Source organism: Corvus moneduloides, chromosome 21 (genome assembly GCF_009650955.1).
Source record: "Corvus moneduloides isolate bCorMon1 chromosome 21, bCorMon1.pri, whole genome shotgun sequence".
NCBI classification, from domain to species: domain Eukaryota; kingdom Metazoa; phylum Chordata; class Aves; order Passeriformes; family Corvidae; genus Corvus; species Corvus moneduloides.
Window position 1 is genome coordinate 3313738 of NC_045496.1, and position 141264 is coordinate 3455001.

General features: G+C 55.0%; 1 protein-coding gene and 1 long non-coding RNA gene across 3 annotated transcripts; both read right to left on the reverse strand.

The window, feature by feature from the left end:
• Window positions 1-5876: 5876 nt before the first annotated feature.
• On the reverse strand, window positions 5877-106543 carry RXRA (retinoid X receptor alpha). 2 transcript variants are annotated; one of them, XM_032130481.1, is made up of 10 exons: window positions 42987-43008; window positions 39405-39670; window positions 34566-34716; window positions 33616-33795; window positions 24265-24434; window positions 19263-19392; window positions 15911-16043; window positions 14783-14874; window positions 13111-13216; window positions 5877-9818 (listed from the first exon to the last, which is right to left on the reverse strand). In XM_032130481.1, exons 1-10 carry the CDS (start codon window positions 42997-42999, stop codon window positions 9671-9673), a joined length of 1389 nt encoding a protein of 462 aa, XP_031986372.1. In that variant the 5' UTR covers window positions 43000-43008; the 3' UTR covers window positions 5877-9670. The 2 variants fall into 2 exon arrangements, with proteins under 2 accessions (XP_031986372.1, XP_031986373.1); XM_032130482.1 differs by lacking the exon at window positions 42987-43008 and adding an exon at window positions 106397-106543 and having other exon boundaries at window positions 9671-9818.
• A 17522-nt stretch (window positions 106544-124065) lies between these two features.
• On the reverse strand, window positions 124066-132225 carry LOC116454478. The gene is made up of 2 exons (XR_004244115.1): window positions 131907-132225; window positions 124066-126399 (listed from the first exon to the last, which is right to left on the reverse strand). It is a non-coding gene; the product is annotated as an uncharacterized LOC116454478 (long non-coding RNA).
• Between the last annotated feature and the right edge of the window lie 9039 nt (window positions 132226-141264).

The window sequence follows — 141264 nt, forward strand, 5'->3', positions numbered from 1 at the left end:
GGGAAACAATCCCGGAGCAGGAACAGACAGGCCGGAGCAAGCTTTTCTCATCCGACCGGAGCCCGACGGGAGGATCCGGTTTCAGGATTAGGAAACGTGCCGGGAGCGCCCAGGAGCCCACGGGCCGAGGTGGCTGCTCGGGCAGGAGCTGGGAGGGGTCACGGAGGGTGATGGACACACGGGAGCAGCCCTGGCACCGTGGCCCTGTCACCTCCCTCTCACCTGGAGAGCGTGGGACGGGGATGGGACAGGGATGGGGCAGGGATGGAGCAGAGTCGGGACAAGGACAAAGCAGGGTTGGGACAGGGCTGGGGCAGGAATGGGGCAGGGTTGGGACAGGGATGGGACAGGGATGGGGCAACGTTGGGGCAAGGATCGCGCAGGGGTGTGACAAGGATGGGACAGGGATGGAGCAGGGATCAGGCAGTGCTGGAGCAGGACTGGGACACGGATGAAGCAGGGCTGGGGCAGGGATGGAACGAGGACGAGACAGGGCTGGAATAGGGATGATGGACTCTGGCTTGTGGCTGCACCTGGGGCAGCAGGACAGTGCCGTTCTCCTCCTCTCATCCTGTGGGGTTTCGGGATCAGAATTCATTTCCCTGGCAGCCCGGGGCTGAGGAAAGGCTTTTCCCTCGCTCTGGGCTGGTGGTGCATTGCAGGGACAAGGTTTCCTCAGTGTGCACTGTGGTGTCACCCCTTCACAGGCTCTCCCAGGACACTGGAACCTCTTCCGTGCTACAGAGATGAAGCTGCAGCTCCTGCAGCCCCTCCTGGTGACACAGAGTCCTGAGGGCCATGCCACTGTCCAGGGATGTGCTCTATCCCTTCCCCTCTCCCTGGCAAGCAGGAAAATGTTTTGGATAGCCGAGAAGGACATTTCACAGAGGTGGAAATCCCGTTTTTAATAAAGAAATTATGGCCCAATATATTAGGAAGGAGAGCCCTGGGCCTGCCCAGTGCTGACTCCCCTCTCATCCCAGCAACCCTCATCCTCTTCCACCTCAGGAAACCTCTGGCTGTCAGAACATGCCCTGATAGAGGAATAAGGATGGGGAAAGTGGGTTGGAATGGGGCAGGAATGCCAATCACTCTCCGTCCACAACCAGGACGAGTGGGAAGCAGCCCCCTGAGTGGGCAGGAAGGAGCTGGGAGCCCCAGGAAGAGACTCCAGCCTGCAAAGTTCACCCAGGAGCACTCTCAGAGAGTCACAGAAGAACCCTCCAGGCTGGGGAAGAACTTTGAGATCCAACCAGGAAAGGTCCAACCTTTCCTTGCTCCAATCCTGACTTGCTGGCCAGCCTTGAGCCAGAAAATTCCCCGTCCATCCTTCGGCTCTCTCCAGCTCTCCAGTGAACTCCCACAAAAACAGGGCTGCTCTTCTTACAAGGCAGGAGGCTTTTATGTTATAAATTAAAAGGCCCAGACAAAATGAACCCTGAGAGCTGAGTCCTCAGGAACCACAATGACTCAAACTCCAGCTTTTCACAAGGAAACAAATCCAATGCCCTGGCTGCTTTAATCATCAGGCTCTCCTACCTTTACCATCACCCCAGCAAACACTTGTGTCTTCATTCAGTGCTCTCCAGCCTGATAACCCCCACAAAAGAAACCCAGCAGAAAGCCTGGCTGACAGCTCCAGCGAATTTCCATCTGACCCTCCCCTTGGGTTTTGGGGTGAGTGTTGAGTGAATGAGCTTTAAAAGCATCTTTTCATTTCGCAGAGACTCGCCGAGCCAAGAATCATACCTCACTCTGTCGGAGGAAAAACAAGATGTGGGCTTAGAGCAGTTGGGCTGCGCTGGAGCCCGGTGTGGAAAATCTTCCCTCCAAAGCCAAACAAGGTTTCACTGCCAGTGTTGTAAGGCAGAGAGATGCAAAATTTTTGTGGCCGATATTTCTCACCCGCACCTTGGGATCTGGGGCTCTTTGGAAATGAAAAACCCTCTGCTGAGGCGATGCTTTAAATGAGGATTTGTTAACCCTTGGTCAGGCTGCGAGGGAAGAGCAGGCACGGGTATCCAGTGAGGGGGAAATGAGTGAGTTAAAATGAGTTAAAATGAGTTAAAATGAGTTAAAATGAGTTAAAATTAGTAAGGTACAAGGTTTGGGCTGTTGGTCTGCACAACTCACCTCAGCAGGAAATTTCTGAGTCAGGACAGGAATTTTAGGGTCAGGACAGAAATTCCAGAGCCGAGGCAAGGAGGAAGGAAGGAGATGGAAGCGATTGAGAGCAAAGCATCTTTCAGGGCCAGAAAACCGCTCAGATTTTGGGCACTGTGGAGTGAGAGAGGCAGAGCTTCGCTTCCTCGTCTTCTCAGCCTTGCAGGGTGAAGGCAAAAGAGAATAAACAAAAAACAAAACCCCTCAAAAATCAAAAACAAACCCAATTTTTTTTCTACAGATTTTTTTCATTCCAACCCCTGTTCTGGACAGGGGAACGGAACCTGGGTAGAGGGAGAAGGAATTGGGCAGGGGAGTGGGCATCCCGGGAAGGGGGCGGGAATCCCAGGAAGGGGAGGGGGATCCCGGGAAAAGGAGTGGGATCCCGGGAAGGGGACGGGAATCCCAGGAAGGGGAGGGGGATCCCGGGAAAAGGAGTGGGATCCCGGGCCGGGGAGCGGGATGCGGGGCCGGGGAAGGGCATCCCGGGCCGGGGAAGGGCGTCCCGGGCCGGGGAAGGGCATCCCGGGCCGGGGAAGGGCATCCCGGGCCGGGGAAGGGCATCCCGGGCAGGGCTCGCTGCGGTCGGGAGATGGCAGCAGCACTTTGCTCTTCGCTCGGACGGGCCAGGCCGGCCCCCGGGGGCTCCCGAGGCGCTGCCCCCAGTCCCGGTGGGATCAGCCCCGCTCCGGGAGCCCTGGAGCTGCTCGGCCGCGCTCACCCACGCTGGCTTCCAGAACAAGAACCGCCCAGCACTTCCCAGCCTAAAATCCCACCTGGAAACGCCTGGAGCGCAATTCCCACCCCGCCCTGGGGAGCTGGGGATGGAGGGGGAAGCGCTGGGGCATGGGAGAGGATCAGCTGAACTCCCAAATTTTATTTGGAACAGAGTCTGAACCTGAAATCCAGGTCCTCTGAGCTCTCCCGGTGCTCCCGTCCGCTCCCATTTCCACCCACACAGGGCGAGCCCGGGACGTGCCTGGGGCTGGGTGTCTCTCGGGCTCGGTGGTGCCGTGGGGACATCCATGGAAACGTCACTCGGAAAATGCTGCAGGAGGCCAAGGTGCCCTCCGTGGCCCCGGGGCTGGGGGAGGCGGCCCCGAGGGGGCACGGCGGGACCCTGAGCCCGGCCCCGGGGCCAGCTGGGGTGAAAAGGCTGCTTGAGAGAGGTCAGGAGGAGAAAACCGACCTGCTTTTCTTTGGCAATTATGAAGTGACAAATTACCAGCGAAAGAGCTCATCTGTCTGTATTTGTTTGGAGAGTCCCCTGCTCGCCGCGGACCTGAGGCACGGAGAGGGCCGGGATCACAGCCCTTCTCTTAAGGATTTCCAAACACTCTGCTGACACCCCACTCCATCTCTGTCAGCGCCGGGAATGCTCAGGAATTAAGCGGTGCCCTTCCAAAAGCAAACCCTGCACCCCCAACTCAGCATCTCCTACTCTCCATCCCCTCCAGCGGCCGGAGCCCCAGGAATGGCGTTTTGCAGGGGAAGCTGGAGTCCCCCTCCTGATCCCACGTCTCCAAGAGCTCAGGATTTAAGGAATCGTGGTGTTCCTGATAAAAGCAGAGAGCCCCGGAGCCCTTTGTGTGCCGAAGTCTCCACGCTGCTCCCAGGGCAAGGGTGAATCCCGCGCACGCCCAGCCCGGAGACACAACAAAAGCCCGGAGCCATGGCATGGGTGAGAGGTTTAATTGCATTACAATCATCGGCTGGTATCAAGGAATCAGGAGGAGAGTCAAAACAGGCACTTTGATCCCTGCAGAAGCTGGAAAAACAGCAACGGCTTGGCCAAGGTGCAAAATTCCTCCTCCTCCCTCGCCGGCAGCAGAGGAGGGAGAGCAGAGCCCTTCCCCAGGTTTGGGGGTCTGGGGGTGCCCCCCAAGTAGAAAACACAGCAGGAACCAAACACAAGATTAAAAAAACCCACCAAAAATCAGCGGCCAGCCCGGCTTTGTTTTCCTTTCTGTTATTGGCATCGGTAAAAATAGAAGCAAACCCGATTTTCAAAGCGAAATGCGGTTTTGCAGCCAGCGGGCAGCAGTGACCCGGGCAGCCCACGGAGCATCCCGGCGCTGCCCCACAGCTCCCAGCCCGCTCCGCCCGGGAGAAGGGGGACAAAAACGCTCGGGAAGGAGGTAAATATTTACTCTGCAAACACCAAGTGCCGCCTGGAGGTTAACGAGACACACAAGCGCCCTGCGCAGCTGGAGATGGGAGCGTGGCGGGGCCGGTGCTCCCGGCTCCCTGCGGGCTCCCGAAGTGGGGCAGGAAGTGGGAATGGGCAGATTTGGGAAGCAGCAGGTAGATAACCCCTTCCCCTGCCCTCCACAAGCCTCCTGCCGGCACTTCCCGAATGAAAAGAAGATTTCATTTTTCCCAAATGAGCAAACCTGGAAGCGCGCACGGATCGGCGCTACCCGAATGGAGCCTCTGATCTTCCATCTCCACCCGCCCGGCCCCGCAGCCGCCGGGGGAGGATTTATCCCGGCTGTAAACCCAGCAGCGAGTTCAGTCTCGTTTGTACCTGGCACCAAACCCAGGTTAAGCGCAGGCCAGAGCTAAAGGCTCCCGTTCTCCCACCCCTGCTCCCAGCGCCGCTCCTGCTCCAGGAGGGCTTGGGGCTGGAAAACATCGCCCTCATCCCAAGCTGGGATGGCTGCCCAGCCCCCCAAACCCCTCTGTCCCCCCAAAACTGAGCCCCCACGCTGCCCTGGTACGGGGAGAGTCCCCACCCGCAGCCCGGTGCCACCCAGGCAGGGACAGGCGGGCACTGGAGTGGCATCGCTGGGCATCCCTGCGCCACAGCGGGACCTTGTCTGCTGCAAGGGGGACCCCAGCAGGTGCGAAGGGATCGGGAAATCTCTCATGGAAAGCACCTGAGGAAAAGAGGGAAAGTTTTGGGGAGAGTTGGGGTTCGCCCGCTGCTCCTTCCTCCCAGCCAGGCTGGATTTCCTTGGATTTGCAGTGCCCTGGAACGGGGACCCTGATGGGGACAGCCCCCCAGTGAATAACTCAAGACACACCAATAAGAACAAACGAGGACTTGGACTGGGTTATATTTTAAAATGCTCATATATTTTCTTTTTTTTTTTTTATCCTTTTTTTCTTTTTCTCTTTTTTTTTTATTCTCATTTTTTTACCACAATTCTAATACAATTGTTCTCAAAATACTGGCGTTTCCAGCAGCAGTTCTTTCTTTTTTTTTTTTTCTTTTCTTTTTTTTTTTTTTTAACCTTTTTTGTTGTTTTCGAAGTGAATAATAATATACGGTAGTGATTTCACAGTAAAACAGACCTGCGGGAACGCCAGAGATACGTGACAAAAGACACCCCCAGACCAGCCCTCCCCCTCCCTCCCCCTCCCCCTCCCATCCCCAAAAAAGATTTTGGAAGTGGGGGGAAAGAAAAAAAAATAAAAAGTTCATTCAAAAAAATTATTTCAAAAGAGATTTCATATAAAGCCTTTAAAACATGGTCAGAAGTTTCTCCCTCTTCTCCAGATCCCTGTGGCTGAACACTTACAGAGAGAAAGAGAGAAAAAATAGAGAGAGTTTATAACAATCTCTGTAGAAGCAACAAAACAATCCAGGAAAGAAAATATCCAAGGATACGGTAAGGGATAAAATTACATTTGTACAAAAATAGATTTTAACTTTATTGATGCTTTAGATATTTTTTTCCTTATCTTTTCTCTTTTTTTTTTTTTTTTTGTCATTCTAAATGTTAACGTCCTTTTTTTTTTTTTTTTTTTTTTAATCTGTGTATCCCATAGCCAAGGCATCCATCACTAAGTATTGGGAATTGCTAAAGCTATTCTTTACTCCAAACCGCCTGCTTCAAAGAAAAAAAACAAAACAAAACAAGAAAACAAACAAACAAAAAAGAAGAAAAACCAAACAAAAGAGAAGAAAAACAAAACAAAAAGGCATCTTAAAATAGATGCAGTTCCTTTGTCTCGAGGAATAAAAATCCAGATTTGGCATCTGCCAATTTGGAAAGGGATTCGGATACAATGGAAGTAAAACAAGGGAAAAATAAACCAAAACAAAAAACGAGGGGGAAAAAAAAAAAACCAACCAAAACCAACCAAACCAACCAGGAAAAAGAATTGACTTAAACCACAAAAAGCCAGGAAAAGTCTGTAATTGCTACAGTTCTCTATGTGTATAGGTGAGTGGGTATTATACAGTGTAGATATCTACAGTACATACATGGATACACACACTCATCGGCACTGATGGGGCAGCACCAGCTCCTGAGCCACGCTCCAGCCTTTTTTTTTTTTGGGATCAGGAGCCCAAGCCTGGTTTTTTTGGGATCAGCCCCAGCCCAGGGCTCTCCCCGCTGCAGTGGAGGGGTCAGCAAGGCCAGTGGTCAGCGTTTCCCACATCCACCCGCCCCTAATGCCGCTCCTGGTCAGCATTCCAGCGCCAAGTGAAGCTTGGCATTCCCACGGAAGGGTTTGGGATGTGCTGGATTGGCTCAGGGTGGGATGGAACACGCACAGGCAGCAAGGGACGCCGCGGCGGCTGAAAAGCTGATGTTTGTGCTATCTTTAGAAAATTAAAGATTGTCCCACCAACAAAAAGGAATTCAAATAATAATTACAAACAGATCACCCCGAATCAAAGCAGATTTTTGCAGGAGTACTGGGAGCTGGTTCAATCCAAGTCCAAGCTCCCTAGGGAATAATGTGCCTTCTGTTTTCCTTCAGCTACGGCTCACCTCTCCACACTCAGCGTTATCATGATGAGAACAACGACGACAAAAGAAGCCCAAAGTGAAAAGAATAAAATAAAGACTCAAACTCATGCAAAGCTCGTTGCTTTAAGGCTGCTCTGGCGGAGGTTCCCGGCGCACAAAAGCTTCTCCTTCCCAAGGGAAGGGTTGGGGTGAGGATGGAGGGGCTGAGCCGGGCTTTGGGGCTCAGGGAATCCCGACTCCCTTTCACCAGCTGCAAACTGAAATCCCAGGGCAAGGCGCAGCCTTTCCCAAAATCCCCTCCACCACGGGCATGGATTGGGGCTGTGCTGCTCCAGCAGGGAAACTGAGGCATGGGGATGCACGTCCTGATTGGGAGCTTGGGGCCTGTGGAGCCTCTCCCTTGGTGTTGTAAGGTCAAACGCTAACGGGGATGGGATGGGATGAAATTGGACAGGATGGAATGAAATGGGATGGGATGGGGACAGATGGGAAGAAATGGGATGGAACGTGACAGGATGAGATGGGATGGGATGGGATCTCCCACTGTGCCACCTTCCAGCCACAGCACCCAAGAGCCCTTCCTGAGCCATCCACCAGGGACAAAGTTGTCACCCACCAGCGACCAGCAGGTTGATCCCAGGGCAATATCCACCTACTTTCCCGAAGTTTTCCCTCTCTGGCAAGCAAATGCCAGGCTCCTTTCTGCTGGGAGAGCCGGGCTGGGGGCCGGGGGCTGCCTGGGGGCTGGGTGGGCTCGGGGCTCTGGGAACTGACACCTCCCCTGGGGCTGCGCCAGCCTCCCGCTGGCAGGGAACAGCCTGCTCGTGTTTCCTGGCACCCCTGCCAGATCTCATTCCTCCTGCCTCGTTTTCTTGGCAAATTCTTGCAGGGTGAAGCTGTTTAATAATATTTTCAGCGGCTTGCAGGCTGCTGGGGAAACAGAGCCAAGGCGCTGTGCCCGCCTCTGCCGATGCGCCACGTCGGGCCAGCCCCAGGGGAAGGTATCCCCTGAAATCCTGAGGGATTCTTAATTTTGGAGCTGCAGGGGATGGAGCTGGGCACTCCAGCTGCCAGCTGGGATTGACACCAGGCAGGTGGCAACGGTGTCCCCTCCAGAACAGGGGTGTGAAGGAGGTGGTGGGCGCTGCTCCATCCCTCTCCAGGAACAAAGGAGGAGTTTTCAATCAGTTGCAAAAAATGGGGAGCAAGAAGAGGATCCTGGGAGGATCTCAACCTTTGCTCTTTAAAGCACGGGATGCGGAAGCGGTGGGGAAGCCCTCAGCCACAGGCACCTTATTCTGGGCTCCCAGCACGGTGTATTTAGGACCATCCGTCCTGCCAAGGGGGGAAAACCCTCCCCAGCATCCCTCTCCACTCCCTCTGCTCTGTTCTTCCTCCAACTCGTGTTTTTGGCGGGGCACTGGAGACACCTGATGAGGGTCAAACAGGGAGGGGAAGGGGAATCGCTCCCTGGCTGGCCTCTGGCCACACGCTCCCTGGGGAATCCCATCCCATCCCATCCCATCCCATCCCATCCCATCCCACCCCACAGGGTGTGGACACATTCCTGGGACCCTAATCCCCAAAAACCTGCCCAGCTCCCCGCTGTCACACCGAGACTCAAGGAAAGGGTTGTGCAACAGCCAAGGTGCTTTTGGTGCTCCCAGGATCCCGGGCAGGACAGGGATGGTGCTGCCACATCCCCCACCCAGCTGGGCCCTCCCAGGCCTGCATCCAGGGGAGGGGGAGCCCTGTTCTTGCTTCACCACTAATTAACAGCTGCAATTAACCAGCCTGGCTGAGCACTCCCACTAATTGTTGCCTTGCAGTGTTGTGCAGGGCTGAAACAACAGGAGCGGCCTTGTGGGTGAGCCGAAACCCCGGAGTGGGGTCATGCTGGGATACACTGGGATATACTGGGGCAGTGCTGGGATATACTGGGATGCTGTGCTGAGAGCAGGGGTCCCAGCAAGCCCCCAGGAGCTGGGCAAGGGCAATGGGGAGTCCCTGGCAGCCTTAAAGCAAGCGCTGCAGCTGGCTCATGTCCACACGGGCACCTCTGGGGTGGGCAGCCATGCCCGGCCGCCCTCTGGGATGGCCACAAGGGCATTTCCTGTGCCACGGCCAGCGCGTTGTTCGGGGGGGATTCAGCTCAATCCCAAATCCTCAGCTCTGAAGGGGAAGGAGAAGGCTCTGTGCAGCCACGGGTGACTCACTCACGGGGCACGGCCAGGCCGCCTCTCCCTCCGCAGAGTAACTACCGACACTACTAAGAATAGTTAGAAACCAAAAATAGAATTTTTTTCTTTTTTTTTTTTTCTTTTTTTTGGTTTTTTTTTTTTTTTTTTTCTTCTTCTTCTCTTTTTCAAAAACTCCATCCTCTGAAAATAGCCCAGCTGCAATCCGAGTCCAACCACTCCCCTCGGCTCGGCCAAACCCCACTGCCCCGAGGGCCGGCACCGTCCTTATCCCCAGGGAAGCAGCGGGGACGGAGGGGGTGACGCCGTGGCTCATCCCAAACCTCATGGCACGGCGGGGGCAGGGGTTGGCAAAGCTCTCTCCGCTCCCACTTCTCTACAAGTAGCACAGGGAACCAGCGAGCAGGTCTGGAGATGCAGCAGTGACAGCGAACGGACAGGGGGTCAGGCGACGAGGAGGCCAGGACGGCGGGGTGTCCCCCGGATCAGACGGTGCCTCCGGCGCTGGGGGCAGCAGGGAGGGACGGGCTGGGGCGGAGGAAAGCGGAGGAAGGGCCCCGAGGGAGCCCGGCCGGGCGAGGGACTGACCCAGCAGAGTTCTCTCTAAGTCATTTGGTGCGGCGCTTCCAGCATTTCCATCAAGAAGGTGTCGATGGGCGTGTCGCCTATTAGCTTGAAGAAGAAGAGGTGCTCCAGGCATTTCAGGCCGATGGACCGCAGGGCTGGGAGGCGGAGCAGGAGCTTGGCAAACCTGGGGGATAAGAGAGGCGACAAGGTCAGACAGCCCCGGCTGCAGCCCTGCCTCTGTCCCCAGGGCTGGGGAGGGGTGGGAGGCAGACACAGCCTCTGCTACCAGCGAACCGTGGGGCTGCAGCCGCAGCTGTGCAGGGAAATCATTGATGATGGCCCAGCAAGAACGAGCTGGGAACTGAGCTGCAAGAGTGAAACGAGAAACGAAAGGTCAGTCCCGGACTGGGGGACACCCTGAGATGCTGGAGGGGTCCCCACGCTGCAGCCATCGAGAGGAGGCACCACGGGATCAGCCTTGGCACTGGCAGTGCTGCAAGCAGCTCCAGCAGCTCAAGTTTTGGTCAGGGAAAAGAGCAAACAGCCGGGAAGGGGCTGGAAGAGATGCTCAGTGGGGCGAGCTGGCACTTGGCTGGGCAATGCCCCTTTCCTGCAGGCTCTGTGCACCTCCTGAGCAGCTCCAGCAGCCCTCACTTGGGGTTCTGACCATCACCAGCTGAGCCCTGGGGCTGCTGGCGAGGCAGGAACCCGGCTGCCAGCCAGGGGTGAAGCCGAGGACTGTGACACAAGAGTTGGAAGGAGCACTGCAAACCACCTCGGACAGCGGGTGCTCCCTTTCCCCGGGCCCAGGGCCCTGAGGAGGGCAAACAAAACCCTTTCTCCACACCCTGCCCTGCCTGGAGTAGATGGTTTCAGGTCCTACAGGCAGGAGGACAGGCAGGAGGGCTGGGGAGAGCTGGCAGCTCTGCAGGAGCCAGCCAGGATGGAGACAAGCCATCCACAGCTGGGTGTTGGGCTCCGAGGCTGGCAAGAGGCTGTGGAGCCAGGAGAAAGCCACCAGCTCCTGCAAGGCTGCTTTGGAGCACCCCAGGTGCCAGTGGATGTCACCTCCTTGTGTGAGTGCTGCCAGCACAGGGAAAGAGCCCTGTAACAGCCACAGCAGGGTTATTTGCTTTTCCTGCTGCAAAATCAGGGCTTGAACATCATGAAAAGGGCCAGGCAGAAGGGGACCCTGCAGAAAACACACACACAGGCAGGCACAAGCACACAGATACTCTCTACATGCACACACAATTCTCTCTCCCGATTTTTTTTTTAATTTTTTTTTTTTTTTTTCTGCTGAGCTGGCGAGAACGGCGGGAGCAGAGCCAGGAAAAACAAATCAGTCCTACCATCCCATTCAGGAAGTTTCACTTTAAACCGAACCAGATGATGGCTCCAGCCCTTGGATATGTTTAACTGTGAGATAACCAGCCTGGAGCACGCTGTGCCAGGGCTGGGAGGGGGGGGAAAAGAGCCCTGATCCCTGATTCCCTGTGGCTGCTGGGTGTCACGTAGGCACCCAGCCCTCCCTGCGGAGCAGCAGGGGCTGCACGGGGGGAGCAGGGCTGGGTTTTTCCTGGGAATGCCTCTCGGTGTGGAGAAATTCCCTTTTGGTGTTTGCAGGGTGCTCCCAAGCTCCTGCTGGATGGGGACTCGGAGGAAGCCCCGCACCCAAGGGCACCTGAAAAGGTGGGAATTCCAGAAATCCCACAGCATGGAGCAGGAAAAGGCACCAGGCTCCAGCAGGGCTTTGCTCAACCACAGGGAGAACTTGTTTGCAGCCCCAGCTGGTGATCACATCGTGCCACGAGGCCAGGGGGATGCAGAGAGTTTGGGAGAAGTTCGGGGAGCTCTTGTGCAACTCCCAGCCCACGAGTTCACCCTCCCGAGCTACCTGGGGTGGTGCCACCACTGCCCTGCACCACTGAGGGACGGAGGGAGGGCAGCAGGGCCCAGCCACGGCTCTCAGGACATCCCTGAGATGTCACCGAGTCACTCAGGTCACCAGGGATGGGTGTGAGCATCACACAAGAAGGTCCCCAGCCCACAGTCACTCAAAACCAGTGGGAGATTAAACTCCAGAGCCCCTGGCAGAGCTTTTGGACCTAAAACACTCCCTCAAACACCGCTGAGCACTGAGGCAGAGCCCTGGGGAACTGGTGTGGACTGGTGGCTCAGACTGTGCTCAGGCATGGTGGTTTGGAGGGGGCTTGGGGCATGAAGAGAGGGAGGGACTGTCCCTGTGCCACCTCTTGCCCACTCCCAGTGTGTGCCAGGGCTGCAGATCCTGCACAATGTGCTCATCCCACCAAGGGAATAACCCAGGAGAGCTGCTGGTCACGATTCCCAAGGCAGCTCTCCTTGTGCCAGGAACAGCTCTGCTGCAACACCACGGCAGCCCAAATCCAGGCTCTGGCTCTGGATTTGCTCCAGAAATGCAATTTCTTCAAGCTTTCAGGAAGAGGAGGCAGCTTGAGAGCTGGCCTGGGGTGCACACAGACCCCCTGGGAGAGGAGAGGTGACAGGCCTGCTCCTTGCCCCGTGCTCATCCCTCAATTCCCCTGCTCCCCACAAACCAAGCACACCCCACGGCACCTCCACCCTCGCTCTCCCTGCCTCAAGCCAACCGGGAACATCCCGGGAACCCCTTAACAACACATCCTTCTTCATCTGCCAGCACTCTGGGACCCGAAGCGGGGGAAAAAACAAATCCAGCTTCACTTCTGAGGGCACGCTCTGCGCTCACTGCTGTGAAAGCATCCTTGTCATTTACCATCCGCACACACGAGGCTGGGAACGCAGGTGAGATGCAAATCCCAGTTGCCTGGGCTGTTTTTGCCCAACATTCATGCACCAGTAGCAGCTTCCAGTGCTTTGCCTGGTTTCTCAAGAAGCTGTCAGGAACTGAAGTGGCAGTTGCCAGCTCCAGGCTGTAACTGGGGAAATGCGCCCACTCAGCTCCGCAGCAGTCCAGGAACGCATTCCTAATTCCCCCTCCCATTCCCAGCTGGATTGGGGGAGGCAGGGAGGGGAGAAAAAGAGTATCAATTGAGGCTTTCACTTCCCAGCAGTGATGCTCCTCTGCCACCGAAAATTAACTCCATGTGAGTCCTGTTTTTGCTGCGGTTTCGCTCGCCGCGGTTTCCAAAAGGGAAATGATACCCCCTTCCCACATGGGCTCATCCCACTGCTGGGGCTGTGGGAGCTGGGCCTCCTCAGGTCTGCCCACCTGGCTGCATTTACTGGCAAGGGAATATCGAGCTCTGTGTGCTGCACAGGGGGGTGTTTTTAGGGATGCTCACAGCTGAGGTGGGTGGAAACGAGGGGTTTATCTGCAGGGAATGTCTGTGGGGACGGAGAGCCCAGAACAGAGGGACCCAAGGACACCCTGGGAGCTGCAGCACCCATTGCAGGGGGCTTGCAGGGGGCTTGCAGGGGGTGAGGGTACAGGAGGAGGGGCACAGGGAGCTCACCTGCCGGGCTGGTCGGGGTATTTGTGTTTGCAGTAAGCCTCTAGGGACGCGTACACCTTCTCCCGCAGCGCCTCCACCTCCGCCGGGTTCGAGAGGCCCTTCGAGTCTGAAAGGTCACACAAAAGCCATCAGCCAAACACCTCCAGGCTTTCCAGGCTGGCCAGAACCCCTCTGTGTGCTCCCTGCATCCCTCCCAGCCCCACCAAAGTGGGGATGCAGGCTCTGAGCTCTGGGGATTTGGGGAGCACTCAAAGGTTTGCCCTGTGACTACAGATTTTTCCCCACCTCACAGCCCAACCCCAAATGTTTTGGCTCATTCCAGTGGTGCCAGACCCTCATTTAAAGGGTTTAATTCCTCCTCCAGCCCTGGGCTTGTGGGATTTCTCCCTCCAGCACTGTGGTGGGGCTGAGTGAGAAGCCCCTGCTCTGGCACAGCCCCCGGGACACAGCGAGGATCTGTTTTTAGTAGGGTGAAAGGGACAGTGCAGAAATCGATATCCCCAAGCACATGTGCCATGGGAACCTCTCCAGATTCCCCTTCTTTGACCATATACGGCTAATCCCAAATTACAGACAATAAATTACTGCTGATTACAAGGAGGGGGGGACTAAAAAAGAAGAAAAACAAACCCAAGAAAATGTAATAAACCCTGCTGGAACAGCCTGGCCTGGCTTTGGTGGGAAAACCCAGGGAAGGAGCTGTGCTTGGGCACAAACAGTGCTCTCTGAGGGCAGGGAGGGAAGGGGTTGGTGGTGGATGTGGAGGTTTGTTCTTGGCTGCCATCTGGTTTTGCTCTGGGCTGATCCACTTTAAAATAGAGATCCCCTCCAGAGAGCTGTGCAGGTATGAGCAGGCTGCCTCCTGCTGCACAGGGATTTGCTCCCTGGAATGCTGGAGAAAAGCCCTGGCACTGACCCTTCTTCTTCCCTCGAGCAGCTGGGGCCGAGGGGGAAAAGGGAGCAGCGTGAAGCCTCCCGGAGTCTGTGAAACCACAGTCAAAACCTGAAGTTTTTGTGTATTTTATGAGCACATTTCATGTCTTTCAGCCTCTCCAGGTCTGCAAAGGGCTATTCCAGAAATGCAGGTAATAAAAGCCCTCGGATGATGAGGTTGGGAAGCAGAGACAATCATATCCATGCTCTGGTGCTGCTCTAATCTGTATTTTTCTCTTTAAAAAAGATCTAGATTCCATTTCGTTCCAATTCAGGGACAACTCCCTCAAGCACCAGAACTTTCTCTCTTCACAGTCACTCTGAAAGGGGGAGAGCTGACAGGACAAGGGGGAATGGCTGTAAACTGAAAGAGCAGAGCGCAGGGTTAGATGGAATTTTGGGAAGAAATTCTTCCCTGTGAGGGTAGGGAGGTCCTGCACAGGTTGCCCAGAGAAGCTGTGGATGCCTGGCAGTGTCCAAGGCCAGGCTGGATGGGGCTTGGAGCAACCTGGGATAGGGGAAGGTGTCCCTGCCCATGGCAGGAGGTTTGGAACAAGATGAACTTTAAGATCCTTTCCAAACCAAACCATCTTCCACCCCTGACTCTCTTCTTTCCTGCCCTGCCCTCGGCATTTGGGTGCCCTCTGCTACTTCCAGTGGGGCTCTTTAGGGAAGAAAAGGAGCCCAAAGGACAGAACAGCAGCCAAGAGGGGCCAGGAGGGCAGAGCCAGGCACGTACCGGGGTTGAAGAGGACAATGGCTCGCAGGCAGCCCAGCTCTGTCTTGTCCATCAGCATGTCCCTCATTTTGGACACCAGTTCTGTCAGTACTCTGCAAAAGGACACAGAAAGCACAGAGTCAGCACGAAAAAAAACCCCAGGAATGAAAAGCCCCAGGTGTCAGAGCTGGAGTGAAAAGCTCCAGTCACGTTTAACGAAGTCGGGGATGGCGCTGGCTTGTACCAGCTGAGGATGTGGCCTCATTTTCCTCCTCCATCGAAAATAGCTCATTAGGAACATCAATAGTTCCTGTGAGATACAACAGGGACCATAAAAACCGCCTCCATCCATTCACTGAGAGGCTCTGGCATCTGAGAAAGCTGCCTAAAAATAAAAAATAACAATAAAAACCCACCCCAACAGGTATCTAAAAGTAATTTCCTCCGCCGGTAATTTTTATTGCTCCCTTTGCTCTTACTGCAGGTGTCGGTCTTGAAATATTTTCCACTGATTGCCCAGTTTTTCATGTTAGATCCTGCAGCAAAGTCATGATCTTGCACTTATGACCTCACAGGAACAAATGATGTCACCCAGGTCCGAAGAACAATTTCCTCACAGAGCAGAGCAGCAAAGGTGATTTGGTTTCGACTCAAGATGAGTCTCGGGGAGAGAAATCAGCATTTCAGCAGCGTCTGGAGTCACGCTGTGGGTCAAACACCCGGCAAGCCTGGCTTTAAAACACTTTCCCAAAGCCTGAGATTAAAGAGCCCCCGGGACACGCCTGTGGAACCCGCTGAGTACTGCTGGGGCCTTTCCATTGTGCAAATAAAATCGCGTCTTGGTCCAATTAAAGATGAAAAGGAGCGAAGGAGTGGCCTCCTCGTAACATTAGAAGGCATCTGGACCCCATGAAAGGGGCTTTGATTTGCACCGGGCAGCCTCCTCCCCGTTTGGGGCTGTTGGGTTTTGCAGGTTTGAGAGGAGGGATTTGACGCTGTGTTTTCAGGGACATCACGGGGTGGGACACCCTCATCCCGGGCTCCTCCAGCAGGAATGGAGGCAGCTTGAGGTGCAGACAGGGATGGGGATGTCCAGGCAAGGCGGTTTAGGATGCAATCCCATCCCTCCATCCCTCCAGCCCAGCCCACCTGTCGAAGATGGCCCCGACGCCGGCGCTGTGGGCGCTGTTCCGGTGCACGTGCAGCCCCGTGGCCAGGAGGATCCCGTCCTTCACGGCTATGGAGCGGTGGGAGAAGGAGGCAATAAGGAGCTCGTTCCAGCCTGGGGAGGAGAAAACAACCGAGGCTGCAGGTTAGAGCCATGGGATCCTCAGGAAGTTTGGGAATCGGCGACGTCACCGGAGGAGGAATCCGCCTCTGCTGAGGGAACGTGGCTGGATACGGGGAAGGAGGGGGAGCCAGCTTTTCCTTGGCTGTCAGGGAAGGGAAAAACCATCTAGAACCCGATGCACTAAAAATAAAGCTAATAAGGGGAGCAGTTTCCTCTGTAAACCGCGCAGACACCGAGCAAACAGCTCTGCCTGAACACCCCGGGGGTGTGGAGCCCCGAGCTCCCCTCTGCCCTCAGCCGCTGCCTCCCAGCACTTCCAGCCCTATCAGCACGGGCTATCAGTTCACCAGGCCCCTCCTCAGGCCACGGAAGTTCCTTCACCATCCCTGAGCCCTGTGAAAGGGCCCGTGGAATCTCTTTGTGGGCTTTGTGGGTTTGTTGCTTCTGCCATGAAAATACTGGGAGAGGTTGGGTCTGCTCTCTGCACAGTCCCACGTCCGTGACTGCTTCCACAGCTGCTTGGAAAACAGATTTTAGTCTTGTTAGCTGGACTGCTTTGGGATGTAGGAGGGACATCCTCTGAGCCCAGACCTACAGGGAAGGGAAGGGAGAGGCGACCTCCACGTCCTCCAGCTCCCCTTCCCAATCCAGCACCTTTTCAATTCCTAAATCCATCAAGGATTCCTGAAACAAAGCCCCAACGAGAGGAAACGCTGCCAAGTTTGAAGGGTGGAAATTCGGGTCACTTTCAACCAGGAGCAGCATCTTCAGTCAGATAAGAAGGGTCTTCTGCAACACCCCTGTCCTGAACATGTTCTGGAGTTCTGCTCCAGAAACCTCAGGATATTTGGCTTTGGGGGGTTTTTCCCAGGCTGGAAAAGCAACACAACAATATCCTTCACCTCTCCTGCCACAGGAACACGTCTTGTCCCGCTGCCTGCAACAAACACAAGGCCCATGTGTGCTGTATTTACCTCCCGCTGCAGCCGTGGGCTGTGCCATTAGAAATGTTGACAAGGAATAAAGTTCACTCTTTCCTAAGTGGCCACAGGATGTTTCCACCCCAGCCACGGGAACATTTCTTTGGCTATTTACTGGGTGAGGCCTGGCACTTTCACAGGGATTGCAACACCATGAAACCCAAGGAGGATGGAGAAGAAGACGTGGGACTGCAGCAGGAGCCTGCAGAAACCCTGCTCCCAGCAGGAAGAGGAATTCCCAGAGCCAGATCCATGGGAAGCTGTCACACATAGCAGCTCCACCAACAGAAGCCCAAGCTGGCTCTCAACACCCACTCCAAGCTGGGCTTATTCCAGCGAAGGAGCGCTGGATCCATCAGCATCCTTCACCTGGATTATTCCCATGCAGAGCTGGGATGCTTCAGCTGAAATGGGGAAGATTTTCCTACCTTGGCTTTCACCAGAACATCCCCAAAGAGCCTCCAAGACAGAGGCAAGCAGGGAAAATTCAGTATAACCACAGGCAGCAAATGGGAATTAAGAGACCAAACAAGCCTGTCCCAAGAGTTCGGCATTTCAGCCCAAGCTCTGGGGTGGCAGAGCAGAATTCTGTGACTCCTGTGACTCCTTTCTCACCACACAGGGTGGCTCTGGCTCCTCTGGGATAGGGAAGGCACTCTGGCAGCACAGTGGCCCTTGTGTCAATCCACCTCCCTGCCAACTTTCCCCAGCAGCCCTACAAAAGCAGCTGCAGGGATGTAACGCTCAGCATCCTCTGCCAAGCTGAGAAAACACCAGGTTATTCCTGTCTCAGCTTGGAAACAAGAAAACCCGTGGAAAACAGGCTTAAAAAGTCAGGTTTCCTTCCCTTCCAAACAGCTCAGAGAGGGAATATTTTTAAATGATTCAGGATTTGAGGAAAGCTGCGGCCAGCCCAGCCAGCACTGCTCCTCCAGAGCTGTGTGCTCCACTTGTTTTGCCTCCCAGGATGCCCGACTGAGGCTCTTAGCTGGATTTTAGTACTTCAATATTTCATGGGCAGCTGCTCTCAGCAGGCCACTCAATAATACATAGAGCCACTGGTTAGAGGACTTGGGGAAGGTTATCTGAGGCTCTGGCAGAGATGCTTGGAGCAGGGAGCTCCAGGGAGCTGCTCCAGGTGGCTCAGCAGTCTCAGGGTTGGAGCCACTGCGAAATTTGGGGTCTGCAGCCCCTCTCCTGCTGTCCATGGAGTGAGTCACAAGCAGGGAACACAGGTCAGGAAATCTCCAGGTCCAGTTTTAATCAGCTGCCTGCTAAATAGAGAGAGGAAAACCTGGAACTGCCGTGGTGGGTTTGGGTTCCACTTCCCGAAAGGAAAAGGCTTTGTCTGAATCCAGCTCTTTGCAGGAAGCCCTCAAAGATCCCCACAGAGAGGCTTCCCCTGCTCATCCACTCTCACAAGAGGCTCTAGAAATCCTCTTCAAATCCACACTTTGCATGCTCCAAAGGGCCCAGAGCCAGCTCTGGCAAAATCCACAGAAAAGGCAGAGGAGCCTCTTCACCAAAGCGCTGCAGGAAGGGCGCAGGACCTGGACAAAAGCGAATTTTGGGGAAACAAAAGGAACTTTACCAAGCACTTCAAAGTGCCTGGCTTACAAAGAGCTTCATGCCTCAAACACATCCTCCCCGAGCTCTGCTCTGATTTCTTGCCCTCCACGATCTTTGTACAGCAGCAGGAGCTTGAATTCACTCAACAGGGGAAGACCCTTCCTGTAGCCAAGGGCTTTCACCTCCCAAACCCTGCTCCTGCAGCCCCCCTGTGGCACAAGGAAATTTAAAATAAGCCCTGAGAGTTCTATTTTCATCTTGGTGGGTGGGAGAAGAAGTGAGATGTGTTTTTCTCCCCTTTCTGCTTTCAATTATGATCAAACATTTCAGTCTGATGAAATTTCACAGGGGCCTGAGCCCACTTGGTCTTTCACACCTCAGTTTGGGAGGAAGGCAGAGTTTAATTCCTTGGGTTTAAGTCACCCAGCACCCATCTCTGAGTTCCTCATGGATCAGAAATGAAGCCGGGCCATTTTTCAGCTGATTTGCCACATTCTGGATCCCATTCAGCAACACATCCCATGGGGCTTTTAAAATCCTATTTAAAAACGGAATGATCAGAGTCTGCTACTCAGAATCAAACATTTTCAAGCTGCCAGGACCTAAATCTGAGGGTACAACCCATCCCAGGGACTTGCAGATGGGGACAGATGCCACTCACCTGCTCTGAGCAAGATGACCTGGTCATCCAGGGGCAGCTCGGAGAAGTGGGGGATCCTCTTGGCCCACTCCACCAGGGTGAAGAGCTGTTTGTCTGCTGCCTGGCAGATGTTCGTCACCGGGTCATTGGGCTGCCAAAAAAAAGATGGAAAAGCTTGGAAAAGGCAAAGCAAGGGAAAGAGAGGCTGGAGGAGCAGCCTGCCTGCCACCCCCGAGGTGGATGTTACCAGTCACAGGCAGAGGAAGTGATTTGGCTGCTCCACCACGAGGGTTGTAATAGTTTTTAGCAAGCCCCAAAATGGGAACTGGGAGTTCTGAGACTCCAAATCCATCACCCTGACTGATGAATCCAAGCAGCTCCGGCCCGGGGAAGGGCAGACTCCAGCATCTCCCAGCTCGATAAACCAGCACCAGAGGGGGCATTACAGGGGAAAAAAAAAAAAAGAGAAAACCCCTTTCCTTTGAAATATTATCCAGTAACAAAAACCATCTGCTCTCAAGGAGGACAGTCAGCCTAAACACACCAAATCCCTGTTTAAAGGACCTGCTCACAGCTCAAGTGGATTTGTGATTAGGAACTGGAAGAGCCAGTCTAAGCCTGGTCCAAGTGTGTTTGTAGGGTTTACCTCCCTGGACAGGGATGTAGGGGTGCTTCCCATCTCCTGCTGTAATCCCTGCTGATATCCAGCAGCTTGGATTGTACAATCAGCTTCTTTCCATGTCCTTAAAAGAGCAGTTTCCAAACTGGAGCAGGAGTGTTTACTTCACCCCTGGCTGGCAGGAGGAAGGGGGTTGAATTCAGAGGAAGAGCAGACACAAATGTCAGTGTAACCTGTGGCAAAGCCCCCTCCCAGGCTGGGCACACCAGGACCACGCTGCCAAGTCACCCTCGTGCCCCTCAGAGCTGTGCCCCACACCCCTGCCCAGTCCCCTGGCAGCAAACCCAAGGCTCTGTGCCTCAGTGGCCAACATCTCCCATTCTCCAGGCTTAAAATAACCGGGATTTGGCAAGCTCAGGGCACCTGCCTCAGAAGTATTTCCACCTGTTGCGTGCAGAGATGGATGGGCATGGGCTGGCACCAGGCACCGCCACAGGGATGTGCCCCCCTTGCCCAGCCCCTCTCCAGCAGCTCCCCCAGGGGTGCAAGGGCAGGGCAGTCTCACTCCCAGGGAGCTGGGGCTCTTCCCTGAGGAAGGAGATGTGAGCAGGGACTGGGCTTTTCTCCTGGGAGAAGAAGAACAGATGGGATTTCCCCCGGACAACGAGAAAGCCCCAAACCGTGTGTGAGGAGGAGCTTTGCAGGGTTCAGCGTTTCACTGGAAGCACAGGGAACGCTGGCACTCAGAGGCAGGAAGGGGGAGAAGGGACACCAGAGGCCCTGAACATCCCCATCCTCGAGTTATCCCAGTCTGCTCGGCCAGGTGGAGAATCCTGCCATCCCGGCGAGGTGGGATAGGGATGGAGCCCTCCAGGCCCCACCACGACTTATGGGAGACTCCCTGCTCCAGCAGAACCCAACCCTTGCAGCAACAAGAGCCTGCAGAGCCCCAAAAAAGGCATAATTTAGGTAAATTAGATGTTTTTGGCAAAGCTTTCATCAGGGCTGGCTCCTGGGAAGGTTGTCAGCACGTGCTGGGCTCCAGGCGCCCCAGCCCTGGCTGTCCCTCCGTGGGCAGCACAAGCTGTACCCAACCTCTGGTGCTCCAAAGCCTCAGTGAGGGGCCCAGCAGAAGCTAATCCTTGCAGCAACAAGAGCCTGCAGAGCCTCACAAAAGGCATAATTTAGGTAAATTAGATGTTTTTGGCAATGCTTTCCTCAGGGCTGGCTCCTGGGAAGGTTGTCAGCACGTGCTGGGCTCCAGGTGCCCCAGCCCTGGCTGTCCCTGCGTGGGCAGCACAAGCTGTACCCAACCTCTGGTGCTCCAAAGCCTCAGCTTCAGTTCCACCTCAGATGGCAATTCCTGGAACCACCACGGCTCTTCCTGGCAGAACTTGATCACCAGAGCGTGAGAAGCAGCTGGAAGTGTCCAGAGGGCCCTGCCTGGCTGCGGGAGGGGGGTGGCAGGGCTGGAAACCCTCCCTGTGCAAGGAAAGCAAATCCCCTCCTGCAGTAAATAGCAAGGGCACGGTGCTGGGGTGTGACAGAGCCAAAGGGCACCCGATCCCCCTGGAAAAGGGGAGCTTGAAAGTATCTTTCAGAAAATGGTGACTTGAAACCAGACGTTCAAAGGCCAATTAAGAGCTACTGGGGAGGACAGCTCTCAGTTACAGGCGCTGCCTTTCAGGGGCCAGGGGCCCATCCCAGGTGGTGCTTACAGGGCAGGAGCCCGAATTCCCAAGGTATGGGGCAGAGGCAAAGCCACTCCACTGCCCAGGGACAGGGACATGGCACAAGGTGACAGCCACAGACACGAGAGAGTGGAGTGACAGGACAAGGGGGAATGGATTTGAGCTAAAAGACAGTGGGGTTAGATCAGGTACTAGGGAGAAATTTTTCCTGTGAGGGTGGGGAGGCCCTGGCACAGGGTGCCCAGAGAAGCTGTGGCTGCTCCCGGATCCCTGGAAGTGTCCAAGGCCAGGTTGGATGGGGCTTGGAGCAACCTGGGACAGTGGAAAGTGCCCATGGAAGAGAGTTGGAATTCAATAATCTTTGGAGATCCCTTCCAAGCCAAACCATTCTGTGAGTCTCTGAATGTATGACTCTATTTCTCCACCCAGGCTGGGCCTGGAATGCCACCCCTTGGATCTTCTGAGCAACCTGGGCTAGTGGAAGGTGCCCCTGCCTGTGGAAGTAGATGGTTTTAAGGTCCCTCCCAACCCAACCCATTCTATGTGGGAGACAAGGGTGTTTATTCCTGAATCACCCTGCCACCTCCACCCCAGCCTGCCAAGGCCAGCTGGAAATGTCCCTGCAGGTCACCAGCAGTGCTCAGTGCAGCTGGACTGAGGTGCAGAGGCACAAATCAAAGCACACAGCACACGAGGCCAACAGCAAACAGCTCCTGTTATCCCTCCGTGTTTATCAGGGCCTCAATTTGCTGTCTTTCCATCACCTGGGCTCTGAGGGAGGGCTGGGAGGGTCGCAGCTCCTCCATCTCCCCTCTCCTCATCCGGTGGCCTCGTCACTGGGAGCTGCTGATCTCATCCATCTGCTAAACCTGCTACAAATGTCACCTCATTGTCGGCAGAAACCGCTTGACAATAACAGGGCATTCCAACAAGCCTCCTGCTTCTATTTAGATGCAACACACATCCTTGTTCACAGTAATGCGTGTTGAATTATGCAGGAACCGGCTTTCAATTTGCTACAAGAGGCTGAGGAGACACGGTGCCAGACGAAGCCATTTATTTCAGCTCGCTCTCTGGGGTTTGTTTTCAAGTCAGCACAACGCTGGCTCCAGCTCCCCTGAAGGATTTTTAATCCTGAGAGCAGGCAGAGCCTCTCTGAGCCCCTCACTAACTCCTCCAGAAAAGCCCTTTCCAGCCTCACGGTGATGGGATCCTCCTCTCAAATGCAGGTGAGCATCTGTACCTGTTTCTGTACCTGATTCTGGAGAGTTTCACTGAGGGATTGGCTCTGCCCATACCAGGAAGCCTTGAATGTCCCAGACCAACCTAAGGAATCCTAGGAAAAGCTGGTAAAGGCCAAAAAGAGCATCCGAAACCACCACTTAGACTCGTCCTGACCCCCAGATCGCTCACAGAACTTTGTTGGAAGTGACCCTAAAGATGATCTATTTCCAACCCCCTGACATGGGAAGGCACTTCTGACTCAAACCCTCCAAGGCTCATATAAAGAGAGAGATAAAGCATTGTTGTAACAGGAAATAAATACTGCAGAGCCCTCTCACTTGCTCGGAGCAGCTGCATTTCATCAGCTCAGCCTCATAGCTGCCCAGCAGGAATTGCACAGGGATATTTCAGTGGATGAGCCTGCTCTCCTGGCGCAGCCAGCCCAAACCTGGCAGAGCTCAACCTCAGTGCCCCTCAAAGGACTGTGTGGCCACCAGGAGATGCTCCCCACTCCAGCCTCAGCTGCTGTTTTTCTGAGGAATTCCTCTATTCCCACTGATTTCACGGGAAAAGGGGCTATTGAGGAGTGGGGACTGCACCCTAAATACTGCCTGAACTGCACCCTAAATACTGCCTAGGCTGCAGAGGGCCTGTCCTAGAAATGGAATTGCAGAGGATGGTTTGGCTGTCACATTAACTGCTTTGCAGGGAGATTCCTCCCTGTTGGTAAGGGAATCTCACAGCGAAGGGCCTGAAACACTTTCCCTCACTCTCCATAGAATCCCAGACTGGTTTGGGTTGGAAGGGACCTCAAGACCACCTCAGTCCAACGCCCTGCCACGGGCAGGGACACCTTCCACCAGCCCAGGTTGCTCCAAGCCTCGTCCCATTTCCCTGTCATGCCTCTCTTGTGCACACACCATCCTGGCACAGCCCAGATGCTCCAAGCAGGCCCAGTTGTAACACAAGTTTCTAAGTGGGAAAAGAACTTGAAAGCCAACTTCTTGGCAAATTTCTCCAGGTCTTCTCAGAGGCAAGCAGCTGCATAATTCTCCATCTGAGAAGTCACACCCTCACTGCACAGCTCTTATCCCTCTGCACTTCAGCCACACAGGTCTGTCTACTGCCTCAGCTGGACTCCGAGCTCTTAAGAGCATGGAGTGTCTTCCTTCCCTTCAGCACCCAGGGCTGTTAATTACAATAAAATCTTCTCTGTGAGCCCTTTTCATTATTCCTTACAGCATCCCCTCCTTCCCTGTGGCTGTGGGACAGAAGACACCAAGCGCTGGTGGGCTGCTGGCTCTGCTTTCCTGGTGCTGAGCTGACACACGGAGCCAACAGCAGAGCCAGGAATTGCATTTCTGAGCTGGTTTTAATCACACAGAACAACCCCTCTCTGCCCCAGCTGTCCTCATGGTCACTCCTGATGTCCCACAGCCACCCCTTCTGTCCCAAACGCAGGGCTGGGGATGGGACAGAGCTGCCTCACCGAGCTGGGTGTCAGGCCCATGTTTGCCTCGATGTACGTCTCTGTCTTTGGCTCCACAGCGAGTTCAGCTTCCAGGATCTTTTCCACAGGCATGTCCTCATTGGCGCTGCTTGTGGACTCCACCTCGTTCTCGTTGCGGTCCTTCCCCCGCTGCCTCTCCTCCTGCACGGCTGCGAGTGACACAGAAGGGACAGTGTCAGTGTCAGTGCCACCCCCAGGCTCCACAGGTGGCCACAAAACCCCAAGGCATCCTGCAGGATCAGCCTGCTCCGGTGTCTGCTGTGGTCAGACTGGGATATCCCAGGGAATGGGAGGTCTGGGGAAGGCACCGAGCAGCCCCAGCCTGGGAGATGGGCTCTGTGTGTGCTCCCTCAGGAGCAGGGAGAGGGATGATCCTGCCTGGACAGGGCCTCTGCTGGGAAAGGCCCTTCTCTGCAGAGGCACAGATCCTGGAAACAAAAAGGTTACAGACAAATGATGAAAGCAAGCAACACTTTGGGTCACTGCGGGCGAGGGAAAGCGATAGGTGAAGTGAAAGAATCAGGGAATCGCAAAGAAAGAGAAACAGCTCAGTTTAAAGCAGAAATCCAGAGTTCAGCCACCTTTGAGGCTGGCAGGGCTGAATTTCCCTGGAGGCCATGTCGTGCCCCTCTCCAGCTCCCTGGCCCAGCTCCCGTGGGACAGCAGCTCCACGCAAACCTCCATCCTGCCTCGGGCTCGGGGCAAGCCCCAAACAGACAGGAGAGACCTGTCCCAAATCCTGTGGGGTGGGGATGATCTCGCCAGCAGCCTGTCACATGCTGCTGAGTTATGTCTGAGCAGCTCAGAGATGAAAAACACTTATTAGATGCTAATAACATTACTATTATTATTACTATTATTATTATTATTATTATTAACCTCCCTTGGAAACCTGCACACGCTTTTCCTACACCTGGAAAGCAGCTTTGTGCAGCTGCAGTAGGAACTCTCTCCATCACCTTGTCACAGACCCTAAATCCCACACTTTTCTGCACACCACTGTTTCCCCACAGCACATTTTAGCCCACTCTGCTCGAGAACAGCCCCAAGCATCTCTGGCCATGAGAGACAACGCTCTGAACTCACCCAGCTCTTTGCTGAGGACTGAATGAGGCACTCCAGTACTGTAAAAACCCTGCTACTTATTGCCAATTACCCCAGCACTCCCTCCCTGCTGCACTTGAAGCTGGTTATGGGATGTTCAGGCAGAGCAGCAGGGGCACAGGTTTGGGAGCTGCCTGTGGCTTTTCAGACCATCAGTGGGACCAGCTCTATGCCAAGTGCAAAACCAAACCCTACAATATGAAACTCCAGGTAAACTCAGATTTGTGTCGTGGCTTTTGTCCATCTGGTGCGGATTCTTCCTCTTTTTCAAGCCATCATAAAAACCCCTGCTTTAATTTCACCCCCTAACCCCACTGCTGCTTTTCCAATCATCAGAAAAGGAGAAGTTTTTGCAATGCCAACCCTTCTTCAGCAGCACAGATGCACCAGGATTCCTCTGGGCACACTAGGAGAGATGAAACACCTACTAAATAACACGAAAGCCTGAGAGAAAGGCAAACCCCCAACAAATAGGATCTTATAAAAAGACTTAAATGCCAAGGTGCTGATGCAGAGCTGCAGCAGCTCTCGAGGATGAAGGCGCAAAGTTGGGATCACTGGGGTCACTCCACCAGGGTGTCAGCCCCAAAAACACATCCCCATGCTGGACACTGGGATTCGTGGAAAAGCACTGCAGAGGTCTGGGCAGGCAGGGGCTACTTAAAGCCTTCAATCTGCACATCTCAACCTCATCAGTGCCACACTCCTGGCCTGAAGAATCCGACACACTCCAGGGGTTGTAGGAGAGAGGATCCTACAGGGCACCTCGACAGCCCCTGCCTGTGATCAGGCTGAACTCAGCTGACACAAACCATACAAAAAGAGACAGCTGGGCAGAGATTACACACGTAAGGAGTCATTTCTATTGATCCGAGCTCGGAGCTGCAGCACCAGAAAATCGGTGCTGCAGCTCCCTGCAGAGCTGGTCAGGGGACAGCTGACTCATCCCAGCTCAGCCCCACGCACGCCTGGCCCTCGCCCCGGCCCAGCTGCTGCCGGCAGCAGTGACACCCCGGGCAGAGCAGATGGCACAGTCCCACCCAGCAGCCAAAGATAAACCAGCCCTCTCTGGGGAGTGTTATCTGCTCTGCTACATCCGTGCTCCCAAGCCCAGGCAGCCTCCTCCAATGGCAGGACAAGCATGGAATCCCTTTGCCATCACCCCCATCCATCCATCCCTCCATCCATCCCTCCATCCATCCCTCCATCCCATTCCCTGCAGGAAAGCAGTTTCCCAGTGCTGAGCTGGAGACCCCATTTTCCTCCCTTCCCTCTGGGATGATGCCTCATGCACAGGTCTTCCCCAAGGAGTGCACCTGCAGGAGCAGGTGAAGCTCAGCTGCTCCTTGCTCTCTCCATACCACCAGGAGTTTGTCAACACAACCCATCCCTCCCTTGGGATGATGCAGGACACCTGCCCAGCCCTGGTGCATGGATGCAGCTTTTGGGGATGCCTGCCAGGCTGTTGACTCAGTTGCTGATCCTATTTTCTCTCCCTCCAGGCAGCTCCAGGAATGAGGTGGGAACAGCTTCACTCCTCATGTGCGCAACAGAACTGCTCCCGCAGCAGCTCTGGGCCTGGCCTGGGGCACACAAGAAATCCCCTCCCAAAATCATCTCGCTGTCACCTCCTTCTTCCAGGTGTGGCACTCCCTAAGCCCCTCTTCAGGATCCAGAGGCTGAGTTCCAACCTTGTCTCTCCACTTTCCTAATTCCAGGTTCACCCTGAGAGCCCCAGGGCTGGAGAGCCCCACACGTTGTCCTGAAAGCTGCGGGGATTTGCAGCCAGCACTCCAGACTCATGGATCCTGTGGGCTCCAAGATTTGGACTTCCCTGCAGGTGCTGCCATCCTGGCTTCAGAAGCTCAGCAGAGCTGAGAGGACATCCAAGGAGCAGCCGAAAGTGTCTCAGAGCTGTGACCCACAGACACACGTTTTTAGGAGAGTCCTCCATGTCCCCAATCTCCACAGGCACAAGCCCAGTGGAAAATGTCTGGATTTCCTGCCACCAGCACAACCTTGGAGCTGCTGAGGACTGGCCAAGCTGCTGCTCCTTCTTAGCAGAGATGCTGAGGGACACACCACCATCCCAGGAAAAGAATGGGAACTGTGTTCCTTGAGATGTAGGAAAAAACAGCACGTGGGATAGAGGGAAGGAAAGAAGGACAAGTGGGTTTTTACCCATGAAATCTGGCCAAGTCTCCAGCAGTGAGCAGACCCCTCACCACACAGACCCAGGACCTCACCTCTGGAGTCCACTCCCCACTCCCACTGGGGATTAGTCAAATAAACCGTGGTGGAGATGACAAAAATACATTTTTCAAGTGGATCTGGTCCGGGAACTGGGTTTCCTTTACGGGTTTGGTTTTTATTTATGTTTTTAAGAAGAGGAACACAAAGGTGGCAGCTGCACAGCAGCTCGTCTGGTGACACCAAAATGGGAATAACCTTGTCCTTCTCAGCTTCCCAGTGACACCAGTATTTCTGGTCCTGAGGGTGGCACAGCTTTTGATCAACCACGTGGGTCCATCCACCTCAAACGCAGCAGCTGAGCCAGGAATTCAGCTTGCTGCATCCCAGAAAAGCCTCTCCTGCCAGGCAGAGCACTCCCAAGCCGTGGCCACCCCGTGTTTCCAGAGCTGAGCTTCCCAGCCCTCTCCTCCGTGCTGACAGCTGTGCCAATGCTTTTATTTTTCATCAAGGAGCCTTGGATGGCTGAGAGCTCTTCTAGGCTGATTTTTCTAAACATAAGGGAAGCATTTGAACCTTGCAGTCCACTTGAGGAGAAAAAAAGATGCAGTCAGGGAGCTTGGAGAGGCAGCCCCACCTCCTCCAGCTATGTCTGAGCCGAGCCAAGGACAGAAGCCTGTGTTTTCCATGGCACCTGATGAAGAGCCTCTCCTGTTATTCTGCCTGATTTGGTCTGTGCTTGCCTCAGGCCAGTTGCTGTCATGTTTCATCTTGAGCTTCTCCAGCCCATCTGCACTTCCCCAGGCCATGGTACAGCAAGACATGGAGCCCCATGTGTCCAAACCACTCCTTGGTGACCTCTCACATCTTTAAAATCCAAAACGTCTCATCCTGTGGGCTGCAGATGAGCCTCAGCTACCCAAGTCCGAGGGCTGATGAGCCAAAATGCCGGATCCGTCCTCTGCAGGTGTCCATGTCACACTGGACACCTTGGCTGTGCTCGTGGGGCAGCATCTGATGGCTAAAAAAGCAGCTTTGAGTCCATTGCAAAGTGCCACCCAAGCCAGTTCAGGTGCCCAAACCAACCCCTGTGGGAGGCCACGCTCATGGGCACTGCACTTCTGTGCCAAAGGAATGCCAGGGAAGGGAGGGAGAGGCCCAAAGGAAAAGATTTTCCACAGGGAAATGGTGCTTCTGAGAGGGCAGGAGCAGCACAGGTTTGTTTATTCGCTGGGAGAGACCTGGAGGCTCCAGGAGCTCCAGTGACACTCACCTGGTGTCAATACAGAGCTTTTTGGGATGAAAATCCATCCCTCCAGGAGCAACAGGGTGGGATTGTGACTTTTCACGGGGAAAGGATAATTCACTGCCCCCAAAAATGGGGTTTTCTCAGAGGGACAGACCACGTGCCCTGCAAGCACAGGGGGAAGGCACCAAGAGAGCCCCAAACCCGCTCAGTTTTGGTTTTCCCCCAACCTGCAGGTGGGTGGCTCGTTATTTATGAGGTGGGGGTTATTGGGGATTTCCGTTTCTCTCACGCTGGAATTTACTGGGCTCTGCTGCCTTTCATGAAGCCAAGTCTTTGCTGTGTATCACCAGCATCTTGAAGCGTTTATGCCCCAGGTACCTGTTTATATCCAAAATGCCAAGACAGCTGAGGAAATGAATTCAGACAGTGTTTCTTCTGCTTTGCTTTCGTGTGTCACCTTTTTATTTCCTCTTTCAGAGGTGCAGCTTTCTGCTACTGTAAACAACCTCAAAAGCTGTGACACATGAAATAAATGGTGGGGTGTTATTTTTTTTTTCCTCCAACATTTTCAACCGAACGCCGTAATTTGTTTAAGGAATGCAAAATACCACCGTGGTAATTAAAAAGTGTAACTTCAGAGTGTTAAAAAGTGGATTGAAACCTTGGAACAGCTCCAGAAAACAACAGCAAAAAACCCCTGGCTCACTTCACTCTCTGGACACTGAAGTATAAGCAAACAGCAGCTAAAGGAGAGAAAACCAGAAGCCAAACCTATTTTCTCAACCTAAGAGCATCCTTAAAAACAAAAAAAAAACCCCAAACCCAGCATCATTTAACCAGCTGGTTTAAAGAGCAGCACTTTAAAAGGATATAAGAAACAAGCTCATTAAGCTGGGAGACATTTTCCATTCCAAAATCACTCCTAAAAATAACTGTGCTCTTGACCTCTGCCCCTTCACTAGGCTGTAGCCACTTGCCTGCTTTCACATTCACTTGGACGCTGGGTTGGAAACCTGAATTCCTGCTCTTTCTCCCCAAACTCCTCATGCTCCTGAGGGATGGTGTGGGAGCAGGGATGGCTCCAGCTCCAGGGGCATGCACAGCCATGGCAGGGGATCAGGCACAAGTCACTCCATGTGGGAATCTTCAGTCCCTCTGGACTAAGTGATGGAGCAGCTCCCCGGAGCAGCTCCCTGGAGACATCGGAAGGTCTCTGGGCTGTGCAGATGCTGCAAGTCCAACCCTTCCTAGGTTAAACCCCTCAGCTCGGCAAGTGAGAAGGGGAAAACCAACCCACAAATACGGGAGGAGGAAGAATTAACTCAGGCTGTGAAGTTTAACGAAGTTCTGAAATCAGAGACCAGGCATGCAGCTGGACAGATGTCCTGGATGCTCCGAGCAGGGCTCTGGATCTCGGCACAGCAGCTGCAGCCACGCCGTACCTGCACCTGGATTTAGGAACGACTTTGGGATCAGCTCCGCAGCCTGAGCTGCAGGTGCTGCAGGAGAGCAGCTCTCTGCTCTCCAGATGGGCTCTGAGATGCACCAACACCCATCTCACGCAGCTGGCACCAAACCCCAGCCTGCAGCCCGAAACGTGAAGCGCTGCTCCCAACCTGGGCAGCCCAGCAGGTCCTGCGGAGCCAGCCTGGCTCTCCCCAGGAGCCCCTCACATCCGGGGGAAGGCTCCAGGAGCTGGTTCCCAACGGCTGCTCCCTGTGAGGCGGCCAAGGGAGCATGAGAAAGGGCTTCTCGCTGGTATTTCCTGCTCCCTGTGCGATCCCGAGGCGCTGCCAGCACTGCCGGAGCCGGCACCTCGTCACACGGGACAGCCGGCGCTGCACCGCGCCCCCGCCCGCCCTGTCACCTCTGCTGTCACCCCTCTGGCACACAAGAGCCCCCCATCCCAAGTCCCCTGGTGTTTACTCCCACCTCTTCACAAGACCTCTGCCTCCCTCGAGGCAGTTTCCACTTTTTCCCTTCCAAACACGAGGCTGCTGATGCACAGACACCTCAGACCCTAACGAGGAACAGACCGAGCAGGGAGAGCTCAGCTCCTGCACGCAAAGAGCCACCCCCACAACAATAACCCTTGCATTAGTCAAGATCCCTGATGGTAATCTTAATTTTGTTGACTCTCCGGTATTTAGTGGGAGACAGAGTACAAAAAACCAAAGCCTTACACAGCTGGCAGAAATTCACAGGGGGAAAAACATTCCCAGTTGCTTGTTTATTATCCCAGAGAGCGTGAGGCTCATTCACCGTGAACATCGGCATCTCTCGGACGTGTTTTTAACGAGAACAGCCAGAAGAGATGCACACAGCAGGAGGAACCCTCTGCTCCTGCAGGCTTCCCTCACTTTAAGCCAAGGTTTGTGGCCCTGAAGGATCCCTGGCCCCCAGCAGGGCCAGCCTGGGTACGCTGCTGCTTCTGCCCTGGCTGGGCACAAGGTCCATCCCTCCGGGTCTGCTCTTGGCATCTCCATCTCCACCTGGAGACCCCTCAGCTGTCAGGATCAAACCCTTCCAGACCTCCATCAGCTGCCCTGCTGATTTTCCTTCTCTAATCCAACTTCTCAGCTAAGTAAGAACCCCCTCCCTCTTACCCTCTGGCCCAGGTCTTTGGATACGATGGTGGCTCTCACTCCTCCTCCTCCCAGCAGCACCCCCCACCCCAGCCCTGCCTCTCACCACAGCTCCAGTGCTCACTTTAGAGCTTTTTGCTGTACTTCCACCACATCCCAGTACCTCTGGGCTACAGGAGAGATGCTTCCCAGCAGGAATCTGTTGTGCCTTCACGCAGCTATAAATTAGGTCTCCAGAGCAAGATGTTTTTTAGGGAAATGAGGCTCATTACCCTGGCTCTGTTACTTAAAAGATACAAGAGTTTATGCTAGAGGATAAAAAGGCAGCTAGGTTGTGAGTATTTAGGCAAAAGGAATTAGCAATGCAGGATTTAGCCCAAAACTCTTCCCCAAAATAGAGGTGGGAGCAGGAGTGGTGTAAGGACAATTCCTGGCAGCAGCAGCAGTCAGCTGGGACGGGTGCAGCAGGAAGAGACCTTTTTTTCTGACAAATCAGGTGGATATCCCACGTGAAACTCCAGAGCTGCTCAAAACCAGAGCTCGGCAAGATCCAACTTCTGACTTTCAGCTTTAGGACAACTGAGACATTTCTGTGAGACCCTGCATTTTTAGATTTATAACGAGAGACAGGGGAGTTATTCCAGCTTTCTGTGCATGGGGATTAGGCCCAAATCATCTCATGATGAGTGTCAAATCACCAGTTCCTGCCCTTCCCCAGCACTGCCCTCACCAGATCCATCAGCACTGCCTGAGCGCACTCCTGAAGTTACCAAGATCCCATCTGTCACACTTTTAAATAATTGTCTGATCATTATGAATTCATTTGCTATTCATTGTGATAATGTTAATCAAGACGAATTAATAGAGTCCTCACACTGTACGTGCTCCCTGGGGACTTCCACCACCATTTAGAAATTAATTAATGGACCTGTAATTTTTAGCGGCGCTGCCCATGCAATCACCACTAATGGCAGGCACGGAGCAGGTACCTGCTCACAGGGTGGCAGGGCAGAGTTCCAGCATTCCTGCTGCTCCTCCCAGCCCTACACACCTTGTTCTGGGGGGCTGAAAGGTAAAGGGGGCTCCAGCTGCGTGGGGAAGGCTCTGGAGGCAGTGCTAGGGGAAGGGGATGCTCTGTACTTCTCCTGCTGGACACATAGGAGAGTTCTTGGCTTCTTTTTAGTCACCCATGGCTCAAGTTTTGGCTCAGATTTTCCTCATCCCGCTGCACATCGCCCATGGGATCCAGTATTCCCCACTGCTCTGCATCCAAGGCAACGCCAGCGCCCACTCCTGCACTGCCCTGAATGCCTCAATCTCTCCAATTAACGCTACAGCTCTGCTGGGGCAGGAAGATTTGTTTTGAGCACCGAAGGGTTAAGCTCAGCAGGGCTAAGGAGGTCCCCTGGGTGCCCTGGCAGTCTCCCCACACCTCCAGCACAGACAGCTGTGACACTTGGTGACTTTGGTCCTCGGGTAACCCCCTAAACCGAGCGTGGCAGCGTTTGCCCAACACTCAGAGCAGCTCCAGCGCTGCCCCGTTTAATCAACGCTCCAGACAGGGCTGAGTGCTCTTCAAAGGGTCCCAGGCTGGAGCTGCGGGCCAGGGCCAGAGCTGGGGTGGCTTTATCAGCCTGTCAGGGAGGCAAGTGTGGCTCTGAAGATGTAAGGGGAGAAAGCAGCACGGAGCCGGGGTCACTCTCACGTCATGTCTGCTAAAAGCCTGCTCTGCCGGCAGATCAGAGCAGACGCAGTCAGCGTTTAGAAAGATCATTTAAAAGAGGCACAGCCGGGGAAGTTTAGATCCTAAATTTAAATTCCACTAAGGGAAGAGCTATCTTAAGAGCCTGAATTTCTTTCTTCTTCCCAACGAGAAAAAAAATGCAGGATTGGATGAGGTGCTGAAGCCGTGGCACAGGATGCCCAGAGAAGCTGTGGCTACCTCATCCCTGGAAGTGTCCAAGGCCAGGTTGGAGTGGAAAGTGTCCCTACCCACGGCCCATCCATCACTTGAGCACTGCTCTGGGACTCAGCGCTGCTCCAGAGCCCACGAGAGGCTCTGGCTGTGGCGCAGAAGCAAAATACAAACGAGATTTTTGTCACCGCCATGCAGACACCGCCTCTGGTGCCCACCACGCTTCCTCCTAGGGAAGAAAAGACCCCTGCAGCACCCATGGGTGCTCTGGCCAGGCTGGGCCTTACCTTCTCTCTTCATGCCCATGGCCAGACACTTCTGGTAGCGGCAGTACTGGCAGCGGTTGCGCTGGCGCTTGTCGATCAGGCAGTCCTTGTTGTCCCGGCACGTGTAGGTCAGGTCCTTCCGCACCGTGCGCTTGAAGAAGCCTTTGCAGCCCTCGCAGCTGTAAACCCCGTAATGTTTACCTGGGGGGGGGATAAAACTCGGGTTTAAAGCTGGCCCCAGCTCCCCTCTCTGCCACCAGCTCTCCCAGGGCCTCTCCCATCTGTGTTTGAGGGGAGCAGAGGTTTCCTGAGCTGGAGCTCCATAGAATCAGGATGCCCTCCGTGGGCCATATCCTGCCTTACATCCAGGGAAAGGCCATTTCTTGGTCATACAGCAGGGCTGGGTTAGTGCAGCAGTGGAACAGGGTGACCCCCTGTACCCCTCTGAGCTCTCTGAACCCCCCACACCAGACACACGACCCCAGCCTGCTCTGTACCCTGTTCCCACCCTCCATTTCCAGCCTGGAGCACAGAAGGAGTCCCGAAGGACTCACAAACCAGGCAACCAGTGCTCTGCTGGAGCAGGAAGCTTTTAGAAAAGCAGGAGAATAAAAGGAATTAGCACATCTTTATCTCCCAGGAGTGAAGACACTCCGTGTCAGGAGCATCTTTTTATGTGGTGCTGTGTGACAGCACCAGTGTGCATCAAAGGATGGGGAGAGGGAGGACACCCCCGATGCCTTGTTCGCCAGTAGGGTCAGGATGCAACCCCACTGCTGAACAGGGACCTGGCGTCTCCTGGCTCAGCCAGACCAGGACTCCATCCCCTGCCACATCCCGTCCCAAAGGAGAGCTCCCACCAGCACTCCCCGTGCTGCCAGGAGCAGGGAGCCAATGCCAACCCTCTGCCAGGGCACCCACACCCCGAGCCCGCTGCCCTGAGCCCCTCCTGGGGCGGGTGCCAGCCTCACCTGAAGATCTGTCCCCACAGATGGCACATATGTGCTTGGTGAAGGAGGCCATCGTTCCTGAGGGGTGTGCTGGCACTTTGAGGACTCCATTGAGCCCCAGGGGTGGCTTAATGTCTTCTGTGCTGGTGACGGAGTTCATGGGCGAGTTGAGCTGTGGAGGCACAAGCACAGGGCTCAGCTGGGACCAGTGACATGGGGACACGGGGGACAAGCTCCCAGTGGGGACCAGCAACTGCTCCAAACACCCACCACAAAGCTGAACCAAGAGGATTTGAGCACAAGGAGCACAAGCACTCATCTGCCCTGGCACAGGAGCCGGGGTGGCTCTGAGCTGGCAGCAGGGTGACAGAAGGACGTGGCCGGTCCCCCAAGCACCACCAGCAGCCACGCAGGGCTGACCCTGCCCATCCAAGGAGGATGTTTTTCCATGATTTAAGTGGAAGGCAAGTTGCCCCAGCACAGCCCCCACAGCCAGGGATCAGCAGCCACCCCAGCTCCACCCTACCACAGGACACAGGGACAAAGATCTGCAGTGGTGGCTCGTGGGAGAGCTGCTGGCTGGGAGCGAGCCCCTGCATGGATGATGAAGGCCAGGACACTCTTGTTTAGCTCTGCAATTCACAGAGATCCTTTTAGTATTATCTGTCCAAAGGAAAGCTCCATGGCAAATAAACAGATTCCAGATGCAGCAGGGCCTGGCTTTCCGGAGCTGGTGTGGGTGGGACACGTCTCTGCCACTTCCAAATGCCTCTCCTTCCTTCCCTTGGCCCCCAACAAGCAGAGGATTGGGTGGAAGCTGGTGCTGGCACCGTGGCACTGGTGTGGAGTGAAGCATTCCTGGGCTGAAGCCTCCACTGGGCTGTTACACCCTTGTGTGCAAGGAGAAACTGAGGCCCAGAGCTGTAGGATCTGGGGACAAGCTCACCCCATCCAGGAGGGTCTGGGGGACCTGGATTTGGTCAGCTCTGGATGCAGAGCCAGCTGGGATCACTGTGGGTGTCCCCAAGGGAATCAGCCTGCCAGGGACTGTCACAGAGCCACCATCCCTGTCAACCTCCAAAGCCAGGCTGGACACACAGGACTGTGCCTCAGTTTGTTGCCTTCCTCTGCCCTAACAGAGATCCTCAGCGATTGCACTTGCCACAGATTAACCCAGGGAAGTCCCAGGGCTTGTGATCTGTCAATTAGAGCAGCGCAGCCGCTCCTCTGGCTTTCAAGTCCCCAGGCTGGTGGGGAATATTTGGCAGGCAGATGACTGACAGCCCCACAACAGAGCTGGATAAACCCACCCTGGAGAAAAGGGATGGATCTGCCTCCCTCTGCTGCCCTGACTGTGCCAGCTGATGAATCAAAGGCAGCTGGCACCTGGTGATGCACTCCTGGCTTTAGCTGCTGTTGGATAGAGCAGAGGAGGGGGGTACGAGCAGGTGCCCAAGCAGGAGCATCTCTTTTTGAGTCCCACATGGTCTCTGCGAGCAGGGGCTGCCAGTCAGGGTGACCTGCCCCAGGAATTCCTCCCCGCGCACTTTCTGGGAAGCAGAGCCAGTTCCAGGTGCAGCTGGTGGCGACAGCTCATGTCACACTGCATCCCTGGCTGTGGGACTGAGGCCAGAGGCCACGGCTGCCTGATGAAGATAAAGCCTTTCACCATCACTTCCCCCAGCCCCAGCGGCCCACAGAGCCCACCCTGAGAGCATCAGGGGGATGACAGGCAGAGCAAGACCCACCCAGGAGGGTGGGGGTCCCGCCAACCTCCGCAGCCCAGAGCATCAGCTGCTCAGAGCTGGGTCAGCCCAGGCTGGGAAGGGGAAAGTCTTCGGTTCCTCTCCCAGCGCCGGCCCCAAACCTCAGCACAGGCACCCCGGGGTTCCCACACAGCCCTGGCGCCTGCCCCAGCCCTTCTCCTCCGGGAGCACGTGCAGGGAGGGGACAGAGGAGGGGACAGCAGCCCCTGGCCGTGACACAGCACTTCTGCTGTGGGACAGCACGGCTCCAGCTCAGCAGTGAGCCCAGGCACGGGGCGGGGAACCAGGGCTCTGCTCCCCCAGTGACGCCGGCACCTCTCGGCTCCTTCCCTTCCCTCTCCAGCTCATCGCACCCCGGACCAAATCCTGGCCCTTCTGGCAAGCAGAACTTTATTCCTCCTCCTCCCACCCCAAAAAACATCCCAGCCCTTCCCCAGTCCCCCAGGCGCCCTTACAAAGAGCACTGTGCCAAGGCAGGCGGCGGCTCTGCAAAAGCCTAATCCCACGTCTGATCTCTCCCCACTCGCCCCCAGGAGCCCCGAGCTGCTGCCAGCGATGCCTGGGGCTCCACACAGCCCTGCAAACTGCATGGAAAGTCCTTCCCTCGCAGCTCTCGCTGAAAATCCTGCACTTTTTTTCCTCTTTTCCCATCATTTTTAGGTAAGAGGGTTTAAGTAATCTGTTAAATCCCGGGGCTGCTGGGTGTAGCCCCCCCAGGCTGGCTGGGACCCTGCTCACCACTGCCTCGCCCCCCTCATCCCTGGGGCAGCCCAGCACCAGCATCCCCTTCCCATGGATGCTGGGATGCCATGGCAGGATCCCTGCCACATTCCCTGATTTTGGAGCTGTGTTTGCAAACCACACAAGATCCTGGGAAGCTCCCAGAGCTGCAGGGAGAGCGCTGGGAGCACCTCTAGCATCCTCCAGGACTATCACTGAGGGCTGCTGGGGTCCTCCCCTCTGCAGAACCACACAGGGTAGGGCGAGCCCCCCGTTTTTTGGGATCCTGGCAGCTCCTTCCCCCCCTGGCGGAGGGGACCCACCCTGGGGACCTCGCACACCGCGTGCTCTTCTGCTCTGCTGCCTCTCCGGAGGCGACGAAGCGTGGCCTGATGGCAAGTGGCATCTGCCATCTGATGCAAACCACCTTCCATCAGTGCCATCCCTGCCCGGCGACGGGGGCCACACGCCTCATTACCCCGGCGCTCTGCCAGCCGGGGCAGGGGGGCTGTGCTCCCCACCAAGCATTGGCCTTGCTGCGCCCCTCCTCCTCCTCCTCATCCTCATCGTCCTCCTCGTCCTCCCCCCACACTCTGCTGGCCCAGGTAGGCGCCTCTGCCCGCTGCAGGGACGGGGACAGGGACCTAATGTGGCCAGACAGGGAACAGATGGCAGGAGCCATTAGGCTGAAGCCCTCCCAAGTGTCGCCTTGAGGAAAACCACTTAGGACAAGTCCCTGAACAAAGGACGGGCACTCTGAAGGCGGAAGCCACCAGGATGGAGCCATTGAGGGCTGGAACCACCAGGATGGAGCCACCAGGATGGAGCCACCAGGATGGAGCCACCAGGGATGGAGCCACCAGGGATGGAGCCACTGAGGGCTGGAACCACCAGGATGGAGCCACCAGGGATGGGGCCACCAGGATGGAGCCACCAGGGATGGAGCCACCGAGGGCAGGAGCCACCAGGGCTGAAGCCAGCTCGCTCCCACCACCATGCCACCACACTCTCACTTCCCCTTCTGCCCTGGAGCTCTGCCTCGTTTCGGTTCCCCCGCTGGCCACTCCCGAACTGCACCTTACAATCGCCCTTTCCCCGCCACCTCCCTGGCTTGTGGCTCCCCTCAAGGTTGCCTCATATCCCCCTTCCCACTCCTTCCCCACCATTTTGGCGCCGGGGCTGCTAATTTTGCTCCGGCTGCCCGTTCCCAGGCGCGGTTTCAGTTCCTCTTCCCTTGGCCCTGGGAGGGGAGGGGACGTGTCCCCCCCGCTGGTGTCCCGCAGCGGGGAGCGGGGTGTGCAGGTCCCTGCACATCTGAGGGGCTCACAGGTTGAATCCTGCACGGGATTCAAGCTCATCCAAAGGCAAATCTTCTTCCTCTCTGCCCAGCACAGGGATGCTGGATCCTGGGGGTCCCCAGGGCTGGCAGTCAGCACAGCCCCATGTAGTAAAAGGACCTGTTATCTCTGGGAATAAATCAGGCCAATATTTAAAAATAAAGGTGCTGGCAGGTGCTTGACTCCCAGAGAGGGCCTGGAATAAATAAACCCACAGCGAGTGGCAGGTGGTGGCCAATTCCTTAATCTGCCCTTTTACTAAACATATCCCGTGCGAGGAGCCAGCAACAGGTGGCAGGGGCTGGCCAGAACTCCGATCTGGCTATTTTTAAAAAGAGCTTATCTCGCCCTGCTTGGAGGGGTTTTTACATAATCTTCAGCCACTGAAGGCCAGGCCTTGCCCTGTGAGGAGAAAGGGGCAGCGGGCAGAGGACCCCTGGGGTTGTACGAGTGACGGGACAAGGGGAAAGGGCCTCGAGTTGAGACTGGCTGTTAGGGGTAATTTCTTCATGGAAAGGGTTGTCAGGCTTTGGAACAGGCTTCAGGGAGGTGGTGGAATCACCACTGGAAGTGTCAAAGGTGTGTGGATGTGGCACTTGGGGACATGGGTTTGTGGCGGGCTTGGACGATCCTAGAGGGCTTTTCCAACCAGAACAACTCCATGATCCTATGGGGACCACGTGCTGGCCCTGCAGGGGCTGTGCTGCTTCCCAGGAAGGAGCAGAATCCCAGACAGTCCTAGGGTGGCTCTGGCTCCTGCCACAGCTACAGTAGCCCCCAGGTGACCCCGAGATGGTCACTACTCCTCTTCCACCCCATCCTGGGGACAACAGGCAATGGATGGCCACGTTCCAGCTGCGCTGGTCCCTCCTAGCCCATCCTTCAGCCCCCAAAGGAGCAGGATGCCTCCAGCTTCGTTTCCCCCTCGAGTTCCTGCTTTGTGCCTCCCCTTGGCGCTTGTCTGGATGAGGAACCCCCCGAGGTGGCTCCTCCCTGCCCAAACAGGCAGCAGTGAGCCCTCACTGCCGTGCCCTTACCTGCGGGCTGCTGGTGCCGAATCCCAGGCTGGGCGTGGAGGGGACGGACATCGAGTGCGGGCCCATGGGGGAGCTGATGACGGAGAAAGGGGGGCCCATGCCATTGATGGGCGAGCTCAGGGTGCTGATGGGCGAGTGCAGCTGGCCCGGCGAGCCCAGCGAGGAGCCGATGCCCGGCCCGATGGACGGGTGCAGGGAGGGGGTGGCCATGGGCCCCCGGCTCGTGGGGGAGTTCAGGGATGTGGAATTCACTTGGTTGGAGAAATCTGGAAGAGAAGGAGGAGAGGAACGGCATTGAGTCACCCACGTGGGACAGAGCCCTGAGCTGCAGCCCCCCTGCTACTCCCCCAAAATTCCCAGTGCAGCTCCATCTTTCCAAACCACCTTCTCCTGGAGTATCCAGGCAGGCATTAAGACACATGCTGAGAGCATTTCCACCTCGTTAAGAGCATTTCCACCTCAAGCCAGGCATCAGTGCCCTCCTCCACCACCTCCCTGACACAGCTCTAAGCTCTGCCAGGGGCTCAGCGTGGCTGCTCCAGCTGATTCCCTCCATGCCACAGGATAATTTGGATTTATCACCAGGCCAGGCCGTGCGTGGGGAACAAAGAGCAGCACCCACAGGCTGTGGAGGTGGCTCAGTCTGTGCATCACACACTTGGCGGGGGTACGTGTCCCTCCAAAGGGAATGGAGGTTCAGAGGTTGGATTTGAGGATTTTGGAGGTCTTTTCCAACCTGAATGACTCCGTGATTCTGGAACACTCTGCTCTAGAGCAGGAGCAGCTCTGCAGGCAGCAGGACAGGCTGTGTGTGCCTGTCCCGGGGGAGCAGAGGAGGGGGGTGGGAAGGGGGGCTTATAAATAGCCTCCGATTCTCCCAAGAGGAGACGTGGAGCCACTCCTGGCACATTTCCTCCTCATCCTGTCACGCTGCTTGCAAAACAACCCCCAGCGAGGAAGGGGCTGGCTCTGGCCCTGGGGAGGGCGGGCGGAAGGCAGCAGGATGGGGGGTCCCCCCAAAACCCACCCGGACCCCCCAGATCACACCAGGGATCCAGAGAGGGGGAAGCACCAGCACGACCACCTGGGTGCTCATGGTGGGTCTGCCTTTGGCTGCAGACCCCAAAGTGAAATAAAGTCTGGAAAACTCCATCTTCGGTCGCCTGCATCCGTCAGGATCAGCTGTCTCCCCAGGATTTTGGAGCAATTAACACACGAATGTCACATGGAGGGAAACGCTGAACCCACAGCAGCCCAGCTCCACAGCAGCCTTCCCTGGAGATCCCCGACCCTGGTGGGGAAACCCCAGCAGGAGGAAGAGAAGGTTCAGCAAGGCAGCGATGCCGCTCTCGCAAAGATGTGGAACCAGCACCCCACTGCTGCTTCCAGAGTCCCATCACTGCTCCCAGCATCCCATCCCTGCCTCCAGAATCCCACTGCTGCCTCCAGAATCCCACTGCTGCATGCAGAATCCCATTGCTGCATCCAGAGTCCTACTGCTGCCTCCAGAATCCCACCACTGCCCCCAGCATCCCTCAGGCACCCCTGGGCCATGGCAGAGAGGAGCCCCCCTGTCCCTGGGGCCAGGCCTGGCCGGGCTCTCACAGGATGTTGACACAAACCGAGCGCCGGCCACCCCGTTGTCACCCACGGCTGAGTGACGTGAGGGAGGCACAACAGGAACGCCAGGAAATTCCTTGAGGATTCCAGGGCTGCTCCTGGCGTTTGGCACAGCGCTTCCCAAGGCTGGTTTTGGGGTCTTTATAGAGCAGCAGGGCTCTGGAGAGCCCCCAGTGCTGTCCAGGAGCTCGTTCTGGAGCAGGACCCCACAAACACCCAGGAGGTGATGGAGGGACACCTGCAAAGGATGCAGAGGGTCCCTGGCCAGGGGAAACAGGCCCATGAGCTGTGCAAAGGGAAGGCAGCAGAGCACAGTCCTTCCTTTGAAAAGACCCAGAATATTTAAGGCAGGAGAGGTCACAGGCGGGTCACTGGCGACCGGCCCGCACGTGTGGGGCCGGCACCTCTCCCGAAATAATCCCAGGGGCACCTCAGGAGCTCCCTGCACATCCCACGTCACCACATCAGCTCCCCTCAGCCTATTCCCACACTGATGTGTTCCCCAGTACCCAGCAAGGAGCTGGGAGGGAATAATTCAAGCAATGACAAAAAGGAAAAGAGAGGAGAGGGATAATCACAGAATAGGGAAATATGGGCAGGCACGGCCACATTTGGGTGGGTTTGCACCCAAACCCCTCAGCCACACACTCAGAAATCTGAACCAGATCCAGATTTTTCAGGGCATCATAACTCAAAGCCTGGTTCAAAGCAACTTCTTGGACACTGGGAGGTTTCCACTCCTCATCCAAACACTCCCTGCTCCAAAACCCCGCTGGGAGAGCGGCAGCAATGGGAAACATTTACACCCAGCAAGCAAATGTGGGTTTTTAAACTTAGCAAAATCCAGAGTCCACTTGAGGCAACTCAGCCTGGATGCTGCCAGTCCCTGGCTCGAGGGAAGAGGAGTTTGGGGAAAATATAACTCGAAGTGGAGAGATGGGCATCAAGAGTGGGATGTGAGGAGTCTGCCCTCTTCCCCCACTGCAAGTATCCTAAAGGACCTTGACTGCGAAAAGAATGCCACCAAAAAAAGAAAAAATTTTAAAAAGGCCTAGATTGAGGAAATATCCTTAACAGAAACAAATAAATTCCCAAACTGATGAGCACCACTTGGACTGCAGCAAACAGAGGAGGCATTTTCCCAACGGCATTTTCAGCTCAAGCAGTGTGAGAGTGTTCCTTCTCCTCGAGGAGTTTTGCCATTTAAAGCTGCTGTGTGTGTGACTATCTCTTGACCAAAATAAACTCCGTGCCTGTTTCTAAATTAAAAAAAATTTGAAAAAATAAAAGTTCTGAAAGCATTTCCCTTCTGTCACACCCATCAAGTGCAGCTATTTTCTCTGTGTGTCCTTTGTTTAAGCACAACGACCTCTGTCTATCCCCGAAGATGCCCCATGGCAGTTGGGAGATCAGAAACCAGAGCTCGTCAGCAGCTGAAGAATTTGCAGTGAAGCTCTTTTTCTTCCTCCAAACTACGAGCCCGCCAGCCACAGAGTTTGGACGGGGATTTTTCCCAAGGAATATGACATTTAGGGCAGGGCCACATGATCCATGTGCAAGGGATGTGCCCTGTGAGCGCTCCCAGCTCTGCTCCACGGCACAGAATCATCCCATGGACGCCAGAGCCAGCAGAGCAGCCTGACTTTTGTTTTTCTGGTGCTCATCCCTGCCTTTCCAAGATCTCTTTGGGAGGGATTCCCACCTCACAGAGCAGCAGCAGCCTCAAAACCAGACACTGATGGCACAGGGAGGGCACAGACTGATGTCACCTCCACCGAAGTCACACATGACATTGAAAGCAAGGCTGGGAACAGATCCTGGCAATTCCACAATGCAGGGTAGCATCTCAACTGCTGGATCACCCTTCCCTCAGACAGAACTCTCCTGGCATTATCATCATTATAATAACAATTCGAACAAGAATATTATCAAAAACCTTCTATAATGGGGAAAAAAACCCACCTTCAGGAAACATTTGTACCCAACATCCCTGGGCAGCTCCACTGCTATTTTCCATCCCCTTGGCATTCAGCACAAACCTCCAGCTCGGACCAGCCAACACCCACGGCTGGATGCCTCCCAGACGGGCAGGTCAGACCCTCCAGGAACACCCAGAATGCCACCAGCCCTGGCCACCCTTGCCTGTGGCATTTTGTCACCCAGTGCCACTCCAAGTGCTGCTGCCTGGCCAGGGCACGTCTGCAGCAGCTGCAGCAGCTTTTGCTGATCCGGCACTATCACAGAGGGCTGTGATTTTAACATTTCTAGACCACAAAATGTCCCAGAGCAGAAACAATTCCAACAGTGCAGAGGCGCTTTTTTTTCCCAGGATAGCTCATTTGTACCGGAATAAAGTGTACCAGCAAAAGCTTTCGCCAGAATAATCTTCATTTATGCCTAAGAGGCTTTGCCAGTAAAACTACATTGACCCAGCTCTGCTGGAAAACCTTTTCTGGCGTATCCTGGGAGTTTACTCAGCAGCTCGGTGGCTCCGCACTCGGCTTCTGAGAGAGGGGAAGTTAAAAAAAAAAAACCAAGTTATTTCAAGGCACAAACAGACTCTCTGAGCTGTGTTTTTCTGCAGCTGAGGAGAGCTGCACACACAGCTCATTTCAGGATCCACAAGATACAATTCATTGGGATCAGAGGGGTTTGCAGCACGCCAGGGCTCGAGGAGCTGTCACTGTAGGACCACCCCAAGAGCCTGCCCCTGGCACCGGCTGAGATTTGGAAAGTCACTCACAACCCCCTGCTTCCGCTTTCCTTTTTCTCCCCTCAGCACCTCTTCCTCCTTAATCAGAAAGCAAATCAATTCTGGGTATTAAACAGCAGGAAATTCTAAATTTGGGTTGCCACTCCCTTCCTTAAGTCAGCCCTTGGCGTTGGGGCTTTGCAGTGCTGTGGGGCCACGCCAGGAGGGGATCAGGACCAGCAGCACACACCAGGATTCTGCAAACATCCTCCTCCTCCTCCTCTGCTCTCCAGCATCCCTTTGGTGGCGCCCAGGTTCCAAACCCTCACCCCCGAATGCACGTGGATCAGGTAAAGGCAGCACCCCACGTTCCTGCGTCGGTGACTCTACACCAAAATGAACTCGGCAGTGAGAACCAGCGTCCTTTTGCTTTCACTCCTCAAAAGCACTTCAGGAATCTCACGTGCTTTCCAGACAAGGAACCCCAAATGATGCAGGTTTCTCTTTCCCTTCCTCTCACCTTCCTCACAGCAAACCAGGGCATGAGTGGCGAACAGCAGGAGAACGCCAGGATCCGGGCGGGACACGAGGGCTTGCCCGTGGTTTTCATGTGAGAATCGCCACGGCAATGCTGTGACCACAAGAGGTCAGGTCCTCGCTTTTGTCCTGATCACAAACTCGGGGATGGATTTAAATAGCCCCTGGCCTAGAATCTTGAGTAAGTTTGCTCTCAATTTACAGCAGCACAGCTGAGAACCGAAGGGAGGATGGAGCAAGAGCTGCCTCTTCCCGTTCCAGCGGTGGCTGCTGCCATGGACCCAGCAGTGCCCGACCTGGGCACACTCAGGGGGGTGACCTGAGTGTGCAGTGTGGTTGCTATCCCAAAAACTCATCCATGGATCCAAGGAATAAACAGCATCCTGTGGCAAATCCAAGCATATTAAGCTGCATTTAAAGCACTTTGCCCAGCGAGGACAGGCAACTGATCCTCTCAAACCACCTGGGTTCCAAGCACACAGTCAGGGAATCCCTGGGAATGGGCACCCCAAGCTGTCAGAAGAAGCTGTCCATTATCCATAATTCCCTTCTGAGTATCTTTTCCACAGCCACAGGCAAAGGGATGTAGGACCATGGGAATGCAGCATGGACAAGTGCGCTGAGTATTTCTGATTTCACCAAAAAGTAATTGGAGTTGTTTTTTCTTTTCACATTTCTGGACTCAAGTACAAAGACAAACCCAAGAACATCCCTCTGAGACCCCCCCAAACCCTGCACAAGGGGCAGCACACAGAAATCTGTCTTTTTGCAGGCATTCCAAAACCACCACAGGCAGTTTCTCTTCAGGAACCTGCTCCGAGATTTGGGAGAGTTTCTCCAGCCGCACTCAGAACCTTCCCCAGGTGACACCGTGGTGGTTCAAGCTGCTCGAGGACAGTGAGAAACTCAGTTTCAGCTGCAATCTGCACAGGGTGGGTTCCTCCTCCCAGCAGCTTTCACTTTGACCAAACTAAAACCTCAAAGCCACAGAGCTTCTCACCTCTGGCTCCGCGCTCTCCCCGAAACCTTCCCGCAGCACCACTCAGCACCTCCAGCAAACCCAGCCAGCAGCAGAGGTGCTTTTTGGGTTTTCATTGCAGCAGCAGGGGTTTTCCTTGGCTGGAGGAATTCCACAGCATCCCTCTGCGTGCTGCCAGGCGTTGGTGCTGCCTCCTGCCAGCATTTCACCTGACAGGTCGATGGGCCCTGGCGTGAGATTAAGGCACCCTCGAGCAGCTTTCCGCCCGCACTCCACACGCCAGCCTCTCCCTCCCCAACCAGAATTCCCGCTGCACCACTCAGGAAACCTCTGCTCTCTTCCCACAAGGTGAAGTGCAAAAGCATCCCATTGCTGAGCCATGGGGACTCCCCAAAGCGGGACCCACCCCAAACCTTGCAGCAGCACTCTGAGGAGGTGGCAGCATCCCTGTCCCACAGCTGGCTCACCTCTGTCCCTGCAGCTCCAACAGCTGTTCTCCCTCCCTATCCTATTTTCTCCTCTGGATTTTTCTGGAGAAAACCCCACTTTTTGGCAATCTGGCTCAAAGCACCACAGGGACACTTTTGGGAGACACTCACCCCTAACTCACCCCATCACCTGCTGGACCCAGTGTGCCCAGCGGTCTGGAGACCCCCCAGCACAGGATCCACACCAAAACTGGGATACCTGCTCCTGATGCTTCAGAGCTGCCATGGAGCAGGGGGCACACAGACCCCACTCCAGGGCTGACCAAGTGTGCTCAGCACCAGCACAGGGGCTTATTCTGGACTTCTTTCCCTTAAAAACCCCATTCCACCCTCTCAGGAGGCCGCTAAAATCACACCCAGCTCCTGGAGCAGTGGCAGAACTGGAAGCCTGCAGGGCCTACCCCATCCCCAAGGGGGAAGGACTGAAAAGGGGAATTTTCCAGAAGCTGCTGTCCCTGCAAGCTGCCCTGTCACTGGAGGAAACGCCTCTTCCTCCTGCACTCCCGGCTTCCTGCCCCGCATGGACCCCATCCCAAACCACCTCCCCATCCCATGGAGGAGCCCCACCCATGTCCCAAGCAGACAGAACAGCCTCCAAACCGCTCCAGCAGGACCTGGAGGGGCAGGCAGAGAAGGGCAAAGCAGGAAGGGTGAGGAGCAGGACATGGGAAGTGTGAGGAGAGCAGGGAAGCCCAGGGGGAGAGGAGAGGGCAGCTCTCCCCCACCCTGGCAGCGCTGGGCGGAGGGGGAGGGTGCACCCAGGCAAACAAGGATTCTGCTGATAAAGCAAATGTGACTCAATCACACGCTTGTGCAAAGATGTCACAACAGTGCTGAGAAATTACAGGCTCCTATTTCATCCCTCGAGGGCCGGCGCTGGCCCCGCTCTCACAATGCTCTCTGTTCTGCTGTCAGTGGCGCAGCGAGTGCCCCTAATTTACTGGCTGGGAACCCGCTGCAGGGCCAGCCCATAATAGGGGCAGTGTAGTGCTGCTGCCAGGGCTCCTGGGCTGCCAGGGGGTGGCTGATAAAGGGCTCGACGTGGCAGCTCTGTCAGCAGCAGCAGAAGCGGCTCAGAGCAGGGCTGTCCCCTCCCGGCACTTACAGGGTGTGGGAGAGGGGATTGATGGCCCCAGCCCCAAATCTGGCAGAGCTGGGATTTCCCAGGCAAACCTTGCTTGGGGTTGTATCTCTCCAACTTCTTGGGTGTGCTCATGCACCCTAAAAGGGAGGTTTGGGGGACCTCAGTGCCAAGGAACAAGGGCTCAGCCACCACCCCTGCCACCGACCTTCCCCAAGCACAGCCTGGAGCAGGCCGTGCTGAGAGGGGACTGGACCTGCTGGCTCCTTTCCAGCTTCTGAACAGCACCAATGAAGCCAAAAGCAGCAGGAAAAGATGCCAGCAGAGGGGAAGATGCTCCCTCTGCTCCGCAAAAACGGAGGGCTGCTCACGGGGGTCCTTCCCTGATGGGCGTCACCAGCGTGGGGATGTGGTGAAGGTGGCATCCAGGCACTTCCCAAAGTCTGTCCATGCTGCCCAGGGAGCTCTGCTCAGAGCTGCTCATCCTCCCTGCAGCTGCTGACCTTCGCAGCCTCTGGCTCCATCCCGTTCCCCGAAAAGAGCACGGTGAGAGCTGAAGCACAGTGGTCCCGCAGGTTGCTGGAGCTCATTATGGCCTTTTAATTACATTCAATTGCAGTTTTATGGGCTTACGGGCAAATTGGAAGTGATCTAATTGCCCTTGAGGGGGTGCTGGGCTCTGAGCTATGAAAATTCAAGCAGGATCCAGCGAGATGCAGGGGGAGCTCAGAAGCCTTAGGCTCATTCCAGCAGAAAGAGAAGCTTCCACTCACGCTGGAGATCCCCCAGGACATCCCAGTAAGGAGCCACACACGTGGCACGTGCCAGGCCCACTGGAGAACCTGGATCAGGCGCTGCCCCACTGCCCCAGCTCATCCCAACCACTGTCCCCAACACCTGGGGACATCCCCACGCTGGGCTCCAGGGAGGAGGGATGTGGAGAGGAGATGGGGCTCAGACCTGCAGCCAAGCTCTCTGCTCCTGGGGATCCTGCTCCCTTGAGCCCCAAAATGTCCCTCTGCAAAGCAGGCAGGGCAAGAAGCAGCCAAAAGGATGCTGAGTGCTCTGGGAAACAGGAGCTCCAAAGCCCCAGCTTCCCATATTCTCCCTCCAGCAGATCCGGGATGAGCCAAATCCTAAAGACCACGAGCAGGAGCAGCCCAGCAGCTCTCCCAGCCACTGGCTTTGAGATCCATGAGCTAAAACATGTTCCTCATTCATTAATGAGTCCTGGAGGTGCAGGATGTGCTGCATCCACCCTTGTTCTGCTGATCTGGGGATGGGCAGGAGGGACAGCACCTCCCCATTGCCTCCTGCTCCCATCTGTGGTCAGCACGGAGAGCAACCATCGGCCCACATGACTTGTAGAGATCCTACAGGATGGGCCAAGCTCCGTGCTCAGGGGCTGAGACAGCAGCAGGAGGTGAGAGGAGGAGGAGGAGGAAGACACAGCCGTGAATTTCCTCCGTCTGGCTCCCAGAAACAACGGCCCACAAAGCACCGGGCAGACGGATTATATTACGGTGCTGTGCGTGCACATTAATCCAGATTTGAGATAATTACAGTCATTCACTTGGCATAATGGGCTTTAATTGATCCAACGGGGCCGGGGCTGGTGCTCGCCGCCAGTGTGCAGCTGGCAGCCCAAGACGCCAAAGCTGCGCCACCACTGACCAGCAAAACCAACGTTGCTTCCTGGTTTCCCAGAAAACCAGTTTCCCAGAAAATCAGTTGTGGTGGCTCGCCTTAGGGGATGCTGGAGGATCCATGAGGCAAGGCCACATGGACTTTTCCTTCTCTCAGTTGAGAGAAGGCTGGCATGGGCACTGAGGTGTCACCTGGTCAGGAGACATCTCGTGAGCATCCAAGTGGGATGAGCCACCCCTCCAGACGGCTTCGCTGCTGGGAACTGGGCAAGGGCAGCCCGTGGGAATGCTGGTTTCCAAGTCTCCTTGGAGAAACGCCCACCTCTCAGAACCATGCCTGGTGGGAAGTTGGTCAACAGATCCCTGAAGGCCCCTTCCCAGCAGTGTTTTTGTGCTTTAATGGTCACAGAGCTGGAAACACAGATGGGCAAAGGAACTCAGAGTCCCAAAACAGCCACCCCTTCCCACCTCAGCTCCTCTTCCACATCTCCACCGATGCCTGGAGAACGCTCTGGAGTGAGCCAGTTCCCTCAGGGACAAACCCCCCCACTTTGTGCCCCTCAGCTGCAGGTCCAGGAGGAAGAAGGAGCCTGAGGACTGGGTGCCTACACAGCAAGGTGTGTGACGAGACAGGGAAGGCAGAGCCAGGTTCCCTTCCATAAAAGCAAGTTCCCTCTGGAAAGCAGATGCCATGCACTTTTATCCAAGAGAAAGAAACTCTCCTCAAGTCTTACATGACGTGTTGGGGTTCAGTGTCCCACTCAGGGCAGGACGGGAGGTTTAAGGCCCCTCAACTCTGGCTGTGTGGCTGGAGGGATGGGCAGGCAGGCTGGGTGGGTTGTTCTCCCTTCCCAGGCCAGAGAGGAGGCTTGGCAAAGCTTTTCCCTCCCTCAGGCAGGCAGCAGCAAGGGATGGGCTGCCTGAAAGCTGCCTTTGGGTTTAAGTTTCTGGTTCGAGTCCAAAGCTAATTAGGCTGCGCCAAGTCCAATCAGATAGCCTCGGCTAATTGAGCTCGGCACGGACGGGTCAATGTCCAGCGGGGCTCGGCGTTCCAGGAGTTCTGGCAGCCCACAGATAACTGCCCGGGCCTGGGAAGGGGAAGGACCCCTCACAAAAATGTTCCCTTCATGTACAGGCAGCGTTCTCTGCCAGAGCTGAGCACAGCCTGGGTTAACCCCTCAGACACCGCCAGCGTTGTCTCCCAACCCCAATGGATGAGGAGGCCCCAAAGGCAACGCTGGGCAGGGATAAAAGGGAGCAAGTGAGGCATGAAATTGGGTGACTTCACCATGCTCTGGTGTCACCTCTCCTGGTGTCACCCCAAGAACAGGCTTGGTGAGCCATGGCACAGACCACACACCACAGAGCAGAACCCCCACAGCACCCAGCAAGGGCAAACCACGTCAACTCCAGCCACACGACTCCTGGAAATGTGACACTAAGGACCCTGGAGCTGGCTGCTCCATGCTCTCCACACAGCTCCTCCAAAGCTGGGGTAGATGTGTCTGCAGCAGACTGCAGCCTCCAGGCTAGGAGAGAGGGGTTTGTCCGAGCTCTGGGAGCCAGCAGGGCTGTGGGACGGGGTCAGCAGCACTTCCCAGATGTGCCTGGGCATTGCAGCCAAGCACTGGGACCAGGGAGAGCATAAGGAAGATGAGGGGCTCTGAGGAAGGCTCTGAGGAAGCCCTTCCGCGGGTGGTTCTCAGCCCCGCTGAGCAGCTCCCCCAGCTCCTGACTTCTAGATTCCAGCCAGGAAAACGAAAACATCCAGCTTCCCAGAAACCACAAACTTCCTTTTTGCCTCTAATCCTGCCCGTACTTCCAGGCTGAGCACCATCCAGCCGGGCAGAGAGATGGCAGCCTCGATCCCTGCGCCGGGAACACCGAGAGAATCCCCACATCCGCTCCCTCCACCCCCGGCTGCTGGGAAAGGCTGCTCCTCTTCAGCTGACAAATGGATGAGACGCTTCATTAATAAACCCCAGCTTCTCCTCACACTTCTGATTACAATCTCTCTGTTTGGATCTGTGCTCATGTTACACGTTCGTCTCAATTATATATTCCCTTCTCCTTAAATCCCCACTTATCTCCTTTACCACGTAAATCACGGAGTGGGCTCTGGTTTGGGGCTTTTTTTTTTTTTTTGTTGTTTTTTTTCCCTTTGCAAAACTTTCCCTGCTCCAGCAGCACTTAGAAAATAAACAGGAATTTAAACTGCAGCATGTCCTGGTAGACTCTGAGCTCATCTTCCAGCAAGGAGGGTGACACTGGTCCTGCTCGCCACCACTTGCTTCCAGCCCCACCGTGTTCACAAAGCACTTTTATTTATTTTTTACTCATCCATATCCTTACTGGGGCATCCCTAGGAATATCTTCCCCCCACAAATCCCTCGTTCCAGCTGGAGCAGAACATGAGACACCGACCAAAGCAGCAGCGCAGGGCCAGCCCAGCCTGGCTCCCCCCGCACTGCCCCACATCCCTCTGGCAATTAAGGCAATTGCTTGCATGGAAACCTAATTATATTAGGGAAGTATTTAGTAATTTTTAACTGTTGGGCTGGTGGCTTGGCTCCCTCCCCCTCCCACATTCCAGCAGCGCCGGGCAGGAGTTGCAGCACTGGATTCTCCCCCTCTGCCACCGCTGAAGATAAAGAGTGAGAAAGAGGAGCAAGGTGGTGTGATGGGCTCGGGTGGTGGATGAGCTGGAGAGTCCCCAGCAGTTTGCCTGCAAGGTTTGCATGGGATGGCCGGGAATGCCCAGCCCTGGCACGTGGTGGCCTCTTGATGCCACCATGAGAAAGATGCTCCAAGGTCCCCTCACAGGGCTCAGCCCTGTGTGCGATGCCCATCTCTGCTGAAAATTCAACACTCCAGCCACAAGGTTTTGGGTGCCCTGGTTGTGTCTCCATCCTCCTCCACTCTTGTACACAAAACTTGCGTGGGTGAGAGCAGAGCAGAGGCACCACTGCACCGAGCCCCACCAGGCACCCAAAAATAACACTCCTGGCCCTGTTTGTCCACAGGCAGCAGAGCAGGAGCCCACCACGGATTGAGTTCCACCACGGATTGAGTGCACCATGGGGCGCTGTGCACCATGGAGAGCATCACAGGGGCTTCATGCTGGATCATCTCCATGGGCCACCCACTCTCAGCCCCAGCAGGACCACGAGGCTCCCCCAGCCCAGCCCTGACTCCCCCAATTCCCCATTCCCAGCCCTGGAAAGGCCGGCGGTGCCTTTAAGAGGCCGGAGGGGAACGTGATGGCCGCTTTTCCGAAGGCCCATTAATTTGCCAGCGTCACATGCTCCACAGCTGCAGCCTGGCAGTGATTTATCCTCTTCTGAAGTTCATCAGAGGGAAAAGTACTTCCCAGGCTCAGCCTATCCCCCTTCCCCTCTCTCTGCTCCTCTCTCCGGTGCAAGCTGCCCGTGTCCAGAGCCCGGCGAAAATCCCGCTGCCCCATCCATCACCCCGAGTGTCACCCCCTGCCCTCGCCACCCAGCCCAGGCACTCTCCTTCTCCCCGGCATCTGCCAGCAAAAGAAAACTTCCTCTGCCTTCCTCGCCTCAGTGACCCACCGACGAGAAAGTCATCAATTAATAAGGGGCAGCACTGCTCTGGCTCCTCTGCGGCCTGCAGAGCCCCCTCCTCCCCATCCCCAGGCCCTGTAGCCAAAATAAACGTCAGGGAGGAGGCGGGCGTCCCCTCCTCCTGCCGCCACCCCCCTGCACGCCGCCGTCCTCCGGGGAGGTTCAAAAGTTCAAGATTTTCACATTTCCCTAACGTTATTTCAGGAAATTGCTGGAGAAAGGAAAGCCGGCGCTGCCGAAAAAGCGATCCGCGGGTGGATCCAATAACACACAGCATCCAGAGGCAGGGCCGGCTGTGCGCCAGGCGTGGCTCAGAGGGAGCCCCATCCCCAGCCCGCTGTTTATTTTTTGGAGCATCTTTGCACACCGCTGGCTTTTCCTAAAGCAAACCCACAGCCACTCCAAAGCAGCCCCGGAGGTGGCAGACACCAGGATAAGCTGCCACAAAGTCCTTGGGTCACTCCCCAGAGCTCAGAGCACCAGCACTTACCAAATTCTAGCAGCTGGTTTGGGGTGATGCTGCCCAGTTGGTTCAGAGCATTCCCAAGAACATCCCTCAGAGCAGAGAATGTGGGTGCCACGGTCCTGCGTGCCCAAGGAACGATGGCTTGGCCCCAGATGTGTGCAGGGCTCCCTGCAAACGCCGCCCTGACGCGTGTTTGGGTTCCCTCCTTCCTTCCTTCCTCTCGAAACCCTTCAGATTTCACATTTGCACAAACCTCAAAAGCGACCCGAGCCGCGCCTGGCTTTGCATTAAACCAGGCTCAGCGACAGCCTTCGCTGCAGGTTCGTGGGAAAGGTTCGTGAAACTACTGAAACTCCTGGCAAACCTGAATTTGGGGTTACAATGAAACATGAAACTCGGCTGCTTTCATGTGGTTTGGGGTTTTTTGTTGCAAAACATTCGGTGCAGCAGCTCCGGGCAAGAGCGTGACAGCCGAGCGCACGGCAGCGTGTCCACAGGAGCGAGGAATTCGGATACACCCCGGCAGCAGCGTTCCCTGGCAAATGATTAACCGGGATTGGGAGCCACCTCATCAGCCTGGGGGCTGGATCAGCACCACCAGCACAGGGCAGAGCTCTTGGCACTGGCAGGGACCCAAGCTCCGATGGATCCGTGGTCATGGAAGAGCCTGGACGTGCCATAGCATGTGGAATTGTGCCCCAGGCAGGTGCTGGCAGCTCCCTGTGGGAGCAAGAGATTCCAACCACAGTGCTCCTGAGGGCCTCTCATCCCAGCAGGGCACTGCACACCTTCTCCTTGCCCAGGGCAAGCCCAGCTGATGGCAAAGAGGGGGTGATAATCCTTCATTCCCCAGTGTTGCTTCACTCCATCCAGGCACTGAGGGGGTGGGATTGGTTTGCTCCGGGGTTTTTTAAGTTTGAGGAGCTCTTGGGGTGTTTGGAGTTGGATCTTCTGCTTTGAGCCCACTTTGTCCACGCTGGCCCCACTAATTCCAGCTGGAAAATGGTGATGGAGACAACGCCTTGAAAATGAGCAGTGTGAGTATCCCAGATCACTGATTTCCTTGGAGGAACAGGAGTTCTTCCCAAGTATCCATCACTCTCAGCCTCCATTAACCCCTTGCTCTCCAACAGCTCCTCAAGGTCTGGGTGTCACCCAGGCCACCACAGGCAGGGAAGAACCACATTGGATCAGGATCTGCATTTTCCCACCCATCCCTGAGGCTCTCCATGGCCCTGTGGCCAGCAGGGAGCTGGGACAGGGCAGGCACAGAGCCAGGCTGTGACAGAGCTCCAGGCACCGGGCACTGCCTCCGAGAGAAACCACATCCCAAAGGAGAGAACAGGACACCCAGCCAGGTCAACCGGAATCCAGGGCTGATTAAGGAAGTTTATATTAATTAGAGAAATGTGTTAACACCCTGGGAAAGCCACCAAGCCTGAAACGCTGTGCAGACACCTCCTGCTCCCCTGGAACAGCTCAGTATCACCCCCCCTCACTCCTGCCTCTTATTTACACCCCTGGGCCACTTCTCCCCCTCTCTCACACATTTTAAAGCTGCCCACCTTAAAGCAAATTCCCAAGACATCCCAAATTAGGTTTATGGCTGCACAGAACCCAGGTGACACCAGGGCCAAGAAGCAGCGCTGGGATGTTGGGTCACTTTCCGAACCCAGCCCAGGCTAGGAAGGGATTAAGCTCATTCATGTCTCCACTATAAATAATAATAATCATAATAATGTCATTTTTGCAGTGTGGTTCTTTCAATAGGGGATGATGAATGGATTTGTAACGAGCGGCGGTAAAGATTTTCAAGCCATCAAATTAGGCGGCCGTTTCCTGTCCAGACATGCCCAAGTCCCTTTGGAAAAGGAAATGTGGCCTCCAATGCTCTCCCTCTCTGCTGTGGGAATGCCACTCTGGATCCTGAAGATTAACCAGAAACTCAACTTCCCCGGGGAGCACCCTTTGGAATTCCCGATTTCCGATGTCCCGGAGCTGCCTCGCGCTGGAGGAGCACCCAGAGGGAGCGGGAATCCCACAAGCTCTGCTCCAAGAGGAACCAAAAACCCCAGGGAGCTGCTGGTGTGCAGAGCCATCCTGGCTGCCCACTGTGGATGGTGCCAGGGAGACTCAAACACGATGGGGTGGAGAAAGGGGCAGTGCAAGGGACGGGAAAGCTCATCCCAGCGCCTGCCACCCGTGCTGATGTATTTTTCCGTTTGTGCCCGGCATTCCCAGAAAACACTAACTTCATTATTGATTTCTGCTCGTTTGTCATTTTTATAACCTGGCCAGCACTTCTCCTGAGGGCTGTGACTAATTCCACTTCCCCAGGCTGCAAGGGGCGAGAGCCTTTAACTCTTTTGGGATGGGCTCTGGCAGGGCACCCACAGAAATCCCAAATGTTCAGTACTTCATCCATGGCAGTGGGGACACCTGCCCTCCCCAGCTGAGCCACCAGCCTGGGAAAACCCCCAGTGCTGGGAAGGTTGATGGAATCAGCAAGCCTTCCCTCCTTCCAGGCACTTCCCAGCAAAGCCTCAGGATGGAACTCCCAGAGGAGAAGGTCCATCGAGTTAAACGCAGCAGATGCCGCTTCCAAGGGGTGGGATACGGGGAGCACCGACCACGACATCTGCAATTATGGAAAGCCAGATAAAGAAAATCAAATCTCATGCTTCAGGGCATGGGCTGATGAGTCCAAGGGTCAGGAAGGAATTTCTCTCCCCTTACACAGCAGTGCACAATTGGGTCAGTGCATTAGCGGGTGCCACAAGTCCGGGATTGTTTTTCCCTCTCCTTTTGGAAGCCCTTGGCACAGGAGCTGTGTCTGAGGGAGACGATGCCTCTCCCATCACCCACATTCCTACAGCTCAGAATTCCTATTCCCAGGTGAAAGATGCACAAGGACCTTGTTCCAGGCCATCCCTCTGCTCTGTGGTGCTCCCTGCCCCTCTCAGCCTTAATTATTTCTACCCTAATCACCTAAATTAGCACAAAACCCCACCCCCGAGAAAGGTCCTTTTCTTCCCCGGTGTGTGAAAAACGCTGTGTACACCTCGGGTGCTATTCAAACAATGAGAAGGAATAATAAAAGCAGCAATGTTGGCTTAGGAAATAATGCACTAGAAAAGGGGATGAATGGAGAGGACGGAGCAAAAATCCCTGGATGGTTTTGTTCCCAGGGGTTGGGAAGTGTTTGTGGTAACAGTGGTTGCTCTCACTTCACGCCTCATCCAGCATCCTTTCCCTTCCTTGAGCAACTTCCCTATGCTAAAACTCGCTCAGCTGGGAGGATCTAACCACAGGGAAGAGGGTTCAGTTTCAAATTAAAACAAAGTGAGCAAACAAACACAAATCTGGTCTGGAGCACGTGTCCATCTGCATCGGCCCTTGCTAAGCCAGGCTTTGCCAAGCCACACGCTTCCTAATCCTGACGAACAGTTGTTGGCCTTTCCCACTGCCAAGCAGCTCTCCAGCGGCCATTCCCTGTCACACAGGGTGGCATTTCCCAACGTGATCCGCACTGGGCACACTCCACACCTGCCAGAGCCAGCAGCTCTCCCCAGACCCCGTGAAACCACCCTTCACAAATCCTGTCCAAGGGGGTTGCTTGGGATTTTATCAAACACGACCTGTGATCAGTGCAATCTGAAGCATGACATTAATGCACCCAACTGCCCTCACTGTGACCAGCTACCCAGCAGGGAATTTGGGGAGTCTGCAGCTCCAGGCTGGGGCATGGCATTCCTGCCCTCCTGCTGGCAGGAACGCACAGATGAGCCCGAGCCCCCTGGCCAGCATCACCTGCCTGACTCTGCTGCCTCGCTGTCAAGCTCACTTTGGAATTCAGTGCAAGATGAGCCGTGCCAGAAAGGTGTAAATCAGCCAGAGGGTGGGTGTCGAGCTCCAAACCCACCCCAACTCACAAACCTCACAGCACCACGTGGGCACATCCACGGGCAGCGAGTCACGTCTGCACAGGAAAGGTTGGAAAGCTGGAATTAAAGGTATGAAATGGGACTGAACGGGATTTGGCGTGCCCAGACTTGGTCCCTACAACCCAGAGACACGAAAGCAGGAGCAGAAGGTTGGGATGGGGCAATGGGAGTGGGAGAACAGTTTGCAAGGGAATGTCTGAAGGAGCCTGTGGTAGCTTGCTTGGGGAAAGGGAAAAAAAATAAAAGAGGAATGAAACAAAAGAAAGAAAAGGAGAGAAAAGCAGCTGTGGAGGGGGCTGGGGCCAGGCTCTGTGAGGGCTGCGTGTGGCAGCATCTCCAGCAGCACGGAGAGCATTCCCTCCCTGCTGGGCAGGGCTGGAAAACCAAACCAAAGGAAGCAGTGGACGGTGCCAGGAGCCAGCAGCAGGGAAGGATCAGTGCAGAACGACAGCACAGAGCTGGGGACAGCCCTGCGGCCAAGGGGAGAGGAGAGGGCTGCGCTGGGAGCTGGGCTCTGTCCTTGGCATCATCTGGTGCCCTCAGGTCTGGTATTTCAGTGCCCAGTGGGCTTCCCGAGGTGATGGAGACATGAAGCCTCACCTGCCTGCATCCACCTCCCCATCCCGTGACTCGGCAAAGCTCCAGGAATGCCCAAAACCCCCAACTCACAGCAAGCCAGGAAATTTTGGCCACCATGGAGACATCCTCCCCCAAAACCATCGTGTTCCAGAGCCCCTGTGAGAGCAGGGAGGAGGAAACATCCCTTCCCCTCCAGCCCCATCCAGCAGAACAGCTTGGAGCAAGCTGAGAACATCACCCATGATGGGAACAAAGCAGTGCTTGTGTCCTGGGCACTGGGAGAGCTGGGAGGGGAGTTTCTTTTTTTAAGCAGAAAGGCTTGGGGGGTTGTTTTTTCCTTTTTTTTTTTTTTTTTCTCTTTGTGGGTTTGGTTTTTTTTCCATGTTAACCAAAAATGTCAATGAAATCAGGACTGTTCCCAGAAAAAGGACTTACACAGACAAATTAATTTCATGTTTGGGGGAAGTAACAATGGAGATGCTCAAAAGATCCCATGTCGACAGCTGCTTTTTTTAAAAAAAAAAACCCAAGTTTTGTATTGAAACAATTTCTTGTTTCTGCTCCTTTGCAGAGATGTGAAATTCTGCAAAGGCTGAAATCAAACCAAACAGAAAGATTGGGAACGAATCCTGAGAGAACTTCACTAAACCCACACAACATCTTCCCAAACACTCTCAGGCCTGGGTTCCCAAGAAGGGTTTGTTCAATAGGACAGGAATTGGACAGGGATGAGGTGACACTTCCCCGTGTCCCAGCAAGGCCACCCCAGGGCAGGACCCGGCTCTAGGACCCCAAATCCAAGTGAGCCCGAAGCACCAAAAGGTAACACTGGATTTCTGAGCTCCAGAACATTAAAAACACCCCCCAAAAGAGAAGGAAGAAGCAGAGGCTGAGCCATGAGTCAGGGCTGCAGCACCGTGAGGAGGTGCCCAGGGTCAGCCTGGAAGGACTGGGCTCCGGGGCTCCACCCAGCATCGCAGGAATGGTGTTTTCCTTCATTCCCCAGCACCTCTCCTCCTCCATCCCGGGTCCTGCAGGAACCCTCAGCTCTGCCATTTGCCTCAATCTGCTTCAAATTACTCACAACAATGCTGGGCCCCGAGCGGACACGTAAAGTGTCTCAAATTTATTGTAATTTTAAGCTGTCCCCTAAAACTGCCCAGACATTGCTGGAATATTTCCTCCTCCTTTAAGACCCTCCAACGACTCCGCAAGCAGCGAGAGGGACCCGAGGACAGGCAGCAGGAGATGAGTGGAGCCAGCTGGCCGTGCTGGGGGCATGGGAAGGGAGCACTGGGGGTCCCCGAGGTGATGCTGAGCCCGGGGCAACGTCCCCTGGGCCGGGCAGGGACAGACGGGGCCGAGCGGCCGCTGAACTCGTGCTTGGCTCCTGCTCCAGCGAGTAAACAGCCCAGGCCAGAGGGGCTTTGGCTGGGGCAGGACCACCCTGCATGGCTGAAAGCCCACCAAGGGCAGCCCCTCGCTGTCCCTGAGCTCCCTACACAGAGCTGGCTTTTCCCAGGGCAGGAACTGGGATGTGTGGGGTGGCTGTGCCGGCAGGGTGACATCGCTGCCACCAGCATCTGCTGCCTTCCACATCACAGAATCTGGTTTGGGTTGGGAGGGAACCTTAAGTTCATCCAGTTCCACCTCCTCCATGGGTAAGGAACACCTTCTACTACCCCAGGTTGCTCCAAGCCTCACCCAACCTGGCCTTGGACATTACCAGGGATGGGGCAGCCACAGCTTCTCTGGGCACCCTGTGCCCATCCTCTGAGTAAAGAATTCCTTCCCAATATCTCCTCTAAATCTCCTCTCCTCCAGCTTCTCTGGACACCCTGTGCCCATCCTCTGAGTAAAGAATTCCTTCCCAATATCTCCTCTAAATCTCTTCTCCTCCAGCTTCGAGCCATCCCTGCCAGCATCCCTGCTGGCAGCACCCGCTGTTCCCTGCATCCCTGCTGGCATCCCTGCAGCCAGGCAGGCACTGAGCCTCTGCCTGCAGCCAGCCTAATGTTGTCACACAAATTGCACCTGGGAAACTGTTACAAGAATTAATTGATCATATAAGTACAGTAATTGGAACTTGCAAAGCATAGATAATTACCTTTTATTAGTTCCTGTAGATAATCCATTATGCACTGATTAGGCCTAAGTAAGGATCTCACAGCCCTGGTTTGATTAATGGCAGATTATGGATATTAAACTCAAGCAGGAATAGATAATTTACTGTTTTCCTTCTTGCCTTAGGAGTACATCACCCTAGGAGTTATGGCCAGGAGTTTTTTGAGGTGCTGGGGAAGTCAGGCATGTCTGAAATTCCCACCTGACCTGACCGTGGTCCCTCTCCTATGGTGGGTACCCAGTGCCTCAAGATCCCCCAGCCCACATTTGTCAGCCTGCTTCCCTCTAACAGCCACGTGTCCTGCAAGGCCTGACCAGCTCCAAACCTGGAGAAACAACTGCCATCATTTTTTAACCCAAACCTCTCCCCTCATCTCAGATGCTCTCATCTCCATGGATGCTTCAGCCATATATTTATTTTCCACAATCCTCTGCCCAGGACAATATTGATCTGCATTTCCTGCCTACAACTGCTGCCTGAGGTCCTTCCTGCCCCACTGCCACATTCAGTGGGGCTGTCCCCACATTGAAACCACCGTTTTCCCTGAGAGGGATCCTCAGTGGGATCTCCTGTAGGACCGGGGTTCTGCTGCGAGGACCATCACTCCCTGTTTGCAGAGTGAAGAGCACAGGATGGGGGGGGAAACCGGACAAAATCTGCCTGCAGGCTACAGGAGGCTTTATTTAAGAGGAATAAATAAAAAATAAGGCTGTGATTATCTCAGGCCACTCTCCAGCTGCCACCCAGAGACAGAACGGGGAGGGGGGGGGAGCGTTTTTCAAATGAATAAACAAACGCGAGCGGATGTGACATGCCGAGGCACAGGGACGGATTCCTCCTCTCTTCCTGGCCAGATAACCCCGCTAGCAGCACGGTGGAGGGGATTAGGAGAGAGGAGGAAGGGAGGAAAACAGCAAATCTGGGCAAAAAGGGGGAAAAAACACCCCTTGGAGAAGCCACAGGAGCGAGGAGGCTGCGTCCAGCGCCAGCCTATTCATCCCGCACGCTCCGCGCTGCCAGGGCTGGGGATGAATGGGATTTACTGCCCATTAAAATAAAGCCCTTTCTGTAGTTTATAAACAATGTCGCTGCTCGGTGGGAGGTTGGACATTTTAGTTCATTAAGCAGCAAATAATCTCTGTCACTTTTATTTTTTAGTTTATTTACATGGAGGGTTGGGCTTTTTTATCCCTTCCTCCTCCTCCTCCTTCTCTTCCCCTCAGCCAGGAGCCGAAATCTTCCCCAGACCCTGAGCTTGCTCCTCCTGTGGCCGCTGGCCAAGCCACAGAAATAATCCTGCTTATGTATCAAAAATGTTCCTTACAGGAAAAAGAAATTTATATCTGCCTAAACCCCAGGCGTGGGTGAGCAGGGTGCTGGGGCAGCGCTGCTGGGCACAGAGGGAGGCTCAGCAGCCATCCCGGGAATAGAACTGAGCCCTGGGGGAAAGCCAGAGACATCAGCAGCGACTGCCAGGTCCCAGCGTGGCCTGGGACACCGGCAGGGACAGGGACACTGTGATCAGAGCCCATTGTGCCAGGCAGGAGAGCGAGCAGCCCCTTCCCTCGGCATTACAGTAACACTGCATGTCTGCCTGGAAATGCCACCCTGTCTGGGAGCCTTCCCTTGTGCAGGGGGACACCTTGCAGGGAGGGGAGGGTGACAGGGTGACACAGCTCCAGCGAATCCTTCGTGGCACCTCCAGCTGCGTGTGCCTGCGAGCACTGGCCCTTTTCCAGAGGCTGGCGGAGGCAGCAGGAGCTGCTCTCGGCCAGGACTCCCCAGCCCCTGGCTCCACACCAAGGCTCTGCCAGCAAACTCCTCCAGCAGCAGAGGGAAACCTGCAGGACGCTGAGGATGCTGCCACCAACTGTTCCTCGAGCCTACGGATGTCCTACCCTAAAAACAGCCCTGGCATGGCACCGTGGTGCAGCCAGGAGCTGGCTGAGGGTCCGTGGTGCCCTCTCCACCTCCAGCACAAGGCACAGCTCCGAGGGAACAGGGACACGCAGGAGGGGCAACACCCGGTTTAGCCTCCAGCGGCCGTAAGGATGCTCTGACGGATTTTTGCACGGGGTGTAAGCTCCCTGCCCAGCCTGGGTCAGGGATGCCCTCCTGAACCGTGTTCCCACCACGCTGCTAAGTGCCTCCCGCATCCTTCCCTGCTTCCTCTGTCGGGCACCGCCGTGCTCGGCTGATCCCCCCCAGCGACTCAGCCCCGCTCCCTGATGGGCAGAAGGAATCCCTGCTCGTGTTATCTCGGTCCTAAAGCACTTGAGCAGACGGCAACCGTGCGAGCCATTATATCATTCACGCGCTATCAAAAGCTCACACAGTGGCACTTAATTACAGCCCCGGAAGCACAGGCTTCCTTAATAAATCAAAGAAATAAAGTCAGAGATGATGCGCTGAACAGAGGGGGTGGGGTGGGGGGAATAAAGAGCTTACAGTTTCCCACTGTGTGTCCCCTTTAGATAACAGATGCTCTCTTCTTAACCTCTCACTTCATCAGATCAGCTCCAGCTGTGTTTGGATCAAGTGCGCGGCCTGGCCCGCGTCCAGCCTGCCTGCTTCCCTGCTCCAATGCCAGCTCCATCCCTCCAGCTCCAGGGCTGGCTGCGCTGGGGTGGCAGAAGGAGGGGAGCCCCGCCGAGCCAGGCCCTGTTTCATTAAGCACATTTGACTCCGTTCCTGCTTTCAGCCACCCAACTCCTTCACCAGAGCATCCCTGGGACTCAGGGAGGGCCGAACGCCAGCCCCAGCAGCATCCTGAGGGTGTCCCTGGCCGGGCTCCCGGGAAGGGTGTGGGCAGCCTGGGAGCCGCTCGTGTCACCGCAGCGACGCTCGGGTGATGTTTGTCCTTGCAGCCCCCACGCCAGTGTGACAGCCAGCGGGCAGCACTGTCAGCAAACAGCTCCCAGAGGCCATAAATCACGGGAGAAGCCCCCCGGGATGCCCTCTGCTCCTGCCCCAGAGCGCACCACCCACCTCCCTGTTTATTTGGAAGCGTCACCTCCTCGCTCCGCTGGCGCGCAGCCGGGAGCGCCGTGATGGATGGGGCTGCCCTGGCACCCGCAGGAGATCTCTCCCGGCACAGCCCCTGCACCAGAAGCCCCCCCGTGCCGGGCTCCCCATGCCTGCAGCCCTGGGAATGGGAATGCCTTAGTGCCGGGAATGCCCGGGTGCTCTTACCCCGCCTGCAAACGTGCGGTGCAGCCCAGGAGCCGAGCGGAGATAAAGCCGCTGAGAAATCCCGCTGCTCCTAATCCCCCAATAGCACAAAAATAACAGAGAATTATCTCATCAGGCTTTAACCCACTAATTACCCTGGGGATGGCTTAATAAGGAAGGGACACCCACCTGCCAGAGGCAGCCTGAGCTTGCCTGCTGGCCAGTTACACAACAGCATGCTGGGCATCCTTCAGCCCTCCTGGACCAACCCATGCAGGGACAGGGAAGCAGGAACAGCCCTGTTCCCAACCTGGGGGATGTCTGAGGGAGCTCAAATTCCCAAATGACACCGCCGCTTCCCCAGAGCACAACATGTCACTGCCCCGAACATCCTTGTGGACCTAGAGGGGAGGAGGCAAGGAAAAGCTGTCTGCTGCCAAACTCCCCAAAACAGCCCCAAAATCTCAGTGGCTTGGTGAAGGGAAGGACCTGTTCGCAGGCTCTCCACCCCATTCTCCCCTCTCCAGCTCAGCTGATGAGAGATCATCCCACATTCTCCTTGCCAGCCCTCCGGGGCACATCCCGATGCTTCAAAGGACAGTGTGGGAGCAGGCTCTGAGATGGGTTTAAACCCTGTCAAGCTGCCAGCTTGACCTGCAGGTGCCAGGGGCAGTTCCCAACCCCCCCTGCAAGAGCAACATCTCCTCACCACAAGAGCCCAAATCACAAGCAGCTTCAGCAAATCTTAGCCAGGGCTCCCCATGAGCCCACGTGTCCCGCTCGGTGAGCGGAGCTGGAGCGTGAAAAGCGAGCTGGGTGGAGGGGAGCGCTTGGGTTACAGCCGGGAGCAGCCACGGTGGGGCTGGAGAGGGCTCTGACAGCTCCTGGCTGCTCCCTGGGCAGCGATATCTCCAGATCTCTTACAAATAAATATCATTGCTCATTATCTTGGCATTAAAGTTACATGCTGGGCGAGATGGGCACTGAGCTTTCTCTCGCTAATCTAAAACGGATGCCAGCGCTTCCATTATTAATCTCCCAGGTCCCTGCTGCTCCACCGCTGCCAGCTCTGCCACGGCCACCCCAGCTCCCCACAGGACAGGCGACAGTGGAGCAGCTCGACAGCCTCTCTGTTCACACCTGGCCCGGCAGCTTCACACCCCGGCTCCTGGGAGGGGTAAAGCCTCCTCCAGTGCCAGGGCTGGGAGTTTTCTGAGGTTTGGCTTTGCTGAACCCGTTTCCATGTGCCAAAGATGAGCAAGGCGCAGTGGGGACAGTGGAGGTTCCCCACTCCACGGCAGCATAGGGTGCAAGGACCCACAAGAGCATCCAGGAGAGTTCTCCTCAAACCTTCACCTCGACAAGGCTGGTGGCTGCAGACCTGCTAAGCGAGGGCAGGGAAGATCCCTGCAAAAAAACCTCCGGGCACAAGCAAAACCGAGACCAAAACCCCTTGGTGGTTGTGTTCACCCCAAGAGCAGCACCCCGGTGAGCCACAGACCAGATCACGAGCTGGGAGCACATGCCTTGCAAGGCACCGAGCGGGTTTGACGCCCACATCCTGCCGCATCCCAGGCTCCTGCTCCAGCCTGGCACGGAGCTGAGCAGCTGCAGGATGTGGCAGGGCACTGCCCCGTTGCCCACACACATCAGAGTGGCAGCAGCCACTTCCTGCGACGCCAGAGGACCGTGAGTCACTGGCACGGAGCTGCACAACTCGTCCTGGCCCTCTCTGCAGCTGCAGGGGCACAGCTGCAACACAGAGCCCAGCAGCAGCTCCAGGGCAGGTGTGGGTGGCACAGCCACGGGAGATGGGCTTGTCCCTGCTGCTGACAGCACATGGCAGCCCCCATGCCCAGAGAGATCACACCAGACTGCTAAATATTGGTCTTATATAGAGAGAATCACCCAAAGTCCCAATACAGAAAGTTTCCCTTCCCCTGACCACCCACAGGTGGACCAGGGGAGAACCAGAAGCAGCTTTTCCCATTTCCCCAGGGCTAGTGCTTCAGGCATCCCCCCAGTTGCCGCTCCCAGCACCATGAAATCACGCACCAGAGCCCCGAGACACAGCGAGGTGACAGCACCCATCGCCCTGGCTGCTCCCTTCCCTCCATTTCTCCTTTTTAAGAGAACAATTAAACTTCAGCCCTTTTATTATTTATACCCGACTCTGACCTAGCATTCTCCTGGCTTCTGATCCTTCCCGTCACACCTCACCAGCCCCCAGCCATGCTCCCACCATCCCCACGGGGTGAGGGTTCCTTGTGCCAAGCTCTCTCTTGCCAAGGGGGATGTTTCCTGCCTGCCCTGACGTCAGGCAGCCGCGTCAGGGAAATGAATGTGGATTTCAACATCCTTTGGTTCATCAGCTGCTCCTTTCGACATCCCTACGGTAAACCCCCAAAAAAAGCACACCCTGTCACTCCCCCGCATTCCTCCTTCTGCTCACTTGGCTTCATCCAGGAGAGTGCTTGTCACCTCCAAATAAATATTTATTAACCAAGCTGCAGGTGTCTGGGGCTTCCCACCTCCTTTGCTCTCAGCTGCGCTGACACCGGAGCTGTGCCGAGCTCCCAGATGTCAGCTGCAAGCAGCTCTGGGAGTGTTCCCGCCGCCTGCTCGAGCCCAGGATCCAAAGAGCTGCTCCAATCTTCCCACTAAGCCCAGCAGAAAACACTCTGGATACCTGGCAGCACCAGTGGATCCAGGGGATGATGGATGAAAAGGTGGTGGTGGCGAGAGGGAGCTTCCTCGGGCTTTTGCTCTTGGTAAAGCCACGGATAGAGCAAAGGGACACAAAGTCCAACAGCAAGGGTCACTCCTGCAGGACTGACCCTCCCCAGCTCTGCTACTGCAAATGTGGGATAAAGACTTCCAGAGCAACAGAGGAATGGGAGGAAAAAGAGGGAAAAAGAGGGAAAAAGAGGGAAAAAGAGGAGAGAGTCCCAAGCAGACTGCCTGCAGCACAGGGTGGTTCTGCTGTGGGAATGGAAACCTTCCCAAACCACATCCCTGGGCACCCCTGATCCCCAGCCAAGGGACAGCGGGAGCCATGACAGAAAGGGAAAGCAGGAACCCGAGATTTAGTGGTCCACCACAACGGGGAAGATGCTTATGCCAAGGACGGCGTGTAGAAGGGACACAGGGGTCCCTGTCCCCTCTGGGGACAGCCCAAGGCCACCACGCCACCCTTGACGCACAAAGCAAAGGGATTTGGGCACCTCCAATGCCCTTGGGGACACCGCTGGGCTCCTGTCCAGCACAGCCTCCCGCCCAGGGGGATGATAAATCCGAGATTGGGAAAGGCTCAGACGCTGCCACAGACACGGGGAGCATTTTCACAGTCTGGCCTCTCCCCCTCCATCCCCTGTCACCGCTGTCACCGCGTCCCCTTGCTCCCTCCCACCCCTTTCGAATTAGCAGCCATCGACCTCCTCTCCCTTTGGAGCTGACATTAATCCGGCGATGTTTGTTTAACAACAGTTCCCATTGATCTGTAGCCTGATCCTCCGAGTCAATACAGGCTTTTGCCAGGGTCTGGAGGGCAGGATCTGGCTCTGGAGTGGCCCGGCAAGAGCAAGGCTGTGCAGGCTGATAGGATCAGATGCTGTCAGTGCTGCTCTGGGACCCATTAGCTTTAATTAGCTGATGATGCTGTAGAGGCCACATAAAACAATGAAGGGGATTGATCCCTCGTGTAACACTATTGACAGTGGAGCTGCATCTGGGATCAGTTTGGTGCCGGATGCATCTGTAGGGTCCATAAAACCAAGGCCTGTTTTCTTTTTCTGGTTTTGGTTGGGGTTTGTTTTTTAGCTTTAAATTTAAAATCCCATCATGGTAGGGCTGCCAGGTTAAAAGCAAGAGAGGGGGAAAAAAAAAAAGGGAAAAAAGCCAGGGAGCAGGGGAGCCCGGTCTGGTTAGGGCACATCTAAGCACTTCCACCTCCCTCCCTGCCAAAGACCCTCCTGTGGATTGCACGTGCCGGTCATTAGGTCATTAAAGCACTGCTTCCAGGTCACTGTCATTATCCCACTTGGAAAACAAGCCATCAGCTCTCCGTGTCCTTTGCTCTGGAGGGCACATCAGTCCCTGAACCACCTGCGTTCTGCAAAGCCCTTCCCTCTGTGCAGTGTCCCCCATCACACCTGCAAAGCTCCAAAGCTCTCCAGTGTCACCCATCACACCTGCACTGCCCTTCCCAATCCAGTGTCACCCATCACACCTGCACTGCCCTTCCCAATCCAGTGTCACCCATCACACCTGCACTGCCCTTCCCAATCCAGTGTCACCCATCACACCTGCACTGCCCTTCCCAATCCAGTGTCACCCATCACACCTGCACTGCCCTTCCCAATCCAGTGTCACCCATCACACCTGCACTGCCCTTCCCAATCCAGTGTCACCCATCACACCCGCACAGCCCTTCCCAATCCAGTGTCACCCATCACACCTTCACAGCCCTTCCCAATCCAGTGTCACCCATCACACCTGCACTGCCCTTCCCAATCCAGTGTCACCCATCACACCCGCACAGCCCTTCCCAATCCAGTGTCACCCATCACACCTGCACTGCCCTTCCCAATCCAGTGTCACCCATCACACCCGCACAGCCCTTCCCAATCCAGTGTCACCCATCACACCTTCACAGCCCTTCCCAATCCAGTGTCACCCATCACACCTGCACTGCCCTTCCCAATCCAGTGTCACCCATCACACCCGCACAGCCCTTCCCAATCCAGTGTCACCCATCACACCCGCACAGCCATTACCTCTCCAGTGTCCCCCATCACACCTGCAAAGCTCCAAAGCTCTCCAGTGTCACCCATCACACCCGCACAGCCATTACCTCTCCAGTGTCACCCATCACACCTGCAGAGCCCTTCCCAATCCAGTGTCACCCATCACACCTGCAAAGCTCCAAAGCTCTCCAGTGTCACCCATCACACCTGCACAGCCCTTCCCAATCCAGTGTCACCCATCACACCTGCACAGCCATTACCTCTCCAGTGTCACCCACCACACCTGCACAGCCCTTCCCAATCCAGTGTCACCCATCACACCTGCACAGCCCTTCCCAATCCAGTGTCACCCATCACACCCGCACAGCCCTTCCCAATCCAGTGTTACCCACACCTGCAGCAAGGAACCAGGGTGCCCCAAGGAGCACAGAGGGAACCCCAAAACACCAGGATGTCGCAGGGAGCTCTTTCATTTTCAACGGCCCTGCTGCAGTCAGAGACACTGAGGTTGGAAAAGACCTGAAGATCATCCAGCTGGGCATCTCCACGTGCCCACATCACGTGGGGATTTCTCCTGCGGGGCTGAGATGCTGGCAGGCAAATGTCTTTATGCCCCAGGTACTCCCTTACAAACGAAGAAATCCCAGTGGGATGAGCCCACAGGCATTACCAGCAAGCAGAGTGCAGCGAGAACCTCCCCAGACACCTCCCAGAGCACTGGGGAATCACAGAGCTTTCACCTCCCACAAACTCCATCCTCGAGCCTCCAGCATCGGGCAGATGCAGCAGCACATCCCTGCTGAGCTACAGCTCAGGGATGCCAGTCCAGAAACAGATCCAGAACATGAAAACTCCCCTGAGCAGGTGGTGAGTTTTCCAAAAGGGTGCCAAGAGGATGATTTGCACAGGGAGCACAGGAGTACCACAGCAGAGCTGAGGACCACAGGAAAGCATCCCTGACCACAGCAGAGCATCCCTGATTTCAACAGAGCATCCCTGGCCACAGCAGAGCATCCCTGGCCACAGGAAAACATCCCTGACCACAGGAAAGCATCCCTGATGACAGGAAAGCATCCCTGACCACAACACAGCATCCCTGCAGAGGTCAATCCCTGAGGGTCCCTGGAGCCCTCTCTCCCCACAGCAGCTACAAAAACTCCCTCAAAACTCTCCAAAAAGGGGAGGCAGAGAAAGCTCAGCCCCTCAGCCCCCTGGGGCAGGCAGTTTGAAGGCTGAGTGCAGCGTCAGGGCATGGGATGTCCAGGCAGGCAAGGCACGGAGCGGGCAGGGAGGCGGGCAGGGTGTTGGGGCCGGCGTGCCGTGCCGCGGGGAGCGCATGCCAGCCCTGCCGGCCCTGCCGGCTGACACCCCGGCCTAACACTTTCCAGATGTGGCTGCAGGAAGACAGAAGCAGAGCTGTTCCCTGCTGAGGAAGCTGGAAACGCTCGGAGATAATGTGGAATTCCTGAACGGGAGCCAGCGCCGGGCCGGGGCTGGGGCGCAGGGACAGCCAGGGAGAGGCAGTGCGCCGGGGCCGGCACAGAACTCCTCTCTCCTTTGTGTGTGTGTGTGTGTGTGTTTTATTTCGGGAACTGTGCATGTAAAAGCCCTTAATTTATACGCCGTGTGGGCTGCCGGCTGTACCCAACAAATGGAACATTTTCTCCATCCCCTTGTGAGTGTGATAAACAGCCGCTGCGCACAGAGGGAACAGAGCCTTTTTCTTCCCCGTGATAAATAGGCTCCCAGCTTCTTGGCTTGCAGATTATTATTTTTTCCTCTTCTCCAAAAGGGAGGCCTCGGCCCCCTCGCCAGGTAGCCGGCCCAGCAGCAGGCAGGACAGCAGTGGGTGCAGCTGGGCCCTGCCTGGCTCACTCTGTGACCTCTTCCTCCCTGAGCAGGGATGGAGGTGGCACAATCCTGTGAGCAAACCCCGCCACCAGACACCTACAGGGACCAGTCCCTGTCACACACCGGGCACAGATGGGCACCCAGCCACTCCTTTCCCACTGTAGTTCCCTCTCCAGGGTGCTAGAGACACTGAGGTTGGAAAAGACCTGAACGTCATGCAGCTGGGCATCTCCACATGCCCACACCACGTGGGGATTTCTCCTGGGGGGCTGAGATGCTGGCACAGTGGCACCCACAGCCCCAGCAAGCACTTCCTTCAGGAGCACCCATTTTGTGCCCAAACTCTGCCCAGTTCCTGGCTGAAAGAAACTTCAGACAGCTGAAGCCCAGGATGAATAAACTTTCATCCAAAATCAGGGGTTTTTTCCCATTTCTGGCCCAGGCAGATATCTTGGACAAACAGCATTTCCTGTGGTATTTCAACACTTTTTTCACACCAATCTTTTCTCAGAGAGAGCAATCTCAAAAGGCTTCCAGGGACATGGATGGGCTTTGGAGCAGGCCCCAGAGGAGAACAACCACAGGGAACCAGGAAAGTCTCTTGGAGCATTACTCAGGTTCAGCTTAGCGGGCATGAGGGGCCAAAACGGGGCTGGCACAGGCACGGGTGACACGGGGCAGGGACAGGGACCATGCAGCAAAACACTGATGAATTCAACCAGGAGCCCTACACATCTCCACGTTGGCAGCCCGTGGAAATTGGGGTACTCAAGTGGAGTGATGGCTCTTCTCATTTGTAATCCAGTGGATGGGGAGCTCAGCCCATCGTTCTGGCAGCTTGGTTTGTTAAATGTTTCCAAAAAAAGGGGGGATGTTGCTTGAGGTAACTTTGGGGGCAGCACTGGGGAGATCTTGGCACTGTGGTTTTGCCACCCGTTTCCTTATGGCATTCCCTGGGCATCAGTGGGAACAGGATGGCTCAAGGACCATGTAGAGGATGGGGCAAGGTCAGCTCAAGGGATGCGCCGGGGTCCTCCACACAGGCAGCTGGTGATGTCTTGGTCCAAAACTCCTCTTGTGACCTTGGGTGACAGCTCAGGGATCTCCTGTGCACTCTGAGAAAACATTTCTGAGTGCTTCCCCCAGCCTGTCCCCCAGTGTGGCAGAAAGTCATGACAGAATAGGCTAAAGAAGGCAATTTCCCCCAAACAGTCCCTTGATGACCATGAAGGGGCTTCAGTCAGTAACACCCAAACACCCCCAGGAGCCCTCTGGAGAGCTGGAGCCGAACAGGGAGACCCTGAGAAGCAGTCTGGGAACAGGGACCATCCCTTGCCCTCCCCACCTGTGCATCCAGGGATCTTTACACCGACACCTACATGGATCCTGTCCCCATCACCCCAAGGCTGAGCAGCACCCAGTGCCCAGACCTCCCCAGCTTCTCCGGGAATGCCTATTCCATATAGATTTTCCCACCACTTACATCCTTACTTCCTCCAGGGACAGGCCATGGGGAACGGCTGCTCCTCAGCTGTGCCTCCCACCCTCCCCTTGGCCATGTGAGTGGGCAGGGGCGAGGGGAGGCCAACGAGCAGCACCACGGCAGAGGTTCCCATTAACGATTTTCCCGACAGATCCCATGGCTCCCCTTTTAACCTCTGCTAGCGAGCCAAAGTCCTTGAATTATCCACCCCAGAGCACCCCCACCTCCCTGCAGCTCTGCCAAGCCCCCAGAGCCCCCACGGGAATGGCTGCACAGCCCCCCAGCCCAGCCCTGCCAGCATCCCTGGACGTGGACAGGCAGCAGAGCTGATGCTGATGGGCATGAAGGTCAGCAGACAGGGAAGGTCAGCTCCAGCAGCGCCCTGCGGGCAGCAGCGCCCGCTCCCTGCCCTGCCCGCACCGCCGTGGCCCTTCCCAGACCCATCCCGGGGGGCTGGCAGGGCACAGCTCAAATAAAACCCTTGGAAACGCATGGCTGGGGGAACGGGAGAGGAAAGCGCAGCCCCGGCTGTGCTCACCCAGAGCAGCACTGCTGGTGCCTCGCTCCCTCCCCTGCTGTCACTGCCACGGCAAAAGCCAAACGGGTTGGTTGGCAGCTGCTCTCCCACCGCTCTCCAGAGATTGTCTGAGTCTCTGGCAACCTCTGGGAGCAATGGGATGACCCAGGATCCTGTTTGCCGCCGCAGGGCGTGATTCACAATGATTTGGTGCATCCAGCACGAGCGGTGACCTCCCAGCCAGCTACAGCTGTCCCATTCCGTACTTCCCCCATTCACTGCTGAGGGAAACCGAGGCACGGAATGACCCTACCAGGGCTAAAAACCAACTGGACAACAACCCACGTTACCACACTGCCCAAAACCCCCACAGCAATCCCACCCCTGAGCGGCTGCACCCCCCTCAGCAGCATGAGCCCAGCGAGACGAGCCGTGTCCCCAGCGCTGTCCCCGACCACTGCAGACCCCCAGAGCTGTGCCCAAGTGTCTCCTGTGCTCTCCCCCGTGTTCCTGTCAGTGCAGAGAGGGTGCCAGGCTCAGGAGTGCCACACAGTCCCCATCCCTGCCTGCCTGGCTGCACGTGGGCACGCACGCGTTCAAAAAAGCCGCCCGTAATCCCCCTCACATCTGCTCTTCCCCGCACAGGAGCCATCCCGGCATCCACCGAACACGGAAATCCCTCAGTTCCTCACACAGCAAAGGTTGGGATGGCATGAACTCCTTCCCAGCTCAGCTCCAGGATTCCCAGCACCCAAAGAAGGAGACACAACGGCACAGCTGGACTTGGCTGGATGGAGGAGAGGAAAGCCACATATCCATGGACACAGAGCTGGGAAGGAGCCTGCATCCAAGTGGGATGAAAATCCCCACCTTGCTGCTCTAGCCTTCCATCTCCCCACTTTTAAAGGTGGGTTCAGCCACTCCCCTGTCTCTGGAAACAAAACATAGCCCTGAGGAGAAGCACAAAGCCACCACATGTCCCATCCCTGCTCTGACACCTCCTCCAGCCAGTGTGTGAGCGATGGGGGCTCCAGCCCAGGCTGTCGCTTGTGATTTGTGGCGTTAATATTCCAGGGGAGGGACACGAAGGGGTGACAACGGCAGGGGAGAGTCAGCTCTCGGAGGGTCATAGCTGAAGGCAAAGCAGTAACACTGATGGATCCCAGGATCCGGGGTGGCAGAAGGTGGAGGAGGAGGAGAGGAGAGAAGAAAGCAGGCGAGGAAGGGTGGCTAACAGCAGAAATGCAAAAATTCTGCCTTTACATGAGCTTGTTACAGTTTAGGGATGAAGCATCAGCATCCCAGAGAGGAACCAGGATCCAGGATGGCAGGAGAGCTCCTGAAGGATTGCTTACAACGCTGGGAGCATCTCCCTGGCAGCAGCCACCAAAGCTGCACTGATCCAGCCCCAGCCACAGGCATCACCTGCTGAGCCTGTCCCGGCTGCCCCACTGCTCCCAGCCCGTAATGCCCCGCCAGCCCAGCCCGAGCCGAGCCGACTCGACAGCCGGAACCCTTTTTAAGACCTGCAGCCCTTGAGAGGCTTAAGGACAAGAATATCTCGATTATCCGCGCCCACAGCCCTCGAGCAGCTCCAGCTTAAAGGCTGGGAATTACCGGCGGGGCCACCAAGGACCCCTCGGTGGCATCCCCCACCAGGGCCGGCTGGGCCTCTGCTTCCAGGGGATGACAAATCCCCACAAACCCTGCCACTAATCACCGCCCCATCTCCTCCCCGGCACTTTTCACACCTCCCATCAGCAGCCAGGCATGTGCGGCTGGCAGCGAGCCACAGCCCCAGCCCGCCGCAGAGCCGAGACGGGAACGTTTTGCTGGGAAAAGGGCAATTTAATTATCCTGTTCTTCTGTTTCATGACAACACAGGAACATGCTGCTCAGACACGGAAAGTGCCATGCAGGCAAACAGCAATCCTGCCTGGAGCTTCCCGGAGACGGCTCCTGGCTTCCCGCTGGAAAAGAACGACCAGCAAAGGCAAGCAATGATGGAGTTAAAATAAAGCCCCAAACCTCCAGGTTTTTCAAGAGTCCAAAGAAGCAGGGAAAAATGCTTTTGTTGTCCAGCTGCAGCGCTTCTTCCGAGCTCAAAGCGAGCTCTGAGTGTCATCTGGGGGCTGTTTGGCCACGCTGGTCTATTTTTACAGGGGAAAATGGTATTTTGAAGGGGAAGGTTGAGCAGAAGAGGAAGAGGTATTAAAAATACTGCAGCCCTCTGTGGGGAGATCAAACTTCACTGAATTCAGCCAGACTTCACAAACCATGTCTGACCTTCCAAAGCACCACTTAGCAGAAAATTTACTACTAAAATATATGAAATAATAGAAAATATATTCAAAACCACCCCTTAAACTCAGCCTTAGCCATGGACAAGGGGTGAAGGCAGGAGTCTGGTGTCTGTCCCGGTGGGGGGGTGCAGTTGGGGCCGTGCAGAGAGGCAGTGCTGGCCCTGCTCTGTCCCCCACGAGGCACACAGGGACAGAGAATGCTGCCAGGACCAGCTCCTGTCCCACGGTGTGGGCAGCAGAATCCCGGGATCCTGGCTGGGCTGGGTGAGGAGCAGCACTTGTGCCTGGTGTTTGTTGTGACAGCAGCTCCATTAGCACCCAGGAGCCAAGCAGCCTTCCCAAGGACACGGCACAGACACTCTAATTAGTACTTTAACCCTAATTAGTACGTTAATGAAACTCGTTGGCTGGGAGAGAGCAGGTGTGAGAGGATGGAGGGGGAGCTGCAGCATCCTCTGGCTGAGCCAGCTCTGTCCCAGCTCCCCAGGTGCCTCTGCCACAAGAGCTGCAGGGACAGCAAATCAGTGGGAGAAGGAATAAAGGGACTTCCCACGTGGAAAAGTCACATAAGGAGGGAGAAGGAGAAAACAAATTGGCGTGGGGCACATGAATGTGCCAGCTCAATCCCTACAGCCGCCCAAAAGCCTGGCACTAGGAAGTTCCCACGCCCCGGTGAAACTCGGTGACAATCCCAGCGATGAGCTGGCATGTCCTGGGCACAAGAAATTACCTGGCAGCCTGGCTCACAAACAGGTGACAAACAACGAGCTCTCTGCCCACCCAGGAGGGCTGGCAGTGGCACTTTGGGGACACCAGCCAGCGGGCTGTGCCGCAGAGCCGTAGCCCCGCAGAGGAGCCCCGGGAGCTTCCCCCCAGGGTCCCCTCAAGCAGCAATTTGCACCCTCACGGGTCCTCTGGTTTTATCTTCCCTCCCTTTCCCCCCTCCAGGAGCAGAAGGCTCAGAAGCTGCCAGCCCTGCAGGTCAGGAGTGATGTCAGACAGCGGAGCCACTCCGGCAGCAGCCGATGTGACAGAGGACGCCCCGCGGCCAACGCCTGACACCAGGCTGGGTGACAAAAGGCATTTCTCTGCTCGGAGAAATCTGTCCCCCCGCGCCTGTTGGGGAGCAGCCAGAGCTCTGCTGTTTGCAGGGCCAGCCAGCCGCGCTTCATCAGCTCCATCCACCCTCTCCTCTCTCTCCTCCTGCTGCCGGGGAAGGATGGGTTAAGCTGCCCCCGCGCTGCCCCGGCCCCAGGCAGGGGCTCATCGGGGCAGCCACGGTCAGCCCCTGGTGCCTCGAGGCCTGGGCCGGCTGGTGCGCGGCTCAACCAGCTCTGATGGACGCTCAGGACAGCTCTGATGGACACTCAGGACAGCCACAGCAGGGAATGCCCTGCCTGGGCACACCTGCCCTCGCTGTGACAGCGGGGTCCACATGGGGACAGGCCCTGTGACCGCCAGCTGACCCCCCTGCGCTGGCTCGGGGTCAGAGTGACCCCACACCTGAGCTGGTGGCCAGGGGCGCCGCCAGTGCAGCTCCACCTGCTCCCTGCCCTGCATCCACACGGGCCCTTCCCGACCCCAGTGTTATTGGGGGCACCCCCACGCACAGGCTGAAGCAAAACCACTCCAAAGTGCACCTCCCACCCCTCCACCTCCTCTCCCTCAGCGTTTGCAGATGGGCTTTAACCATCCCCCAGCCCGGAGCTGCCTCCAGCTCTGCTGTACGACCCACGGCCACGCTCGTCCCTACGAGTGTCTGAATGGGAAACGAGCAACAGGAGTCCAGACTTCAAGGCTGTCGGCTTTAGATGTCATTTGGGTTGTTTTTTCTTAATCAGATCCATTGTCAACCCACAAAAATGTGCCTCTGACACCCTGGGGATGCGTATTCCTGACGCTGTCTCGGGAGCAGCACAAATGCAGATGATTCAGCTCCAAAATTATCGGCAGTGGGATGCAAGCCTGCAAGCAGATCCCTGGCTATTCCTGGGCAAAAGCTCAAAGCCGCCCTTGCTTCTCTATCCTCCTCCTGAAATCAGCAGAGAATATATTCCACAGTCCCTTATTTTTTGCTGTGAACACACTCTTGTCTCTCCCAGCCCTGCAGGAAGGGAATGGAGCTGGAGCTCCTGGGGTGGCTGCCCGGCTCCTGGGCCATGGCTTTGCTGGCTGGCATTCTGGTGTGCCAGCAGTGTCAGGAAGGACAAACACGACCCCATTGGCCTTTCCCATCTGCCAGGAGCGTTTGTCCCGACTCCTGCCGGGCTCGGGCGGCGGCGCGGTGCTGCCGCTGCTATTTTCTCCTTGTTTTCCTAGACATTGACACTTCCTCCCTGCACCCACAGGATGGTTTCCAGGCTTCAATTCTCTTCCCTATGGCAACAAAAACCCAGCCAGGAAACCTCAACCCACTCGCCCAACTCTCTGGCAGGGGAGGGAGGTGGGGAAGGCTCCAGCCCCTCCAGGCTGGTCACTCCAGCTCCACACGAAACCATTGGAAAGCAAAACTTTGGTGACAATTACAAAGCAAGCTCGCTACAGGCGTGGCTCACCTGGGTGCAAGGTGCCCAGGAGTGTCACCAGACCCCAGGTGAGCAGGGGGACACCAGAAGGATGGGATTTGAAGAAATCCCTGTTGCATCTCCACCCCAGCCCAGCTGGGGCTGGATCCTCTTGGATACTGGGCTGGAGCACTGGACTGATCCAACCTGCAGCTCCCCTGCTCCAGCAGCATCCCAGGGATGCTGCTCCATGCACACAATGCTCCTAAAATACCCAATTTGTTCGTCAGGGAAAGGCCAGAGCAAGGAGTGGGTGTTGAAGAGGAAACAGGGAGGAAGGATGAGCGAGCAAACAAATCATATCAGCTCAAATCAAAGCAGGCCACGGAAATGATTACGCTTAAGCTTTTCACGCCTGGTTAATTTTTTTATTATTCAAACAAATTCCTGTTTTTGTTTTGCCTCCTTGAAGGAAGAAGCAGAGGGGAGAGAGCTCCTTCAGCAATCCCAGATAATAACCACTGGGAAAAAAAGGCTTCCTGATCAAACAGTGGGAGACAATTAGCACGAGCCAAGGTGCAGGAGCATCTTTAACCTACCCTGCCTTGTCAAAACAAGACCAGAAACACTTTGTGGGGAAGAGGGCTGAAATGAGGGATTTATATGGGGTGGGAAGGCTACACACCCCGGCACTGCATCGTGCACTTAGCTGCCACAGCAAAAGACATTGTGGGATTGCCGGGGAAAACTGGGCCAGGGATGGGATCCAAGGATGCCCAGTGAGTCTGAGCAATGAGGACACCCTGCAGCAGGCAGGATGTGACCCTGAGGAGGCCGCTGGGCTCACAACCCCGTTCCCATCTCTATTTTCAGTTGTGTCTCTGCTCAGGACTTTACTGTGTTTGCTTTTTCCCAGTGCTCACACAAAGCCACCCACCAGCCTTAGAAGGATTTTCTCCCTCCAGGACAATTCTCCAAGGCCAACAGAAGGATGAAGCCCTTCCAAACCCACCAAGCAGCAGCAAAGATGTTTCCCCAGCTGCTCAGCCCGAGGAGGAGCAGCCTCTCCCCCTCTCCAGCCGCTGCTCCTTTAACTGCGCTGTCAGAGAAAACACCCGCGCTGCAAATCCAACTGTGCGTCATTCAGCTCTCATTTTGATTGTTAAAAATTCATTAATGAGAGCAGATTGGTATTATATCGCTGCCTTAATTAAAGAGGGCTACGGAACAGCATTTTAAATAGCAATGTCATTTTCTAATTGACACAGCTACATTATAAAGAAAAATACTTAAACAGAACTTGAAACTGAGCCGGTTTCTTCTGATGGCAGAGCTCATTTTGGCTTCAATTTTTAATCTGCTCATAAAATATTTACGGGCAAGGGAAGGGATAATGTTTCTCCAGGTGTACAGTTCCCCTCCTCCGGCCCAGGCCCCCGCGAGGCAGGCAAGGGAGGAAGGCTCCAGCGTCCAGGGAAGCTGCTGCTCCATCCTCCTCATGCAGGATCCCATGGCTGCATCCCTTCCTAAGCCCCAGGAGATTGGGAGACCCCAAGCCCCACTCAAGTCACTGTTCCACCTGCATCCTTGCAGCTAAATCCCACTGGATACGAGTGGAAAATGTGCTTTTTTTGCTGCTTTTCTTGGGCCAAGCATTTCTTCCCCACCAAGGGCAGAGGGATGACAGGGACAAGCACATCTGCGCCTGAGGCAGGTTCCAGAACTGGCTGGGTCCCTGTAGGCTTGGTGGGGAGGCACAGGGGTGTGGGATGGGGATGCAGGACAGCTCAGGCCAAAAGCATCCCGTGTCAGGCCACGTCCAGACACCGGATCTCCCCCTCTCCCACGCAGACACTCAACACCTTCCCCCCCTTTTTAATGTGTTTCATACACAAACTTCCTATGGCCAACAGCTAATTCCACGCATTTAGGAGCACAGATTCCTCCTGTTTTCCATTTAGGAAAAAATCTGGTCACCACTTCAAGCAAATCAGGGAAGAAAGCAGCTCCGTACGCCTGGACACGAATTCCTTCGTGAGGCGGTGCGCCCCCCTCTCCCCACCCCGCATGCAGCAGTCTGGGAAAGCAGCCCCTGCTCACGCCAGCGGGAGATTTTTCCACCAGCATTAGTGGAAATTAGTGGCATTAGTCCACGCCTGCGTTTCGCCAGCCAGCCAGAGTGAACTCATCACAAAGCCGCCCGCACGCCAAGTCCATTGAAACCGGTAGCACTGCGCTTTGGCCACCGCGCTCAGAACAAGCACGAGGGCAGGGTGAGCCAGAGGACAGGTTGCTCAGAGGCTTAAACTTTGGATCTAACTCTCACTAGCATTCCAGATGACCTTCCAGATCCTAGAGCCACCCTCCGCCCTGCCTCAGTTTCCCTTCTTGCCCGCTCCCATTTTCCAGGCGCTTTTACGGCATCCCGGGCCTGAGGGGTGCAGGGACTGGGGGGATGCTCCACCCAGCCCCGGGGGTTTGGAGCATCCCTCACACTCTGCCTGTTCACAACAACTTCCAAAAGCAAAACATCAGCAGCCCACAGGGTGCCTTGGGCATGGCTGTGCTGTTTTTCAAAGGGGAAAAGATTTGGAAAATCAACAAGAGGGGAAACATCAACTTCTTGGTGCTTCCTTCTCGGAGGGCTGCTCACCTCCATACCCCATCCATGCCCATGGGGAAGCAAAAAGCAGGAGCTGGCACCACACAGGAGTTGCCCAGAAAGGTGGCAACACACCCACCCCGCTGCTGGAGGCCAGCCCAACCCTTTTCCCACCCAAGCATCCCACTGCCACTGTCCTTCCCATGTGCCCAGCTCCCGTGGCTTCCCCTCCTGTCGCGAGAGGGTGAGGCTGTCCAGCTGGCTCGTGGAGGATCTGGCCAGGCTGTTTAATCAGGGAGAGCGATTCGGCCGCAATTTCTTCTGATAAAGTATTACAGATGCTACATTTCGAGCCATCTGGCAGCAGCCCGCGCTTCCTGCCTCTGCTTCTCGCGCTCTCCGGAGGAGAGGGGAGAGAGGGATCAAGAATGAAAGGCAGGATGGCAGGGAGGGCTGTACAGGGGTGGGAAGGGGAGCAGGGCAGGAACTCCCAACTCCCATCCCTCCCAAAGCCACACTGCCCATCCCACAGGTCCTGCTCAGCAAAGGATGGGACAAGTGAGGAGCACATCAATGTCCCCAGAAAGAGCAGGGCAAGTGGGGCTGGAGCTGCTAAAAGCCAGGGCAAGGACAGAGCCCTCAGACCATCCTCCTCAGCTGGAAAACCCTCCTGCAAGGGTGAAACCCCCTTCTCCCTGCCCGCCCCACGCTTCAGCCCCAGCACAGGCAGCGGTGAGGATCCCCAAACCCTTGACTCCAGTGACAACATCAGGAAAATCATCCACATCCGTGCTCACCAGAGCGACACAAGCCCAAAACCAAACAGATCTGAGTCCATCCAGCCTCACACCAGTGAGTAATTTACCCTGAGCCGAGCAATCCGGCGGCACAGGGGGAGGCTCTGCAAACAAGAGGCAGCTCCTTCGGATTTAGCCGAGCCTGAGCAGAACCGCATTAAAAATAACTGAAGGGAAGGGCTCGCACTTCATTACTCGCGACAGAACTGGGTCTTGGTCACACCAAGGATCTGCTGGAGAGCCCTCACAGCCCTGCCTGGCACTGCTCAGGTGTGAAGCCAAAGTGGTGGGAGCAGGGGGATGCAGGGGGCTTTATTTCCCACTTCTCCCCGAGCTGCTGTTGCAAACTGCCCAAACCCCTTGTGCCCAGCATTCCCTGCATCCCTGCTCCCAGCAGCGCATCTCTCCACCCGCACCCCGGGGAGATGGGGATGGCGCTCCAGGAGGGCTGGGCAGCACCCGTGAGGCAGCAGAGATGCTCCTGGCTTGCAAAAACACAGGAGATGCTTTGGCAGAGGGCTCCTGGGATGTGTGGGATCAAACCCCTGAAGTTTCTTTGCGAACCACAGAGAGTTAAAGGCTGGCCAAGGCCCCGCAGCACGAGCTTTATGCATATGTAGCCAACGTAATACAATTATACATTAATCTATAACTAACAGCCACGGTAATACAACATTACAGTAGGTAGATTATCCCATCTCCTGTCATTTATTATTGTTATTTGTAATCCATTAGTGTCCAGAGCCGGACTGGGGTCAGAGTGCAGTGTCCTGGCACGCTTTCGCTCGTCCTGGCAGGAGCAGAAGGATGGAAGACCCTCTTGCTATGGGGCCAAATCCTGCCCCACAATGAGTCCTGGGCAGAGATCTGCCTCCCTGTTGGCACCAGGACAGTTTTCAGAGCTTGGGTTCCCAATGGGATACATCCACCAACACCAGATAAAGCCAGCATGGCTTTGCCCACCATTCCCTGCCCCTGTGCTGGGGCCAAACGGGATGAGGCGCTCAGCAGCTATCTGGGAGGGGAATCTAGCAGCCCTGGGGCCAGACCACTGCTACACCATCACCACAGAGCCACTCCAGTTGCCTTTGAGGAGAGGGAACAAACCCCAACTGGTTCTGTGCAGCCACCAATTAATCTTGATCGACACCACCCTCCGGAGTGAGTCACCCACCCCAAGTCAATTTACATTTTTATTAAATCACACAGGGAAATTAGGAGCGTTACTACTTCGATCCAACACGGGTTCTGTGTTCCCCCACCACTCACCGTGTGGGAAAACATCCCAGCATCTCCGGTTCAACCGTTTCTTCCCGGCGCTCCCCATCCCAAAGCAGCCCTTTTTGCATAGCCTGGAACTAAATCAGGCTGGTCTTTGCGGGAGGGAAACCGGATCCCTCGAGGGAAACTGACAGCTGGAAATGCTGCTGCCCAGAGAGGGAGGACTGGGTGCATTGCTGGACACCCCATGCGTGCCACAGGCAGTGAGACCCTTGAGGGACCTCCTGGATTCGACCAGCTCTGTTTGTGTCACTCGTGCCACCGCCACAGCCCCAGCACGGAGCTGGATCCACCCCAGGAAGTTCCCTGGGAGGGAAAGGCAGCTCCACGTGCACCGCAGCAGCCGGGGGATCAATGCGCATTTCCATCCCTCCTTAAACCCACCCCATGCTGCCGTGTCTGCTGCGCACAGGATTATATCATCCTGCAACACAGGCAGCTAAATTCAACTGCCACTTATTTATGGTTCCCACATGATGCAAGCGGATCTGCGGGAGAGCAGGGAACGGCTCTTCGGAGAAGGGATAAAACCCAGCGTGCGCTCAAGCCAGACCAAAGGGCTTCCCCCGGAGCAGCACGTGAATGCTGTGGCTGCTCAGTGGGCTAAAACAAGAGGAAGGGTCTCCTGACACTGCCTGAATTAATATTTGCTTGAAGAGAAAGCCCAAAAGCTCCCACTGGGATCACGGCTCCGTCCTGCTGGGGACTGGGATGGAGAGTGCTTGCTCAGAAGAGCACTTAAGGGGACTGCATCAGAAAATTATTTCCCAAGGATGAATGCTCCCACGATGGAAGTATTTCCCAAGGATGAATGCTGATTGTTTGCAAAGTCTGATCAATTTGGGCCATATTTCCTGCAGAAGGAGCAAGAGGAAGGAGGTGAATTTCCATCTTGTGATTAAATTCCAAAAAATCCTGTCTTTTTCTCCCAAACCAGCACAAAAGCATGGCTTGAAATCTCTGCGCTTCCTGCCAGCAGGGAAGACTCCAAGTTTCAACCACACTCTTTGCAATTCAATTAGCTGCATCCCAGTCAAGGACTGAAATCCCAAAATCCGAGAAATGTGCTCAGGGATACTCATGGCACAGGGACGTCATGACACAGGGATGTGATGGCACAGGGATGTTGCAGGACAGGGATGTTACACCATAGGGATGTGATGGCACAGGGATGTCACAGCACAGGGATCTCATGGCACAGGGATCTCATGGCACAGGGATGTGATGGCACAGGGATGTCATGGCACAGGGACGTCATGGCACAGGGATGTGATGGCACAGGGATCTCATGGCACAGGGATGTGATGGTACAGGGATGTGATGGCACAGGGATGTGATGGCACAGGGATGTCACGCCACAGGGATCTCATGGCACAGGGATGTGATGGCACAGGGATGTGATGGCACAGGGATGTCACGCCACAGGGATCTCATGGCACAGGGATCTCATGGCACAGGGATCTCACGGCACAGGGATCTCATGGCACAGAGATGTCACAGCACAGGGATCTCATGGCACAGGGATCTCACGGCACAGGGATCTCATGGCACAGGGATCTCATGGCACAGAGATGCTCACGACAGAGGGATGCTCGTGGCACAGGGATGTCACGCCACAGGGATGTCACGGCACAGGGATCTCATGGCACAGGGATCTCACGGCACAGGGATCTCACGGCACAGGGATGTCACAGCACAGGGATCTCATGGCACAGGGATCTCATGGCACAGAGATGCTCACGACAGAGGGATGCTCGTGGCACAGGGATGTCACACCACAGGGATGTCACGCCACAGGGATCTCACGCCACAGGGATCTCATGGCACAGGGATGCTCACGACAGAGGGATGCTTGTGGCACAGGGATGCTCCGAGCCAGCAGAGCCCTCTGGGAGCATGCTGCTGCGAGCCCCAAATGCCCATTCCGTCACCTCCGCAGGATCTGCTGGCTCAGCACGGCAGTGCCTGCCCCCACCCCACGGCTGAGGGAGCAGCCACGAGCAGAGAGAGACAGGAGAGGGAATCCCCTCTCCAGCGCCGTGCTGAGCCCGCCGCATCCCCCTCCCATTCCCGGCAGGCGCACTCCTCCTCGGGGGGCAGCCACGATGCAACTTCGGATTTCCCAGGCTGCCTGCAAAGGGCCTTTCACGCATTCCTGCCGTGCCTGCAGCGCTTCTGAAGTCCTGTTTTTCCACTCCAGCAGCCCCCCCTTCCTTGTTTTCCTTCTCCGGCTGCTGACCCAGATTTCATAATGAATGAATCCATGCAGCGCTCTTCAGACTTTAATTATTTTTTCACTTTTTCTCATCATACATTATGCATCAATAATAAAAAAAGAAAACCAACAAAAACCCCACAAAAACCAACCCACCCCAGCACAATTAATGTAAGGATGAATGGTTCACTCCTGCCTAATCGCAAACGGGCCTGGAAATTGCAGCGCTTATTTTAGACCTTGTGTTAATGTCAGAATGAAAACAAACAGGTTTTAGGAGGCTGCGGTGCCTCAGACAGCAATGCCAACTCATGGATTTCTTCAGAAAAGAACCAGCCATAAAAAACCAACCACAAAAGTTGGGGGTTTAGGGTATTTATAGTGAGAACTGGCCACGTAGCTGCCCCTTCTTCCCCTGCTCCTGTCCACAAGTGAGAACTGCACGGTTCGAGCATGAGGGCAGTGGATGCAGGAGGGAAATAGGAACCAGGAGGGCAGTGGGATGCAGGAGAGGAAAGAGATGCAGGATGCCAATGAGATGAACAATTGGCAATGGGATGAAGGATGGCAGCGGGATGCAAGAAGGAAATGGGATGCAGGACAGGAATGGGGGCCGGGATGGCAATGGGATGCAGGAGGGCAATGGGATGAAGGATGGCAGTGGGACACAGGATGGCAATGGGATGAACAATGACAACGGGATGTAGGAGGGCAAGAGGATGATAGATGGCAATGCCATGCTGAAGGGGAATGGGATGCAGGAGGGCAGTGGGATGCAGGAGGGCAGTGGGATGAAGGATGGCAATGGGATGCAGGATGGCAGTGGGACAAGGAGGGCAGTGGGACAAGGAGGGCAGTGGGACAAGGAGGGCAGTGGGATGCAGGAGGGCAGTGGGATGCAGGAAAGCAATGGGATTTAGCACACTGCCCAACAGGGCAGGCTCAGCCCCACAGCCGCAGCCCCACTAGGCCCAGCTCCCACAGGTGCCATTCCTATGGGCCACGCTCCCAGGGCAGGGAATGCCAGGCAGGGAATGCCCCCGCACCACACCTGCCTCCCCAGCCTGAGCACTCTGCAAACACCCGGAACAAACGCTGTGCTCCAGAGGCTGGGGAAGGTTTTATCCTTCCTAGGCAGGGCTGAGCAGCACAGAGACCTCTCCCTCTCCACTCTCAGCTCAGCCCTGGTGCTTCCCAAAGGGTGTCACGAAATGGAGCATCCCCCACAGCTGTGGGGATGCTCCTGTCCTGCAGACACAGAGCTGATTAACACCCCAATACCACAACAGCCACAACAGCCAATTTTTGGCACAAACACAGTGATCTCCTCTCAGCAAAGAGGTGCCAGTGGATGAGGTGCTTAAGCACAAACCTAATTCCTGCCCTCCTCCCTGCTCCTCATGCCTGCTGCCAGCGAAAGGCTGGATTTCCCTGTGCCTCCTCTCTGCTCCTGGCTGTTCCTGCCGGCCCAGAGCGCAGCCAGAGCGGTGCTGCCTCCAGTGAGCAGCTGCCATGGGGACCAGGAGCTGGAAATGACACCAAAGGCTGGAAAACCGAGGGGATGACACGAAACAGGACCTGCTGGAAGAGGCAGAGAGGAGCACAGAGCAGAGCAGCCACAGCACAAGCAGGACCAAAGGAAGCTTCCATGGGATCCCACCTGGAGCTTGGGTGACACTGCGTGAGGGAGCACCCCACCAGCTCTTCCCAGCAGAGCTGGGCAATGGGGTGGCAGGAACAAAGCTCCCCCATTCCCCAGGACCTCAGGGACTTAGGTGGAAGCCTCCCAGCTCACAACCAGCAGGATGAAGTTGCTTTTTCCAAGGGATAAAATTTTAATCCCTCCACCTCCCAGGCCTCAGGGAAGTCCCTGAGCCAACCCCGGGGTGGGCTTGGGGGAAACACTCAGAGGCTCTGCCAGCCGCACCCACACCTCTCCCTGGCTGAAGACCAACTCTGGACCAATTTTGACCTTTCCAGCTGAAATTCCAGCCCTGCCACAGGCACAGGCAGCGCTGTCCTGATTTACGGATGGTCGGGATCTGCCCATCTTATGTGCCAAGCTCTTCCTGCAGCCCTGCCTACGCAAGTCCCTTCAGAAAAAAAAAAAACCCAAAAAACAACACAAGCGAACACAAAAGGCCCTAATTTGATCATATTCCTCTGAACTAAAAGCACCTTTGACCTAAATTTCCACCGCGGGTTGGAATTCACCCTCAGCTGGCAGTGGATTATGGGAGAACAGAGCCCTGTGTGCATGGAGAGATCCAGGACCCTGCTGCCAGCCAGCCCCGGGGCTCTGCCTCCTTTCCCAGCAGAGGGGAAGGAGGGCAGGAACCTCCAGCGCGCCCTACCCAGGCCTAAAAGCGCCTGGGTGTCTCAATTTATGTAAAGTGGAGCTAATTTCACATTATCATATGATATTAGAGCAGCCTACCTCTCTCCTGCAGCCCATGTGCAAAATCGCTATGAGGAGCATATGGAAAAACATCTCCAAGCACAAACATCCACCTACGGCGTGAGCTGTCGAAAGTCACAGAGCCATCCAAGAGAGGGGGATCACAAAAGAGCTTTCAACCAAAAGCAAACAGTCTTGTATATGTTTTTCTCCTCCCCAAAACACCCAGAGACTGAAGCTTTCCCTAAACACATGCCTTGCATTTTTGCTCCTTCTGGCAGTTTAAAGGCAGCTCACGGCGTTTGATGGTTTTGTTATCAAGGTAACAGCCAGAATTATTCCTGCTCTGTCATTAGGAGCAGCTTTCCATCCCCTCTGAGCCAGCCAGGCTCCCAGAGGCGAGGAGAGGCTCTGACAGAGGCAGGAGGGCTTGGTGGGTGCTCGGGGAGCCTGAGCTGACCACAAGCTGCCCCTGCATCCTCTGACTTTTTCAACACCTTTGCAAGAAATTTCCTGGAAAGGAGGGAGAAAGGAGATTACAGAGTGCTGACAAGCTCATGGGATGTTTCTGAGATGCCCTGCAAGCTGTCAGGCTCTGATGAGCCTCCTCCAGAGGCTGCACGGAGAGCAGGGATCCCATGGCACAGTCCCTGCTGGGCTGCGGGGATGAGACCATCAGGTCACGCTGGACTGAGTCACCTGAACCTACCCGTTCTCATCAATCATTCTGGCACGAGGAACAAGTAATCCTCGGGGAAAGCTGGTTTTTGGAGGCTGCTGAATTGTTCTTGGCACTGCTTGGGAGAGCTTTGATTCGCTAGAAAACCCCAAGCATTTTAATATCACCAGAATATTTGCTCACAGGATGACGAGTCCCGCCACGAAATGGGATCCAGCCTCTGTGTCGCCCCTTCCCAGGAACACTTCCCTTCTGCCTTTGCCATGTCGAGGGGGAAGGATTCTGAGAGCAGCCAGGCCACCTCCTGCACAGGGTGACGTGGCCATGGGGGCTGGGGACACAAGACCCACCTTGCCTGGCCAGGAACTCCATCAGGAGCTGGACCAGCCCTGAGCCATCAGAGTGGGATGAGCAACCACGCTGTGGGTCCCCAGCCTGCCCAAGCACCACCATATCCAGGTGCCATCACACCAGGGGGTTAATCCTCACCTTGTCCCCACGCCACTCTGCTGTGCCCTTTCCAGATGCCAGCCAGGGGCAGCTCCAGCCACCTCCCAAAGTGTTGACCTTGGCTGTGGGCAGCCACATCTCTTCCTTGGGGCCACCTCAGAGCCTGTTTTTCCTTGGCCCAGGGAAAAACGCCTAATTATTGCTTTTTTTTGCCTTTCCTTTCTTCTATTTTAAGATCACAGGCCTAAAATTAGCTCTGCTCGCACAATGGGGCTCTGAGATTTAATCCCTTCCCCAAAAGCTGACAAAATAAGTTGGTTTGAGTCATTCCTACAAACTCCTCAGCTGCCAAAAGAAGTAAAAAAACAAACAAACAGAAAGTGCATGGGGGCCAAACCACTGTGTCCAGAGGGATTTAAAAGCAGCTGCACCTGCACCAAACCATCTCCTGCACCCAGCCACGAGCTGGAGCACTCAGAGGGCTCCTCTCCCTCTGCAAACCCTCCACTGTGCTGTGGGTGCCACAGACGCTGCTCAAACACTGCTGCAGCTTCTGGGGAGCACAGTGAAGAGCCAGCAGACACAAGACTGCCTGCGTGGGTGGTGGTTACCAGGAACATCGTGGCTACGGCTGCCTCCCCCTAAAACGCTCATGGGGATGGAGCAGGCAGAGAGATGCTCAGGGCTCAAAGTCTGTGGGGTGCAGAGAGCTTACACAAAAAAACCAGAAAGGGATGTACAGTGGGATCTGACCCTGCTGTGCCTGAAGCCCCTGGTGAGTGTTCACCACATCATCAGGAGCAGAATTAGCCCTGGCTCGAGTCACAGCCCTGGTACTGATGCACCTCAAGTGCGGGTGTGAGGCTCCTCCACACCTCAGGCTGTGAGGTGGGGTAATCGCACAGACCGTGCTCACAGCAAAACAATTAGTTAATATCTGTAAAGTGCCCTGGAGTTAATTAATTGCCATTAACTCATTAGCCAGATTTTGACCTCCTAAGCCCAGCTTTAAGCCCTGCCCCGCTAGGCAGGGGCTGGTGCGCTCAGCCAGCTCTGTGTGTGTCCAAGTGGCTGCCCCGGTGCCCAGGCAGCGCTCCCTGTGCCCCTCGGGGTGCTCCTGCACGGCTGCACGAGGCCATGCAGCTGTGCCATCCTGCTCACCCTCCCAGGGGTGGCTTTGGGGCTGTCCCTGCAGGGATGCAGCCACCACGCTGAGCACTGTGCGTGCCGGAGCTGCACCGGCCCACCGGGGGATGGAGCAACAGAAGCAAATTCCCATCTGGCACTGGATTACCTGCCATATGCTTCCCATGGGAACGTGCCTGCCTGCAGCTCGGCACGAGGGGGGAGCTCACCTTCCCTTGCACCCCAGCCCTCCCTGCCCATCCCCGCTGTGCTGGTACCTGCCCGAAAGCAGCAGGGTAAAAAACACCACGGTGACATCCATGTCCCCTCCCTGTGTGTGCAGACCCCTGGGCATGTCTCCCTCCCCAGTAAGTGATGTCCCTCCCAGCATCACCTGAGGCTGCACGAACGCTGCTGGGTGGATGCAACACCCGAGGGCTGCAGCTGCGTCCCTTCCACGTCCCCTTCTCCATCCTCAGGACGACATTGGATCAAAGCACTGCGTGGGAGTTGGGAGCCACAGCTGCTCCCCCAGAGCCCACAGCCCCTGTCCATTCTGCCAGATCCTGTGGCACTTCCAGGGCTCAGACCCCGAAGGTCTTTCAGGGATGCTGCAGGCAACAGCCAGCATGTGATGCTGGTCCCTGCCGGAAAATCACCTGCCAATCCTCTGCAGGAAACCCCAGCATTTGATTTCACGCCAAAGAGATCCCTGCTGTGCCAGCAGCAAGTCCCACAAGCAGCAAAAACCCTTCCCTTCACAAAAACACCCCGCTCACTGTCACGCACAGCCACCCTTCCCAAGTGGCTTTCCAGGGACGATCCCAGATTGGCCATGGAGCAAAACCCACAGCAGCAAGGTGTGCAGAGCCCAGGCCTGACCACCCCACAACAACTCCCCAAGACACCCACAGTGGGCAGAGCCCAGCTCTGGCCACCCCACGCCAACTCCCCAAGACACTCATGATGGACAGAGCCCAGCTCTGGCCACCCCAGGCCAGCTCTCCAGGCCGCCCGCTGCGGGCCGGCAGCAGCCCCGGCACGCGAGACCGCGGCCTCGGGAGCAGCCAACAACAACAAACTCGTTTGTGAGCCACAAAGGGAAAAACTCGGCGAGGAAACAATATTCAGCTCGACTCTTCCCGAGCCCGTACTGTAAATAACGCCACACATGGGTTTGTTTTATTTGTTTTAATTATGAAAACACAGCCCGGATTGTCCTGCTGGCTTGGGCAGGCTCCGTCCCCGAGCAGGGGAAGCGAGTGACACCCCGCAGAGCCGCTGTGGCCGGCAACCCTACAATAAACAACGGGCCCACCGCGCCTCGGCCCTGCCCTGCAGAGCTCTGAGCCGAGCACAGCCTCAGCAGAACCTTATCACCCTGCCAGGCTGAGCCCAGCCTGTGGCCAGGGGCCAGCCCAGGTGGCACGCAGAGGCCAGCGGTGCCAGAGTCCTGCGACAGCTCCACAGCTGGGAGGGAGGGAAACGAGCCCCCAGAGAAAGGAATATTGCACAGTTCAATGGCTGTTTCCAAGGCAATGGTGTCTGGGTCAGTCCTGCATGTTGGGGCTACAGGCCTTCCCAAGATATTCATCCCTTCCTTATTTTCCACAACTATCTCAACAGCAGATTGTCTCGCCCGTGTTTCCACCGCTGCTGCCATTGTCCTGACACACAGTTGCCATTGCCCCACACTCCTGCTGGGCGACTGGGCCAAGCAGGAGGCAGCTTCTGAAATGGTTTTCTTTGCGTCACAACAAACCTTTCCTTCTCTTGCTTCCTCCTCCTGGTCCAGTCTGGGATGGAGGGTCCAGCCCTCACCTCCCGTCACATCCATCTCAGTGCATGGCCGGGCCAGGAGAAAGCCAAGCAACCCGAAGCCGAGACAAGCTTCAGACACAACCAAGTTAAAAATACATATTTTTCAGACTAAAGTTCAGTCCCCAAATGGTAAGAGAATCCAGGAAAAATGCGGCAGGCCCGGCTGGTGGCCGGCTTCCAGCACGAGCACCTCCCTTCGGAGGAATCCAGCGAGGAGTCTCGACTAATCCACCCAGGACACACCAGCATTTCTTCCTCATATTATTGGGTTGGGTGGTTTTTTTTTTCCTCTTTTTCGTTTTTTTCCGTCTGCTCAGCAGATTTGGCATTTGCTGGGAAGGCGCCACAGCCACAGGGAAGGAGCTGGGGTGTCGTGTCAAGGGGGATGGAGGGACCCTCTGGAACGCTGCGTGCTCCTGGCACCAGCCCAGGGACTGCAGGTAGGACTGGCTGGAAAAGAAGGGACCAGTGCAAGAGTCGGGAGCACGGCGCACGCGCTCGGCACTCACACTGAACAAACACACAACGTTATCCCCGTGCCTCAGTTTCCCTGCCCTCACAGATGTGCTGGGGGGCAACACAGGCACTTCAGGGGAACGAGGCCATCGAGGTGACACTGCCAGCACCCAGTAGGACGGGTGCCCAGGCACCTCCTCCAACCCCAGTGAGGACTCAGGTCTCCCCCTGAGACCATCCTACCCCACCGCTGCCTCCACAACCTGCTCTGCTCCCGCTCCCTTGCAATTCCCAAACTGCACCCCAAACCCGCCCTCACCTCTCTCTCTACCCCTGCCTCTTCCCAGCTCTTCCCCTGATAAGGTCCCACATGTTTCCCAGGAGGATTTTAGCCCAGGGCAGATCCACCACCCCACTGAAGGCACATTCCCGCAGCTCCACACGGGGGGTTCCCTTGTGCTGACTGCAGCAGCAGGATGGGGACAGGACACACAAGGCCTTGCCCTCCATATCAGTTCCTTACTGCTGGGAAGGAGAGGAGCTGGGGGCTTACACCTCATCCTCGGGGGCTCAGCACCAGCCTCTCCCCAGCCCCTGACCCAGGAGGAGCCGCCGCTTTCGGGTCAGCAGCAGGCGCTGCTCTCTCTCCCGGTGAGATGCCCCCTGAGGAATTTGCACCTCATTCCTTGACACCCGTTTTAATTATAGGTATCAATTTGGCTTCTGTCTTTCACAAGAGCCTTGAGCTAATTTCCTGCTCCCCTTTCTCTGCGAGGGGTTTGTGAGACACTGGATCCCTCCCCACACAAGCAGAGGGCAGTGGGCTCTGCCAAAGCCCTCCCCAAGGGCCGAGGCAGAAACTCCCAGCACTGAAACTGTCCACTGGGACATCCCAGGATGATCTTCAGAATTTCAGCCCTGGTTCCCCACTGCCACCCAGAAGAGTCTACAGGCAGCAGTGACACTGAGATATGACAGGTGTTATCTCTAAAGCCATGTGGCTCGAGCTCCCTGCACACAAGGATGCTCCATGCTCGCCCACCAGCCAGCACAAGCTCCTCCAACAGCAAAATGCTGATGATGTCTCCAAAATCCTCCTCCAACAGCACATCCCAATGCTGCAGCATCCCGCCAGGCTCTGCAGGGAGCAGGTACACCCCAATGCCAGCTTGGTTTTCCTCCCCAGCTGCTCCATCACACCACTGCCCCATCCACCCATCCCTTCCCGATGGAGTTCCCTTTGCAGGGTTGTGGGTTTGAGTGTTGCTGTTGTTGTATTTTGAAACATAAACTCATTAATTTCAGCCTAATGAGGACTTTATTGGCTGGGGATTATCATTATTCAGCTCAAGGAGATACAAATAAACATTCACGAGCTCTGCAGTCTGTGAAAGGATCCTGATCCTACTGATGGCTCCCACCCCAGCACACACCTCTCCATCCCCTCCTGGCCAGACAGGTCATCCCACTGCCATCCACCTTTACCCTCCCATTCCTAGATTTCCCTGTCCCCAGCCCACGGGCTGGGAACCCCACAGGGCTCAGGGAAGGGACCCTGGGCTCACAGCAGCCACACCACACCATTCTGTTTGCTTTAATTTTTAATCAAGTCACGAGATGGGGCGGATGCTGCTGGAAATAAATCATCAACCACAACAGAAATAAAAGCACCCCAGCAGCCTCAGCTCGGACGTGGCGAGCACAGGACCAGTGGCCAAGCCACCACTGTCCCATCACTGACAGGGTGACAGAGCAGCTCCTGTGCCAAGCAGGTTGTCACCGAGGAAACAGTGACAGGGCTGCACCAGGAAAGGAAAGGCAGAAGCTGCTGCAGCCAGTCAGGCCAACTGCTCAGCCCCGCATCACCGGGAAAAGGGATCCAGGATTGCGGCAGTCCCTGCGATCCCTGCCCTGGGGACACACATCCCTCCTCGCTCAGGGCTGCATCTCCCCTTTCCAGCCTCCTCCCGTCCCAGAGCCGAGGGGAAAAGGGGAGAGAAAATCTGTGCAAGTCTCTCCCACGCAGGGTGCCAGCAGAGCTCCTCTGCAGGGATTGAGCAACGTGGGGATGAGCCAGCAGCATCTCCCCTCACACCACTCACTGCCCTCACCCTGCACCACGGCACTCAGCCCCCAGCAGCTCCTGCAAGCCCACCCAAGTGGATCCCAGGAAATAAAACTCCTCCCTGCCCCTGCCCAGAGGATTCCTCTGCAGCAGGCAGGATCTTGCCAGGCTGGAGCCCCGAGTCATTGCCTCCGCACCAGGGTCCCTCCAGCCCCCGCCCAGCTCGCAGCAGAGGGATGTTCTCCCTTTCTTCTCCAGCAGGATTAGACACACTTCTTTTCTCTCATTGCTTTTCAAAAGAGAGCCTTTTTATCACTGCTGATCCCTCGGGGAAATCTTTCTCTCTCTCTCTCTCTCTCTTTCTCTCTCTCATGCTTTTATAGCTGGGACAGTGGGAAAGGAAGTTTTCCTTCATCTCAATCTCCGTGCTGACAGGCACGGGCACAGCGCAGCCCCCCGGGACCCCGTGTGCCCCCAGTTAAAAATCCCCGGCAGCTCCCGGCACCACGGGCCCGGAGAACGCCCAGCAAAAGCCCTCTCTGAGCCATTTCGAAACCCACACTTGCGAAATCCTCATAAAAACCCCAGGCAGAACCCAGCAGCAAACCCAGCTCAAGGCAGCTACAGGTGCTCTGCCCTCTCCTACCTGCTCCCAGCTCTCTGGAGGCTCCCATTACATTTTCCAGCGTTTCTTAAATGGATTTTTTTTCTTTTTTCCCCCTCCCTCCTCCCTCTTCCTGACTGCTGCAGAACAGATCGAGCCAAGGAGAGGAAACCAAAGCCGGGAGCTGGCAGGGCTTTAGACACGCACGGCGCTTTTAATGGAGCGCTCGCATGCGGACGGGGAGAACATGCCCGAGTGTGCGTGGGATCACGGCATGAGCAGCTCGACACAGAAACAAGTAAAGCCAGCGATCCCTGAAGTGCTGTCAAAAGCTCCAAGAACCCAAAAAGTGAACTCGTGTTTTTTTCCACCCTCTGAGCTCTCTCCGTTACCAAAATCAGGGCCCGGGCCGGTCGCAGACGGGGTGTTTTTTTAATTATTGACCATGTTGCAATGTTTTCTCTTTTATTTTTAGGAGGCCCTCTAAAACTATAGAGGAAATTATCCAAAAGAAGTTTGCTCAAACGGCCTGTCAGTTTGAGGAAGTGAAATTAAACCAGAAAAAAAAAAAAGAAACCCCAGCCCTGAATCCTAATAAATCACACATCCACACACACAGAATTGGAGAACTCTGGGCATGCCTCCAAAGCCAAGTAAATGGATGACAAACAAAACAAACCTAGTTCTGCCCGGTAATAAAGGCTTCCACAGTGGGAATTTCTCACCCGGGAATCACTTCCACCTAGGGCGCAGCTGGTGGCACATGGGGAGCTTCCCCACTCTCCCACTGAGCTGCGCCTGCAGGGGCAGCCAGCGATGCCATCCCACGCTGAGCTGCTCTCCACGGACACAAATCCCACCCTGCATGAATTTCCCTCTGTAAATCCCTCTCCAGGGGAGCATGCCCTGGCCCCGTCCCCGCTGAGGACGGGTCGATCACCCCATGACACAGAGAGGTGGCTGCTTGGTTGTGCTGCTGTCACCAGCACAGACACCACTCCAGCACTGGGCTGGCAGTGGGGACCTGCTCAGGGCTCACAGACCCACCCAGAGCAAACACGACTCACGCCTTGGAGGGGGGAAAAAATCTGCAAAACAAAAGCAAGGGAAAGGGCAAATGGAAGAAGGATGAAGATGCTAAAATAAATCCCACCAGGCACTCAGGAGGCTAAAGCAAAATCAGAGCGTGGGACAGCAAAAACAGCAGTGCCAAGGCCCCTTTCAACCTCCAGATGCAGCTTCCCATAGGTGAAGATGTTGCGGAGTGATGCCCATCCCTCCCCACCCACGGGGTTCATCCTTTGAGGCCACACAGCATGAGAGACAGCAGGGCAGGGACACTGGCTGTGTCCTGAGGAGGACAGTCCAGGGACCCAGCACAGCCCCTACATGCCCAAAGCAGCATTTTGGGGGGCCACAGCTGGACAAAGAGCCAAGGGTATGACAGCAAAGCCGGTGGAGGGGTGGGCACGTGCAGTGATGACCCCAGGACCAGCTGGCACGGTCCTCATGACCACCCTGGCACGGCCACCAGTGAGCCCTCGCTGCAGGGAGCTGACCCCAGGTGGGCAGCCCACGCTCTCCCCCATTCTCTCTTTACCTTCCAGCAGACATTGCCACGAAACAGTTAAAGGTTTCTAAGCTGGGCTCTCCAGAGGACTCCAGTTAAAAGTCCACCGGGCATTTTCCCATGGTGGACTTTACCCTGGCGCGCGGCCGCGATAACGCACCCGGAGGTGCCAGCCTGAGAGGGACCAGCCACCAGCCCTGGCACAGCAGGGCGGGGTGGCACCAAGGCTGGCGACCCCTGAGAAACCCTCAGGACCCTGCACAGGACAGAAATCTGCAAACCAGAGCACATTTTAGGGTTTGGCAGTGTGAGGAGCATTCCAGGAGCAGTGCTGTGCTACGGGGCTCTGTGTTCCTGACACAAGGGCTCACACACCTCCTGCAGGAATGATGCGCCTGCCCCCAAGGAGCCCATTCCAGTATCTCCAGCCCAGAACACGCTCAAATTCCCCCCTGGCAGAGCCCAGGGATGTCTCCCCCCATTCCTGAGGGAGAGGCAGAGACAAGTGGCACTGCTGTCCCTGCTGGGAACAGCCACCTGGCTCTCCTCTCCAAGGTCTGCAATCCTCTCTCACCAGGACAGCATATACCATTTTTTAAAAGCTGGATGATGTAACCAACCCGTATTTATAATGCTGAAAACATCCCAAAGCTCCATCTCTTCCAGTTCCCAAGCACACAGTGTTCTCTTAATAAAATAATTGCAATGATGAATAGCTCCTTATAATGTTCTTCTTCTGCAGCTACTGACTGGGCCAAGAGCTGCGACGGAAAGTCCTTCTCCTCAATGAACCCTCAAGGTACATTCAGGATTTTACCTCCTCAAAGCAAAAAGGGCTGAAAAATTGGGGAAGTGCTGCCAGTGCTGTTCCACGCCATCCCACCAGGCAGAGAACACCGAAATCCCTCTCCTCCAGCTCAGCCTCATTACTGTCTTAATAATAAAGTCAGCAAATCACTGCAGGTCAATCCCAGTCCTTGGTTAAGCTGACGCAATCTTGAGCCCGCTCGATGCAATCAATGCCGAGCTCCAGATCCTGCCACAGGGTCCACAAAACCCACCCTGACAAAAGCTCCTCTGCCCAAGGGTCCGTGGGAGCCCCAAAACCAGCGCTGGGAGCTCGTTCCCTGTGCTTTGGAAATCAGGCTGCGGATTTAATCCCTCGCTGCAAGTCCTCATGTGCCCGTGATTTCCACACTGACAATTACAGGGCAGCTCAATGCACTGGGGTTGGCTTTTTGGTTGGCTTTTTTTCTCTCTGGCAGAGTCACTTCTACCTTACTAATTTGTAAAGGTGCTTTGATTCAGGAGCGCACTGGCTCTGCCTTCCCTTCCCACGCAAAGCTGGCTTTTACTCCCAGCCAGGGCCAGGCTCTCTGGGTGTTTTCCCAGAGTTTGTGCTCCCAAAGACTCACAGCTGAGCAGCCAAGGAAGAGCCCTGGGAGTCGGTGGCAGAGAGGGACCTGGGATCAGCCCTCATCCAGCAGCTCGGGGGACTTCCCATAGCCTGGGAGAACTGGCAGGACCGGCTGCTCCCACCCTGCAGGCACATCCCTACACCCAGCTCCAGGCTCACCCCTTCCTACCCAGCACTTTTCCGCCCCAATGTGTTCTGTCCTCCTCCCACAGGGCTGGTTTGGGGTCCCCACATTTTGGGCAGGACTAGAGCATCCCTCTGCTCTCAGGAATGAGCCAGCATAAGCTTCACCCCCCATGGTACTGCTTCCCAGGCTGTATCCTAAGGTTTGCCTGCTTGTACACGCCTGAGAAGAGCTTTGGGGCTCCCCCAACACCATTCCTGGGGTGCTGCTGAGCTCCAGCAAGCTGTCCCCAGGGCAGGCTGCACCTTCCTGCACCTTCCAGCATCCAGGGGCAAATGCAACTGCTCCAGGAAAGAGACCTGGAGGATTCCTGGACCAGCCCCACATCCCCTGCGCTGCCCCAGGTTCTGGGAAGGCGCCAGGAGAGGAGGAGCCTCCCCGTGTGTGCGTGGGTGGGGGCTCCAGATGGGCACCTTGCTGTTTGTTACCTGCCACCCAGGGCCTGCTGCAAGAAATCCCTGCCCTGCAACATTTCCTGCACACACCTAGAGGCCGTGAAACCTCGCCAGACGTGGTTTTCCTCGCCTGCCCAGCCTCACCTCCCATGGCTCAACACTGGGACAACCGGAGGAGTGCCTGGGTGCCCGCAGGGAGCGGCGCCCAGCACCCCTCAGCCATCCCAGGTGGGAAAACGCGGTGGGAAAAACGAGCACCCGAGCCCAGCAAAGCCCCATGGCCTCTGATTTCCACAGACCAAACCTGCCCCACGGGTGAGGCCCAAAAAGGGAGCAACCTGCCGGAAGGGAATTGCTGGTTTTCCCCCTCGGAGAGGAGGGTGACATCCCAAGGCAGAGCTACACCGGGGCTCCAAGGCACGGCAGCACCGCTACCAAAACACAGCTCCAAACACTGCCAAAAACCTCTTAGCCAACAAAATCTATGTCTCCCAACCCTACAAACAGCAGAGGAGCGTGCTGGCAGGGTGTAATTCAGGGTGCCAGCATCAGCCACCCCAACTTGCCATCTGGGGGCCTGCTCCCAGTAAGCCCCAGCTCGGAACCGCTGTTTCAAGTCTCCCACATTTGCACACTACAGGTACCCGCTGGCCTGGGGCCAGGCTATCTCCAGCTGGGATCAGCTAAGCCTTCCTAAGTGCTTAAATAGGGGCCTGCAGGTAATTGTCCCAGGAGCCTTAACTCTTCCTGGAGCCCCTCTGATGTTCTGGGCCCTGATGAGGAGCACAGCGTAGAAAACCAGCAAGGATAGCAACGGTAGAGGATGTGGATTTAGGGCAGCACAGGTCGCTGCATCCTGCCCTTCAAGTCCTATTCCCAACTGCTTCCCGGGATCTGCCAGAGTATCCTATAAATAAATACCACGGCAGGGGCTGGGGAGAGCAGGCTGTAAAGCACGAGGCATTAGCACCCAGGCTGGCACGGCTGGCGCACAGCGTGCCCAAGCAGCCAACCACGATTTGCTTAGGGGTGCAGAAAGTTTTGCATTGCCCCGGCAGGAAGGGAGCCTGGGTGGCCTCTGTAGGTACAGGAAACCCCTTTCTATCACGCACATCACTCTGCTTCCTCTGGATTTCTTTAACCTTTCACTCTTGGCCTGATTTATGCTTTCACACTGATTTTTGCACACGTGCATTTCCCTCCTCTTCGCCGCTCTGGTGCTGTGGCTCCACACCAGCAAAAAAGCTGGCAGGCCTTTGGCATCCGGCTGCCCAGAGCCAGAATAACCCCTGCAGGGAAACCTCCTGCTCTGCCTCACTCCAGAGGAGCTGGGGTTTTTGCAGGAGGAGGGGAAAATGCTGTGTCCTGTGTTGTTGTGCTCCGGGGCTGAGCAGCCAACACGCAGCTCCAGCCCGCCCACGGGATCCATGCTGGGCTGCGTGTGATGGGGAGGCACTGGAGCAGCTAATCTGGGACCCCAGGGACACATCCCAGCAAAGCAGAGATGAAAATTCTGCTGCAGAGGCGTTGGGTGGTGAGCCCCAGGCTCCAGCACAGCCCAGGGCTGATTTTTCCTGGCAGACAAGGAAAAGAATCCATGACCAGCTCAGTCCTGAGCCCTCCAAAGCATCCAGGCAGGACGCAGCAGGCAGCACCCCATCCACAAAGGGCATCCCCAGCACCACAAGCACGTGGAGCAGTGCCCAGTGATGCCATCAGAGGCAGGAGGACATGAGGACAACAGGGACACAGCCTTAATGTCACCTAAAGGGCCTCTTGGGTGGGAAGAGGAGCTGCTTGTTCCCAGTCTCCACAGGGATCCTGGCACAAAATGAGCAAAACATTGGACTGTGTTGGGAAATGCATCGGCTTCCTGGGAGTGGAGGGGGAAGCTGAGGCCAACAACTCCAAGGCACTGTCGGAGCAGGGACAGCAGCACAGAGCCCAGGAGAAAGCCTGGGGAGGAATCTTAGCTGAAGCCAATTCTCCAGGCCCAAACTGGGGGCATTTTAATCCATTCAGCTGGATAAATACGGAGTGTGGGAGCAGGTGGCCCTGGTGTCACCAGCCATCACCAGGGAGGAGGGATGACAGAGCCAGCGCACCAACCTGGTTTTCCATCCCTGCTGTGCTGTCCTAAACCCCACAAAACAGCCTGCTCAATTGCATCCTTACAGGAAAAATGGGAAAACTCCAAAGTGGGAGCAAGCCAGGAAAGCATCTCTTCACTCCATCTGCATGGGACAGAGGCCACCCTGAGAGCCACCAGTTCGCAGGGCTCCCCCAGCCTGGCACGGCCACCAAAAAGGAAATGAAGTCGCAAAGGTTATCGCTTTGGTGTTTGACTGAGCATAAAAATCCCGCTCTGAAAACAAAAACAAGGAAGAGGAAGACAGGGAGAGCAGCAAGGGAGGAGAGGGGCAGCGATGCACAGCCCCAGAAAAATGGGAGAGGCGGGTGCAGGGGCTCACCCCACACCAACACACATCTCCACGGCAGGAGAGTTTCCCAGGAAAATAAATGCAAAGTCTGTTATAAAAGTTTATCAGCGAGGAAGAGCGAGCGCGCCTGACTACAGGATAGAGATGTCATTATTTTCATGCATCTGCCTTACCCAATTTTATTTAGTTGCTTTCTGCACCATTTCATGCTCATTCTGCTGCTGAGCTAGACAATTGCTTTATAACTCTAGGGTGCAATTTCACTGTCTGTGAGCCACACGCATGCACGCGGGGGCTGCGCCGGGATGGAGCGGGGAGCTGCACCTCCCTCCCTCTCCCCACACCCTGAGGTTTGGGAGCTCGCCTGGAGAGGAGTTTTCTTCATAAATTTGAGGGGAAAAAAAATTAAATTAAAATGCTAAGCTGCTATCTTTAATATATTCCGGGAGTGTGGGGGGGGAGCAGCCCCAGTAAGCAGCGGCTCCCCATTAAGGCTGAGCAGGATGAACTGGAGGGCAATCTGCTCTCTCACGCTACGTGAATGCAGAGAGACGGAGCCCGGCAGGCTGCAGGGCAGGAACGCTGTGAATCACACTGGATTTTTATGATCAATTGAAAGTCACACTTGAACAAGTGCAGGTCAGCAGGGAGGGTTGGTCATGCAGGTGCAGAGCTCCGAGACAGCGGCTTTCAACTCGCTCGAGTCACCTGGTCCCTCACAGGCCTTGGGTACCCTCCTTGGTACTCCTATTTCCTGATCCCCCACTAAACACCCCCCTCAGGGCTGCTGTAGGGTGTGAGGGGTCTCCAGAAGCAGCCCCAGCAGTGTTGGGAAGCAGCGTGGGATCATGGATTTCCCCACCACAACACGCACGAGCATCCCCAGCATGAGCCAGTACCTGCTCCACGCTGTCAGACACCACGGCTCCTCCACACCAGGCAGAGCCACGGCTCCCCAGGCCTGATAAAATCACTCATCTCACACAAATGGGGCAGTAAAAAGAAGAGGTGGGGGCAGAAGGGGAGTCCAGTTTAGTCTGGTAAGGATGACCAGTGCAGAAAGGGCGTTTCTTATTCTTTGATCTCCCTTTTCCCAGAGCTCCCACCTGCACACAGGTCTTTGGGAGCAGGGCAGGGAAGCTGCAGCACTGGCAAATCACCCTCACCCATCCCTCACATCCCCAGGAGCAGCCAAACAGCTCCTCCAGCTTGATCTGATGCCCCTGGCTCTGCTGCTGCCTCTCTGATCCAATTCTTCTCCGCCACCACTCACCCGCCCAGCTCCTGCATCCCATCCCGTGCCACCTCTGTGTCTCAAGGTGAATTTTGGCTGGAAGCTCACCCCCTCTCCTGCCACCTCCATGCCTCAGGCTGGGTTTTGGCTGGAAGCTCACCCCCTCTTGCACTTCTCCTTCCGCTCTTGCCTCACCACTGCCATTGCCTCACTGCGACTCCGGAATGGGCACGTAAGAGACGCGCTGCCCACAACAAAATCGTCTCGCAGCAGCCCACAGAGTTCACAGCAAATAAAAAAAAAAGAAAAGAAAAAGAAAAAAAAGAATAGAAAGAAAGAAAACAACTCTCCTCCAGCGCTCACTTGTCAGCCAGAAATGGAAAAACAATAATCTAATGCTTCTGCCTTCCCGCCCAGCTGAAATGAGATGGGGCATCCCTCCCTAATCCGCTCCTGGCAGCACAAAGGATCTGCTCCGGGAGCTGAGGGGGCTGTAAATCTCAGGGGGCTCCTTCAGCTCTCCCTCCCTGGATTTTTTTCCTTTCTTTCCCAGGTCTGTAAAGCTGAAGAAAGCCAAAACTCCACAAAAGAGGAGCCCATGAAAAGTAACAACCAGCTGGGAATCCCATTAACATTTTATTGGTCCCCAATACCGCTATTGCCCCTTTTATCTCTTGGCTCTGCAGTGATCCTGCAGCTGATGTGATCCAGGGAAAGGCTCAGGGCTCGGACAAGACCCAAACCCAACTAGACCACCAACCTCCACTCATGGCCCATCCAAGATAACAAATCTTCGACCAAAAAACCAAATCCCCCAGGCTTTGGAAGAAGGAGCAATGACCACAGCGCGAGGGATTATCTCCTGATAGAGCAGAAGGGGATGCCAGCCCTCATCCTGCTGCTTAATTAACCGAATCTTTAGGATGTTTCTTCCTTGCCCTGTGCTTTGGGAGCACCTGGCTCGCCCACAAACCCCACCTGGGAGCTTTTCTTTGCTCTTGGGGCCAAAAAGCAGCTTGTGGGGAGGGGGGTTTTGGACCCTGCAAAGCCCAGGAGAGCTCAGTGGAGCTGTGATCCCAGACAGATCAGCTCTGCGGGGCTGGAAGCCGCCGGCCCAACCGAGGTTTCACAACCACCCCACGCCCTCGCTCCGGGCCCCGTTCCCAGCTCAGACGCTCCCGCGTGCCTCAGTTTCCCACCCTGTATCTGTCTCATCTGGGCAGACGAGGAGTTTTGAAGGCAAGATCCATCCCCTCCTGATGTGCAGAGGCAGGAGCTGGCACGGGCACGGCTGCAACCAGAATTACAGCCCCAAGGTGCAACCTTGGAACTTTTACTGTGGATCGCAGTAAGAGAAAAGGGAAACAAGACGGGGGAGGAAAAAGAAGCCCAAGCGTTTCGTGCTTACAAATGGTCTGTTTGAACAGGATTATTTTTTAACTCCACGTTAAACAAAATTTCAAAGGAGAGGAGCTGCATTCGGGCTTAATTTGAGCCCTTTCTTCCCCTTCTTGCAAGGGAATTGTTCCCTGTTTATCTCGGAAAACACCCTCCATTTTGTAAAGCTCCCTCTCCTCTAAATAAAAACTCAGGTTGTTTCCTTGACTTTGCTTTGCTTTTTCGAAGCCAAACCTTGTCAGAAAAGGCAAGTTCTCACAGCCAGTTTCCATCCCAACAATAGAGCATTTTCCCAGGCTAAATTGCTTCTGTCTGAAAATCTTCTGGCAGTTTGAGCTGGCTGGCATGTGTGGGGATCCTTCTGTAGGGTTTTTTAAATCCTTATTTGCAATATTATTTCATCTGCTTTGCGCTGCCTTGATGTTCGAGCAGCCTTTGGAGAGACACAACCGCTCCTCCCTCCTCCTCCTCCTCTGTCCTCCCTCCAGGCACACGCTTCCCTTTGAGGAGGAGGAGAGGGGAGAAATAAAATAAAAGACAAGCAAAGAGGAAAATGTCAGAAAGCTGCTTTTTGTGTGCGTGTCAAACGTTCAAAGTTATTCCAGAGTCTAGTCTTTAAATGTAATAAAATACAGCAACTCCTGACAAAATCAATTGAAATAAAACCACCCAGGCTGCCTCCCCTATTGCTTTGTAGCTCGACTGACTTGGAGAGCCCACCTGGGCCTTTTAGGAAGCAATTAGGGAAGTGCTGGGATGGATCCCGCGCCGGCTGCGTGCGCGTTCCACCGAGCATCCCTGCACGGTGCTGGGCATCCCTGACACTTCTGAGCACCCCTCCACAGTGCCCAGATCCTTCCACACCCCCAGCACCCCTCCACACCACAGGTCAGAGCGAGGAGAGCCCCAGTTCCTTCCCCCACCGCGAGAGGTGACAACGGCTCTGGCACGGGGATCAAAGCCAGAGAAGGATTAATTAGAGCCCAATTAGGTTGCCCAGCTCGAAGGAAAGGTCCCTGCATCACTTGGCCAGCAGGGGTTTGAGGGATCCCAGGTTTTGGCTCAGTGGAGGAGCCCAGCTGGGGCACAGGGATCCCTCCGTGTCCCCACACCGTCACCCGTTAAGCCCCTTGCCAAGGGCCACCACCTCTTGCTGTCTCACTCCCAGGATATTTATAGCAGGAATGATTCGGGGATTTCAGGCAGCTTGGGAGCCTTAGGGAATACTCTGAGCACACACAACCCCCGGGAAAAGGCACCAGGATGCTCACAGGAACACGCAGCCTGTGGATGAGGCAGGACCAAAGCACACCCCAAAGCCCTGGAGCACCCACAGCTCCTCTGTTTGTTTTTTTCCTTAATCATCCTGCAAAAAACCCTAAAAAATCCAAAATCCAGCCGGGTGCCATATGGCAACCGACCCCTGCTCCCAGAAAACAATACTCAACAAAAAGGTTTTTAACCCATTTCTTAATAAATATTTCTTTTCGCCTCAAAGATGTGGGTGGGACGAAGCCAGGGTGTATTTTCCAGTGAAATGTTTTGATTCCCCCCTTGTTGTTTTTTTTTTTTTCCCCTCAACAGGAGCAAAACGCCAATAATAATATTTGCAATGAATAACTCAAATTCTGCGGCTTTCTCCCCCACTCTCTTTTAAATAAATAAAATGCCCTAAATTTGAGAAACACAAACGCTCCTTCCAACACAGCAGGACGATGTGGAATAAACTCGGGGATGCTCCGAGGATTTATTTCACTGTCACAGCCCGGATTCTGGAAAAGGCAAAAATTCCTTCCTGGCTTGTTTTGCATATGTCAGCGAGGAGAGGTCGAGCCCTCCATGAGGCTCCAGCAAGAGACACCAGGACACACCAGGACACAACCAGACTTTACCTCCTGCTCCTACCAGCCCCTGCTCCAGCCCAGCAGCGCCACGGAGCCAACCAGATGTGGGGCAGAGGATTCCCCCTTCCTCACCGGGATGCTCCGATGTTTCCTACATCTCTCAGAAGTTCTCCTCCCTGCGGAATTTCACATCAGCTGTGAATTTCTGAGGGGATAAAGAGCAGAACTGAGCATCTCAACCCACACAGAGGCTCCCACCGAGGAGTTCTGTGCAGCATCCAGGCTCATCCTGGCCACGCGCCATGGGGATGCAGGATGGACGTGCCTGATGGATGCTCACAGTCCCACACGGAGCAGCCCCCAAGGCCCTGGGCTGTCCCTGCTGGACACGGCGGGTTGTTTTGCTGTTTTCCTCGGAGGCGTTCCCACTCCGGCCCCGGCAGGGCCGAGCACGGCACGGACAGTCCTCACCCCACATCCTGAGCAGCTGCAGCCGGCCCTGGCACGGCTGCAGGGTGGGAAGAGGGACTCGCCGAGGTTACAACCTGCTGGAGTGACCTCCGGAGGGAAGCGCCGGCCTCGGACACCCATTAACTGTTTCTTCCCCCACAAAGCTGAGCCTCGAGGGAGAGCTCCCCGAGCCCACCACCCCTCTTTTCCTCCCCAGAGATACCCAGGGAATGGGCAAAGAGAAAACAAAGCACTAAGAAGATTGTTAAAGTCAGAGAACAAGCAGCCACCTGAAGAACCGAGTCCTTGGTTTGCACATCAGTGCCCCGTGAAAGCCTGACCTCGGCCCATGCACTCCACCAGAGGTGATCCCCACAGCCTCAAAAGCACTTGCAGCACAGATTTTTCTACATTTTTCCTCCTCTTGGAGACCCAACATAACAGAGAGGAACAAAAACAGGACAGCCCTGAGCAAGCTAAGCCTAGTAAAGGCAGGACTCTAACTCCAGATGGCTCTAAGGCAGCATCTGCTGGACCCTGAGGTGTTTTAAGCCTAGCAGGGCTGTGAAGGTACCCGTGCCCACAGCTCCCGTGCCAGGCTGCAGGTTGTCCTGGCAGTGGGATGGCAGACGGGTGACAGCAGCCAGCCTGGGAGATGCCCAGGGACGTGCTGTCCTCACGGGGAGCCTCTGGCTGGCATCTGCCAGCAGCTCTCCAGAGAAGCAGGAAAATGAGATACTACTATTAAAAGTGCCCAGTGCTGGCCACGCTTCCAGCCATGACATCAGTGGGGTTATCTGAGTCTAACCATGGGCAGGACTTGGCCAGGAACCACCACCAGGTTGGCCTTGCTGGGCCAAACTGAGCTGAGATTTTGATGGGGATGCAGGAACGGAGTCGGATTTTGGCTGTGTTTCTGCTGTTCCCCAGCTCAGGCCTGTACTGGTGTGCAGGGAAACAAACCCCGCAAGCTGGGCTGTTTTTGTCCCCTTGGTTTGCCAACACCAGCTCCCAAAAATGACATGGAATAGGGTTGGTGAAACACCCTGGGACTCCGCAAAGTCAGGACCTGGTGGGCTTTGGACCATTCCACCTCTAAAGAGTGGCTCTTCCAGCTCTGCTCTGGTTTCACTGGGAAGGTCTCAGTTCACATTCTCCTCAATCCTACAAACTGCTCACAAGCTTTTAGACACAACCTGCCTGCACTGCCCAGAGCAGGACCACAATCTATCCCTCCAAAACCTGCAGCACCCTTTGCAGCCAAAGGGATTTTTCCCAATAATCCATGACCAAAGACCAGCGGATAAAGTTTAGGAGTCTCTCCTGCAGCAGCACAATCCCAGACCACACACCCCAAACAGCTCCCACAAGCAGACGGATTTTCTCCTGAGACGAGGATGAGAAGTTTTAACCTCCCCCAGCGTGGCTGTCCTGGGGGCTGCCCTGTTTTCCCTGGGGATGCTCCTGGCGTGCTGCACACATTTCTAGATGAGCAGATAGATCAGTTGTTTTCCACTTGCACCAGCATGAAAACCCTTCCCCGAGCCAGCAGTGACACAGACTCTTCCCCTCCTACCCCCTCAAACCAACCTGACTAATAACACAACGGATTTTTTCGCATTTACAGCACAACAGGAGAGCTCAGGACTGACAGAAAATACAGTTAACATATGCAGAGGCCTGAGCCTGCCCAGATCAAGAGGCTTGGACTGTCTTCCACAGGAGCATCCAAGGAAATGTGAATCCCCCAAACAGCGGCCCCTAAGGTTAAACCATCCCAGTGTGGCCAGAGAGGCACCTTCTACTGGGATGAGCCCCAACAGCTGCACTGCATCCAACCAAAAGGAGCTGGTTTGATTCAGAATCAGGGCCTGCTCTGGGACACACTGCAGGTGAGATGCTTTTGGCCCTAGCAGCATCTCCCACCTCCCAGCCCAGCCACTGCGGGCACTGTGAAATTGTGATTTTTGAGGGCACAGAGATGCCACCTACTGCTCTGCCAGCCCACAGGGCCAAGGTCTCCCTGCCAAAGTCCCCAGACCTCCACAGCCCTGGAAACCCTCTCAGCAGGCTGGGCTTGCTGGAGATCCTGGGATGGTTGTATTTATTCTGCTCGTTGAAAGGAACAACTGAAACTGCAATCCGTAAACAAAACAAGCAAAAAAACATACTAAAAAAAAAAAAAAGAGAGAAAGAACGAAACAAAACACACCACCGAAGGCTGGAGAGGCTGAGCAGAGATTTAAAGCCCTGAGAAGGGATGGTCTCGCTGGCCATGGCTCGCTCGGCCGGAGGCTGGGAGCCACGGGGCTGAGCGGGGACAGGGATAGCAGCATTCGCCCCTCTTCCCCCTCGCCCGGACTTGGCGCCAGGCGACTTCGCTCAAACTTTTCTTCCCCCCACCCCGAGCACTGAGCTCTGCAATATCACTTCTCCTGGAAGCGAGACGCAGGAGGCATTCGCCCTTACAAGCCAGGACTTGACTCAGTCACCGAAACGATGGCAAACTCCGGCTGGAAATAGGTTTTAAAACGCAGCTAAAAGGAGGGGGGGTGGGGAGGGGGGGGGGGGTGGAAAAAAGAACAAAAAGGCAGGAGGGTCCCAACCGCGGCGGGTCTGGGAGCCGGCGATGCGAGCGGAGAGGCCGGCGCGGGGTCCCCGCGGGCGCTGCCTCCCCGTGCCCGGCTGCGCGCCCCGGATGCCGCGGGGAGAGAGGAAAAAAAGGAGAAAAGTCAAAAATTAAAGAACAAAATAAACCGAGGGGAAAGGCAAGAGGGGGAAGCACAGGCTGCGCGCTGCCGAGCCCCGAGCAGAGCCGGCCCCGGGCGGGGATGGGGCTCTCCCGGCTGCCGCTGCCCCGTTCGAAAGCGCCGCTGGGGCCGCTGCCCGACCGGCCCGGCGGGGCTCGGTCCGGCCCAGCCCGGCTCGGTTCAGCTCCCCGCCCGGGGCCCGCCGTTCCCCCGGCTGCGCCACGAAAAAAACAACAGCAAACCAAAACAAAAATACCAACTCAAAGGCAGGGGCCGGGGGCAGGGGCCGGGGCCGGCCCGCCCGCCCCGCGCTCGCCGCGGCGCTCCCCGGGGAAGGAGCGAGCGCATCCCCCGCCCGCCGCCCCCCGGTGCGCGCTGCTGGAAGGGGCAGCGGAGCCGGAGGGGGGGGCGGCAGGACAGGCACTGATTTTATCGTCCTGAAGCACCCCCCACCCCCCGCGGTAGGAACGGAGAATCTCTCGGAACAGAACTCACCCAGCGGCAGGAAGTGTTTGGTGTCCATGGCTGGTGCTTAACTCATGCCAAGGGGCTCGGCGAGAGCGGCGGCGAAAACACACAGGCAGGGCGGGCGGAGGGGAGGGAAATCAGCGGGGGGGGAGTGGGGAGGAGGGGAAAAAAAAAAAAAAAAAAAAACACCCACGGGGAGGAGGAGGAGGAGGAGGAGGAGGGAGGAAGGGAGAAGGAGGAGGAGGCAGCGGGGAGGCTGCAGCCCCGCAGCGGCCCCGCAGCGGCGGCCCCGCGCAGCCGAGGCCGCGGAGTTGTGGCAAACTCCAACAATGTAACTCCGCCGCTCGGCTCCGCCGGGCGCGCCCGGCTCCGCGCCGGGGCCCGCGCAGGGGGGAGCGGGAGCGCCGCGCCCGCCCCGCAGCGCCCGCCCGAGCCGTGCCGAGTGAGCCGAGCCGAGCCGAGCCGAGCCGAGCGGAGCCCGAGCGCAGCCCGAGCCGTACCGAGCCCGCCCGAGCCGAGCCGAGCCGAGCCGAGCAGCGCCGCCCCGCGCCCGCCCCGCCGGCCCGCGGAGAGCGCTGCGCTGGTGGTTGGTGGTGGGGTGGTGTTTGATGGTTTGTTGTGTTTTTTTTTTGGTGGTTTTTTTTTTCTTAAAGTGATGAGGAAAGGGGAGGAAAATAGAGTGGGGAGAGAGGAGGAAAAAGAAAAAAAAAAAAAGGAAAAGCAAAAGGGAGGAGGAGAAGAGGAGAAAGAAAAGAGGGGGGGAAAAAGAGGTGGCGAGGAGGGGAAATTGGAGATGGGGAGGAAGGGGAGAAGATGAGGAAAGGAGAGGGGGAAGAGGGAAAGGGGAAAAGGAGAGGGAAAAGAGAGAAGGAAAGGAGAGGGGAAAGAGAAGGAAAGAAGAGGGGAAAGAGAAGAAAAAGAGGAGAGGGGAAAGAGACGGAAAAGGAGAGGCAAAAAGATGGGGAAAGAGGGGAATAAGAGCAGGAAGGGGAAAGAGGTGAGGAAAGAAGGGTTGGGGGGAGGAAGAAGGAGGCGCGTAGCGCTGCAGTGGCAGCCTCGGGAGGGGGAGAAGAGGGGGTTCCTCGAGTGATGCTGAGCAATGTCAGCTGTGCCCAGCCCCGGAGCAGCCAGCGAGCCCCTGAGCCCTGTTGCCTGTCCCCAGGGTGTGTCACACGGTGGGCAGCGCTCAAAGCACGATTTATTTCATTTCCCATCCGTGAGGCACAACAAACAACTCTCTGTGAATTTTTGTGTGTGTGTGCGCGCGGCTCCTCTGCAAACTCTCACCTCCTCAGCACCGCCGGTACCACCCTGGCAGCACCACTGGCTGCCTCCCAGAGCCCCGGCCCCCCTTGCCAGGCAGGCCTCCAGGTTTAATAAATGATACTCAGCCCTGTAAGAATGTGTATTAGTGGCTTGATGGACCAGAGCGACTCCACTATGCATGAAGCATATTAAACATCGTATCGACCCTCGCTTTCCACGGCCGTAACATGCATAACAAACAGGCTGGGGCCACGCTGCAGCTGCTCACACACGCTTGGGAGCAACGCTGGGCACTGAGCGAGGCTGGAGTGACACCAGGGACAGCTGCTGGGGGGGTTCTGCTGGCACAGGTAGCTCCCAGCGCAGAGCCCAGCTCTCCTGCAGTGAATGGGATTGGGGGAAATTGTAGCTGGGACAATCAGGGTTGTCCCAGACACTCTGCCATCACCTCCCTGTGTGGCAGATCCGTGGAACGCTCCCCGGCCTTATCTGCCCTGATTTATTCTTTAATTGGCAAAGTGTCTCATGCCATAAATATTAGCGAGCGAGCGGCTCCTCCTATAAAAGTGAGACCTCTTATCTGCCATCGCCGTATCCCTGCGTGCCCTTATCGCTCCATCTTGTGCCTGTCACTGTAGGATCTCAAGCCACACAAGAGAGGCTCTGGAAAGGCCCCAACCCCTGGATTTCTCCTACACCTCTTCTGTTGTAGGAGAACAGAGGACCCTGCCCTTCCTCTGGGGCAGACCCACATGGGGATGGTTGGATGAGGGGTACACAGCTGGCAACACCCCACAATCCCAGCGTGGACCAGTTTGGGACCTTTTCACCACATGCATCACAGTCCATCTGCTTTAGAATAAAACATCCAAATCCATTGCAATCCAGCCGAAGAATAAAAACACCAAAAGGACCCATCTTGTGTCAGGCAAGCGGCTGCAAACTGACACTCAGGTGGAGCTGCAGAAGGTAAAACAAAATAAAGCGTCTTGGATCCTTTTAATCCTCTGCTCCTGTAATTTCAGCATGTCCAAACAGATTTTGGTGTGTGTTTATAACTGGTAACTTCATTTGCTTGTGGGCTGGGACCTTAAATGCCAAGTTTCATCTCCAAGTCCGTTTTTAAGAGTGAGTTACATCAGCTCCTGGGAGAGAAGAGGAGAAAAGGAAATACGCAAGGATATAAAAGAAAGTTGGGGGTTGTCAGAAAAAGCAGGTTCAAAGTGTTCAAAGAGTGCAAAAATCACGGATTTTGTGGATACCTGTGTACAGACTGACAGCTCAAAGGTAGAAATCAGTTTCCTGAAACACAAACTAAAGCTCATCTGTCTGATGAGGGCAACCACAGCTTGGGGCAGAGCTGGGCTCTCACCTGCCCGTCACCCCCAGTGGGTTCCCAAACATCCCAAGGCCTTCAGGGCTTTGAGTGTGTCCATCACCAACACACAGGGTGGGGATGTGGCCCCAAACCCCCAACCCAAAGAGCACTCAGCTCCATGGCTGCAGCAGATCCCGGGGTTATGTGAGCCAGGGCTGCAAATCCACCTTTGCAGACTCCAACACGTGAAATTACCATAACCAAGACATTTCACGCTCCTCTCCCATCAAGCTGTTTAGAGCAAATTAAATTTCTCCCTAACCAGACTGTAACAGTTCATGTTAGATGTGGATCTAAATGTTAATTGCAGTGACAATAACAGGTCTGATCCTGCAATCCTTATTTGGGTAAAACCTCCCACAGAAGCCAAAGGAATTTTGCCCCAGAGAAGGCAGCTGGATGCAGTCCCACATTTCCAGTCTCTTGAAGATGCCAGAAGGTAAGCCAGGATACTTCTGTGATGTTACAAACCTTCTCTTTCCCCTCCCTTCCACCTCCCCTGAGTTCTTTAATGCACTATTAATTTAATAAGCTGCCTAATGCTGTGCTCACCTTCAGCCTCGCACTTCCCAGGAAGGACTTCAATCATCGTGGGGGGGCACAGTCAGATGATTTTGGCAGCTCATTGCCTGGTACATCTGGTTGGCACAGGGATGCTTGAAGGTCCTGTGCTGGCTAGGAGAGCTGCCTTGGGAAACTGCTGCTCTTGTCCTCGGCACCCTTGGGTGATGCAAACAACTTCTAGCCTGGGATCCTGAAGAAGGCAGGCTGATAAAACAGGGTAATTTGGGAGTGCCTGGCCCCATCTGGGCAGCTCTCAGTCCCAGCACTCAATTCTGGCTGAATTTGGCAGAGAGAGACGCTATGTTCATCAGATAAAGTCAATTAGGCAAAGGCTTCTCCTTCCATCTCCACACTCGCACCCCGTTGCCGTCCCTTCGGGGCAAAGGGATCTAGGTGCATGTGGGCCTCAGCAGGAGACAGGCAAGGAGAGGTTTTGGGAGCTGAGACTGCATTCAGAACTGGGCACTTGGGCCCAGTGAGTGGATTTGGAAATCACAAGCCTCTACGATTTTTTTCTAAAAAAAATTAGAAATTCCAGTTTATCTTGTCCCTAACCCAGAATTATCTGACGGGACACAAAAGCAACACCTGCTGTGCTTCCCCTACTGTTTAATGCCCTCCTGCACAGTTAGAAAAAAAACTTAAATCTATTTTTCCTGCCTGGCTGCATTTTGTTACAAATTAAAGAAAGAATAAATGCAAAATCTGAGTGAGAAAGAGCAGAAGAAGCTCGTGGGCTGTGGCCGGGCTCCATCTCCACCTGCACATTGAGGCTGTGACAGGCTCCCAGAAGTGCCATGATGTGGGAGCAAGGGTGGCTGTGGCCACTGGCCTGGGGCTTGTGGCCACAGACTCCCCCCTGAGCAGGCAATGTGGGACTCCAGGGATCCGAGAACCAAATCCAGCCAAGGAAAGACACCTTCCACTCATGCAGAATTTGTGGGGCTTTCCCAGGCTTGTCCTCACCACCAGTAACCTGCTGTCCCCAAAGTCACTGCAGGTTCCAGCACCAGGATCTGTATTCCCCGTGTCTCCCAGCATAATTACAAGAGAAAAGTCCCTCCACTGTGCAGCTTCCTGCCTGGGTCTGTAGGTCTTCAGGACAGCACCTACCTCATGTTCTGAGGGGCAAGAGGAGCTCACAGGTTGCTTTTCTTCCCACTAGGAAGGAGAGGGAGACACAACAAGATTTTTGGGGACAGGTCAGAGACTCTGGAGCCTGAAAGTGGAGTTAGTCCCTGAACAGAGCCTTGCCAGGGCTCTCAGCATCCCTCAGACACATCCAAACCCATCCAGCTGCTGAGCAGGGTTCCTGCTCCTCAGCGAGACCCTGCACACACAAACCAGCCGAGCTCCAGGACAAGGCATTTCTGTCAGTGCTGCAGATTCAGACAGCCTTGTTTTGTTTCCCAGCAGCATTTAACAGGCTGATGATGTTTGTTTATGAAGTGAGATGCACATGATTTATTTGATCTGCTGGAGAGCCTCATTCCCACGCCGAGGATAGGCAGGGATGCTGCACTCTCCCCTCTTTTGGGGACTGCTCGGATCAAATCCTCTCTTGCACAGGAAGAGCTGCACTCTCAGCTGCTTCAGAACTGGACATTAAACGCTTATTAGAGACCTCCAAACTCCCAGCCATGAAGCTGCATTTGTTCTTGTCTGTCTCTGCATGTAGAACAAGCGTTAATAGAGCATTCAGGCTCTTAAAACAGGTTTGGGGAAAAGGTCTTGAATAATCCTAAGGGAGGTTTCATCCTCTCCTCGTGCTCTCCTGGTGGATTGGGTTTGGCATGTCTCACCTGGCTTGCAGGGACAGTGGTTTAATGAACTGCTTTGCAAAATGACTTTACAAATGGAGAGTCTACTCCTGCCTTTTTTAACACCTGGAGATCTCTTTATTCCAGCTCATCACCCAGACCAGGGCCCGGCTGCCAAAGAAGCCAGCAAAGAAAGCATTAAGGGATGGAAGATGAAACGCAGCACATGAGCCGTGAGATTTACAGCTCTTGGAGGAAAGCACGTGGAGCATCGCCCATCCTGCCAGTGGGACAGGAGCCAAACCCTCACCTGAGGGGAGCCAGCAGCAGCACAGGAAGCCGGGCAGTGCCTGGGCAGCAGCTGAAGCTCATCCCACACTGCTCAGACCCCACCTGATTTACACCAGGGCTCAAGGATGTGACTCAGTCACTCCGAGCCCCTCTGCTGGCCTTCCCCTGGTCCCTGCATACAAACCACTTTGCAAATGAAGTGTGAAGATAATATGCTTTATCATGGGCATTTATTACCCATGATTGTTGTATAAATCTCCCTCCATTCACATACATATACATAAGGTGTATATAAATATGCAGTATCCGGCAGTACCCAGAGCCTTTTTGATGATGTCAATGTAGCCCCCATAAAGATAGTGGGAAATGATTCATAATATTTATATGACAGACATGATATGAACTGTAATAGCCTGTTGGGATCGAGAATGTCCATAGGTCTCTGTCAGCCACAAATGTGATTTAAATATTATATATGTGGCAACTGTAGCATTAGTAATATGATAGCTGTTATTGATAGTGGTCATAAAATGCAGTAGTTTTGCACTGAAGAATGTGAAAAATAATCTAGTGGTTTTCCTAATGGTCTTCCCAGCAACGCACTGAAAGGAAGTGTACTTTCAATGCCTCCTTTTTTCAATGCCTCCTCCTCTCCTCCCCCCACCCCAAATTACCATCACATTCTCTCAGATTACTGCCAGGGCCATATTTTACTCTGCTGATGTCAGGTTGTGGCATCTCATCCCCCTGGGGCTGTCTGGGGAGGGCAAAGGGTCCCTGCAGAGCCCCGGGGCTGTTGTCGAGGCTGCGTGTGCTGGTGCTTCCTCTGAGAACACGGAGCAGGAGGAGGGCAAGGAGCAGCAGGAGAGGGGCTCAGGGGAGTGGTGCCACTCTGGGTGTGAAGTCTGGACCATAGCAAAGGGTCCTCAGCCAGAATAAATCAGCACAGCCCTGCAAAAACAATGCAGCCCCACTGATTTATGCTCACTGGGCTTCCCGAGGGGGGTTCTGGCCCTCAGAAGTGGGAGTGGAGCATCTGAATCCGCTTCCTTCCCCTTCCTGGCTTTCCACACCCAAAGCCTGCCCCAGCCAGGGGTCTGCTGGAGGACTGGAACAGCAGCAGGAGGGTGGATAAAGGCACCTTGAACCTTCCATGTGTACCAGCATTTACTGGGCTGGAGCACAGGAAAGCTGGGACAACTGGGGGTGACACCACTGACCCCAAGGGATTCACTCTTCAGCCACCACACACCTCCTCAAAAAGCTCCTCAGGGCACAGCACAGGGGCTGGTGTGAGCTGAGGGACCCTGGCCACAAAACCACCCCCAACATCCTTCCATTGCTTCCAAAGCAGCAAAGGTCCCTTCTCTGCTGGCTGCCAGGCTGCCTTTATCCCCCCAGTCTCTGTCCCAAGAGCAAATGAGAGGGGAAAACCCCTTAAATCCATGATAAACCAGTGGCTGCCACAGCCATAAATTACACCAGCCCCTGGATTTTCCCCATCAGCAGAACCAAGTGAGGGTGACACTTGCCAGGGTGGGCAGCTCAGCTCAGGGTCCCTTGGATGCCACAGCCTGGTCTCACCCAGTGGGGTTTTGGAGGGGGAATTCAGGAACCCAGATCACATCCAGAAATGATGCCTGGTGTCCATCCAGGGAGCTGCTTTTAAAGGAAGCCTCTAGGAGGGATCAGGTGTTGCTCAAAGGAGCGAACTCAGGGTGCTGCACCTGCTCGTGTCAAGGGGCAGGAGCAGCCTGGGAGGCAGGTATTGGGATGCTGGCTCCATCCTTCCACATCACAGGGAATACATCAAGGCAGTGATATGTGCTCCAAACACAGCAGACCTGAGGGCGAAGCATTGATCAGCTCCCTCGTGTGTAGCCTTAAAAAATAAATTAATTAGAGCTCCGTTAGCAGGGCTTTGCAGAGGGCCCCGCGGGTGCTCGGCACTGACGAGGGGTACAGAGCTGCAGGCTGCCCTCTCCCACCCCTCTCCGAAGGGATTTCATTCCCCAGGATTACATTTAAATATTTTAAAGCTAACAGGATGCACACATTTCCATTTAATCCAAAGCACTCATCTCTCCACGGACAGAGCTGGGAGCAAGGGAGAGTTTGTGCACAAATGGGTGAAGCTGGGGCTGATTTTCCCCAAAAAAGTAGAGGGGAACAGCAACCCACCCTCACCATCAACCACATGTCCAGCCCTCCCTTCCAGATGATCTCTTCCCATACATTTATAACTCTGGCAACACATTCCATAAAAGAAAACAGAAGTCTGTTTGAAAGTGAGTCCAGGTGGAATTTAATGACAGTTTTCTCCATCATTTGCGTTGCAAGGGACCTGATCTTCCTCTTCCCCACCCCGGTGGGAGCCAGGCATTGCTCCAGGGAAAACCATGGGCCTATTTCTGCTGTCGCTTCCACGAACATAAATCAGGAGTTTACTCAGTTGAAATAAGTGGAGCTGCACCAGTGTAAAACCAGTGTGAGCTCAGAGTTACAGTGCTATAAAAGCAGTGTGAGGTTAGAATCAGCCTCGGTATTTATGGAGATGGTTTGAGGAAAGCCTGGGGAAATTAGTAAAATTGGGAACGAACAAAGAGAGAAAAAAAAAAAACAAAGGCATGTGATTTCCTGATGATTTGGAACATTAAATCCTCAAGGCCAGCACTCATATTCCTTCCTCCACTGCGATGCCTGTTCTGCTGAGCACTCCTGCCAGAAGAGTCTTTCTGTATTATTCCTCTTCTGGGTGACGCAGCTGCGAGATGCTTGCTATGGAAATGCCATATAAAAATAAATTGAATCGAATTAGGGAAACAACTAAAGTAATTTCTTCTCTGTCCTCACATTAATCCATTTAGGTTGATTCTCCGGGTGCTCCAAAGGGGATTTGCATTACTATCCTGTCAGCAGCCACAGTCCCTTCCTCTCCGCTCAAACAAGCCTCGGCACCTCCTAATTCGATGTCTTTTTATTATTCTCCCCCTCTGCCTGCCCCTGCATGGAGACTTCAAGGAGATTTTTTCCAAGGTGATTGGCTTCCCTGGCAGGTTGGATTAAGGCACGATTTGCTCTCAATTGCAATGTTTTAATGAGATTCATTTTTGGGGGAGTGGAGGGGATGCGAATTAAGAGAAGGGCAAAAAAACCCATCTTGTAAATGAAATCATGATGTGTGAGGCCTGAGATCTAATGAGAAGCATATCAGTGGCAATCAGAGTTGTTAATGGAGCCCGTGCATTGGTAGCTGCTCCGAGGCAGCCGCGGCAATTCCGGCGTCACGGACACGGCGGAGGCTGGGACAACATTCCCATCCAGCACGGATTTCTGCTGCCCTAAAATTACACATTGTGTTTCCGAGAGGATGGATTCCAGAAAGTCCCAGGGCCCGGGCTGTAAGTAGGTCAGGCGAGATGTTCATCTCCACGGTCTCATATGGCCTCTCAGTCTCCGTGCCCTGCGGCGAGGATGCAGAGCAAGCAGTAAATAGCACAGGGCCGGGGGAAAAGGGCTCCATGCTCCTGCCAGGCTCGGCATGGGGACCTGGGAATGGCCATGGGGACACCCCAGGGCTCCTCCCTGTGCTGTCCCACACGCTGGTGTGGCACTCGCCCCGTATGTCCCACATGAGGGACATTCTGGAGGTGGCTCTGGTCCATCCCTGCTTCGTTCCCGCTGAGTCTGTCAAGGTGCACTGGGGTATTCCCACAAGGAAGCAAAGGAGCTGCCTCTGCAAAATCTTCCCTGCATTATCCCAGGAAAATCACCGGCACTGCCACAAGGTGTAAGTAACTCACCCCTCGATGGTGGTGAGGAGCCCTGCTCGTCTGAGCTCAGGGACAGCCCCGCAGCACAGCCACCCCTCACCTCAGCTGCAGGGAGAGGCTGGGGGCAATGCTGGCTTTTTCCCTCTTCTCAGTCGATAAAAAAACCCCAGGATTTACCATGAAAAGATGGGAAACCCCAGAATCACCCTCAAACTGGGATAGTCCCTAAGGTAGGAGGTCTTGAACTTGGCTCTCTCCCACTGCCCCAAGCCCTGACCTCCGCACTGCACAATCCCCCATTTCCTCCTCCTCCAGAGCCCAGGAGGGTTTCTCCGCTCTGTTATTTCAGCCCTTTGGAATTTCCCTGCAAAAATGAAAGTCCACCAGAAAAATTCCCTCTTGGCTGTGTCACACACCAGGAGGTGCAGGCACGGGGGGCTGTGTTTGCCCAGGATGCTGTGGGCGGCTCTGGGGGCACAATCCCTGCTCCATTCTCCTCTCATCCTGCCTGGACAGCCCAAAATCCTGTAACACCTCCAAAAGCGCCACAATTTGCTTTGGAAAAGCAATGCCTGGATCATTCCTCTCCACAGCTCTCATGCCTCCCTCTCCCAGCACCAGGAATTAGGGGTCCTGCCAGGATGCATCCCAGAGTCCAGACTGCCAACTGCTGACACCGCATGTTTCGGGGAGAGAGAGACAGCGCAGGGATTTCCAGTGTAAATCATGGGACAATCCAACGTAAATATTTCGAAAGAGATGGCAGGAGGGGGGATGGAGAGCAGCTTGGGGAGGGGGGGAGGGGGCAGATTCTGCTGCCATTTACACGATGGGAAGCCGGACGTCACTTCCCAGCCTGGAGTGACCTTGGCTGATTCCCCCAGTTTTACTCAGATTTTGTCACTGAGAGCTGGATCTGACCCCTGAGGTCTTGCTTAGTGAGCAAGGTTGGAGAGCCTTTTCCTGAAGTATCTTGAAATCTCTTGGTTTCCTCCCCCAGCCCCCAGCACCAAGCTCAGCTCCCAGGGGTTTGTCCCCCCTGGCACAACTCTGCTCCACAAACACCATAAATCCAAGCTCAGGCTCAGCCTCAGAGTGCTTGGCACAGCCTGGATCTGAAATGCCCTGGCCGGGAATGGGCAAGGCAGGTAACAATTCCCGTGGCTCTTTGGGAACATCCGGGTTTGCTGCTGCTCCAAGCAGTTTCTGATCCTGCTCTTGGGTGCTTCATCAAAACACAGTTTGTGGTCCACCGTGCTCTAGGGAGGATGGTCATCCTAAAGGAATTCCAAAAATAAATCCCAGAGGTGCACGGAGGGTTCTTCTACCTGGCAGAACAGGAATCCCACTTCCAGACCCCAATTCAGCATCAGCCACAGGAGAGGGGCTCGAGGCAGGAACCATTGGCCTGTCCTGGCTTCTGCCACGGAGATTTTTCAGCATCGATGGAGAAAATCGAAAGCAAGGAGCAGGACAGTTTTATTTCCCGTGACTGCTTTTTCTCAAGGATCAATGATTCCAGGGGTTTCTGCCAGATGAACCCTGGTTAAGTGTATCTTGGCTTTGAAAGGCTCACTCAAGGCTGAGGACTGGCTCACGCTCGGCGTCTCAGCAGGCGCTGAGTTTGAAGCTGGGTTAGATGTGGTTCTGCGCTTTGTATCCCTCTTGAGTGGGCTGGGCTTAAAAACTTAGTTTTGGCCTTCAGAGTGTGTGATCACTCCCTAACTCAGCTTAAATCCCTTCCCTGTGTGGAAAGCAAGGCTCAGCAGGGTGCCAGTCCCAGGGGCACCAGTCCCATGGGTGCCAGTCCCAGAGTGCTGCGTGCCCTGTTCTGGGCAGGGATCCATCCCCCAGCACTGCCAGATGTGCTGCCTTTGATGCCAGGCAAGCACAGTCCTGCTGCTCCCAAATAATCCCTGGTTCTGCACCCGCAGCTCAGTTTTATCCAGAATTTTGTTGGTGCCCAGATTTCTCCATCGAGTGCTGCAGCATCAGCAGGGATGTGGCAGAAACCATCAAAGCCTGTGGAGAAAAATGTGGAGAAAAATGTGGAGAAAGGTGTCCAGGCCTGTGTGGACAAGGGGTTGTCATGTCCCTGTCCCTGTCCCTGTCCTGCTGCCCACACCATCAGCCCTTCCAGACCCTCCCTGGGGCAATTAACAGAGCTCAGATCTCCTCATTACAACAGTGAGTACCTTCCCCGTTATCACTGTGGCTCCACAACATTTAAACCTCTTTAGTTTTCAGTCCTGACAGGGGTTTTTAATAACCTGATGAGGAGGCAGCCGGACTTTGACATAACCAAGGCACGGTAATCAGAGATTCTGGGTTTGCCATGGAAGCAAAATGCAAAATAAAACATTAATACAAATAATAAACAAACACAACAGTGTTTGTGAGCTGCACGATGCAGGAGCTCAGCCTTGGGGTTGTTGCTTCGTTCCAGAGCGCTCTCCCTGCTAAATCTTTTCTGATATTAAAGCTGGCTCGATAGGGTCCTGATCCCTGGTTGAAACATCAATATTCCTAATAAATAGAAATAACAAGTGAGGTAAAGGGCCAGACCAGCCTGACCTGCTTTATGAATTAATGCAGTGAAAATGGGCCCTTTTCCTCCAGCCTTTATATGCTGCAGGCACATACATGGACATTGGACATCAGAGCTTTGGAATACAGCTGGAGCCACGCTGTAACCTAATTCCTGCCTCAACACAGTGTGCCAGGGAAAAAGTGGGAAAGGCCCATTGCACAGCCCCCTTTGGCTTTCAGGATGGCTGTGAATGAAATCACCTCCCCTGGCCAGGATTTCTTCTCCAGGGTGGATCCCCGAGGGGTTTCTGGGGCATCTGGGACTCCTGATTCACAGGGATTTCAGCTGGAGCTTGTGGGCCTCGTGGCAAGGACGTGTTTGGTTGGGAGCTGGGGCTTTTGGGGGATGGCTGCCAACAGGAGCTGGGCAACCTGACCCCTCCACCCCGTGCATGTGCTGGTGGCTATATATATCCATATACCCATGTATCCCTGGCTATATATACATCCATATATCCATTTATCCCTGGCTATATATACCCATATACACGGGGACAGAGGTGCTGGGCACTGCTCTGCTCCCCTGTAACTCTGCCCTGGGATTCCTGCACGCTGGGGGATGATTGTGGGGAGGTGTGAGGCAGACGTGACCGTGCTTTGGGGATGTGAGCTGATCCTATGGTCCCAGCAATGTTCTATCCCAGATCCGGCTCCCAGGAATGCCAGCACGGCTTTACACCACGGAGCAGCAATCTGGGGCCAGGCTCCCAGACACAGACACCGCGTGGTGTCCATAATTTATAAGCTATTCAAAATTTATCGCCGAGAACAAACTCCGGCTGCGGAAGGGTTTTAAAGCCTTGTTAAGTATTAAAGTGGAAATATCCGTGCTGGTGGGGATGGGGATGGGGATGAGGAGCATCCTCCCTGCCTGCCCACCAGCTCAGCCTGCCCCATGCAGACCTGGGAGGGCTCAGGTTATCTCTCGACCCCTTTATTTGTCCTTTTCCCCCCCTGTTTCTCCCTTTGTGCTGCCCCTCCATCGCCGCATTTCTCCAGCCACAGCAGCCCCCGGGTCAGGGGGAGGTCGGGGCTGGCCATGCCCCCCTCCACTGCCCCCAGCCCCCTCTCTGGGGGGACCCTTGGCTTTGCTGCAGGGGGCCCAGGCCACGCTGGCGAGGGGCTGACAGAGCCATACAAGCACTTGTCACCCCAGCGGTGACGAATCGGCCTCGGCTGACAAGAACGGATGGAGCTGTTCCCGGGGCTGATGGGGGGCGAGAGCAGGGCTGGGGATGCTCTGGGGGGATGCAGGAGAGGTGCTGGAGGTGGGAGGTGAGGTGGGACTCAGGTGGCTGAGCTGGGGCAGCCCCACGCTGGGGATGGGGTTTGGGGTCTGGGCTGGGGCAAATTTAATAAGTCCTACAGTGGCCTCCTCCCAGAGCCCGGCTTAATGGGATGCCAGAGACGACAGGGTTGCCTCGATCTGCTCATTCCCTGGGCCTGGGGAACCATCCATCTTGTTCTAACCCTATTTTAAAAAAATATAAAAGGAAAGAAAAGGAGGGGGTGGGGGAGAAAGAAAAATGATAAATCTGTTCAGGGCTTTTGTTTGCCTGCGATTCCTGTAAAGGACAAAAAAATGAAATAAAAGCCAGGCCCATTTTTTCCCTGCTTGGTGTTGCCATGGGATAGAAAAAAACCCGTTCTCAAGAGTGCAGTGCCTTTGGGGAGGGGAAAACCCCTCGTTAACGTTATGAGTTGCATCTGTTCCCTGGGTCCGGGTCACTTCCAGCTCTCCAGCTCTCCCTTGCCTGCCTTCCCCACCCCCTCCCATTGCTAATTTATTTGGCTATCCATGCCCTCAGAAATCAAAGGGGAGATCCTGGCTCCCAGCTTGGGCTCTGAGACAATGACCGCCACCATGCTGAGAGCATCCCGGCCCTGAGAGCATCCCAGATCTAAAAGCATCCCGGCTCAGGGAGCATCCCAGCTCCAGAAGCTCTCAGCCAGACACAAGAGGCAGAGGACAGAGCAGGGTCTTGGAGCAGGATGCCTGCTCATCCCTCTGGAAAACAGAAATAATAATCCTGCAGGAGGCAGGAGAGGGAATTCTGCCTCAGACAGTGCTGTGGGCAGGAAGGGTTTGGGGCAGCACTGCAGGATATTGGTCCTCCACTCTTCCTTCTGCTGGAGCCTCTGACCTGCCAGGCCTGAGCCCTTGAGGAACCAAATGAACAAACCTCCTTTCCCTGCTCCTGCTCGGCTCTCCAGCTCCTTCCCTGCTCAGGGAATGCATGTGATCAGGACCCAGCGCTATTTACCACATCTAGGAGGGTGAGGAGGCGTAAAAAAAGATCTTTGATGTAACACACTGGCATAAAAACATGTCTGTACAGCAGAGCAGAGGCTCTGCAGGACTTTGCAGGATGAGGGAATGGGATGGATATTTCCAATGGCATGTGGTAAAGAAGGCACCCGTGGTGGAGCTCTGAGGTGAAGCACAGGAGCCGGCGCAGGGCTGGGAGCCATAAAGCAAAGAGCTTCACAGTGAGAGACAAAACAGCCAGAACCAGTGCAGGGAGAGGATGATTTTCTTACCCAGCCGTGGCTCCTATCTGCTCGGATCCCATTTCCAGGCTATTTATAACCCAGGTGCCAGCAGAAGGCTGGTGGCTGTGAGCACTGAGCCCCCAGCACCCTGCACTTTCCTGCGCCACGTTGCCAAATGTGCCCGGCTCTCCGGAGATCTGGCTCCAAGAGCCGAGGGGATCAGCAGCCCTGGGTCTGCTCTGCAGCAGGCAACATCCAGAGGGAGTTTGGGTGGCTGCAGACAGCAGGGTGGGGCTGCAGAGAGGGAAGAAGTGGTGATTTCAGCTGGTGTAAAACAGGGGTTTGGTCAGGGCACCAAAATACGGCTGTGCAGGGGGCTCCAGGTGGGAACATGTCCTGAAAGGGATGAGCAGAAGGGCTGTGCCATGCCATGCCATGAGGAGCCATGCCAAGCCATGCTGTGCCAACTGCACCGTGCCGTGCCACGCCACGCCACGCCACCCTGGCTGGGGATCCCATGCTCATGGATCCCAGGCTGGCATCACGGCTTGGCAGAGGCTCACAACCAGGCAGAGGCACCTTCACAGCACTCCTGGCGCTGGCCAAAGCCTGGCATCGCTGGCAGGAAGCGTGGCAGTTGTGCCTGGAAGCCAAGGAGAAGCACAGAATCTGTCTGCACGCTCTCAGGATCCTCGGGTAACTCGCAGGTATCGCTTTGCTGGATTGTGTGTAAAAGGCTCCACAGTCCTTATTACAAACACCATAAATAGGTTTGTGGTTCTTCTTTGAGCTTAGGAACAAAAGGCTGTTTCATTATCATTAAACTTGCGTTTGAGGTGCTCTGTGACTGAGTGTCTGGCCTTTTATTGCAAGCCAGGGCTTTCAAAAGCTCCTTAAATGTTAATGTCACCTTTAAAACAACAGTGGCGAGGCCTTTGATCAGCAGCGCTGGTCACTTGGTGCAGCTGAAGTCAGAACCAGCCACTGACTGATCTTGGGGTTTTAATATTTCCCTCTTCCCCCTGCCTGGCACCAGGAGAGCAGCCAGGCTTTGATCAGATGTGGTTTTTAGCCAGCTCAAAGACCTCCTGCTCAAAGGAGATGTTCAGCACTGGGTTTCCATGGCTCAGTGCAGTGGAGGAGAGCAGGGAATGGCCAGGTTGGTCCTGTAAGAGTGACCCAGCCACACTGCCCCTGCCTGGCTTTGGGGACAGGAGAGAGGCCTTTCTCCATGCTTTGCCATGGATCTATGGGATTGCCCATGTTTTGGGGTCACCAGCTACACCCCCTTGTCTTTGCCACCGGTGCATCCTTGCAATTTGGAGGCTGGCAGGGAACAGGATCATCTCAAAGCCTTCCCCTTCTCCTGGCACCAGCTCTGCCCTTCACCAGAACCTCCCAGCAAGACCACACTCCCACAATTTATGTCCATGCTCAGTCACTGTCCATCCCACACACATGCCCAAGCACACGGTCGGCGGAGCGGGGACAGGGTGACACTCGCCCTCCCTGAGCAGGCAGCAGCCAAACGCCGCAGGAAAGCACATTTCAGGTCCAATTAATGCCATCCACGGCTGTGCCGGTGCTGGGCTGGGTACAAGGATATGTTTGCAGAGATAAGTGTGAGTGTAACCTGATGACACAAGTTGCCTGCTTCCAAATGTCAGGCAAAGTTCACCCAACCCATGTGAAACGAGTTAAAATTTAACAGAAATCTGCAAAGTGTTGCGTTGTAATTGAATCCATGATGTGGACGGGAAGCATGTTCAGACACATCCCAAATTTGCCTGAACCATAATATTCTTCTGGGGAAAAAAAAAAAAGGTCGATTTAAAGGAGGCGGCTGCTGCTAAATATGCACGCGCCCCCTCCTTCCCCTGCTGCAGGGAGAAAGTTCTGTCTGAAAACTTCTGAGTCATCCTGCATCAGTTTTGATGTGTCAAAATTGGTTTAAAAATTCACAGCTGAAGCAGCAGTGGGGAGAGCTGAGCTCAAGCACAGGCAGATGAATGCAAAGTGCTGCAGAGCTGAACCGCATCGGCTCCGCATCCGCAACAGGAGTCGGTGAGGCCGGACCCCGGCATTAAGGAGGAAAAAGGCTTTTTGGCTTCTTGACACTGTGATGTGGCTTTGTGTTGTTTTTCTCTTTGCTGGCTGCTAATTCTCCCTTTGTCCTGGCATGGCAGGGTGCAAACCCCTTCAAGCTTTAGAAATGGAAAGTTGTTTTGTTGGTTTTGTGCTCCGTTTCTATAGCGAGTTCAGCCCCCAAGGCCTCCCTACCGTGGTCTTTGGGCAGCAGTGGCCAGATGTGACCAGCACAGCCCATCACAGCCCCACGTGGGCTGGGACAACCTCTCCAAAGAGCCACTCCAGTGCCCTTTTTCCTTCCCTTTCCACATTCTCCCGGCCGAATCCTGCCCCAGGTCCTGCATCCCAAGCCTCAGCTGCCAAAAGAGCCGTGTCACAGTAAGGAGGAGGAAGCAGGAGAAATGAGCTCTGTGCTCTGGCTCACTCAGAGGTTTTTGTCTCTATCTTTTCCATTTAGGGAATTTATTACACTAAGTGATGGATGAAATGGATTAAAAAAAGAAGAAGATGGCCATCGCAGTTTGGACTAACTGAAGACAGCCCCTGCGTGGGCCGGCTCTACACACGGCATCCGCACAGATGGGTCTGGGGCTCGGCTCTGGTTTACCCCCTGCTCCTTGCCAGCAGATTAAACCTGTGATCCTAAAGGTCGGTGCTCCTGGCTGTCCCCCCAGGGCTGCTGCCCAGCCAGGCTCTCCCCTGGACACAGCAGGAGTGAAGGAAAACTGTGAGGGATGACTGAGACCCTTGTGTGCTTTTTACTCTGCAAGGGCTTTTCATAGGGGAGCTAAAAACAAATTTAGTACTTAATGCTCTGAAGAGTAAACACTTAAATACCCTATCATCTGCCCAAGTGCTTTGTTTATTATTCAGAGAAGCCAAACTGAAGCAGTTTTCCATGGAGATGTAGTACCTCCTTCAGATTAGCCAGCTTAATTAGATCCTGGTTGCAGTGCACGCTGCTCTGTGCTGATGAGGGAAAGTCAAACAGCCACTTCCAGAGGCCAAACCTTGGCTCCAGCTCCACCAGGCACAGGGCAGGATTTTGGGAAGAGAGTGGCAAAGCTGGACATCTCAAGTTCTGGTTCAAGGCTGATCACAGGTGACAGGGACAAACCCAACACTGGTGCTGGAAGTGGAGAGGAGCCACCATTCGCTCCCAGTCACACCAGTCTGTCCCAGCTTCCGCCCCCAAATCCCAGCAGGGACAGACCTGACCTCTAGTAAGGACTGATAATCTTACACAATCTGATCTTAAAAGAAAGTTGGATGAAAATGCCAGTTTAGGTACAAAATACTGGCAAAGGCCACTCCTGGATAGTGGCTGCCACGAGTGGTACTCCCTGAAGCATAAAATCTCCAGTCTCCCATTTACAAGCTATTAAAGCTGTTACATCCCATAATGGAGTTCCTCAGGTGAAGAAGACAAACAAGGGAAAATGCTGAAACACCACCGCAAGGCCTGACACAATAACAGACACGGCACAAGAAGGATGTGACACGGGCAGACAAACAGGAGCAAAATTTATGTCACCGGAGATTACAAGGGCATCGTATATCAGCCGTGGAGACGGGCTCTGAGTGGGGCTGGCCTAACCTTCCGGGGAAAAACCTCGGAGCAACAACCCCAGACGAGAGAAAAAGCAGAGCTGGGGCTCTCTGGCAGCATCCTGTGCTTGGGGAGAGCCAGGGGGTTTGGTGGGAAGGAGAGGGAGAGGGCAAAAATGACACAGTGGCCACGTGGCCGATCTGAGAATTGAAGGTGTTGCTCAGTCACTAATGATAGGAGGCTGGAAAATGTTTGTGTGCAGAGATAAGAGACACCTGGGCCACGGTGTGAGGGGTTTTTCCTGGGCCCAATGGCAGCACTTTGGGCATCAATGGCTAATCCTGTTGTTTGAGCTGGTGGGGCTGCTCTGATCCCCTCCTGAGCCCTGCCCATCACACCCCACCACCCCCCAAAGCAGCTCTTTGGCCTCTGGGATAAAGCCGTGGGGAAGGGGAAGCCAAAAGCTGAGCAGAGCCCAAAACCCAAAATCCCACAGCGTGGAGGGGAATTCTGTCCTTCCTGAGGCCAGAGATCAGGAGCAACCTTCTATCATGGGGAAGCCCCATTGTGAATGGATTTAATAACATCACTGAACCAGTCTGCAGGGGAAGGTTTTACCCACAGCTTATGGGATTTGGCCATTCCAGGATCAACTTTCTCATGTTCATCCAAAAACCTGTAAATAGCCATGAAAACTCAGGAACGGGAGAAGGGTGTTGCCCTTCGGTTGGATTTGGTGTAATGTGAGTACTTTGGACTTTGTTTAGCACTCAGATGGATTATTGGCTTCTCGTCCTCCAGCACAGAACTTTCTTTTCTTGCTTTGAGTGACTGTTTGCAAACATGTGATGTCTGCCCTGTCAGCACGCAGTCCTCACTCAGCACCTTGCAACCGCTCCTGGAAGTGTCAGGAATTATTAGGAGAGGCTGGATATGGCCACTGCTGTTTCACAGAGCATCTCAGGTTGGAAGGGATCCATAAAAATCATCCAGTCCAACTCCAGGACTGATCCATATGACCAAGAGCATCATCTGGATGCTCATTGAACTCTGACAGGCTTGGTGCTGTGACCACTTCCCTGTTCCAGTGACACATCATATGCTGGGAAAGGGAGAAATCCTAAACAATTTTTCCCATGGTGACAAAATCAACCTATGGTCACGCCGTGACCTGAATGTTGGGAATATCTGTGTCATTTCCAGCTAGTTTTGGTGTTGGAAATGCCACTGCCAGCCTGCCCCAGGTGCCAGGGTGCAAAGCAGAGATGCCTCCTGCTGCGCTGTGCCTGCCAGGCAGGATGAATCCAAGGTGGAAGAGGATTTAAGAATCCACCTAAGGGTGATGCTGCAGAAAGAGAGGGTCCTGCAGGACCTGGCTGCTCAGCTGTGAGTCTCCTGCAACTCCCAGCCCTCATTATTTCACTCCAAGTCAGTGCATCAGCAGTCAGACTTTGGAGTAAAAACTGTCCTACTTTCCAATCGCTGAATGCAGCCCGTGCCTCGGATTCCCGTTGCCGTGATCACGCTGCCAGTGGCATGGGCCTCTCAGATCTGGATGTTCCCTTCCATCCTTGGGTTACGTGAGCTGAAATCGGGGTTGATCTGGTGCAGTAAATCGCCCTGCTGCCTCAGCTGGCAGCGACGTGGGGGCAAGATGACTTCAGAGCCGGATGAACTCATCACAGGAGCATTCCAGCCGCTCGCTCGGCGCTCCCCTTCACGGAGCATGTCTGTCACAGGCTCTGCGGGGATCACACACCCTCGACCTCCGCCTCGCAAATAAAAAATGCCTTTTCTTCTCCAGCCTCACAAAGCAGCGGCTCTGCCTGGAGCCCGGAGGCAGCGGCAGAGCCCCCTTCCCTTCCCTTCCCTTCCTCCTTCCTTCCCCCTCGCACACGGAGATATTGCATTCATTCATCTCGGGGGCCGCGCCGAGCTCGCAGCCTGACAATGCATTATGGTGATGTAGGTCTTCATTTCGTGCTGTCAGCGACTACAACAACTGTATCCATTAGCCACGAGGCCAAACAGGGCCGTTCCCCAGCTCTTCCACCTCTGGGGATGTCCCCTGCCCGTGTCCCACCCGTGAGGCTCCGGGAAGAGGGCAATGCCCGGTGCTCTGGGTGTGGGATGGGGAAAGGGCGAGCTGGGAGATCAATGGCCCCGAGTGCTGCGAACACAATGAGATAATTCCACCCAGCAGAGCCTCATCAATCCCCCGGCTCCGGCGCGGCGTCCCCACGGCCACGGATTGCCGGGGCCATAGCCCAGGTGTGTGGCTGTCATGGAGATAAAAGAGGCTTAATTAAGACCCAATAAGCTAAGTGATTTGTTATCTCGGCACAATATATTACTCCAGCCTATCGATCCCAGGGAAGCACACGTGTCCGAGAGCTACCGACCAGGCTGGATCCCTCCCTGGTGAATATCCGCCGTGGAATTCTCACTGGAGCACCCCTTCCTGCTGCTGGCTGCTGGCAGAGGCCAGAAACCAGCCCCTAAGATATCCCCACTGCTGGGCATACCCACAAAAATATCAGGACTTGCTTCCCGCAAGGGAAAAACACAGTGAAATCTGGGAAAAGGCAGTTTCCATAAACCTGCATGCGCTCAGCTGGGGAATGGGAAGCCCAGAGGCCTGTCCCTGTCCCAAGCAGGGCTGGACATTCCCGAGCAGGAGCCAGGTCCTGGACACACATGCCATGACCTTGGTGCTCCAGCCCAGCCAGCACCACGGATCCCGAGAGCTGCTGAAACATTCCCTTCCCAGCTAAGATCAAACCATTTATTTTTCAAAACTTGAAGGAGGGGTGAAGGGGAGAGGGAGGGGAACCCGATTCCTTTAACATTCGAAATGTTAAACTGTTCAAGAAGTTCTTTGATCTTTTGAGGTTTTGCTGCAAAGGGAACACCCTTTCCCCATTGGTTTACTGAGTCACGCTTATTACTTCAATGCAGAAATATCCTTTATGTCAAGTGTATAAATATCCAGCTCGAAGCTTCAGAAGCCTTTTCCTTTTTTTCTTTTTTTTTTTTTTTTTCTGTCTGCCTTTTTTTTAAAGTTTTTTTTTTTCCGGAAGAGCGTGTTTCACGCTCTCCCGGAGCCGCCTGCGTTCTCCCTCGCAATCACAGTGGCTTCCTAGCAGGAAAATCGGGTGCTCTGCATGGCTGCCTTGCAGGGAGCACCCAGGGCCACCCCTTTCTGCATCCTCCCCACATTTCTTGTGGGGAATTCCACAAAAAGCAGGAGGGGGGAAGAGAGTAGAACACCCAGCCTGGAACTGCAGCTGCGTTAGGATCCCAGGACGCCCCCATTGCCAGGAGGCGCATCTCCAAAAAGAGCACGGGCTGGGGAGCGGCTGCGCGCCTGGCCGGCTCTCCCACGTTTTCCGCCGCATCTCTGGCATCTCCGGGCTGAGGCCGGAGTTCAAAGTGCCCGCAGGTGCGGAGGAAAGGCCCCGGGCTGGCCCCGGCTGGCAGAGAGCGGCTGGCACACGGTGCCGGCGGCACCCACGCGCCCGCCCGGACCTCCCGCAGCAGCGGCTGCAGCCGGGCCCGGCTGCTCCTTCCCGCCTGCCCCGCGACTTGGCCCCGAGCTACGTCTGCGATTGGGCTTGTTTGAACAGTATTGATGGCAGGCAAGCCGCAGCTTGAGCAGCGGGAGCCCCGGGAGCGTTCGCTTCCATGGGGAGGGAGGCGGAGATCCCCCTGCGCCCCGTCTCGGCTGCGGGATGAGGAGTCCGGGACCCCTCGGCTTTGTTTCAGCTTCCGAGCAGGATGTCACCTCCAGGACAGGCCATCCGGGTGCCATGGGTGTGCCAGGTGATGCAAAGCATGTTTTAAACTATGGCACAGCTCACCAGCTCTGGATTTTCTTCTTCTTCAAGGAAAGACCCCGCAGTGTTCAGCAAGCCAGGAGCCTCACCCAGACCTGGGCACGCTTAGCCAGGCAAAGGGAGGCATTCCCGACAGCCTCCCCAAAATGGGGCAGCTTCCCCACTCCTGCCAGCCTTGGCTGAGAGGGCTCGAAGCTTTTAGGACCCACATCCCCGTTCAATTCTTGCTGCGAGCTGAGATGGATGCTCAGAACTACGTCAGGTCATCACCTCTGATGGCCACCAAGCAGACTCCTGAGCAGCTCTCTGTCCTGTGTCCCCAAATCAGGAACTGCATCAGGAATGACAGCCTGGCGAGCTGGGGCAACAACCAGAGACCTCATCTGACAGAGGGATCGGGGCTTGTGCTGTGTCAGAGCTTGCTCAGGGATCTGTGCCTGCCCTGTGTCCCCCCTTCCTCCGCAGCACAGCACAGCAGGGATGCACCAACATCACCCCTCATGTCCCTCAGGGTCTCAGAAGTGACACATCCGGGAATGCTGCTCTGGTACCCACTGTGCTGGGTGGACCCTGATCCATCCCTGGCCATCCCAGGAGCTGGGTGTGGGAGCCCCTCTGGCCCCAGCTGTGCCCAGGCTGATGGAGCTCCTGGCTAACACCAATCGCTGTTCTCCCTCTTCATCCCAGCATGGAAGGGGGTCTGTGCTTTCCTTCTTCTTCCCTTTTTCTCCCTTGTTGGAGGTCACACCCCCCTGTTACATAACCAGCAGCCAGCTCTGGGCAGAGCAAGAAAACCCGACACTCACATAACCTGCCAGGCTCTCTCCAGCAGGGATTATTAAGTCATTAGAGTCTGTTAGCAAATTTTCCCGAATACTTTTTGCCTCTTCCCAGGGGCACCTTGATGGTTAATGACCCCAAACTACAGGCTGGGCTTAAATTCACCCACTCCGGTCAAACAACCTCCAGTGATCCTCAGGGTGTGGGAGAGATGTGGAGGGAGGGGTCAGGAGAAAATTCCCTGAAAAGGATGCTCCTGTTGAGTGGCAGAGGGAGGGAAGGGTTGGCAGAGGGGAAGGGGAGAGGTGCCCACCCCAGGGAGGGGTGAGGGGGTGATCCCCATCCTCCCTCAGTAACACACACCCGCTTTTCTCCTCGGCTGAGCTGGCAGCCCAGGGCGATATTTCTAACAGGCAACTGTATTGCCTAACTGGAGACAGAATAAAAAGTAATCATAAAAAAACCAGTCAGGCAGGCCAGTTGAGTCGAGAGGAGATCGGTTTCACCCACCTGCAGCTGACTTGTCCTCACGTTCTCAGGCTGAGCAGTGTGCACATCAACACCTGAGGATCTGAGGCTGGCGACAGGGGACACCCCCGGGCCCCAAACCCCCACCCAGGAGCAGCATCAATTCGAAATCCACCCTTTTATCAAGGTGCCCCTCACATTTTTGTTCTTGTTGAGAAGCAAAGTCTGGAGGAAAGGCTGCAGCTGCCACCCAAGGCGTAGCTAAAGGGGAAACCCCACACAGACTCCTCTTATTTTAGACCCATGCCTTTTAAAAAGAAAATTATACACTTAAAAGGATTTCTGATCCATCTGGCATTTAGAGAAGCTGTCATAATTTTTATGGATATCAGAAAGACTAGCAATAATAATGAACTGATGGCTACCAAAGTGTGCCTCCAGGTAACTCTGAATAATTTCCACTCGGATAAGCAGTACAGCTCTCTGATCCCCATGACCCCACAGCCTTGAAAGCCCTTTAAAAGACCAGAGGAGGCCGTGACTTCCATCCCAAGCCCTTTTGGGTTAATATCTGTGAGGAAGTGACCTGGGTATATCCAACATGAGGTTCAGCACTGGCATGGGGCTGCAGAAAATGCCCTGATTTCCCAGGCAAGTGGTGTCAGCAGACACTGGAGCCCCCCAGGCATCCTTCCCACAGCTCCCAGGACAGGGGATGGAGCCTTGCAATGGATCCCCCTGGCAGGGACCAGAGATTCCTCAGTGTCACCAACCCCTTCCCCACTGGGCAGAGACCAGGGAACCAGCGAGTCAAAAATTCACCTTCCTTCCAAAGTTGCTCGCGGAAGGAGATTTGTCACAGGAGCCTGTTTGCTCCAGAAATAAATCTCCCTTTAAGGCAGGTAAATCTCAGGCAGAATCTGTAAGATACCCTAATGTGGCATTAAGCTGAAGTTAAGGTTATATTCCTCCAGGGATGCCAGATGGGATTTGCTTTCCTTGAAGACAGGACACATATTTTAACTTTAATGGGTTGATGGAGCCCCTTTTATCTTGTAAATATGAATGAAGAAGGGGGAGCTGTTAAATAAATGGAGGGGTTTTACCTGAACCTTTTTCCCTGTCATTGGCTTGGACTGTGCTAAAGACCTTTGTTTTCTCAGCGGGAAACTCACTCAATCATTCAGAAAGGGAACTAAATGCCTTTGGAGAACATAACCTTTATTTTCCAGATAAATGGTTCACTCAGAGCAATTTGCATGTGGGAAGCTGGTATATGGCACAGGGAAAAAAAATTATATTTAAAACCCAATAGCGATGTAGGTCATGATACAAACATCTACTGCTGGGATGACTTCTCTGGGGTTGGAGAGTCAGGGAGCTCAAGGCAATGTAAAAGGATGGGGAGGGTTTGTGCAGCAGCTGTGCTCGGGGCTGAGTGGGCAGATGGAGGAGTGAACTAATCCATAGTGGTCCAGATAAAAGGGGTTGGGCCCTGGGAAGATGCAGGCAACCAGATGAGGAACTCTGCAAACGGGTCCCACCACCCAAGGCCCGCTCCGCAGCCTTGTCCCCAAGGCTGGCTTTGCAAACCCATCCCAGCCCCTCTCTCTTTCCAGAGTTGATACCACCAGAGGTGTCCCAGTCTCCGGCAGCTGTCACACCAACCCCAGTGACGCTTGGCTGAAGAGGGGACCCTGCCCAAGCACAATTCCCACAGCAAAGCCAACCGAGGGAGCTGCTGCTGTCACACCAACAGGGAGGGACAAACCAGCATTCGAACCATTGAGTTCTGATGGCTCACCTTGCTCCAGCAGCGGGTTTCCCTAAAGTTCTCCAAATCAGTGCACCCCAAAACTTCTCATGCCCCTGTCTAAGCTGCTGAGAACGGACCCACTGATCCAAATCACCTGATCCAGCCCAGAAACAGCCCCCAGACTTCCAGCCCTTAGGCTGGGAACCACAGCCATGCTCTCTAAAGTGACGAAGGACCCTACAAGGCATCGACCCCGCTCCAGGTTGTGCCCTGCGATGGCGTGGAGGAGGCAGAGCCTGGGAAAGGCGCCGGGAGCAGCTGCAGCGGAGCCTGGTGCCAAGCCCAGCTGCTCGTTAATTAGGGTAACATGTTGTCTCTTGTACACACCTCCAAAGACGCTGCATTAGCTTGATAAGTATTTAACACTTGGCACAGGGGGAAATTTCCACTTAGCATCCAGCAGCGCTGAGCGGCAGGGAGGGAAAGGTGGCACAGGCAGGGCAGGAGGCGGCACAGCCCTGGGCATCCAGCCTTGCCCTCTGGGACAACACCAGGCAGCAGCAGGGGAGTTTATGGGCTCTGCCATCACACTGGGAGCTTCCCAGGACAAAGCCCCAGCTCTGCTCTGCGTTTAATCCACCCTTCTCCTGGGGGTTGTGGCTGCTCGTGCCTCTCTTTGAGAGGCTTTTGGAGCGAGCTGGCCGTGACGGGCCCGCTGTGCCGCGCTCATTGTGCCGGGGTGCAGGTACCGTGCAAACACACTGCCAGGGCCAATGTGCTGCTGCCTGCGAGACATCTTCATCCCCACGGCTGCCTTCCTGCATGGGGCTGCGGGAAAAAAGGGCCACACTCAGCTCCTGGGACAGTGGGATATCCCCAGAGCTGAGGGAAACCGAGCTGGGATCTATCGAGCCTGCAGGAAAATGGTCATTGCTGCAAAACTCACCTTTTGCAAGCACAATTCCCTCCAGAGTGTGCAGAGATCAGGGTGATCAGACTCTCTCCAGCTTTGGGGACTCATCCCAGCCACACATAAATTGGGGGAGCTGGTCCCAGTCCATCGGGCACTCCCCAAGCCTTACACAGGGCCAGGCAGCAGCCCAGCCTCTTTCCACCACCAGGTTTTATTAGTATTTTCCATATGTTTCAATGCAGATAAATCTTTTGTCTGAATCGAAATCAGTAATTATGAGTCAGTGTTAGCACACAGCGAGTGAGTCAGGCACAGAGGCATTTTTGCCTCGTACCCTCAAGGTCTAAGACACTTCACGCTCCTGAGCCTCCCGTGTGTGGTCTTTGTTCAGGGCTTTCACAAACTTCATGGGCAATCCATCAGCGAGTTCAGCAGCAACCCCCAGCCAAAGCTGCCACCTTCTCCTCAAATCCTCGGGGTGGGAAAGCACCTTCAGCACCTGGGAAATGCACAGGTGGTCCCTGCTCACTCCATGCCCTGTTTGCTTGTCTTCAGCTCTGGCAGGACATGGGTTGTTAGAGGGGATGTTTTATTGATGGGTGTGGCTGGTTGGAGATGTGTCTCCCCACTCCCTTTGATCCCCCCAACTCATCTCCTTACCCCATCTCCTCTCCTTACACCCCCGTGGAGTTCAGCCCCATCCTTCCCCCCACTGTGGCACTTCATCCTCCCACATACCAGGCTCGGGCGACAGAAAAATGATCAAACCCTGAGAGGAATCGTGGGCTGGAGGTTGGTTTGGTCACCCAGGTGCAAGGAAGGAGCTCCAACCCCACAGCCACCCTGGAGAGCCCATCCCAACGTGGATCCGACTGCTGAGCCACATCTTAAAGACGTGTGGGCAGAGCAGTAATGGCCTAAATCCTGCATCTCTGCAAGGGCCACGTTGTTAATGTCACCAGGGTGAGACTCTTACCACAGTTCTTCTGCTCCCTGGAAAATGTGAGTGGAGCTTCTTTAGGGGCTTTGTCCTAAAAAGACAGGAGGCTCATGGCTCCAAAAGTTATTAGCAGGGAGAACACAGTCCAAGATATCCACACATCCAGCATGATCATCTAAACTCCATTTAATTCAGAAGTGCCACAAAATAGTAGCAACACCCTGACAAGTGCCGCGAGCCAGCACAGCACACACACGGGAGGGAGAACATCCGAACATCCCCACGCTCCTTGTTTGAGCCACAGCAGAGATAAAAATCCCACTGGTGTGACCCAGGAAGGAGCTGTCAGCCCCCAGCTTTGAGCAGAGGAGATTAGCCCAGCGAGCCTGTGTTTGTTTTCTTTGCCTTAAAGCACGCAAAACCCAACAAAACAGACTTTGTTTACTGCCCGTCCTAAACCGCTTAGGCAGGGGGAGATGAGCTGAAAGCTTAGACATGCTGCAGAGCTCCAGCCAGATGTGGCTTCCAATGGCCGAGTTAGGCACCTCTGAAACCTGAGATTTATTAGTGAAGGTGCCTGCTGAACCATAACGAGCTGTTGTAATTACCTCGGCCGCAGCATCCCCGCGGCCGGACAGCACCGCCACGAGTGCCCGGCCGAGTGACCACAGCATCCTGGGGAGGTGAGGAAATAGGTGAAGGTCATTCCCCATGCTGACAGGCTCTGGTGGATGGCTGAGGAGAGATAACAAACCATCGGGGTCACCCCCGATAAGGGATGAAAAAGCTCCAGAGGCGAGGAATAATTACGTGTGAAGGGCAATGTTTTCCTCCCAATGACAAGCTCCTCATCAGAGCCCTCCAGAGCCCAGGATGCTGCACTGAGGGACCAGCCACGGCTGGGCAGCACTGGGTTGTGTCTCTGCGGGGTGAGAGCCGGGCGGGAGAATCCTTCCCTGCAGCCCAGATGGTCCCTTCCCAGTTCAAACCAGTGCAAGGAGCAGAAAGGAGGGGCGTTCTCCTTATGGCAATTCCATAGGTTGATCCCAGCCCCACTGGTCACCTGTGGATGAGCTCTGGGATGCTCAGGAGGCGATGCTGGGCTGTGCTCAGGTGGGAACAGCTTGAAATGCAGTCAGCCCAGAGCCCCCAGCAGAGGAAATGGAAAAGCCACCGTGGCTCAGGACCAGAGAAGCGTCTACACCAAACCACCAGGTTGATGGAGACCAGAAAGACAAATCACAGTATCCAGGAGGTGACAAAGCAGGGGGACCAGGTGATCCTCCCCAGTGGGGGCACAGACCCGTCCCCCTCCTCTGTTCCCCAAAGCACAGCCCTGCTGACGGAAGTCAGCACCTCGCCGAGGAAACACTCGCTGGAAGCTTTTCACACCTGGTTTAGCCTTTTGAAGTTTCACACCAGTGAAGAGCTGTGACCTCAGGAGGGGAGGGTATCAGCTATATTTCCCAAATATCAGCAAATTGTGTGAGAGAAAGAGATATGCTAAGGGGGCAGGCTGCTCAAACCATTACCATCCTTCTTAGTACCACTTAGCTGAACCGTTAAAAAGATCCAGGGCTCCCAAAGACAATTAAGCTCAAGGGAAGCCATAAATCTCAATAAACATCAAGCCAAGTTTTCTTCACTGCTTGAAACAACAGATATAATTTCATTGGTTACTGAGCTCATGCTCCCAAAGGGATTTCAGATAAAAAGCCACTTATTCAAAACACCAAACCCAGGCTTCTCCTGTCTCTCAGGCTACCGAGGGGTCAGATTTCCCAGCATGGGAACAAGTGCCCCGCGGTCTGCAGAGGTGGAGCCTGGCTGCAGCAAACCTTTGCAGATTTATGATGTCTGTGGCACGGCGCTGTGACCTGCCACCAAGGTCAGGCACCTGCCTGGGGAGGTGGCCCATCCCAACGGGAGGCAGCCATGGGGCAGGAGGGGACCTGGATGCTGGACACAGCCCTCCATCCTCTGCTGAGCTTGGCAGGACACAGAGCTGGTGGAGTTGGACTCCTGCTCTAGGAGCCCAGGGACCAAGGTCACGCATGGCCAAGGTTGGGGGGAGCGTTTTCTGTATTTCCAAGCTGGCTGGCACCCCTGCCTCGTTATCTCTGGAGTACTTGAGGAGCCCAAATGGGCAGCACAGAGCACATCAGCTCTGCTGGCTGCCCCAGGAGCCTCCTGGCACTTTGCCCTTGCGCCGCTTATCCAGCTCACAACCAGCCTCTCTCATCCATGTGCTTTCCACTGCGGAGATCAGAGTGAAAGCCATGCCAAGGCAGCACATGCCAGCCTCAAGTCCTCACTCCAGGGTTTTTTCCTGGCAGGTTCTGTGCTCAGCGGGGCTGGGGCCATGGTTTTGACAGCTCTCTGCAAGGTCGTTCCATTCGCCAAGCACCGCTTCCCTGCGCTTTGATTTAAGTTCTGGCATGCTTCTTGTATTGATTTCTCTCAGATGTATTTTATGGGGAATAAGCACTCAAACCAGGAGGCCAAGACCTCCTGCATTGTGCTCGGCATGGTAATGGATGAGCTCCTTCTCACACTCCCTCCCTCTCCTTGTCCCCAGTTCTCTCGCCTTTTATTTAATCCACTCGCAAATGCACCGGGGTGAAGAATAGCAAATGCACAAACACGTGAGGTGTCCCTGCTTTGGATGCTTCCCTGGGTGAGCCAAGCAGGGATGGCTTTGGGATGAGAGCAGAAAGACTTCTTCCAGTTTTTATCAGGAGTTTCAGCTGCAGAAGCATTTCCGGGGTTGATACTGTCTCCAGGGTCTCTGTGACCACTGGGCAGCGGTCGAAAGCCTCAGGAAGAATAAAGAATTCAGCCTTGTCATTATTTAGCACCTAAAAGCTGCAGGTGGTAGAACCAACTCAAACCTCAACTTTTCTCCCCAGGAGAAACCATCTTTACAACCAGAAATGCCTCGAGCAAGCATGTCCTCATATCTGCTCTGTTGTCTGTGCAGTTTATCCAGGGCCAGATGTATCCAAACTTCCCAGGGAAGGCTTTTCTGCCAGCTGAAAATCTCCTGACCTCAGCAGAGGTGGAGATACACGGGGTCCTGAGGGACAGCCTGAGCAATCCAGGTTTCCAGCCCAGTGGTTTATCAGCATCCAAGATGTGCGCTCTGGGTTTGCTGCATCCAGCACTGCTGGAGGTGACCTTGGCAGTGCTGGTGTCCTGGTTAAACCCCAGCCTTCGGAGAGACCTAAAAATCACCACCAGAAACAGCAGAACATTTCAAGGGACAAACCCTTAGCAGACTCAAGGGATGGGTTTTCCCCGTTTTAGTACACCAACTGTCTGCCATCCCTGTGGCCAGCATCAGGTTTCCCAAAATCCTGAATCCAGGCTGCTGAAATGACGACACTGCTGTAAAAATGAGGACTCCAAAACTCCCATTCAATATATTTTCCTCTGATAACACAAACCCAAGGAGTCAGGATTTGGAAGGCAGCCCTCATTCTGTCCACGGGAGGAATAAAAACATGGTTATTGTTTTTCTCAGTGAACTGCAAAGCCTATTTTTAAGTGAAACCTGAGCTTCCCATCTCATCACGTGCTTCCAGGAGCTCGAGCTTTCGGAAGACCAAATACTTCGAAACTCTGGATAAGACCATTAGAGTTGCTTAATTTCCTTTATGCCCATCTGTTTCAGTTCAGCTCAGTTGCTTCTGTCCCAGACAAGACATTTGGCTCTTCTAAATAAATCTTATAGTCCATTTGGATTAAAGAATTTCTGATGCAGCCTCTGAATATAATCCCTCTGATTTGCATCTCAAAGAAATCGAGTTAAAACCGAGTAAGAACCATACACGGAGTGCTTGGAATTGCTGGAGTATGCGAAGCCCTCACGAGGTCCCATATGGATAATGGTGCTTTTGTTTGGAATTTATCATGAACTCCTGCGTTGCCCTGGCTGTGGTCGCACCAGGCACGCTCCAGGGCTTTCGAGGCAGACAGAGTGAAAACATAATTGCCTGGTTTTGCTGTTGTCCAGGGCTCGAAGTCTTACACCCCAGAAACCGAGAACACTGCGGGGAAAGTGCGAGACGCACTCAGAGAGTCTGGGGCGACAGACGGGGACGGCGGAGGATGAATGAATGAACGAATGAACGAACGGCAAATCACACCCGAGCTCCAGCAGCTCCGGTGTTATCCCGCTCAGTAGCTCCTAAAAGGTGCTTTTCACATCGAGGGAGAGCTGAGAGCCTTTGCCCCGTGCTAGGGCACGTTGCTCACCGCAGAGGCAGCGCTCGCAGGGGTCCGTGCGCTGCTGTCCCGCTGTCCCCAGGCTGCTCAGCTGGCACTGGCAGCGTTATCTCATTTTTGAGCAGCAGAGCTGGGTCACGGGACGCCGGGGTGCTATTCCTGGCGGTGACGCAGCCGCCTTCCTGCCCAGGCAAATGCTTTTCCCCTTTCCATGTCCCAGGGTACCTGTCTGTGACACATGCCTTGCGAAACGGCTCCAGCGCGCTCCGAGATTGCCCAGATAAGAGGCTCCGTTCGAGGCTTGCTGCTGGCGTAATTTTGGCAGCAGCCCAAGCGCTCGCTCACTGCTGTCCCATTGATCCCTCTCAGGAGCGTTTTAAGGCTCGAGGTGTTTGTGCCGCTGAGGCGTGGGAACAGCTGCTTCCCTCTTTCTAACCTTCAGAGCGGTAAAATCCTGGGGAAAAAAATAAAAAAAAGGAAAACTTGCATAACCCTAAAAAATTTAAGCAAAGCCCTGCTCCACCACCAGTGCTGCCCACGGCAAAGCCGTGCTCTAAATGGATTCAAGAGAGGGATTCAAGACCCTGACACAGCTTCCTTCAGGGACATAATTATAAGAGGAATGGACGTGGTTGCATTGACAAACTCCAAACCTCCTCCCAAAGATCCCAAGATTATCAACTCCTCTGTACAGTGGGGAACTGAGTCACAGAGCAGGGAGGTGGTTTGGGTATCAGCCCTCCAGGGTTACTGCAGAGGATCAGATCCACAGTGGGACGCAGGCAAGAATCCCTTTGCCAGGGCAAAGCAGACGCCCACACTGCTAATAATGATAATAATTAATTACAAGGACACAGCAGAACTGCCCCAGCCTGAACCCTTACCCAGAAAAACCTCATTTTCTCTGGATGAGAAAAGTCTCAGTTGTTTACCACAGAGGAACAGGGGAGAGAGCCAAGCTGAGCCCAGCACAGACCATCACCGCCTCCCCTCTGCCACGACTCCAGAGCCATCATAGGGCCATTAAAAGCCAAATTCATTTCCACAGCTGAAACCAACTGCCCGTAATACAGAATCTGCTGCAGCTGTGGTTCAGCGTGGCACCTGAGAGCTGGGAGGTTAATGACACAGGGCTGTCAGCAGCCTTAATTATATTCCCATTTTTCCAGCCCCTGATTAGCTTTAGAGCTCATCTGGTGTCAGAAATTTGGTGCCTAAGCTTTGACAAAAGTGTTTCATTATTACTTAATAAACGGGCAGAGAGGGAGGGCACGTCTTTAAGCTCTGGCTTGTAAAAGCTTCCTCTTTATTTCAGCTTTTTTTTTTATTTAATCCCCCAAAAGCTCCCTTACCTCAGCCATTTGGGCTGACCCTATTCTCAGTGCCCAGCCAAGAGCCCCCCACATTGCTGGGACCCCCAAACCTGTCTCAAATTCCCCAATAAATGTGCTCTGTTCAGCTGGGAGCCTGCTGCTCTCTGGCTGCTGATGGCCAATTAATAAGAATCATTTATTACTGTTCTATCACCCCTAAAATGAGCCAGGTGTTTGGAGGGAAAAATAATAAAATAAGAGGAGATTTAAAAACAATAATAATAAAAGCACAAGCTTCGAATCAAAAGATCCAAAGGGCTTAAAATCTAAAGCAGAGCTTAGGTTCTTCTTGAGATTCAATTTCCTCCAGCTCTCAGGGAAGTTAATTAGCTTGAATATTAATAGAAGTGGTGAGAAGGAGCCTGGTATCTTTTAGCTCCTTCTCTAAAAACGCAGTGAGCTCCATCACAAACCTCTCTGGGACCAACAGCCCCCAGCAGCTCCCTGTCCTTGCTCAGACACCCCCAAAGGCAGCTTGGTACACAATTCCCCGTGATTTCCACCCAAATTTTTGCACCCCTCAATGTTTCTTTTCTTTTGCAGGAAATTCCTGGAGTGGAATTTTGGGCAGGTAATCACAAATATTGGACTTGTGCTGGGGACTGAAATCCCTGGTGGTGTCTGGGTGGCTGGAGGAAGTTTTTAAAGCCAAGGGTGGCTCTTCAGCATCACGAGCTGGATGTTCCCTCCCACCTGGCCTGACAGTCAATGCCCTAAATCCCTCCTGTGTTTGGGAACATCGATAAGAACATTTTCCCTGCTTCTGTGAGGATGAGAGGGGCCTGCCCAGAGGAGCAGCCACGTGGGGCGGCGTTTATGGTGCAGGTTGTTGCTGCTCTCTCTCTGGGCTTGGCCACGTTCATGGCAGTTGCTTGAGATGAAGGACGCTCTCAATGACTTTATCCTTGACCTCTGATCAGTCAGAAACCACGGAAGTTTCCAGCACCTCCAACCACTTAATGTTTAACTTCTGCTGTAGCTTCTGGAGACTGATACAATTTTGGCTTTGCAAAGGCAACTGGGGCTGGAAGGAGCCAACTGCAAATCATTAGCAGGACTGTTCTCACCCTGGTTCTTGGCTTTTTAATTGCCAGGCAGAGCAACAGGAGCCATTCACTGCAAAAAGCTGCAACCACGTGAAATTCGCTTCCTTGGAGGTTTGGTTCCAGCAGAGCAGCAAGTGATAGAGGCCAGGTTGATACCAACGGAGTCACTTCCAGTGTCTCCAGTGGTGACAGCACTGGAGTTTGGCTCAGAAGCTTTCCAGAGGCTGGAGATGGGCAAGGAGCACCAACAGCATGTAGTGAATGGCCTCAGCTCAGCACAAAGCAGGTGTGGGATATTTTTGGCACAGTCCCACCACTGTGTCTGATGCTCTGGGTGTTTCTGCCAGGTTTGGGTCCTGTCTCTTGAGTAGTTAAAACAGGCCCCATCAGAAAGGGGACCCAGAGGAGGGTTGTGACTTCTGCATGTCCAGCTTGTAAATTATTCCCATGTCCGGGAATACCTGAAAGTATTGGAAAGAATCCTTCTCCTTCTCTTTCCCCTCCACTTGAAAAAATATCATTTGTTTTTGGGGGAAAATCAGCTGGAACAGGAATGGTTTTCCATCAGTGAGGAAAGCTGAGTTTGGTGTCTCGTGATGGCCGAGGTGGCCGAGCCCATGGACATTCCCTCTGAATGGAGAAGGAGTTTTGTCCAGCTGCCTCCCAGCACGGCCCCAGTAGCACCAGTAACACCAGCCCTGCAGCCTGTCCCTGTGCCATTTCCAGGGCTGGTAACGAAGGGCAAACACCAAACACTCCTTGCACAGAACCCACCCAGGCTAATAACAGTATTAATTACAGCACACAGCCCCTTCTTCCCACTGTAAATCTCTATTAGCAATAAACTGGAAGGGTCATAAAAGGGAGTTTACAATGAACCCACCAGGCAATATGTGCCTGAATCCTTGGCTTTGTTGCAGCTGGCAATAAAGCCGTCTTTTATTAGAGCACATACCCTGCCCTGGAGATAACGTACAGGGCCCAGGACTCCTCGAAGAAATGATGCAAAGCTGTTTTGTTGCACTTTGATTTGCTGCAGAGCCATGTGGAGGTGGGAAAAGCCGAGGGATCCGGGTAACAGGCTCTGCTTCCCTCACTCCCGGCCTGACACTGAATCAGCGAGCGAGAACAGGGTAATTCTACATCGTAAATGTTCCCCCTGCCCTGTGGGGGGGGGGGGAAGACTCGAGGAAACAGGGGAAAAAATAGAGGAAAACAGTAAAAAAAAAAGAGTTGGAGGTAAATGAAGAAATACGAGGAAATCTCTCGTGTGAGAAGAGTAGCAAACGGTTGTGGTGGTGTCATGGGCAGGGGTTAATGTTTAAGCTTCTGTTTTTGTTTATAAAAGTTGGGAGCAGATAGTGCTGAATATCTTAGAAATAGGCACAGATCCATCCAGGGGCACAAGGGCCAGACATGGAAGAGATTTGTTGGCTTCAAAGTCCTAGGCAGGCTGGTTCCAAAAGAGGAAAAAAATTCAAAAAGAAGAAAAAAAAAAACAAATAAGCAAAGGTTGATATTTGCAACTTGTGGGACATGAGAGAAGCAGCCAGGGCAGCACACAGGTCCCAAAAAAGATGTCCCTCTGTCTGCTTGCCTCCCCAGCACCCACAGAACTGGACTTTGATGCTCCTTGTGGGTCCCTTCCAACTCAGGCTATTCTGTGATTTGGGGAAGGTTTGCTTTGCTGAAGGACAAACACCACTACTGACAGGATCACTGCCCCTCTGCCCCACTCCTGTCCCAGCATGGGGTGCCCTAAAAAGGGGACCTGGATCCTCTGGGCTTGCAAGACCCTTTAGGAG

What these genes read in the sequence shown, in the direction of transcription:
- RXRA (XM_032130482.1), bottom strand. Translation starts at nt 106,424, where the DNA reads ATGGACACCAAACACTTCCTGCCGCTGG. An exon ending in TGGGCCTGACACCCAGCTCG is followed by an intron (nt 19,393 to 24,264) that starts GTGAGGCAGCTC and finishes TTTTTTTGGCAG; the next exon opens with CCCAATGACCCGGTGACGAA. An exon ending in TACCCCGACCAGCCCGGCAG is followed by an intron (nt 9,819 to 13,110) that starts GTGAGCTCCCTG and finishes CTTATCCCCCAG; the next exon opens with GTTTGCCAAGCTCCTGCTCC.